Genomic DNA, 144179 nt, shown 5'->3' with positions numbered 1-144179 from the left:
TAATTTGATCAATGATAATAGTTCGATTCAACATAAAGACCCATACACACGATACGAAAATCGGATGGCAAAATTCGTACAACGAGCTGTCTGCCGATATTCAGATCGTTAGTACGGTGCTTTCGACAGCCGATTTCGCTTTTTTGTCAGATATAAAAGCTAGATGTGCAGACTATAACATTTTTGTCGGATGTGAACTCAATGTCCGATTTTTGTTTCATTGGTACGGTTTTCGTACGAAAAAAATCGTAAGAGCAAGACTACGCATGCTCAGAAACGAAAGAATGCATAAAAACTTTTCAACACATTACGTCACTCCTGACATCGTATTCTGTCATACGAAAATGTTCGTATTGTGAGTAACCTCTTCACTTTCGACATGAGACTAGGATGCCACAAGAAACAGACGTTTGGTCGCTTAAAAATCTAAGTGTGTATACAAGGCTTAAGATTTACAACATGATTATAGCATACATGCACAGGATGCACAAGGACACATGAAACCAGCAGGTAGTTTAAACAATACTCCAAAAAAAATAAAAAGGCAGACGACTGACAACTAAATAAATACTTTCAAAGCATTAATGTATATATAAACAAATATCTATACAGGTATATAAAACTACCAAAGCTCTGTTATCCCACCCAAAAAATTACAATATATAAACCTTTTTACTACATAATCAAACATAACCATTATTAAAAATAAAACCAACCATGGTCACTTGCATGTCTATTAAGGATGCAAGATGCATATGAATCATTTGTGTGATGCTTTGGTTAATTGTACTCTCCTTGATGGATTTGTAATGTTTCCACAATTTCAGGTACATGTACCAATCTGGTTACCATTAGTGCTCTTTGCATTGACATACACTGGGCTCTTTAAAACAAAGTGCACATATCCCTTTTGACCCTTTACCCCGACCTAAGCCACCCACACAGATGCGCTCCGTTGTTTGCCAACATCACCACAAGTCTTGCTGACCTGTCTGCGCCTGTACATTACAGCTCCATAGACATCCATGAGGCGGAGTTCGAAGACCACCCTGTAGAGGTCTAGGGGGGCTTTAATACAGAGGTGGGGCCAGGATGGATAATGGAAAACACATTTTGGATGGATTTGAGGAACGGTGACATCTTCAAATATAAAAATCTATGTTGTGTCTTAGGGTCAGATTCACAAAAGATCCACAACGGTTTTTCGCGTTCGCTACGTCGCCGCTAGTATAGTTTCCCGTTGCAAAGTTACACTTTTTTTTTGGTGCCTTAACTTTAGTCAGCAAGTGTATTGCTGTCTAAAGTATGGCCGTCATTCCCGCGTCGAAATTTAAAAATCAACGTCGTTTGCGTAAGCCGTCCGGGAATACGGAAGTACGCTACGCACGTCGCCGTTCAAAAAAAGGACGTCACAGCGCGCAAAGCACGGCGGGAGTTAGGAAACGGAGCATGCGCAGTAGGTCCGGCGCGAGAGCCCGCCTAATTTAAATGGGACTCGCCCCATTCGATTGGGCACGCCTTGCGCCGGACGGGTTTAGGATACACCGCCGCAAATTTCCAGGTAAGTGCTTTGTGGATCGGGCACTAACTAGCAAAAATTGCAGCGGTGTAACTTAAACCAGTTACGTCACGCTGCGCCCGGGCTATGTGAATCTGGCCCTCAGTTCTTTTTTCATCCTTCTCATGCATTAGTATGTACACAGAGATTCTGCATAGAAAATATCACATTTGCATGTATAAAACGAACATGTGCAATTAACTTCTACGGTTATTCATTCTCTGTTACTCCTACTACTTGACCTCTCTGCGGCCTTTGATACTGATGACCACCCGCTCCTTCTCAATAAACTCTGTTCCCTTGGCCTCCAAGATTCTGCTCTATCCTGGTTCTCCTCCTACAGTGCACCTTTAGTGTTGCCTACAACTCTGTCTCCTCCTCTCTATTTCCTCTGTCTGTAGGGGTTCCCCAAGTCTCTGTTCACCTTCTCTTTTCTATCTACACCTCCTCGCTTGGTCCCTTGATAACCTCCCACAGCTTCCAATACCATCTCTATGTCAATGACACACAAATCTATCGGTCTACTCTTTACCTAATTTCTTCAGTCTTCTCTTGCATTACTAACCTGAAAACTGACATATCAGCATGGATCTCGCACCCCTTCATTAAACAAAATCTCTCTAAAACGGAGCCAATATTCCCCTAGGTGTAATCCTAGACTCTGACCCGTCCTTTCAGCCCCAAATCCAATCATGGTCAAAAGCTTCTAGACTTCACCTCTGTAGCACCAAGATACTAATTCACTCCCTGGTTATCTCTAGCCTTTACTATTGCAACTCTCTCCTCATAGGCATACCTCTCCATAGGCTATCCTTTCTTCAGTCTATCATGAATGCTGCTGCCAGACTCATCTACATTACCAACCAACTCAGTGTCTGCCACCCCTCTCCGCCAATCTCTACACTGGCTTCCAATGGCCCAGTGAATTATTAATACTAACTACATCACCAATCTTGTCTCCAAATATCACCCAAACCATCCTCTCAAGCCAAGTTATCTCCTCATCTCATGCTCCTCTCCACGACTTCACCATAGCCTCTCCCATCCTCTGAAACACTCTACTTCAATCTGTCTGGCTATCTCCTGCTCTGGCTGCCTTCAGTCGATTCCTGAAAACTCATCTCTTCAGGGAAGCCCATCACACCTCCAACTAATCTTTTACCACTTCCAGTTCAGCTGTTCCAGTAGGTTTTTTCTGAAATTTTCTTAGTCACATCCTACAGCAAAAGTCTTGGCCTGCAGAGAGCTTTCAAAGCATCAGAGGGATCTCACTGTTAAAAGGTATCAGTCAGAAGAAGGGTACAAAAAGAATTTCCAAGGCATTAGATATACCATAGAACATAGTGAAGGCAATCATCAAGTGGAGAAAATATGGCACAGCAGTGACATTACCAAGTCCCTCCAAAATGTATGAAAAGACAAGAAGAAAACTGGTCAGGGAGGCTGCCAAGGGGCCTACAGCAACATTAACCACTTGCTTACTGGGCACATATACCCCCTTCCTGCCCAGGCGAAATTTCAGCTTTCAGCACTGCGTCGCTTTAAATTAAAATTGCGCGGTCGTGCCACGTGCCTCCCAAACAAAATTGACGTCCTTTTTTTTCCTACAAATAGAGCTTTCTTTTGGTGGTATTTGATCACCTCTGCGGTTTTTATTTTTTGCGCTATAAACAAAAAAAAGAGCGACAATTTTGAAAACAAAACACAATATTTTTTATTTTTTGTTATAATAAATATCCCATTTAAAAAAAAAAAAACTATTTTTTTTTCTCAGTTTAGGCCGATATGTATTCTACATATTTTTGGTAAAAAAAAATATCAATTAGCGTATAGTGATTGGTTTGCGCAAAAGTTATAGTGGCTACAAAATAGGGGATAGAATTCTGACATTTTTTTTTTTTTTACTAGTAATACGGCGATCTGCGAATTTTGTCAGGACTGCGATATTGCAGCGGACACATCGGACACTTTTGACACATTTTTGGGACCATTCACATTAATACAGCGAACAGTGCTATAAAAATGCATTGATTACTGTATAAAGCATCTGTCTCCTCTCCCTGACAGGACGTGGAGCTCTGTGTTTACACACAGAGCTCCACGTCCCTGCTCTGTCATTGCCGATCGCAGGTACCTGGCGGACACCGCGGCCGCCAGGCACGCGCATCGGCATCTCGGGGACGCGCCGGGTGCGCGCGCCCCCCAGTGGCCGGAGGACGTGAAGATGTCAAAAGACGTCATCCCGGATTTACAGAGCCACCTTGAGGCCGTCATTTTTCTACGGCCCGGGGCTCAAGTAGTTAAATGAGCTGCAGGTGACAAGTAATGGCTGTGTGGTACATGTGACAACAATCTCCCATATTCTTCATATGTCTTGGATATGGGGTAGAGTGGCAAGACAGAAGCCATCCAAGCCCGGCTAAATTTTGCAAAAACACATCTGAAGTTTCCCAAAAGCATGTGGGGAAATGTTCTGGTCTGATAAAACCAAAGTTTAAATTTTTGGCCATAATTCCAAAAGATATGTTTCGTGCAAAAACAACATTGCACATCACCAGAAAGAACACCATACCCACTGTGAAGCATGGTGGTGGCAGAATCATGCTTTGGAGCAGTTTTTCTTCAGCTGGAACGGGGGCCTTAGTCTAGATAGAGGGACTTATGAACAGTTTCAGTTTCAAATACCAGTCAATATTGGCACAAAACCTTCAGGCTTCTGCTAGAAAACTGAACATGAAGAGGAACTTCGTCTTAGCATGACAACAACCCAAAGCATACATCCAAATCAACAAAGAAATGGCTTCACCAAAAGAACATTAAAAGTTTTGGAATGGCCCAGCCAGAGCCCAGACCTGAATCCCATTGAAAATCTGTGGGGTGCTCTGAAGAGGGCTGTGCACAGGCGACGCCCTCGCAATCTGACAGATTTGGAGTGTTTCTGCAAAGAAGAGTGGGCAAATATTGCCAAGTCAAGATGTGCCATGCTGATAGACTTATACCTAAAAAGACTGAGTGCTGTAATAAAATCAAAAGGTGCTTCAACAAAGTATTAGTTTAAGGGTGTGAACACTTATGCAACCGTATTATTTTAGTCTTTTCTTTTTACTTCCCACCACCTAAAAGATTTCAGTTTGCTGTTCAACTGAGTTGTACTGTTTATAGGTCACATTAAAAGGTGGAAAAAGTTCTGAAATGATTTATCTTAGACTCATTTTTTTACATCACAGAAACCTGACATTTTAACACTTTTTATATCCACTGCATCCATTTCAGTTGGCATCCTGTGGTGCTTACGACCTCAGTGCAGAAATCATGTGTGATGCTACCCTTGGGTTCGCAGTAACTTCTTGGATAGGCCATCCTTTCTTGTAGAGAAAGAAATTAATTTGTAGGGCCTCAACTAAAGCACTAAACCCTCCTACCTTTTTCAGCCAACGAAGCTGCCATCTTAGCTTCTGTTTGATCTTAAACTGCCATGTGATCAGTTATGACACCAGCCATTTGATGATTTGACATTTTTATTTGAGAGCACAACCACATTGGTTGTACGCTCAATAAAACTGTCAAACCATCAAATGGCTACCATTCCTGGCATGCCTTGAATGTAACTGTTTTTTTAAATCATTAAATTGATGGATTTACTTCCACTTTAAGCCACATGTCAAATGTCACAACCACGGGGAGTTGAGAGTCTGACATTTTACCGCTCACGGACAGGTGTAGGCCCTAATCTCGACTTGAAGAGATGTAGAGGATTGTGCACAGTCTGTGCCTAGAACCCATGCGATCAAGAAATCAGCCTTTAATATAACAAAAGGAATTTAAAAGCACCACCAGAGGGATGCCCTTAAAGAAAAGTTTGCCAGGGACCACATATGTTGTAGAAAGACTGGCAAATATTGCTCATTAGTCACAGTGCCAGATTTTGCCCGTAAATATGTTTTACTGGGCTTGTAGAAGGTTCATGCTATAACATTTAATCCTTAGTACAGAACAGCACAGTCAGGGAAGCAAGTCATATGTCGGCTGGCACTGGGTAGGAGATGTAAAGCTTCTCCCGGTGTCTCCTATGCCAAGTTTTTTTGATTGCCACTTAGGGGATGCATAAAATGAATCAGTCTGCATTGCACCCACCCACCAATTGGCTGTATAATGTCCTCATTGCTCTGCTAAAAAAAAAGAAATTAATAAATACCCTGACACTGTTACACAATACTTTACAGTGGTGCATTTTTACAATACAAATCAAGTAACAGCCCTCCTGCCTCCTCCTCACAGATCAAGCAGCCTATGTGACAATGGCTATTACACATCCTTCTCCTCCGACACATAAGTGGGCACAAATACAGGTAATGTTTCTGCAGCCGATATTTACCTGCACAGATTTAAGAGAGAACTCTGTTAATTGGTGATTCAGATATACAGCTTTCTGGAACACCTTTCTGCTATATTCATAAGGGCCGATAATGCTACATTATTGTCCAGTGAGCAACCTGGAAGTGTACAGGTTACGTTGCTGGTTGAGGTACTAGGTGTGTCACCTGGGAGGCTGTGCAGTATGATAAAGGGGCTTAAATCACTGAACTGACTGTAGACAAATAAAAATCCTATCAACTTTGTATTCAGGTTATCGTTTCACTTGAACCCTCTTGTGTGGGACTGCATATATCTGCTAAAATTATAATGCACTTTATTAATTTTGAAATGTTCCAAGCCAACAAAATTATCAGGTAGGTACCCTGCTATCACCCATTCCAAAATGCAGGTATCTACACAGCAGACCTTTTTTTTTTACATATAATCCCTTCTAAAAAAACATCAGTCTACTTCCAAGTGTTTGAGAGTGCTTAGATACTTTAGGGGCCTTCAATACCGGGCATTCCCCCCCCCCCCCTCCTGCCCAAGCCAATTTTAAGCTTTCAGTGCTGTCACTTTTTAAACTACAATTGTAAGGTCATGCTACACTGTACCCAAACAAAATGTTTATTATTTTGTTCCCACAAAAAGAGCTTCTTTTTGACGATATTTGATCAACTCTGCGGATTAAATTTTTTGCTAAACAAATAACGAAAATTTGGAAAAAACAAAAAACGTTTTTCTTTGTTTCTGTGATAAAATTTGGAAAATAAGTATGTTTTCTCCTTCATGGATGAGGTGGCACTGATATGGAGCACTGATGGGCATTGATAGGTGGCACTGATGGGTACTTATGGGTGGCACTGATAACCATCACTGATAAACGTCTATTCCTGTTTACACTGTGATCAGCTGTGATTGGATGCGGCTGATCATGTGATAAACCGCCTCCGTCAGAGGCTCTTTACCGAGATTGGTGGTGCGGTGTGTCAGACTGACACACCGCCCCACCAATCGCTGTGTTGCACACCCGATTGCAGCTTATCCTGCTGGATGTCATGACGCCCAGTCAGGATAACTGAACCACGCCCAGCCATCATTTTGCTATAGGCCGGGCGGGAAGTGGTTAATGCACATTGTTTGATCATGCCATTTTGTAGTTTTATTTTTTTGGGAGTTTTTTTGCAGGCTGGCAAGTGCGCCGGGAATGTTATTTGCTTGTGCTGTGCACTTTACTAGTTAAAAATTGAGGTGGTTGCCATTTTTGTATATCTTGCTTGATGGAATTGGTTTAGGGGACACTTTGGATGCCTTCATCAGTCATTGTGCTTTGCTGGGCTTCTAGTGTGTCCCTTCATCTTTAAAGAGGAGTGGGCTCCCTCCAGGCATACCTGCCCTTAATATATCCTATTCTATAAATGCTCCAATATGGACACTCTGTAAAGTGCGGTCCAAACACTATTATTTTAGAGTGGCCTTGACAAGGTAGTGCAACTTCTACATACACTGTATGGCCAAAAGTATTGGGGCACCTGCCTGCACATGAACTTTAATAGTCAGTAGGGTTCAAAATTGAGTTGGCCCACCCATTGGAGCTATAACACCTTTAACTCTTCTGAGAAGGCTGTCCACAAGGTTTAGGAGTGTGTCTATGGGAATGTCTGACCATTCTTCCAGAAGCGCATTTGAGAGGTCAGGCATTCATGTTGGATGAGAAGGCCTGGTTCAGTCTCTGCTCTAATTCATTCCAAAGGTGTTCTATTGGGTTGTGGTCAGGACTCTGTGCAGGCCAGTCGAGTTCCTCCACCCCAAACTCGCTCATCCATGTCTTTATGGACCTTGCATTGTGCACTGGTCTAAATCATTTTGTGGAGAGGAGATTATTGTTTGGGGTTGTTTTTCAGGGGTTGGGTATACCAAGACATTTTGAATAATTTCATGCTTCCAACTTTGTGGGAACAGTTTGAGGATGGCCTCTCCCTGTTCCAACATGGCCGTGCACCAGTGCACAAAGCAAGCTACACATCAGTGCCTGAAAGAATTGAAAGAATGGTTAAACATTCCCATAGACACACTCCTAAACCTTGTGGACAGTCTTCCCAGAAGAGTTAAATCTGTTATAGCTGCAAAGGGTTGGCCAACTCAATATTGAACCCTATGGCCTAAGACTGGGATGCCATTAAAGTTCATGTGCGTGTAAAGGCAGGCGTCCCAATACTTTTGGTAATATAGGGCCAGATCCACAAAGAGCCGCCGTAACTTAAATATTCTGATTTAAGTTACACTGCCGCAAAATTTCTACCTAAGTGCCCGATCTACAAAGCACTTACCTAGAAATTTTCGGCTGTGTAACTTAAATCCGTCCGGCGCAAGGCGTTCCTATTTTCATGGGGCGAGTCCCATTTAAATTAGGCGCGCTCCCGCGCCGGACGTACTGCGCATGCTCACGACGTCATTTTCCCGACGTGCATAGCGCGGTTTTACGTTACGCCGAGTTTTGAGAATCGCGCCGGGTAAAAAAAAGTTGCGTCGGGAAAAAAAAAAAGATACGGCGGGGAAAAAAAATAAAAATAAATAAAAATAACAGCGTCGCGGGTAAGAAGGGTCTACTTTTGCAAGGTGTAAACAGTTTACACTTTGTAAAAGCAGCCCTAATTTTACGATTGCAACGTAAGTATTTACGGAGATTTCACAAAGCTAAACCACTTCGTGGATCTCCGTAAGTGCTCATTTGCATACGCGAAGCGGCATTTCGACTCGAAATGCCACCAGCGGCGGATGCGGTACTGCATCCTAAGATCCGGCAGTGTAAGTCCCTTACACATGTCGGATCTTCTGCCTATCTTTTGGAAACTGATTCTGTGGATCAGTTCCAAAGATAGAAACAGGGATACGTATCCCTTTTGAGGATCTGGCCCATAGTGTATATATGCAAATGTTGTGCAACTAAAACCTGTTTTAAACACAAATTGTTAGGGTACCTTTTTTCAGACTAGCTGCTAAGTGTACTGGGAAATGTTATATTTACCTCTGTGCCAAAACTCTAAATGCTGTACATCTGAAGTGTAATGCCGCGTACACACCATCACTTTATGTGATGAAAAAAAACGTAATTTTTTGTAAAGTAAAAACGACGCTTTTGAAACTTCAATTTGCAAAAACGACGTTGCCTACACACTATAGTTTTTTCACAATGCTCTAGCAAAGCGAGGTTACGTTCACCACTCTTTTCCATTGAAGCTCGCTTCATAACTAGCTTCTGGGCATGCGCGGGTTTAAAAACGTTTTAAACATCGTTTTTTGCTACACAGTGATTTTTTGTGAAACAAAAATTGACGTTTTGAAAAACGACACAAAAAATGTAAGCATGCTTCAATTTTTTTTGTCGTTTTTCACAAGACATAAAACAACGTTTTCCCCCACACACGGTCATTTAAATTGACGTTTTTAAAAACGTTGTTTTTTTTCATCACATAAAGTGATGGTGTGTACGCGGCATAAGACCTAAGGCACTACTGCTTCTGACTGTTAAGCTGGTCATACACTGCAAAATTCAGACAGATCAGCAAAGACCAGTTGAATTTCGTTGAGTGTGTGTCTGACCCTGACTTCTGTAGAAAAAACAAGCTGTCCCCTGTCCTGGCAGGGGAGGGGGGATTCATCCATCTACCTCGTTTGTGTGGATGGAGGAATATGTTTCTATGTTTCCACTCAACCCACAGGCTGAATGAAAATAAGAGCTAAAGAGCCTCATCCACAAATACCACAAAAGACTTCAAGCTGTCATTGATGTTAAAGGGGGCAATACATACTATTAAGAACTGGGGTATGTAAACTTTTGATCAGGGTCATTTGGGTAGTTTCGGCAGGTTAGCTCAATAGCGCAAACTGCCACACCCGTACGGTAGTTTGTGCATGTGACACTGGGCACACGTCCGCCGGTGACCTGCGATCACGTTACACAGAGGCAGAACGGGGATCTGCCTATGTAAAAAAGGCAGAACCCTGTTCTGACAGGAGACATCATGGAGATCTGCTGTTCCCAGTGATCAGGTTCAAGTGAGCACAGCCCCAACACAGTTAGAACAAACTCAAAGAACACCGTTAACCCCTTCCCTGCCAGTGTCATTTATACATTGCTCAATGCTAAAATAATGCACTGATCAATGTAATAATGTCACTGGTCACCAAAAAGTGTCACTCAGGGTCAAATTCATCCGCCGCAATGTCACAGTCCCACCAAAAATCAGATCGCCATTTCCAGTAAAAACATAAAAAATACATTTTAAAAAATTCTATAAATCTTTCCCATAGTATGAAGATGAGAACCAAAAATATGTATAAGAATATATATTGACCTAAACTGATGAATACATTTTTTTTTTTTATTATTATTAAAAATGTTTTGGATATGTATTAACCTCCTGGGCGGTGTTCCCGAGTCTGACTCGGGGTGAGATTTTTGGGCTACGATCGGTAACCCCGAGTCAGACTCGGGCTCGCCTCGCTGGATGTACAGGGAATTTTACTTACCTTGTCCCTGGATCCAGCGATGCCACCGCGCTGTGTGAGCGAGCAGGACCTCGCTCGATTCACACAGTGCCTCCGTGTGACGCCGATCTCCGTTCCCTGCGACGTTACGACGCACGGGGACGGAGAACGGCGCCAAATTCAAAAAAGTAAATAAACACCTTACATACAGTATACTGTAATCTTATAGATTACAGTACTGTATGTAAAAAAAACACACCCCCCCTGTCCCTAGTGGTCTGTCCTGTGTCATGCATGTCATTTTATATAATAAAAACGTTTCTTTCTCCCTGCAAACTGTAGATTGTCCATAGCAACCAAAAGTGTCCCTTTATGTCAAAAATAGTTTTAGATCAGCAAAAAAACAGCGATAATAAATTATAATCACTTGCAGAATTGTGCGATAGCGATTTGTGGGGAAATTCGTCATAAAAAAAAAAAATAATGACAGCAACAATTCTGCAACTGAGCAAATTTCAGTGATTTTGATTTGATTACATTATTGAATAATTTTTATTATAATTATATTATTATTTGTTATAATTATTTATAATTATTTATTATATTATAATTTATAATTTTGTTTTTAAAAAAATGTCATACCCGGGATGCCTATTAGAAGCTTGTTTGGTCAGATTTAAGTGAGTTATTTCTAAAAATGACAGACCTACAATATAAAACGCCAAATTTCCTTGCAAATAATGGTACCGCTTTCAGCATGTTTTTTCTGAAAGAATCATACCGCCAGGGAGGTTAACACACAAAGTAAAAAACATTTTTATTTTTTCAAAATTGTCGGTCTTTGTTTATAGCGCAAAAAATAAAAACCGCAGAGGTTTTTAAATCACCAAAATAAAGCTCTATTTGTAGGAAAAAAAGGACATCAATTGTTGGGGTAGAATGTCGCACGACCGTGCAATTGTCAGGTAAAGCGACGCAGTGCAGTATCCCAAAAAATGCCCTGGTAATTAAGGGGATAAAACCTTCCGGGGTTAATAATAAAGGATTATTTTGAAAGCAGTTACATTTTATTTAAGAGTTATGAAAGTGGCATAATTATCTTTTGGTACCTTCTTCTGGAAACTCTTATCTGACTACATGCAAAGGAAATATTCATTCCAATATTCATTAAATTTTGTGAACATTTTTTAAAACCGAGTAACAGAAAGGATGTCTCAAAGCAACTATGTATACCAGGGGGTCTCCAAACTTTCTAGACAGAAGACCAGTTTACTGTCCTTCAGATTTTATGGGGGCCAGACTGTGGCCACTGGAAGTAGAACATTTTTCCAGCATCAGTGGGAGTAAACAATGCCCCAGTGAGAGGAATAGTGCCCCCATTAAACCAACAACACTTTCATGATAAAGGAATGTACATCTGACGATTCCTTAGATGCATAGAATTCCCTGAAGAGGCAGAGACACTCTACGCAACGCGTTGGAATAAATGCACAAAACAACGTGGGATTCAGCTGTATAACAAATTTTCAAGCTGTAGCATTTAGCCACTGTGATAAAAATTACATTTGTATAGCCTTTGGGATGTTTTTACACTTCAATTATGTTTTAAAACTTTTGTGCAATAAAAAAAAAGTTTTTATTTGAATATTGTGTATGTACTCACCTCAGCTAACAACTTTTACATCTTTTAAAGTCCTGATGCCCCTGTGTATGTGAGATGGTGGTGTTGGTTTGTTTGGGCTCCCTCCCTATATTTTGTATATATGGATAGATAGATAGATAGATAGATAGATAGATAGATAGATAGATAGATCGATCGATAGTGCAAGAGAACTACTAGTTTCTGCCCGATGTGTGCGTGCTCTAATGCGTGTGCGCAGCAGACGCCGTGCACGCGTGCGAGCATGTCCTAGCGCTAATTGGCACCAGACAACATATTTAACAAAGTGCCTTAACCCCAGGCTCTTGCTGACCAGTCTTCAGCTGTGTCCTGATCTTCTGAACCTTGCTTGTTACCTGCTCGATACCCGTTACTGATCCCGGCTTCATCTGACCTCGCTCCTGCCTATTCTTGATTACTGGTAACTGACTCCGGCCTTCACCTGACCTCGCTCCTGCCTATGCCTTGTACTCTGCAGTCTGCCTGTTACCGAACCAGGCTATCTTCACGACTTTGCTTCCATCATCTGCCCAGCTCTAACACTGCCTCTTGGAACCTGTGCTGGCTCTCTATCATCGCAGCTCTCCTAGGTCCTGTGCTCTCCCGTATCCTGACCACAGGAAGTACTGACAAGCCACCAAGCCTGAACCTGCAAGTTGGTTGAAGTTCCTCTTTAATATCCGCTGATTCTTCTGAGTTCCATCCCAGTTCTTCACCTGCTGCTGCCACTGAGCCTACCACTCCCACTGCATGTTCTACAAGCAACATTCCCAGGCACTCGTGTTCCTCCTGTCCATAGCCACCATCTGTTCCTCCTTCAATGGGGCTTGGGTAGGATATACAAGGGAGGCTAACCTCGTCATACAGGGCGTCACGAGTTCCCGAAAGAAGCTCGGGTCGGCTCGGCTCTATTCGGCGCCTGCGCACCAGCGCTGAATAGAGACGAGCCGACCCGAGCTTCTTTCAGGAAGTCGTGACGCGCTGTGTGCGCCGTCATTTAGCATGTCAATCAATTGGCATGTCAATAGGAACGCCCACTCCCGCGGGATTCCCTACCGGAAGCCGTGGTGAATTCTAAGGATAAACGCTATCTACGGCGAAGAAAAAAAAAAGGTCAGTGTAATTTTATTTGCAGAACTGGGCTGGATGTAGTGTTAGAAAATGTTTATAGGGTGAACCCCCGCTTTAACAAGGCAGCTATGACATGTACAGTGCCTATCGTAGCCAAATTATATTTTATTTATCCTGGCTAGTAGTTTAGGATTTGAAATTTTGAGTAAGGAACGGTTATAACCTGTCAGGCTGTTTTGGCCAGCTGTGCCTCATTGGGGAGATTTCCCTTAATTTCATGTCCCACAGACCGGAAGCGAGAGGGAACCCCAAGCCACCAGAACCAGCGTCCCCATTGGAAAATGTCCCCTATATTACTTTTCTGGAGACAATCCAAAATTTGGGATTTTCTTTACTTGCAATGATAATGGTAAAACAGGAGAACTAGAGAGGGTAAATCTCCCTAGCAGAGGCACAGAACGCAATAAAACCTGACCAATGTTTTAATCCATGTCCACCTTATCCAAAAAAAAGTCTAGTCTTTAGTTGTACTTTAAAGGCAAAACTTTTTTTACATTTTGGATCGCGTAAGGTAGGGTTATAACCCATTAGTTTTTGTTGGCATTTATGGCCCATTGGGGAGATTTCGCTCCAATTCATGTCCCATAGCCAAAACAGGAAGTGAGAGGAAACCCCTCCAAAGTGAGGAAATCCTGGGATGTCACTAAAACTAATATTCTGTTTGGAAAATTATTCCACCATTACTGTTCTGGGGACAACCCCAGAGTTGGGATGCTCATACCGTTAGTGATAACATCACACAGGACAAACAGAATGCGTGAATGTCCAAATAGAGCTTTCTTTTGGTGGTATTTGATCACCTCTCATAATGTAAAAGATGATACGCTGCGAGCATCGCGATCTTTAGTCTAAGCAAAAAAGAAATAAAAAAATTGTGATTCTCATTTTATCCAGAATCGTGCAGCTCTATCGAAAACAAAAAAAGTTTAGCCTTTACTTTACCCTATTTGAGTGTGTTAAAAGTGCTTCACCTCTGCTGGTTTTGGAAAGGGATTGTACAATCTCCTTTAGATCTACCAACAACTTTGGCCCGGATTCACATACATTGGCGCATATTTATGCCGGCGTATCGAATATACGCTACGCCGACGCAGCGCACAGAGGCAAGCACAGTATTCACAAAGCACTCGCCCCCAGTCGCTGTTAAAGATACGCTGGGTTTCCTCAGAGTAAGCCAGCGTAGGTGGAAGTGGGCGTGAGCCATGCTAATGAGGCGCGACCCCATGTAAATGAAGGACTGAGCGTCATAAAGTTAGGAATAACGTACGGCGTGGACGCATCCCAGTGCGCATGCTCAGAATCACGTCCATACAACTGCCTAAGATACGTTGAATCACTGCCTACGACGTGAACGTAACCTACGCCTAGCCCTATTCACGTACTAAGTAAACAACGTAAAATACGAAGGCTGCGTTCCCTGGTCCATACCTTTGCATGACTTGCGCCTCCTATATGGGGAATAACTTTACGCCGGACGTAGGACTTACGCAAAGCGCGTATATTATGCGCCGGGCACAAGTACGTTTGTGAATTGGCATATCTCCCTTATTTGCATAGGTGAATAGGAAATCAATGGGAGTACCACTTACGGCCAGCGTAAATGCCGGCGTAGGAAAGTTACGTTGGTCGGATGAAGCCTATTTTCAGGCGTATCTAGTTTTGTGGGCACGGCGCACAGATACGACGGCGCATACTTACACTTACGCGGCGTATCTCGAGATACGTCGGCGTAAGTGTTTTGTGAATCCGGGGCTTTCAAGCATTTGCCATAATGGATAAGATTGATTGAATTGTTTCGGTAGGCCCTCTGATCACATAGTTATGATAAATTGGATGGCTTGCATTCGCCTCCAAACAGGCAATGTTTTGTTATTTATATTAAGTCTTTACCATTCTGCACACCCGCTCCTTCCTGCATGTCAAACTTTGACATGCGATTGTATCTGTGCAGCTGCAGCTTTATCTTTAAATCTCACAACAGAAGCACTCACTACGGAATACACACATCTAGTAATGTCAGGGATGACTTGTTTTTTTTGTTTGTTAATAATATATACATAAAGTCCCTAGTCCAGGCCCAGGTGCACTCTAGGGTTGGTCCAGAGTTTCTGCATAAGAAAAACGCAGAGCTCTGCAAGTTCATATGGAAAAATGTTTATCTGTGTGCCCTGGTTGCAGAAAAATGCAACACATCTGCAGTTTACTGCACCGCCTTGCAGGTCTGTCCGAACCTGCATTTTATTTAATGGTAGCTGAGCTGTAATGCATATAGAAATAAATAGAATTTCGCAATGATCATCACAAGGATCCAACGTCACACACTACACAGCATAAAGCACAGAGCGCAGGGTAAATTGAGATCTGCATAGAGGCAATGGACACACCGACCTCTTTACACCATTCGAGAAACATGCACAGTTGAGGCGGTCAATCACCTTCTTTGATGCTGTCGAGCAAGATTGTCTGGCGTCCACTCATGCAGAGAGAAGTGATTAACGAAGATGGCAGAGGAAGAAAGCGAGAAATGAAACCTGGTGCTTTGAATTTAGGCAAGTGCACACTATGGAAGGATATGCCATGTTCATTTTTTATTTTTATTTTTTTTCCAAGGATTACAACCACTTTAGGTATCTGAAATTGACTTAGCCTCAGTCTCTTACAGAACCTGGACAGTAGCGTTCAAACTGAAGTATAAGCGGCACAGAGATCCTGCTAACAGGAGGAGAGACAGGATCTCATTGGTGTGCCACTTCTCCTTTCACTGTACAGTCACACGATGGGAGGAGACCTGTGTTCGTGAATTGTAGCAGATAAAAATCTAGTCTCCTCACAGGACCGTGTGTTATCAGAAATGACTGTAAATAGCAGAAGGTTAACTGCTTGCCGACCAGCCGCCACAGTTTTACGGCAGCAGGTCGGCTCTGCTGGGCGAAAGCACGTAAATCTACGTCATCTCTCCCAGCAGCCAATAGGGGTGCGGGTGCCCGGTGGTCGCGATCACCGCCTGGCACCCGCGATCGCTCGTTACAGAGCGGGAGCTGTGTGTGTGTAAGGGGAGAAATGCCTGACCGTCTGTTCATACAATGTATGAACAGCGATCAGTCATTTCCCCTAGTAAGTCCATCCACCCCCCACAGTTAGAACACACCCAGGGAACATACTTAACCCCTTCCCTGCCAGTGGCATTTTTATAGTAAATCAATGAATTTTTATAGCACTGATCGCTATAAAAATGCCAATGGTCCCAAAAATGTTTAAAAAGTGTCCGCCCTAATGTCGCAGTACCGAACAGAAAAAAAACAACCGCTGATCGCCGCAATTACTAGTAAAAAAAAAAAAAAAATATTAATAAAAATACCATAAAACTACCCCCTATTTTGTAAACGCTATAACTTTTGCACAAACCAAACACTTATTGCGATTTTTTTTTTTTACGAAAAATATGAAGAATAATAAGTATCGGCCTAAACTGAGGAAAACATTTTTATATATATATTTTTGGGGGATATTTATTATGGTAAAAAGTAAAAAATATTATTTTTTTTCAAAATTGACGCTCTATTTTTGTTTATAGCACAAAAACTAAACACTGCAGAGGTGATCAAAAAACACCAAAAGAAAGCTCTATTTGTGGGGGGGGGGGGGGGGAAGGACGTCAATTTTGTTTGGGAGCCACGTTGCACAACCACGCAATATTCAGTTAAAGCGACGCAGTGCCAAATCGCAAAAAGTGCTCTGGTCTTTGACTAGCAATATGGTCCGGGGCTTAAGTGGTTAAGGACAGCGATACTGATCCTTTGGAAAGAAAACCGCTCCCTTATTAACCACTTCTGCCCCAGAAGATTTGGCTGCTCAATGACCAGACCATTTTTTGCAATTCGGTACTGCGTCGCTTTAACTGACAATTGCGCAGTCGTGCAATGCTGTACCCAAAAAAAAATTACGTCCTTTTTTTCCCTCACAAACAAGAGCTTTATTTTGGTGGTATTTGATCAACTGTGTGGTTTTTATTTTTTGCGCCATAAAACAAAAGAGCGTCAATTAAAAAAAAAAAAAAAAAAAAAATATTACTTTTTGCTATAATAAATATCCTAAACTTAATTAAAAAAAAGTTTCTCAGTTTAGGCAGATTATTTCTTTTTTTTACCAAAAAAACCCACAACAAATCGCAATAAGCGTATATTGATTGGTTTGCGCAAAAGTTATAGCGTCTGCAAAATAGGGGATAGATTCATGGCATTTTTTTTACTAACAATGGCGGTGATCAGCGATTTTCATTGGGACTGCGATATTACAGTGGACAGATCAAACACTTGACACCTTTTTCGGACCAGTGACAATTATACAGTGATCATTGCTATAGAAATGCACGGGTTACTGTATAAATGTCACTGGCAGTGAAGGGGGTTACCGCTAGGGGGCAATCACGGGGGTTAACGGTGTTCGTGTGTGTGTGTGTGTTCTTACTGTGGGGGGATGGGACTGACTAGGATAGGTGACAGATCGGTATTCATACTTTCCCTGAGAGAACCAGGATCTGTGCGTTTACACAAAGATCCCGGTTTTCGCTCGGTCACAAGAAACGGCGGGTGCCTGGCGGTCATTGGATCCGGCGGCACCCACCCCCCCCCCCCAGTGGCCAAAAGGCAACGAGACGCAAGGCAACATTGTTTCACCCAGGGGAGTTAACCTCTTCCAGACCAGCCATGGCAGGTTAATATTTCATCTGTATATTTAGCAGTATTCCTCAAGTTGAGCTTTAATGAAAACCTTGCTAGTGAATAAGGATGAGCTCCAGCGTGTTCGCATAGTACACGTGCAGAGTCCGCCAGGAAGTCTGCACGGTGCTGCGCTAATCACAGCCAGGGAGACATTTCCCCATCCCTGCAGCCGAGCATCGGGACAATGTCTCCCTGGCTGTGATTAGCGCAGCGCCGTGCAGACTTCCTGGCGGACTCTGCACGTGTACTATGCGAACACGCTGGAGCTCATCCTTACTAGTGAACCATGAAGGATGCTTACTGTGTAACTGCCTGTTGAACATTCTGATCACCTGACTCCAATGCATGAATACAAAGCCCATAAAGCAGGAATAAACCCAAAAACAAAAAAAAAAGTTCTTGTTTTTTTTTTTTTTTTATAAAAAAAAAAAACAACACTTTTTTTTCTTAGGGGAGTTTCTGGATCTATGGAGAAAAAGTGACCCTTGGACAGTAGAAAAGGTGCATTTGATGGATTCAGATTTACATATGTTTTTAACTAATTTTAGAGCATTTTCACTTTTGCGGCCAAAATTTGAGAAATGTTTGTGTTCCTAATCAAAGTGTGTGTATATTTTTATTTTTTTTATTCCTTGCCTTTAAAGTTTAACTCTTAATCCTGTTTTGGCTATGGGACAGGAAGAAAAGGGAAATCTCCCCAATTGGACACACGGGGGAGGGTCCAACTGCAAGCATTTCTGAAAAAATTCACTGAGTTTGTCCCAATAGAAAAAGCCCAAATACAGAATTCCTTAATTTCTATACAAAGCAGGAATACAGCTTTAAAATCTTTAACCCAGTGGTCATCAACCTTGCCCTCAGAGCCCACTAACAGGCCAGGTTTGCAAGATAACTGAAATACATCACCGGTGATATCATTTGCTGCTCAGTGATTGCCGTGTTCTAGTCTGCATCTCCCCAAGGGGATACATAAAACCTGGCCTGTTAGTGGGCCCCCTGCACAGAGTTGATGACCACTGCTTTAACCTATTGTTAGAACAGTGTTAAACTGTATCAAATATATAGTGTGGAAACTATAAGCGAATATAAGTCTCTAGTGTTGTCCTCTCATAAATAAGGATTTTTTTTTTTCCCATCATACTTACCTGTAAAATCTTTTTGAGTCCATTGTGTCCCTTGATTTACTCAAAGAAAAGGATTTTACAGGCAAGTATGATATTTAAAAAAATACCTATTTTCTTCATCATACATCACGGGACACAGTTAGGCTAAAATTCATTACCTAATGTAGGACGTCCCAGAGCAAATAGCCTTGAGTGGGAGGGAGACACCATGCCAAACAAGAGCCATCAGACCTTATATGGCAGCCACTGCAACTGAAAACCAAATGCTCGGCTACTCGAACATCCACCTGATAAAATTGTGATCGTATGCACCGAAGACCAGGTAGCGGCCTTACAAATCTGAGACAGATACCCAATGGCAAAAAGCCGAGGAGGTTTCTTCACCCCTGGTAGAATGAGCTCTCACCCTAAAGGGCCTTGCATTTCCGACCATAGGCCTGAATGACCAACTGACGGACCCAATTGGCGACGGAAGCTTTGGAAGCTGCCTGGTCCTTTTTTTTTTTTTTTATACCAGGAGTCTGATCCTTGGATCTCCACAAATCCAGACAAATAAAACGGACTGCCCGGGCAACGTCCAAGGAATGCAGTCGTCTCTCCTGCACCGAATGAGGCTGAGGGGGGAAAAAAAGGCAAAACAATGTCCTGATTTAAATGAAAGGCCGACACCACCTTTGGTAAGAAGAATAGGACACAATATCACCTTGTCATGGTGACGAATTGGGTACGGTTCCTTACATGAAAGGGCCAATTCCAACACCCTTCTAGCCGAGGTGATGGCCATCAGGAAGGCTAGTTGGCATGACAGCAAGACTAATGGAATTTCCTTGATAGGCTCAAATAGTTGTTTCTGTACACACAGACAGCACCAAATGCAAGTCCCAAGGACACATAGGTGACCTAATAGGGGGGTAAGAAAATTAGTTGCCCCTTGCATAAAGGTTCAGACCATCAAATAGGAGGCTAAAGGCCTTTGGAAGAATACCAACAAGGCTGATATCTTACCTCTAATTGCACTCAAAGCCAATTTGATTTCCACAGCCGACTGTAGGAGAGAGAGAATTCTCCCAATCACGCATTTCCAAGGATGCCATTTTCTGGCTTCACACTAAGCAATATAAAAGTTTACCAGACCTTATGATAGATCTTCCTAATGAAGTCTTTCCTAGCATTCACTAGGGTAGACACCACAGGCTTCAATAGCTATGCCGTCAAATTTAAATATTAAATTGGGGTGCAATATAGGGCCTTGAAACAGTAGATCGGGGAGGCGTGGAAGAGTCCATGGCCAGTCTACTGCTACTCCTCCTTTTCGCTGGTTCTGAGCCTGCAACCACCAGCTTAGGCTAAAGCGCGCCCGAGGAGATAACATGGGATAATCCAGGGCTTGCCCTCTCCTGTTCTAAGCCATCAGGATGTCATGTAATATAGGTCTGGAGTGGAACTGGGCATAGGGCACTGCCTCAGAGGACACCATCCTTCCGAGAAAACTCAGAGCCGATTGGAGGGTTTTCTGGTGCCCCTTATGGACGCACCTGATCCTTCAGGGCATAGATCCTTACGGGTGGCAAAATACTAGGGTGGTTACTGATCAAAATTTTTGTGTTCGATTACCGATAACAGACACACAGATCCAACTACTTTTAGCTGATCTCCTTGCAGGCAGATTCCCAGTGCAGCTACCAACCACTGGAAACATGGATAGCAGGATACAAAACACACAAAAAAAAAGCAGCGCTTGATGGGAATAGCATTAAAACTTTTATAGTCCTCAAGTAGGTAACAAAATAAATATTGTCCTGAAAGACTCATGGAAAACAAGTTACCGGTAAGTCTAACTTGACTTTTCCCTTATCCTCTCGAGGTGCTGTCCTGAAAGACGATAACAGACAAGTAACTTACCCACCTAAGGAGGGACCACAGCCTGCAAGACCTTTCTGCCAAAAGCCTGATCGCTTGCTGACAGAAGATCCAGTCTGTAATGACGGACGAACGTAAGGTAACTTGACCACGTAGCCGCCTTGCAGATTTGATCTGGGGTGGCACAAGCTATTTCTGCCCATGTAGTGGCCTGAGCTCTAGTAGAGTGTGCTCTAATTCCCAATGGGGGAGATAGCCCTGGTTGTGAGTAGGCTTCCAGAATAGTGGTTTTCAGCCATCTAGCTATTGACCCCTTAGACGCTTGGTGGCCCTTCTTTTTTCCCTGAAAAAAGTATGAACAAGGAGTCTGAAAATCGAAAATCCTTGGTAACTTCAAGGTACTGTAGTAAGGTTCTTCTCACATCCAACATGTGAAATTGGTTTTCCTTCTCCCCTGATGGGTTAGAGCAGAAGGTTGGTATGACAATTTCCTGCGACCGATTGAGGGCTGACGCCACTTTTGGTAGAAAGGCTGGATCAGTCTTTAGTACAACCCTGTCCGTATAGACGGATCGGAAGGGTTTCTTTATTGACAGGGCGTGCAGCTCACCGATTCTTCTGGCTGTCGTAATTGCCACTAGGAACACCGTATTCAGAGTAAGGTACTTCAGAGAAATGTCTTGTAGCGGTTCAAAGGGTTCCTTAGATAGTGACTGAAGAACCACTGACAAATCCAAACTGGGGAAGTGTCGCACGGGAGCTGGCCTGGACCTAGAAAGCGCCTTGAAAAATCTTGACACTAATGGATCTGAAGATAAAGGACTTACCTGAAAAACTCCCAATGCGGCGATCTGGACTTTAAGTGTACTGACTGACAAGCCCTTTTCTGCTCCATTCTGAAGAGATTCCAGAATTGACACTAGATTTTTCAGCACTCTATTAGACAAGTGACACCAGGAGTTGTAGACCTTCCAGTATTTAGCATAGATCTTCCTGGTAACCACCTTTCTACTGCAAAGTAAGGTAGTCACAAGTGGTCGAGACAGACCTTTTCGTCTCAATAGCTGCCTCAGATACCACGCCGTGAGGCTTAGACAGGCCACCTCCGGATTGCATATCGGACCCTGTAGAAGTAAGTCCTGCCAGAGCGGCAGCCGCCAAGTCGGCCTGACTGCCATTCGAAGAATGGTGGTAAACCAAGCCCTTTTTGGCCAAAATGGAGTAATTAGAATTACTTCCACCTTCTCTTTGTGAATCTTCCTCAGTACCAACAGAATTAGTTGAAACGGAGGGAAAGCGTAAACCAGCTGGAAGTTCCAAGGCTGTATTAATGCATCTGTTCCCTGGGAACTGTTTCTGTGAATGGAGAAAACGACCGGAAGTTACGCATTTTCTTCTGGACGCAAATAGGTCTATTTGTGGTTGGCCCCAGGCTCGGGTGATCAATGTGAAGACTTCCGGATTTAGGGTCCATTCTGCTTCCTGAATCTGTCTTCTGCTTAGAAAATCCGCCATAAAGTGCCTTTGAGGTGGACCGCTGATAAGGACAGCAAATGATTTTCTGCCCAGTTTAGTATGCCCGTTTAGGATAGCGAGAAGCTGAAGTGTCTTGCTTCTTGTGCCTCCTTGCCTGTTTAAGTAGGCTATGGAAGTGGCATTGTCGGAGAAGACTTGAACATGGGCACCTTGAAGTTCTGCGGAGAAGGCATCCAAAGCTAAGGCCACTGCCCTTAGTTCTCTCCAATTGGAGGACTTTTCTGCTTCTGACCGGGACCAAACACCCTGAGCATAGTTCTGACCCAGGTGTGCCCCCCATCCCCATAGGCTGGCATCTGTCATTACCACACTTTCTATTGGAAATGATCATAACAGGCCTGCTGAAAGGTTTTTCTGACTTCACCACCAAAGCAATCGTTTTACTTTGGTGGAGATTTTTACCTTTGCCTCCAGAGATTCTGTCCTGCGATCCCATATTTTCAGGAGGAAACTCTGAAGCGGTCTGAAGTGAAGCCTTGCCCACTCCACCGCTGGCATAGATGAGGTAAGGGTTCCCAGAGCGGACATTACTTGTCTGACTGATAGCTCTCGATTTATCTGTAAAGGAGGCTACGACCCTTAGTATCTTAAAAAAAAAATTTCTTCTGAGAGAAAAAATGGAGTTACACTTACCGGTAACATCCTTTCCAGTAGTCTTTCAGGACAGCCACAAATAGAGATAGGCTCCTCCTCTTCCTTCAGGAAACACTGCACAGCCTTCAAATTCTCTCCTCCCCCTGCTAGACCTCAGTTTTTATACGAGCACCTCCGGTCCGCTGGGGAGACACAAGAACATGTTAGTAATCCATAGTTTAAACATCAATATCATACTATGTTCCTGGACTAAAAACCAATCTTCCAACTTTTCGGGTGGGTAACCAGGGCTGTCCTGAAAGACTACTGGAAAGGACGTTACCGGTAAGTGTAACTCCATTTTTCCCTATCCGTCTTTCAGGACAGCCACAAATAGAGAGGATAATCGAGTACTTACAATTAGGGTGGGACTACGGCTTGCAAGACTTTTCTCCCAAAAGCTTGTTCGCCTGCTGACACCAAGTCTACTCTATAATGCTTGACGAAAGTGGCGTAGCTGGACCAAGTTGCGGCTCTGCATATTTGATCTGGCGTTGCTCCAACCCTTTCAGCCTGAGAAGTAGCCACCGCTCGAGTAGTGTGCCTTTATTCCTGTAGGGACTTCCCTACCGGTCAAGGAATAAGCCTGCCCAATAACTAATCTAAGCCATCTAGCAATTGTGCGACGAGATGCTTTCTGTCCCTTTCTGGCTCCGGAAAACAAAACAAATAAAGAGTCTGACTTCCTAAAGCTTTTGGTCAGCTCCAAGTATTGTAGGATGCATCTCCTGACATCTAGTGTACTGAACTTGAATTCCCTTTCACCTGAGGGATTGGAACAAAATGAAGGCAATACAACCTCCTGGCTTCTATGAAATTTAGAAGCCACTTTAGGCAAAAAGGCCGGATCGGTTTTAAAAACAACCCGATCTGGAAAAATAACGCAAAAAGGAGGTCGAATGGACAGGGCTTCCAATTCGCTGACCCTCCTGGCAGTGGTCACTGCAACCAAAAAGACTGTTTTAAGTGTTAAATCTTTTAACAAACATTTGTCTAGAAGTTCAAAAGGTAAACCTGTTAACACCTGTAAAACTAACGAAAGATCCCACTTGGGGAAGGGGGGACCCTGAGAAGGTTTCTGTCTGGACAAAGCCCTAAAGAACCTGATTACCCAAGGATTAGAGGCTAGAGGGGTCTCTAGAAATACACTAAGGGCTGAGACCTGACTTTTAAGGGTGCTCACTGATAAGCCCTTATCCGCTCCGCACTGCAGGAACTCTAGAACGGACGTGTGGCTTTGTGCTGAAAAGGAAAACTCTCTGCACCACGCATTAAAGCGAAGCCAGACTTTTCTATAAATAGAACGTGTCTCCTTCTTCCTACTGTTAAGAAGGGTGGTAGTCAGTTTGTCCGAAAAACCTCTGGATCTCAGTAAGGACTCTTCAGTAGCCACGCCGCAAGGTTCCACCTGTGTACCTGTGGGCATAGGACTGGTCCCTGCGAGAGGAGATCTTCTCGAAGTGGAAGGAAGAAGGGAGGTTCTACAGTCAGTTGTTTCAGAACTGAGAACCAAGCTCTCTTGGGCCAGTGGGGCGCCACTAGAATAAGTGAGGTGTTTTCCCACTGAAGCTTCCTCAGGACCAGTGGTAGAAGAACTGGGGGTGGGAAGGCGTAACAAAGTCCGAAACGCCAGCTCTGGGACAAGGCATCTATCCCTCTTGCTCCCTCTCCCCTGCCCCGAGAGAAAAAACAAGGGGTTTTTGTGTTCTGTCTGGACGCAAAGAGGTCTATCTCTGCAGACCCCCATCTCTTGACCAAGAGATGGAAGACCTCCTGATTGAGGGACCACTCGTCCTCCCTCAGCTGGCTTCGACTGAGGAAGTCTGCTGTACAGTTTTCTATTCCCCTTATAAAGATTGCTGATAAGGACAGGGTGTTTGTCTCGGCCCAGCGAAACATTTCTGTTGTAATGGCCGACAGGGCTACACATCTGGTGCCACCCTGTTTGTTCACATAGGCCACGGCCGAGGCGTTGTCTGACCTCACCTGGACGTGATGTCCTTGAAGCCTCTCCTGAAAGAAAATGAGGGCTAGCCCGATCGCCCTCAGCTCCTTCCAGTTGGAGGAATGTCTCTGCTCTGCCGCTTTCCAAACACCCTGTGCTGGAAGGATCCCCAGGTGAGCTCCCCAACCTCTGCCGCTTGCGTCTGTGGTAACCACTTGTGGAAACTGGATATGCCACAGTCGACCCTGCGACAAATTGGCGCTCTTCCTCCACCACCAAAGAGATCTCTTTACCTGGCTTGGGACCTGTACAAGGACGTCTAGGCGTTCTGAGCTGTGATCCCAAATTTTTAGTAGGAAAGCCTGTAGGACCCGAAAGTGAAAACCGGCCCACTGGACCGCCGGCAGGGTGGAGGTTAACAACCCCAATACTGACATCAGGAACCTGATTGAAACCTGATGGCTGCCCTGGAGGGCAGCTACCGATTTGTCCAGCTTTAGAGCTTTCTCTAATGGGAGAAAGACCCTTAGAAGGGTGGAGTCTAGGATGTACCCTAAGTAAGGAATGCGCTGTGATGGTACCAGGCTGGATTTCTCCAGGTTCAACAGCCACCCTAGGTCCATAAGGGTCCTCTTGGTTTATTCCAGGTCCCTGGATAACTGCTCCGGGGACGCTGCAAAAAGCAGCAGGTCGTCCAAGTAAGCTATTATGCCTACTCCCTGAAGACGCAGAAGGGCTATAGGTTCTGCCAGGACCTTTGTGAACACGCGGGGTGAGGAGGATAGACCAAATGGCAAGGCCTGGAACTGCAGGTGCACCACCGATGTTCCCAAGTCTATTGCTAGCCGCAGAAACTCCTGAGACCCCTCTGCAATGGGTACGTGCAGGTACGCGTCCCTGAGGTCCAGGGAGACCATAAAGCAATTCTGTGGAAGGAGGGCCCTCACCGTAAAGATTGACTCCATACGGAATCTTTTGTATGCTACTGACTTGTTCAGTGGTTTTAGGTTTAAGATTAACCTGTACTTTCCGGAGGGTTTCCTTACCACGAATATATGGGAATAAAACCCTTTTTTCTCTTCCACTTTTGGGACTCTGAGAACCACATTTTGGTCCTCCAGATCCTTCAAGGCCCCTACTAGAGCTTCCGCTTTTTCTCTGTCTCTGGGGAGCTGAGTGACCAGGTATCTCTGAGGGGGAGGTGATGAGAACTCCAGGGAGTACCCCCTTCTTACAATCGCCAAGACGTACCTGTTTGGGGAGATAGACTCCCATTGTGGGAGGAAGGCCCCCAACCTTCCTCCCACCCTGATCTGGGAGTCATTGTTTCTTAGGGGGCTGGTCAGGAGGGCGAAAAATCGCTCCCCTTCCCCTACCCCTGGGTGTCCAAATCTTTTTCTGATTTTCTGGTTTAGGGACCCCTTGTCTTTGCGGACGAAAACCCCGCCCTTTCAGTGGAGTTTTACGTTTGAACGGAAAAGATTTTTTCTTATCCGCCGTGCGGTCTAAGACTGACTCCAGACCGGGACCAAACAGGAGATCTCCTGTAAACGGAATCCCACATAATTTGGACTTGGAGGCAATGTCTCCTGACCAAGTCTTGAGCCAGAGAGCTCTTCTAGCGGAATTAGCCAGAGCTGCCGACCTAGCCGACATGCAGACGGATTCTGCCGAAGCATCAGCAATATAGGCTACCCCTTTTAAAATTGTAGGGAAGGAAGTCAAAATGGTCTCCTTATCCGTCTCAGCTTCAATGTGTTCTTGGATTTTTGAAAGCCAGTGCTCCAAATTACGGGCCATTACCGTAACTGCCAATTCTTTAAGAGAGAGTCCATCCTTTTATCCATGGCATCTGTCAGATTGCCCATATCTTCGAATGCTAGGTCGGTCTTCCTGGAGACCTGTGAAAAGGCCGCATCTAATTTAGGCATTTTATTCCAGATAGAAGTGGAATCATCTGCAAAGGGAAACCTTCTCTTAAGGGACTGTGAAAAAAAGGGTTTTCTTTCAGGGTCTTGCCACTCCTTCTTAACAGTATCTATCAGAAGTTCGTGAACCGGGAAGACCTTGCCCTTGTGTTCCCCCAGACCCCTGTACATCTGGTCATGGAGACTAAGAGGTTTACTGTCTGTGTGAATGCCCAGGGTCGTGTAAATGGCACCTAGCAATTCCTCAACCTCATCAAGAGATAACTTGTATCTAGAAGACTTTTTGGACTCACTGTCCTGGTCCTCTTCACCTGACTCTGCCTGAGAGTCAGATGCAACATTCTCCGACCAGGAGTGTTGTACCTGAGAAGGGCCTGCAATATCAACTGCCTCAGCTGAAGGATCAGGAGAGACAGGTGCAATACCCTGATCATCAGTCTGGGTTGTAACCTGTGTGGGTACCAGGGGGGACTGCACCCTTTCAAACAATGATTTAAAGGAGGAAAAAGAGGCCAACTCTTTAACGGAGGCTGCTAAACTGTCTTCCTGTTCTGCATCCCTTTCCCTGACTAGAGAGTTTATGCAGTCCCTGCATAAAACTTTCGTCCAAGAATCAGGAAGAGAGTCCCTACAGGAGGCACATTTTTTCCTAGAACTATGTGTCCTTCCTGTTTTTTCTTGGCTTTTATCTAGGCTTTTCTGAAAAATATAGAAGACAAAACCCACACATTAAAACAAGCTAACTGCATGACAAGAAATTAAAAAAAAAAAAAAAAAATCTTTTTTGTAACAGCCTGGTTACAACCCTCTGGGAACACTAGACAGACACTACTGCTAGGTGCCCTGCTGCCATTTCCTCCTCTCCCCCAACCACCAAAGGGAACCAGAGGGGAAAAAAAGACAGAGTCTAAGGTTTTGGGAATCCCTCCCCAGGAGACCCTTACCTTAGACTGGCTGGAGGGAGCGTCCTTGGTCGGGTCCCGATCCGGAGAGGTCACCGACATTGCGAGGTGGTTGCGCTGTGTCAAACTCGTCTCCACGAGTATCCGACTCCTCCAGCAGCACGCGTGGGTCCCTATCAGCGCCGCGACCCGGAACCGGAAGTCGCGGGTCAAAGGGAATCCTTTCCGAGGCGCACCGGAAATGACGTCGCCCGCCACTTGGCCCGCGATTTTCAAAAGGAAAAAAGAAATGCGGCCTGTAAACAGGGCGCCCGGATTAGAACTCCCCAGCCGCGGTCCTGTGGACACGATAGGGACCCCCCACAAGCCGGCTGCCGTGCTCGACACGGATTGGGGTGCGTTTTCTCTGGCGGTAAGTCTTCGCCTAACATCCTCTAGGAAGCCCCTGCTCCCAACGAAATTACTATGGCCTGCAGTCCCCTGACTGCACTTGCACTGCCCTGGTTCCTCAGCAGTGTCTCCCACCGGAGGAAACACTAAGAACTGAGGTCTAGCAGGGGGAGGAGAGAATTTGAAGGCTGTGCAGTGTTTCCTGAAGGAAGAGGAGGAGCTTATCACTCTATTTGTGGCTGTCCTGAAAGACGGATAGGGAAAATTCTTTGCTCCACTGAGCTTATCCGATAGCCCAGAAATTGTGCCTCTTGGGTTGGGTTGAAATTAGATTTTTCCATATTTATGATCCAGCCCAATGCCTCTAGATGACTGCGAGCTCTTTCGAGATCCTCCAACAATTTCTCCCTGGAGGGGGCAAAGAAGAGCAGGTTGCCCAGGTATGGAATTACTGCTATCCCCTGTAAGCGAAGAGGAGCGAGGGCCTCTGCCATGACCTTTGTAAATATTCTCGGAGCCGAGGAAAGGCTAAAGGAGAGGGCATTAAATTGGAGGTACACGACCTCTTTTCCCATGTTTACCGCCAATCTTAGAAATCTTTGGGATTGAGGGGCTATGGGGATATGCAGATAGGCATCCCGCAGGTCGATTGATGCCATAATGCACTCCTTTGTCAAAAGATTTTTGACCTTGAAGATTGAGTCCATACAGAATTTTTTGTATAGGACGGATCTGTTTAGCGGCTTCAGGTTGAGAATAAGTCTGAAACTTCCGGACGGATTTTTTATCATGAATATGTGGGAATAAAACCCCTGATAAAGCGCCCCCTGTGGTACTTGAGTTACAACCCCCTGGTTTATCAGATCCTTCAATAGGCTCTTCATTGCTAGGGACTTGATTATATCTCTTGGTAGATTTGTCAACAGGTACCTCTCTGGGGGAGGATCCGAGAACTCTATTCTGTAACCTTGGGACAGCAGAGAGAGAATATACAGATTTTCTGTTATGCTTGCCCAGAAAGGGAGAAAACTTTGAAGTCATCCCCCCACCTGCAACCGGTTGTCATTGTGTTTTGCTGGTTGCCACAGGAGGATGGAAAAGGACATTACCTTTGCCCTTTCCCTTCTGCCCTGACCAACCTTTCTTCCTCTCTCGAGGCTTGTTTTGTTCTTGAGCACTTTGGGGACGAAAAAACCCTTTGCCAGTCTGCTTTTTCTTCTTGACAGGGAAAGATTTCTTCTTGTCTGCAGTTCTGTCGAGCACTGCATCTAAAATCGAGGCCAAACAATAAATCCCCTTGGAAGAGTACTCCACACAGCTTGTTTTTAGATGCTGTGTCCCCCGGCCAGGTTTTTAACCACAGCGCCCTCCTAACTGAATTAGTAAGGGCTGTGGATCTTGCCGTCATTCTGATAGGCTACAGCTGCTGACAGGGTTGAAAAGGAGTCTAGGATTTCTTGCTTTGGAGAATCAGCCATTATATGATCCTTAAGCTGGTTCAACCAATACTCCATATTTCTGGAGAAGCAAGTAGTCGCCATTGCTGGCTTAAGGTTGCCTATGATGGATTGCCAAGCTCTCTTTAATTGCTGATCCATCCTCTTATCCATAGGGGTCTTTCAGAATCCCCATGTCCTCAAATGCTAGATCTGAAGATCTTGAGACTTGAGAAAAGGCTGCATAGAGTTTTGGAACTTCATTCCAGGGAGCTGCTGGGTCTTCGTCAAAAGCAAACCTTTTCTTGTGTGCCTTAGCAAAGAAAGGTTTCTTTTCAGAATCAGTCCATTCTTTCTTGATCGCTTCAGAAATTACTGTATGGACTGGGAAGGTACGTATCTTGGGCTCACCGAGTCCTGCATACATCCGGTCGTGTAAAGATAATTCTTTACGTTCCTCCTGATCCCAAAATTGCATGAATAGCTTTTAGGAGGCCATCAATTTGTTCCAGAGACAATTTATATTTTGAAGACCTTCTCCAGCTCATCTTCCTCCTCATCCAATTCTTGAGAATGTGAGGGGGGGGGGGGGGGGGGGACCTTCCTGGTTCAGAGTACTCTCTTCTGCCTCCACTACAGGGACTAACAGTGAGTCTTGTGAGGTAGAGATATGTCTCACGGATGGTTTCGTGAGTGAGGACTTAAAGGACTGAATAGTAGCATCCAATTCTTTAACAGATGCAATTATGTCGCTGCAAGCAGACGCTTCCCCCTTCACTAATGATTCAATACATGTCTGACATAAAGCTTTTTTCCAGCCTTCAGATAGTTTAGACTTGCATGAAGGACATTTCTTTTTATTCCCAGGATCAGAGCTCTTGGCCTGCCATGATAAGGGAAAAGAAAAAAAGGAAAACAAGACAATCAAGATACTCACCACAGGTGCATAGGGAGAGATCCACTACACTCATGTGCCCAAAAAGGCTCTCGCCACCAGGGGAAACCCCCCCCCCCTAAGGGAGAAGAGAGCTAGAGACCCCATAGTAAATGAGGGTAGAACCTCAGTCTACCCCTTACCTGGGCCTTGCTGGTGCCAGTGCCTGTTCCACTTGCTGCGGATCCTGCGTCCATGTTAAGGCAGCAGCGTGATGCTGGTGGTCAAACTGCCGCTCCCGGACTCCACTAGCGCCACTGCACCGGACCAGAACCAGCTAACAAGGCACCAGACCTGTTCCTCCCTTCTCCCTCAGCGCTTCCTGGTGGAAATTACGTCCATGCCCTGCCCCCACTCGTAGGATGCTGCCCCTTTCGGTTACCTCACTTCCGGGGGGAAGCAGCCTGACCTTCCCAAGATGGCGTCGGCGTTCGGCTGCCCGGACAGAAAAAAAAAAGATGTTAGCGCCTTCTACCGTGCCAAGGAGCAGTATCCCAGAGCAGTCCCTGGCTCACTGAGCACCGATGAGGGAGAAGGAGCCCATGCACAAGGCACTCTCTATCCAGTGACATGGATAAACAAAAAACAGGTGGAGTAGGGAGATAAGACCTCTCACGTAGTACCTAGAGAGCTCCTAACCCCCACATGTGTTCCCGCCGGAGGAAACAAAGACTGATAAGTGGAAGGAGCCTCCCTTTTAGGAAATTTGGTGGAGGTGTGTTTCCTGTCAAGTAGGTGGAGCCACACTCTCAAGGTGCTGTCCTGAAAGACGATAGGGAAAATTAAAATGATTAATCGATGAATAGTTAATTTCCACAGCCCTACAAAATACCGCACTGTGCAGGCTGTGCTCTGTTCTAGAGCCTGTAGTGAGTGATCTCTGAGCAGGAGGCCCTCCAGGTACCTGAGCACCAAGATCCCCCTGAGCTCTTAAAAAGACCCAATACCTTTGTAAACACCCATAGAGCTTAAATAAGCTGGCTGTGCGCCAGGACATTCCACGCGGTTCCTGTGAATGGGTGCAGCTGTATTTGCATACAACGCAAATCTTTGCGCACCCAGATTAGGCTACCACACCCGCGCGACTCCTTGTGCACACAACGCGTGTGCCATAGTCACCAAAAAAAAAAGCACAAACTGCTGAGCACTTTGGCGAACCAAGATGCACAATGGCACACCCTTGTGTGCAGACCATCCATTATGGGAAATAACAGCCAGAAAAAATGTAGACAAAAAAAAAAAAAAAAACGTACCCTTTGCAAAACACCCACAGCTAGCCCAAAACTCCCCCTTTGATCACCACACACAGGTGTCTAGCTAGCTTGACTTATTGTTACAATCACTGGGGCACCCCTCAATAAGTAAATAAGGGGATTTCACTTACCTGTCCAGGCGCAGTGCAGCCTTAAAAACTTAGAGCCCAATCTTTACCCATCACGGCAGGCTCCTGTCACTTGAGGGCCTTCAAGGACTGGGTACCCTTTTCATGTTTTAGTGTCCACTCCATTGGCCTGTACAACACCCTTCAGGAATGCCTTAGCTCTGTGGTGTCGAGGATTCCACTATGCATGGTCCAGCACCCAAAATAAATGACACAGGGTATAGGTTAGACACACCAGATTGTCATCAGTAGGGTGGAGGAATACATATCAATGAAGCAGGATAGGGGAGACCTTATTTCTCCTCTTCAAAAAGTGATCTTGCCCATTTGGGTAGTTCCATCCTCTGCATTTAAGGAAACGGGTATAATTCAGAACAACCTTTACCAACCTTTTCCTACAGCTGTTAATTCCCTTTGTGCTTTCTTATTGTGGCTATGCCTCCCCCACAGATACTCCCCTTGATCGTCGTAACCGCCCCCCGCCCCCGAGACCTTGTATGCCAATGGATTTTCTAATTCTTTATGCGAGAGCCTTTTCACATCCTGTATTCTACGAGATGGTGCCATGTGGTTTATAAAATTTAAAAAATGATCTAATTGGTTTTATACTTCAGGTACATACACAGTGCCTTGCGAAAGTATTCGCCCCCCTTGAACTTTGCGACCTTTTTCCACATTTCAGGCTTCAAACAAAGATATTAAACAATTTTTTTTTGAAGAATCAACAAGTGGGACACAATTATGAATTTTATTGGATATTTCAAACTTTTAACAAATAAAAAACTGAAAAATTGGGCGTGCAAAATTATTCAGCCCCTTTACTTTCAGTGCAGCAAACTCTCTCCAGAAGTTCAGTGAGGATCTCTGAATGATCCAATGTTGACCTAAATGACCAATGATGATAAATAGAATCCACCTGTGTGTAATAAAGTCTCCGTATAAATGCACCTGCACTGTCATAGTCTCAGGAGGTCCGTTTAAAGCGCAGAGAGCATCATGAAGAACAAGGAACACACCAGGCAGGTCCGAGATACTGTTGGAGACGTTTAAAGCCGGATTTGGATACAAAAAGATTTCCCAAGCTTTAAAAAATCCCAAGGAGCACTGTGCAAGCGATAATATTGAAATGGAAGGAGTATCGGACCACTGCAAATCTACGAAGACCTGGCCATCCCTCTAAACTTTCAGCTCATACAAGGATAAGACTGATCAGAGATGCAGCCAAGAGGCCCATAATCACTCTGGATGAACTGCAGAGATCTACAGCTGAGGTGGGAGACTCTGTCCATAGGACAACAATCAGTCGTATACTGCACAAATCTGGCCTTTATGGAAGAGTGGCAAGAAGAAAGCCATTTCTTAAAGATATCCATAAAAAGTGTTTAAAGTTTGCCACAAGCCACCTGGGAGACACACCAAACATGTGAAAAAGGTCCTCTGGTCAGATGAAACCAAAATCGAACTTTGCAACAATGCAAAACGTTATGTTTGGCGTAAAAGCAACACAGCTCATCACCCTGAACACACCATCCCCACTGTCAAACATGGTGGTGGCAGCATCATGGTTTGGGCCTGCTTTTCTTCAGCAGGGACAGGGAAGATGGTTAAAATTGATGGGAAGATGGATGGAGCCAAATACAGGACCATTCTGGAAGAAAACCTGATGGAGTCTGCAAAAGACCCGAGACTGGGACGGAGATTTGTCTTCCAACAAGACAATGATCCAAAACAAAGCAAAATCTACAATGGAATGGTTCACAAATAAACATATCCAGGTGTTAGAATGGCCAAGTCAAAGTCCAGACCTAAATTCAATCGAGAATCTGTGGAAAGAACTGAAAACTGCTGTTCACAAACGCTCTCCATCCAACCTCACTGAGCTTGAGCTGTTTTGCAAGGAGGAATGGGCAAAAATTTCAGTCTCTCCATGTGCAAAACTGATAGAGACATACCACAAGCGACTTGCAGCTGTAATCGCAGCAAAAGGTGGCGCTACAAAGTATTAACTTAATAATTTTGCACGCCCAATTTTTCAGTTTTTTATTTGTTAAAAAAAAAGTTTTTAATACCCAATAAATTTCGTTCCACTTCATGATTGTGTCCCACTTCTTGTTGATTTAAAAAAAAAAATTACAGCTTTATATCTTAATGTTTTAAGCCTGAAATGTGACAAAAGTTTGCAAAGTTCAAGGGGGCCGAATACTTTCGCAAGGCACTGTATGCATAACATGTCAGATAGGTTTCATTCTATGATTATTATATAGACTATAAATATTTACATGCACTGAATTATGCAGGTTATATTTCCAGATTTAACAAGTGAACAAAATTAAACTCTTTCCTGAGGAAGTAGCTTACTGTGAAACGTGACAGGATTTTGCTCAATAGCCTAGGGAAAAAAATAGTATCACTCTGGGCAAAATGTTATATTGTAATCAATATCTGTTGACCGATTTTTAACATGTGTACAGGCAAAATAAAATTTGGTATACAAATACAATTTTGGATTATTATGCAAGTGTGTTCTCTAATGCTTCCTTTAAAAATCTATTTTCTTCATCTATTAGTGTTCAACTCTAGTTTGCATACAAGCAAATCTGCCAATACAAGGACAGGGTTAATATGGAAACATTTAACTCCAGGACTGAAATATCCTACTTAGTTCTTTTTGTGAGGTGGGTAAGGAGTTATTTGAAAAAAAAAATTAAATGGCAAGCAGCGATTGTTTCTATATTTAAGTTATGCTATGTGAACGAAAAACATAAGAAATACAAAAAGTAGGCGTTATCCCAATTTAGCTGCAAAAAGTGGAAATACACTGTCAGTTAACGATGTTTAAATATACAGTATATTCATTCTCCAGACAAGAGATTCAAAATGTTACAGAATCCTACATAAACTGAGCGCTTTTTTACATTTAGTGAGGGCTACAAATAAGTTTTAGGTCCAGGCTATAACACCTTGTTCTCCCCTTTAGTGAGGGAGTAAATTGCAGAGATTCATTTAATTTAGATGTTAAAGTGACAGCCCCCCTTTTACCAAAAGTGATACTTGCGCTATATAGCTCCAAGTCTAGTGGACTGGGATATCTTCTTGGATTAGTTTTGGTCATGGCTTCTGGTTCTGTTTCTGGTCACCTTGGGGTTTGTCCAATAATATAGTGTAAACGCATTTCCTAATAGCACAAGGTGGGTGCAGGTCTAATCACTTTAGAACAGATTTCAGTTTAAACCATTAGTTGGTTTAACTATGCGGCATCTACCAAACCATAGTCTACACACTTTAAAGTGGTTGTAAACTCAGATAAAAAAAATCTGCAAGACAAAAAGGCACAATGAGCCAGTATGCATCGCATACTAGCTCATTATGAAATACTTACCTTAGGACGATGCTGTTGCAACGGTACCGGCACACCGCTGTGACAAGCAACATGTCGTCCCAAAGTTATTTCCAGGTTCACGGGCTCAGGCACTGCAATTGGCTGGAGCCGCGGTGACTTCACTCCCGCACATGTGCATTGGGGCGCCGCCGGTAACGGCACAGCAGCTGAAGAAAGGGCACGAGCGAGCCGTTTCTTCAGTGTGCATGTGCCGATGACATCAGCACAAGTGAATATCTCCTAAACTGTACAAGTTTAGGAGAAATTCATGGTACCTACAGGTAAGCCTTATTATAGGCTTACCTGTAGCTAAGGTGTGGTTATACCGGGTTTATAACTAAAGTGGAACTACAATTTACTTGAGTAAAACAAAATATATATAAAATAAAAGATATTATGACATGTATAAGGGAGTTTGTTAACTTCATTGGACACTACCCCCTCCCCATATGCTAAATGAAAGGTTCTGTCTAGTAGTCCCGTTATTAGTGCCAGAATTTAGGTATGAGAAGAACTTATGGGAAAAGCAGAGAGGCAATCACATTAATAGACTTTAAGGGCAATCTGTACGCTTATAATTATGGCAACTAGGGCACTCTGTATAAATGGAAAATGTAGAACTACAAAGAAAAAAAGGGGGGGGGAGGAAGATGTGTGGTAACACAATGTGGGATTTAACCATTTCCCCAAATCAAGTATACAGTATTTACATTTTTCTTGGTCTTAGACGATCATAGCTGGCTGCGGACTAAAACAGTAATTTTTAATCAGATTACATTTAAAAAGGCTGAAGAAGTTGCATGGTAAAGACAACTCCATGCATATAATAAAAATGCAAAAAACAATACATAACTAAAAGGTTTATTGTTTTATTTTATTTTTTTGACTTGGTATCAATTTCTTACACTGCAAAGCCCTGACTGGGAGAAGCAAGCAAAATAAAGGAGCCAAATCAGTAGTGCTCATGTGCTAATAAGGAGCATGCTGGTTGGAGACAAGCACAGAATGTCATTCTGTTGCTTATCCTTTTACTGTCCAGTCACAGGCTGGGGGGGAGAGACAAGAACCATAAGTGTAACTCAACTACAGTAGAGAAAAATCCGGTATCCAATAGCGGTGTAAATCCTAGGACTGGATGGACAGAAATGTAAATCCTTTTTAGGTAAAACCATTCTCTTGTATCCAGCGTACCTAGAGCATTTGGCACCCGGGGCGGATCCAATATCTGGCACCCCCCCCCCCCCCACGTTAAAATGTAAAAACACCCCACTGTGCGCCCCCTGCATACCTCTGCATCCTTCAATATCTTTTTGTTACTACTGTGTACCCCTCTCCACAACTGCACCACTTTACATTGCACAGCACCCTGCACCTCTGGACCCCTTTACATTGCACAGCCCCCTGCATCTCTGGACCCCTTTACATTACACAGCCCCCTGCATCACTGGACCCATTTACAATTACACAGTACCCTGCATCTCTGGACCCCTTTAAAATTACACAGTACCCTGCATCTCTGGACCCCTTTACATTACACAGCCCCCTGCATCACTGGACCCCTTTAAAATTACACAGTACCCTGCGTCACTGGACCCCTTTAAAATTACACAGTACCCTGCGTCACTGGACCCCTTTAAAATTACACAGTACCCTGCATCACTGGACCCCTTTAAAATTACACAGTACCCTGCATCACTGGACCCCTTTAACATTACACAGCACCCTGCACCTCTGGGCCCCTTTACATTACACAGCACCCTGCACCTCTGGGCCCCTTTACATTACACAGCACCCTGCACCCCTTTACATTACACAGCACCCTGCATCTCTGGACCCTTTTACATTACACAGCACCCTGCATCACTGCACCCCTTTTACATTACACCCTGCACCTCTGGACCCCTGCATGTTACACAGACCCCCCCTCAGTGCAGACACCCCCCCTCAGAGCAGACCTCCCCCCTCAGTGCAAACCCCCCTTAGTGAAAACCCCCTCAGTGCAAACACCCCCTTAGTACATCCCCCCCAACCCTTCAGTGAAATCCCCCTAGGTGCAAACACCCCCCCTCCCCATTCAGAGAGGAGGGGGCTGTGCCTGTGTGCCGACTGCCGCTAACAGCCCGTGGCTGTGAGAGGAGAGAATGGATGGTGCTGCGGTATCACCCCGCAACCCCCCTCCTCTTGTACCACGGCGATCATCGCTGCAGTCGCGGGGGGAGGCGCCCCCCCACATGTCAGCTAAAAAAAAAAAAATGTTTTAATCAGGATGGTGTCACCCCTCTAGCGGGTGTCACCCGGGGTGGACCGCAACCCCCTAGGAACGCCTCTGCTTGTATCCATTTAATTTGTGTATTTAGACGTTTGCCTGGAGTTCAGCTTTAAACAATTTACTACATACACACAACAGGGGGGGAAAAAAAACACTGACTATGAAAGTAAAATGAAAAATTCTGTATTTAATAATATACAATGCTGAGGTCAGAGGAAAAGTACTCAGTAATGAGCACAGTGCTGTGTTATTGGTCTAGATTGAGGATAGGTAAGAACAGGTTTCTCTACCCGTACATGACAGTATATACTGGATACAAATGCAACAAGTTGAGAAACGTTCTTCTACATCTGTACATTGAAATTGGCAATAACCACAAATATGACAAAAAGTTAAACTATGCACAATATAAAAAAAAAACCCTTAGCAAGATATAAATGCAAGATTTTTCTTTAGAATGTGATGAATAACCATTAACTTAACTTAGATTAGCTCAATAATCATTCTCTTTTTAAATGTATGTGGAAAAGCAGTGAAGTGCTTTATAATAAATTATAACTTAATACATTAACCAAACAATTCCATACAATCAGGTTTAGGTTGATAAACACAAAGAAAAACAGAATTACAGTACATTAACATCACGTGACAAGATACAGGAAATTCATTAGAAAATATTGTAATAAATAATTCATGAATTATAGTGCAATTGATTTATGCATAAATAGAACTCACTGCCTAAGTTTATATAGTTAACAAAATATTTTGAAAGTCAAGCCAGCTACACACTGCAGTTATACCAAATTACTGGAAATGGAAGTGACAATGGAAAGTCTGTAAATAAAAAAATACACAAACTGGAATATTACTGTAAACGGCTAATCATCTTCGGTAGGTTAATTTACAATGCAATATAAAATAGTCAGAAACTGCAAGAAATGGTTTAAACAATTTTACCGATCAGTAGTCTTAAAAACAGGAGGCACAGCTTTTTTTTTTCTTCTTTCTTTTTCATTATAAAAAGATCTTGAGAACATTCAAACAGGCCAAAAATAAAATAAAGGTTTTACCTCTACCTTCGGTTGTGTAACGCAGTGAGCAATACATTTGATTGTTTTACCTAAAAGGCATCGATTAAATTATACATAAAAAAGTACTTGAATGTGACGGACTTGAAATATAGACAAATGTGTTTTAAAGTTGTGTGTTATACCACCAATGCATAAAACAGATAAAATATCCATATGAAGTTAAAAATAAATACTACAAACTGTACGGGTATAAAATTAGTGACGGCTGTTACTAAAAGACTGTCCCTGATAGTAGGAATTCTGTTGTGTTTTTTTTATTATTTAATTCTACTTAGAGGTTGTCTGGTTACCTTAGATATTTTATTCACAGCAAAGGTTGAGGAAGTTGATATTACCTGAACTGTGTAAGACATTTTTATGTATTTTAAAACATTTAAATCAAAACAGAGTTACATTGGTGCATGAGATCGATCGCTTTTTGCAAAAAAATAAAACATTTAGCTGTAGAAGGTCTTAAGTAATCAAAACCCATGCATGTAAAACTGTACAAAACTAAATTTAAGTGCATACGTGCAAAATAATGTTTGCTCATAGTAGTTTTCAATTTTCCCAAGAAGCTACGGCAATAAAAATTTGATGTATGAAAATAGTCTGAATTTCAGAGGTAAGAAACAGTGTAATGCCTTGCAACCCACAACAATGGAGTGTTCTGTGATGGTAGATTACCAATTAGAAAACAAACCTACATCCTACAACATAAAAAAAAAAAACTCAGTCTAAGGGGGTTTTGAATATTCAAAACCCTGAACAATTTGCAGGTTTGGTCATTAGCAAAAAAGTTAAAATTGGTCTGGGGAAATTCAACTTTAACCATAATGAAATGGTTTCTGAACTATGTCAGCAGCAAATACATAAACAGTTACATTGAGGTTCATTGATTGCATGAGTATGACAACACTTGAGGGGGGAAAATTACCCAAGTTTTAAGCTTATCTTGTGCACAATATGAGCATGCTCTAACCTGCATTCCAAATGTCTTAACATAGTTCCTTTTAAAAAAAAAAAAAAAAGTTTCATAAATTTTCATAAAGTTAAATATTTTGTGTTTTATAGTTTATTTAAAGTCCCTTTAACAGTGACTTTCTACAACTACTGAAATAGATTTTTTTTTTGTTTTGTTAACTGTCCATCCCATTGATAAAGGATGTAATTAAAATGCAGTATTTTACAACATTTAATTAGTATTATACACTTGAATTAATGTGTTCTACCAAACCTCTTTAAATCTTAGTATGTGTGGATACTAAAAGATAGGACACTTATTCTGCATTGAAATAATACTGCACGCTTCCACACAAGCTCTTGTCATATAGGTGATCCAGAGGGATTTTAAAACAATGGAGTAGAAAAAACGATAGCTAGAATACGAAACGTCCTACCACTGTCAAAAGTTAAGGAGTGGAAGTTGTGATTTAAACCTTGGTACTGTAGTAAGTAGTGTTAATCATAGTTTGTTTTCTGCTGTTAACTATGACCTATAAAACCTGATTTTTTACCTATTTAAGCAAAACAAATGCTTAATACATAGTATCAGTAGTAAGTGTGCAACAAAAAAAATTAGTCCACAGTGAAAACCCTGAATAATCTATTTTAAAGGCATGAATGTGGTTAAGAACTGTATCGTTTCGGCAGAGTATGTTAGGTCACACTCACTTGCGTGTACAGTAGAAGTGTGTAACAATACACACGGATTATAGTAGTCAACATTTTTAAATTACATCTACATAGACGTGCTACTGTTTCTGGAGTTACCAGTCCCTGAATTAACAACATTGTACAAATTAGGGTCTTCCAGTCGAAGCTTTTTTTTCGGAGGGTTCTTCAGTGTTCCAGACCGTTCTTTGACTTTGTATTCTAAAGTGCTGTGAGGTACACCATAAATTCCTTGTGCTTTAGAAACACTCATTTTCCCACCCATTACCATGGCTATAGCTTCTTCCATAATTTCATGATTATATTGTCTGTATCTACCCCGTTTTTTCCTTGGCTGTTTGTCTTTCCGGTCATCATCTGGGTTGTCAGAAGATGTGTCGCCAACTCCATTCTTGTTATTAAGACACAAAGGAGAAAGGTCTCCATGAACATAGGAATCGACGTTGGAACGTGTTAGATTTCCCGAACATTCAACTTTGTTTTGCTTGGGAAGAATGTTTTTAAGTTTTTGTAGAGATGAATTTTCCATAACTCCCGAGGTTTTAGTAACCTGATACATCACATCCAGAAGACCAGAGGGGTCAGGCTGTGGTTTGGGCACAGAGCTCACTCGTACCTGAGGAATTTTTAACTGTACAGTGGGAACTGAAGATTCACAATGCAAAACTTCCTTTTTTTCTTTGAATTGAGCAACCATTCTCTGTAGAGTTAACTGATGGAGGTAACTGGAAGCGGTTGGGAGTTTCAGTTCCGCAGTTTCAAGTAGACTAAGTTTACTTTTTTCTGTATGCTCGGCCTGAGCCTTTGCCCACAGGGCGACTTTTTGAAAAACAGCACACGTCTCGGTGCTGTCTTTGTACAAATACCCATCGTTACAATTTTGAGTGTTTTTAAAATTTGCAGGCTTGCCTGCTGATAAGGCTTTTAAGTGAAGTAATAAAGTTTTTTGAGGTATGCCATAAAGTATGGCTGCTTTGTTGATATCCAGTGTTCCCAGTTGAATATCCTTCAATGCTTTTGAAAGCAAACCGTCTGCAAACTCAGGACTTCGGTCCAAATAGTCCTCTCTCTCTCTCTGAAGTCTCCTGGATGAATGGAATGAAACGATGGTCAACGGATGCATGAGACGTGTACACAGGTATGGAAAGGTCCACTCCTTTATTAAAACTCCTTGCTTAGGTAACATCACCGCTTCTGATAAAGTTTTTATTCAAAAACGTGGAAGTTAGAGGTTATAGAAATCTTTACACGTCTGCTTGGACACTGTCAATTGTACGATGGCTTCTATAGCAACCCAGTCAAGAGATCAAAAACATCTGCTAAAGATTTTATTTGGTATATATTTAAGTGCATACTATTCCAGCTGACAGTTGCTTGCGGAGCCAAACTTATGATTTTAAATTAAGCAATTAGTAAGCCCTTAATAGTCAACTTTTTGTTAGTAGAAACGTGACGTTACCGCTAAACAAGTAATAAAAGAGTAAACCCCCTTTTTAAAGTATTTGCTGCAGTAACAAAGTCTTACACACACACACACGCAAAATACAATCACAAAAAGCCCTACATGAAATGCAAAACACACACAGATCCAAACACACATGAAAATATAAAAAACATTTTAGATAGTTCAACTAGAAAACTAGTTTAGTGGAAAGAAATTAAAGAAAATGAAACCAGCACAAGTGTAACAAATCTGGTAGCTGGAACAAGTTAACTGAGCTGAGGTATTTTCAAACTCGGCATTATGTAAAAATTTAGGACCAAAGTGTGAAAACGGAGTTGAAGCATTTAATAGTGTATGGCATGTTAAGATGCAAAACAACCCTGTTCTATTCTTTGATAGTCAGAAAAATCTAGTTTAAAAAAAAAAATCACAAAAATATTGCTGCTTACACATTTAAAGGAAAATGTTTTATACTGTATAATATTTTATAATCTGTCATTTGTGATTACTAATCAAATTACTAATATTGTTAAACGCCTGTCATAAGAAAAAATAAATAAAAAATAAAGTACAGGGGTCGCTATTGCTGGCCTGTGTCTGAAAATTCTAAATGTCTGGCTTCAATACATTTAATATACAGACCTAGAACAAGGCTGCTTTTTGGGAGGACATGGTTGCCTCTGTTGTAAAACATTTTCACTGTGAGCTGCAGTGTCTGGGAGGAGAGCACGTGAAAAACAAATTGAGGATTTGGTTCAACCAGGGAAGGTAAAAGGCAGTTTTTCATTTATTTACTTCTGAGACTTGGGCATCACAAATTGATTGGATTTGAAATTTGTTTAGACTGTCACACAGGAACCTTTAGATTTGCTTTTTTTTATATACGCAGGGCAAAGACGATGCACTTGTAACATTGTATAATAATATCGTCTTGCAAAAAAGCTATTCTTTTTTTCTACTTTGGCACATGCAGTATAAAGGTCATTCCCTTATTCTGCAGATAAACAGAGTAAATGCAAGGTAAAAATGTTTTGACATCTGAATGTCTGGCAAATTATGTGGGGAGAATTACACCAGGGGAGAGGGACAGTGCTGCTGCGTATAGCATGCCAGGTTTTTGGTTATATGTATACAATCCTATGTCCACAACCATTTGGTGTTGAAGCCAAAGCACGGTCATCACAGTCAGGGAACCAAGAGATAGATATATTCTCAATTTTTTTTTTTTTTTTTAAAAGCAGGATTTTTAGCAATAACAGGCTACATAATTTTCTCATGACAGGTGTTTTTTCTATAGAGATTTTACAGTGCAAAAAAATGAAAAATATGCAAATTCCATACATAAGCAGTTGTAACAGTACTGTAACTTGCTTATGTTTAATCATACTAAAACTGAATACCGTATACTATTACTTACTGCTAGAACTATTGGTGGGTTGCTGCTAATAGTCATTGTCCTTATCTGCTAAAAACGCTATTGCTTAACACTACATTTTACAAAAATGAGCACCATATGAACACCCCCAAACAAAACCCCCACTATATTCTCTCCATAAAACACAAAACATTGCAGAAAGGTGCTAGAAACATGCAGACAGACAATTTAGCAGCAAGCTAAAACACCACAGTAGGTTTGTCAGATGTGTAATTTGTAAAAGAATAAGTTCCATTTAAAAGTGAAGTTGCTACTCACTCAAGTTTAAGATTTTTGATTCTGGAGCTTTCTTCAAGTCTAGTGCCATTACTTTTTACAGAGAGATCCAAAACCCCATCTTCTGCAAGAATATATATAAAAAAAATAAATAAAAAAAAAAAGACAAAAACTAGGATTAGATTGCTACGTCAGAGACACATAAAAGATCACCACATTAACACCCTAAGCCATAACCTTTACATTCTCTCTGCATTAGTTCTGTAAATACATTATTTACCCATCTCCATTTAATTTCAGGAGATGAATAGGCCCCACTTTATAAACAGCAATCTTAACATTTTATGCAACACAGATTGTTCTTCATTCGCCAGATGTTGTACCGTATTATTTTATTACAGTATTCATGTACTATATTGAACTTTGAAGTAAAAATACCTTTAAAACAAGGTCTTTGTTGAACTCTGAAGCTGCATGTACAGTGAAAAAATGTATCTTTAAAGATAAAAAAAAAAAAAAAAAGAAAGAGTTACGCTTACCAGTAACGTCTTTTACAGTAGTCTTTCAGGCCAGCCACTATTGAGAGATAGGCTCCTCCTCTTCCTCAGGAAACACTACGCCAGCACATAAATTCTCACTTCCCCCTGCCAGACCTCAGTTTTTTTAAGATCACCTCCGGTCAGCTGGGGAGACACAAGAACACATTAATAACTTTCTATTACATATCATTATGTTGCGTTACGGTCTTTTTATGAGACTTCCCCATTCATTCGGGTGGGTAACTAGGGCTGTCCTGAAAGACTACTGGAAAAGACGTTACTGGTAAGCGTAACTCTAATTTTCCCCTTTCGTCTTTCTGGACAGCCACTATTGAGAGGATAGACGAGCACTTACCAGCTAGGGTGGGACTACAGCTTGCAGAACCTTTCGCCCAAAGGCTTGCTCGCCTGCCGACACCAGATCCACTCTAGTGTTTTACGAAAGTGGCGTAGCTGGACCATGTTGCTGCCTTGCATATCTGTTTTGGCGTTGCTCCAGCCTTTTCTGCCTGAGAAGCTGCCAAAGCTCGGGTAGAGTGTGCCTTTATCCCTGTAGGGATCTCTTTACCAGCTAAAGTATATGCCTGCCCAATGGTTACTCCAAGCCATCTGGCAATTGTGCGTCGAGACGCTTTGTATCCTTTTTTGGCCCCAGAAAATAAAATAATGAGTGACTTCCTAAATGTTTTTGACAGCTCTAGATAATGCAGGATGCATCTCCCGACATCCAACGTATTAAACCGCAACTCCCCTTCATCTGAGGGGTTAGGACAAAAGGAAGGTAAAACTACTTCCTGACTTCTGTGGAATTTCGAAGTCGCCTTGGGTAAAAATGCTGGATCGGTCTTAAAAACGACCCGATCCGGAAAAAGAACGCAAAAAGGGGGTCCAATAGACAAGGCTTCTATCTCGCTGACCCTCCAAGCAGTGGTCACTTCAACCAAAAATACTGTTTTTAAGGTCAGTTCCTTTAGTAGACACTTGTCTAAAGGCTCAAAGGGAGCACCCGTGAGGGTCTGTAACACTAAGCACAGGTGCCAACTGGGGAATGGTGGGCCCTGAGATGGTCTCTGTCTAGATAGAGCCCTGAAAAACCTGACTACCCAAGGGTTAGTGGCCAGAGGTTTTTCTAAATATGCACCAAGTGCTGAAATCTGACCCTTAAGGGTACTTACAGAAAGTCCCTTATCTGCTCCACTCTGTAGAAATTCTAGAATGGCTGTGGGGCTCTGCACTGAACAGGAACATCCTACGCACCATTTGTTAAAGCGAAGCCAAACCTTTCTGTAAATTCTGCGAGTCCTTTTTCCTGCTATGGAGGGTGGCAATTAATCCTTCTGAAAACCCTTTAGATTTTAGTATGGCCTCCTCAGTAGCCACGCTGCTAGCTTCCACTTGTGTACCTGCGGGCAGAGGACTGGACCCTGTAAGAGGAGATCCTCTCGAGGTGGTAGGAATAAGGGAGGATCCACCGCCAGCTGTTTGAGGACCGAGAACCATGCCCTCTTGGGCCAATGTGGTGCCACTAGGATCAGGGAAGTGTTTTCTATCTGAAACTTCCTCAGAACTGCAGGTAATATTACCGGTGGCGGGAATGCGCAACACATTCTGAACTGCCAGTTTTGGGTCAGTGCTTCTACCCCCCGTGCTCCCTCTCCTTTGTTTAGAGAGAAAAAACAGGGAGCTTTCGAGTTTTCTTTTGACGCAAAGAGGTCCACCTCCGGTGGTCCCCATCTCTTGGCCAAGAGACAGAAGACTTCCTGATTGAGGGCCCATTTGCTTTCTCTCAGTTGTCTTCGACTGAGAAAGTCTGCCATCACATTTTTCTCTCCTCTCAAAAAGACTGCTGACAGAGCGAGAGCGAGAGAGAGCGAGACAAAAGTACTATTACCTGCAGTTCTGAGGAAGTTTCAGATAGAAAACTCTCTCTCTCGAGCGCGAGAGCGAGCGAGCACGAGCGCGAGAGCGCGAGCGCGAGAGAGCGAGCGCGAGAGAGCGAGCGCGAGAGAGAGAGCGCGAGAGAGAGAGCGCGAGAGAGAGAGAGCGCGACAGAACTCCGCTTCTCGTGCCGCCCTGCTTGTTTAAGTAAGCCACGGCCGAGGAATTGTCTGACCTCACCTGAGTGTGGTGCCCCTGGAGTTCCTCCTGAAAAAACTTAAGGGCTAGACCAAGTGCCCTCAGCTCCTTCCAATTGGACAATCTCTTTAGTTCTTTCTTCGCACTTCCAGATGCCCTGTGCTGGAAGGGATCCCAGGTGTGCCCCCCAGCCTTTGCCACTTGCGTCTGTGGTTAACACCAGAGAGACTGGGATAAGCCACAGACGTCCCTGCAAGAGGTTTGTAACCTTCATCCAACACCAAAGGGATCTTTTTACCTGATCTGGTACCTGGACTAAGGTGTCTAGGACCTCTAGACTGTGATCCCAGACACTTAGAACAAAGGCCTGCAGGGGGCGAAAGTCTAGACCTGACCATTGGACTGCTGTGAGGGTAGACGTCAACAACCCTAGTGTTGACATCAGAGATATTATCGAGACCTGTTGACTGCCCTGGAGGGAGGCCACTGCTCTGTCCAGCTTTAAGACCTTCTTCATCGGGAGAAACACTCTTAAATAAGAGTTGAGTCCAACAGGTACCCCAGGTAAGCGATACGTTGTGACGGGATGAGGTTGGATTTCTCCAAGTTCAGTAGCCACCCCAGGTCTGTTAGGACCTTTTTTGTCATTTCCAGGTCTCTGGATAGCTGCTCTGGAGACGCTGCAAATAGAAGCAGGTCCTCCAGGTAGGCTATAATGGACACTCCCTGGAGTCGCAGAAATGCCAAAGGTTCTGCCAGGGTAAATATACGGGGCATTGATAGTCGCAGAAAACTGAGAGCTTTCTGCAATCGGGACGTGTAGGTAAGCATCGGAGGTCCAGAGATACCATAAAGCAGTTGTGGGGGAGAAGGGCTCTGACTGAATATCGACTCCATGCGGAATTTTTTGTACGCAATGGCTCTGTTCAGAGGTTTTAAATTCAGAATTAATCTGAATTTTCCTGAGGGTTTCTTCACAACGAAAATGTGCGAGTAAAATCCCTCCCCTTCCTCCCTCTCTGGGATTCTGAGGACTACGCTTTGATCATCCAGCTCCCTTAAGGCCCCCAGCAAGGCTTCGGATTTTTCCTTGCCTTTGGGTAGCTGTGTGACCAGGTATCTCTGGGGGGTGGTCTTGCAAATTCCAGACGGTACCCCCTTCTTATGACTGCCAGGATGAACCGGTTGGGGGAAATTGCCTCCCACTGTGGGAGAAAGGCCCACACCAGTCTTCCTCCCACCCTGACTGGGGAGTCATGGGTTTTTAGGGGGCTGGTCAGGAGGGCAAAAAAAAAAAAAAATCGCCCCTCCTCTGCCCCTGCCCTTAGGCGTCCAAGCCTTTTTCTGCCCTACAGGTTTGGGAGCTCCCTTTTGTCTTTGGGGATGAAACCCCTTTGTCTGCACCGGGGCCTTCTGCTTGGGGGGGGGGGGGACTTATTTTAGTCTGCCGTGTGGTCTAGAACTGTTTCTAGACCTGGGCCAAAGAGTAGGTCTCCCGTAAGGGGTATCCCACATAGCTTGGTTTTAGAGGCGCTGTCGCCTGGCCAAGTTTTGAGCCAGAGGGCTCTTCTGGCAGAGTTAGCCAGCGCTGCCGACATGCGGACTGATTCTGCTGAGGCGTCTGCTATGAAGGCAATTCCTCGCAGGATTGTAGGGAAGGAGGATAAGATGGTTTCCTTAGCCGTTCCTGCCTCAATGTGCTTCTGTATCTTAGAGAGCCAATGCTCTAAGTTGCGGGCCACAACTGTAACAGCCAGGTTCTGGCTTTAGATTCCCAATTGTAGAGTCCCAAGTCTTTTTCAAGAGGGAATCCATCCCCTTGTCCATGACATCGGCCAGGGTTCCCATGTCCTCAAACGCTAAATCTGTTTCTGGAAACCTGGGAGAAGGCCGCGTCTAATTTGGGGGTTTTGTTCCAAATAGACGTGGGATCATCCAAAAAGGGGAATCTCCTTTTTAGAAATCTAGAAAAAAAGGTTTCCTTTCGGGATCCTGCCATTCCTTTTTAATAGTGTCAATCAGTACCTCATGTACTGGGAAGACCTTATTCTTCTGTTCCCCCAGACCCTTGTACATTTGGTCATGGAGGGTTAGAGTTTTTTTGTCGGCCTGAATGCCGAGGGTCGTGTAAATTGCCCCCAAGAGGTCCTTAACCTCCTCCAGGGATAATTTATATCTGGAGGGTTTCCTGGACTCCTTGTCCTGGTCCTCTCCTTCTGAACCCACATGGGAATCAGAGGTGGAACTATCTGGGAGTGAATGTTCCACCTGGGAAGGGCCTGCAGGATCATCGGCCGTAACTGTAGTAGCAGGTGTGGCAGGTGCAGAGCCCTGAGCCTGTGGCTGGGTTGTAACCTGGGTGGGAACAGCGGGGAGCTGCAACTTTTCAAAAAGATTTGAAAGATGCAAAGGTGGATGAGAGCTCCTTAACAGAGGCTGCTAATCCAGACTCTTGTTCCAGCTCCCTTTCCCTGACTAAGGTCTGTATGCAGTCCCTACATAAAACCTTTGTCCATGACTCTGCTAGAGTGTCCCTACAGGAGGCACACTTCTTTTTAGAGCTATGTGTCCTTCCACTACCGGCTTTTTCAACGGATTTCTGAAATACAGGTAAAAAAAAGTCAGAAAGAAGAAAAAAAAAAAAAAAATCAGCATATTAGAACATGGTTACAACCCTGGGAGTGCGCTAGCCCCCTATAATATGCCGGGACTAGGGCCTCCTCCCCCCCTGACCACCTAGGGCAGGCATGTCCAAAGTCCGGCCCGGGGGCCAATTGCGGCCCCAGTTACAGTTTAATGTGGCCCCCCTGGTAATTTGGCTATATACTGTATTTATTGGCGCTGCCTCGGAGGGGACGAGTGCTGTCAAATTACATACACGAGAATCCCCATGTTTACTCAGCGGCATCTGTAATAGGAAGTCCCGTCTCTTGTGCTGCCATTGGACGACTCCTCTGTCCATCATAGGAGGCGGGACATTGTATTAAAGAGGCTGCTGTGTAAACAGGAGATTCTCCTGTATATAATCTGTTGGTGCTCATCCCGCCCCCCCCTCCCCTCCGAGGCTGCAGATGGGCATCGATCAGGCTGCATTCATGGCAATGGCGAGGCTGCATTCATGTCAATGGCGAGGCTGCAGATGGGCACTGATTAGGCTGCATTGATGGGCAATGACCCTTATTTTGCTTCACAGTTTTTTATTTACATTTTCCCTGAAACTTCCCTCCTAAAGTAAAGGTGCGTGTTATAAGCCGATAAATACGGTATATCCAAACAACACGCCCAAGCTCATCCCTTCACCACACACAGCCACAAAGGCAAGATAATTCTCGTTGGGCAGTGTATTGGTGCTCGGGCAAACACATTTTGACCAAATTTTAATGGTTCAAAGAATGTCAGGCAAAATGGTCGGCCCTTACGCATGTTCACTACATCAAATCTGGCCCTCTTTAAAAAAAAGTTTGGACACCCCTGACCTAGGGGGGTCTACCTCCCCATAGATATAGAACCATACATGGGGGGGGGGCAATCCTTAGATAGAGGACCCTCCCCAGGGTGCTCTTACCTTAGGAAGGCTGGAGGTAGCGTCCGTTGTCTGGGCTTGCTCGGGAGATGCTGCCGACATGACTGCAGGTGGCTGCTTGCTGCAGAGTCTCACATCGCCTGTGTGAGTCCCAGACTCTCTCCAGCGTGTGCTTGGCCCCCTATCCGCGTCGAAACCTGGAACCCGAAGTCACGGCTCAAAGGGGAAGCACCCGCCGTTAGCCGGAGATGTCACCCGCCCGATGTACAGGGCAAGTTGAGCCGCTTCCCCTGTTGCGGTCCCAAGGACGCGATAGGGGTCCCCCGCAACCTACTGCCGCGCTTGTCGAGGATGGGGTGACTTAAAGCGACGGTTATGTACCACACCTCTTGTACCTTGGAAGCTCCTGCTTCCCTTTTAAGTATTTGAATGGCCTCAGTGCCTTGACTGCTCAGCCTGGTTCCCTGCACAGTGTCTCCCCACTGGAGGAAACACTAACAACTGCGGTCTGGCAGGGGGAAGTGAGAATTTATGTGCTGGCGCAGTGTTTCCTGAGGAAGGAGGAGGAGCCTATCTCTCAATAGTGGCTGTCCTGAAAGAAGAAAGGAGAAAAAAAAAACACTTCCATGCTACTGTGGGTGGTGTGATGTGTAAATAATCAAAACAAGTATACTCAAGGTTGCTGCTTAACACACCGACTGTTGCCACAGATAAAAAACGAATAAAATGTGAAGCGCTACTTATCCAGCTAGCTCAAATAATTATATATAAATGCAAACACATGTTACAGTAAATATTAATGAAACAAACAAGTAGGAATGGCAATAGTGGTGATGGCCCCCTCATAGGTCAACAAAAAACAAAAAGGCAATTATAGTTTATAGTGACATATTACACGTGAACCATTTGATAGATACTCGAAAGTAACATGCAGTTGAAATAACCATAACTCAGCAATCTTAAGTGGATACAGGCCTGTGACAGCATAGCACACTACCAGGAAGCAAATTGCCATTGGGGAGCACAGGACCGAGAATCTGAAAATGTTTGTGACCAGCAAGGAGTTGTAGGATCTCAATTGTACATAGCAAGCCATCTGTGTGCACCAGAGCTAGTGCACCTATAAATTTGAGTGATTTTTATTTAAGACCCATTTTTGTACAGTTCAACACAGTTTTTTCCTGCTACTATGACCTGTGTGTATGATGTACACGGCCTAAGGCAGGGGGTGGCCAACCAGTGGCCCGCAGAGCCCTCTGATGTGGCCCGCGACCTCCTGCTCTGGAATGGTGGGTTGGCAAGCCCAGATCGTAGGTTGCTGACCCGCCATACCACAGTCTCAGTGTTGTGAATGAAGCTAGTGGTAGAGGAAGAAAGCGGCTGAGGAGCACAATCCCATAAGCCGATGCTTTCTCTACAGCGCTGGCTTTTGCACAGGCGGAGTCTATGGCAAAGTTCAGCTAGCCTGCAGGATAGACACAGGTGCACTACACGCTGCACCCGCAGTGTGGGTAAACCACAGAACATAAATGTGAAAGCAGTCTTAGGCTCTTTTCACACGATCAGCCCGACCAAATAGGACTCTCAATTTACCTCTATAGAGCGAAAGATGTCTGTTTACCCCAGCCTATCTCCAAACCAAAAAACAGAAGGGAGTTGGTCCCCTTTCATCTGGGCGGATCAGAGGGCCCAAAGAGTAGCCGTGATCCGTCATCCACCCGCTCCGCTCATTGTGGCCCTCAACTGGTTACCAAGTTTCTTAAGTGGCTCTCGCTCTTCAAAAGGTTAGGCACCCCTGGTCTTGGGTAACAAGATTCCAAGAATCACCAGCAAAGCAGCCGGCCACTGTGTATATATACCCGCAAGGGGAATGCCATTGTAGACCCCTGGGAGGGTCTCGCATTGAGGTGAGCGCATAGTTTGACCAGTGGAGAGCACTGGTTTTGTTTTTTCGAGAGAAACAAGATTTGCACTGAAGTTTATTACTGGATTTCTGATTATTCACAGAGAGTGTATGAGCATGTGCACTAAGTGAATACACTTAATTTTATGATCACGTTTCTATAAAGGACTATTTTAAGCATCCATTTAAGATTGCCACATTATGGTTATTTCAACTTAAATGTTACTTTTAAGTGCGATCGGTCACTATAATTGACTTTTTTGGGGGTTTTGTTGACCTATGAGGGTTCATCACCACTATTGCCACATTTCTATTTGTTCGTTCCATTAATATTTAACATGTTGTTGGATAAACATTAATACAATAAGTGATTAAAAAAGCAAGTGTCCAAGCGGTGGAACCAAGCCACCAACTAGTGATCAAAAAGTACAACATGATGGAAAGTCCAAATAGTGAGCTTTAATGGAAGTTCATTAAATAACTTAAGTTTTCCAAGGAACTCCTCCAATGGTAAATATAGAGTGTCAGAACACTCACCAGACATCAGCATGGTAAACAGGGGATATTGCACCCAAAGTGTTGTCAGATGTTTCTCCACAGTGATATCCCTCCACCAATCTTATGCACTCACCAGAAAATTAACCTTGTACTGCTGGTTAAGCGGTATAATGGAAAATAGGGTCCGCTTCAAAAGTTACACGATCATTTCCAATGGGGTATACACTGTGTAAAGAAGCTCACCAGCGGGAGCCAAAATAGTGCTCATATGATGTAATATTTATTAAAAAAAAAAAAAAAAAAAAAAATGGGGGGTACATGTACACAAGCATAAAAACGTACAAAAAGATAACCACTGCTCCAACGAGGCCATGGTGGTGATTTAGCACTTAGGCCCTTCCCAGGCTGCCACCTCGTGGTAGGGGCGGCGGTTTACTTTTGTACGTTTTATGGCCATTTTTGTGCGTGTTTTGGCCCCCGCTGGTAAGCTTCTTTACACAGTGTTATACCACATTGGAAATCATCATGGAACTATTGCAGCGAAGCCCTTTTTGCACTATAGTGCTTAACCAGCAGTACAAGCATAGGGGATAGGGGAAAAACACACCAAGCTAAAAAAACTAAAAGGAACCCATTTAGAAAATGAAAAACAATCCTTTACAACCCCTTTATGTAAACCTATCATGATTAAATATGAATGTGGTTACAGCCTGACTGTCATGCTGACCCCTTTTTCATCGAATGATTGATTCACTGACCCTTTATAAGTACAGTAGGAGAATGTACATAAACATTTGACAAAACCCCTGTGTCCAATTGGATACATTTACATATCAGTTAGCTTAAAAGCCAGGCAAGTGGTATTTTCCAGAAGGGTTCAGCAATGTCAAAAACTCTTGCAATAAGTTATACACAACTATTTCCCTCATGGCTTCTGGGTTTTAACTAAATATGGATATTTTATTTCTATTTTTCACCGGCATTGCCGACTGCTAAGAATAACCAGTACAGGAATATGACCATAAAATACAACGATCACCCTCTGTGGGAATATATACCGTATTTATCGGGGTAAAGTGCGCACCGCCGTAAAGCGCGCACCCCAAACCTACAAGGAAAAAAAAAATACTTACAGTTTGAATGCCCCTCGTCGATGTCTTGCCCGGGGTCCATCAGCGGCCTTTTCCGGTCCGGCGTCCGTCTGCGGCCTTGGTGGTGTCCTCCCCGCTTCTCCCGCTCTGAGCGCGGCCGCCGACATTTACCAAGCGCAGTACACTCGGGTACACTCGGCCATGCTTGCATAAAGGCTAGGAGGCGGGACAGGGCGTGACCGAGCTTAGCCGAGTGTATAGCGCTCGGTATATATGTCGGCGGCGGCGCTCAGACAGCGTGGATCGGCGTATAACGCGCATCCACGATTTTCCCCTGATTTTAAGGGGAAAAAAGTGCGCGTTATACGCCGATAAACACAGTATTTATAGCTGGACTGCACCCTTTCAAGCAAACAATTGTCCTTTATCATCCATTGAGGGGTACAGGAATGTATTTTTATACTGCAGTCTCAGGGGTTTTGGACACTGGCAAACAAAACTAAAAAGCCTCTTGCACACGATATTCCCATTTGAGCGTCTACATTTTCAGGTAACGAACCCGCCACGTGCTTAGGGACCACAAAGGACCTCTGCGGTCGTTCCCATTCTTTATCTATGCACTTGTCAAAATAAGTCACATAAGGAAAAACTTTAGCAGAGCGGGTCGGTTCATGAGACCCAAACGGGACTGACACCTCAGTGGATGTCCCAGCCATATCCTCCAGCTTCAGAGTGTCCCTCACTGCGGTCATAAGTGCTCCAACAAGTGCTCTTTCTTGCTCTGACCCGGACGAGGAGTCCTCCTCACAGCCGAAATGTCCTGGTCTGCATCCTCTGATCCTCCAGAACAGGGGTCCTGTGCCGCAGCCAGGCCCGAGTCTGAGCATTCCCCAGAAGATGGTGGGGGTGCTTTTTAACCCCCTTACGCCGACACACCGCTTCCACCCTGGCAACAAATGTCCCCAGGACCGCCGACAAAGCGTCCATAGGTACCGCAGGTGCAGAGGCACCGGTTGCCACTGCTGGAATGTCTAGGGAAGGAACGCCAGCTTCTGACTCTGCTAACCTACTGACAGTCCATAGGGACAAGGTCAAGGCACTCATGCAAAAAACGCCCACCCTCCTTGCTGCACTGACTGGGGGGGGGGGGGGTTACCCAGGGAACTCACCACCCAGGCAAAGACTGTCAGCCACGGTTCACTGTGACTAGACAGCAGAAGCCCAGTCATATGGGAAACCCAGAGGATGTAGCTCACCGGTCATCCCTGGAGCAAACAGGGCATGTCGTGGCCGACTCAGAGCGTAGCTAAAGTCTGCTCATGCTCGATGGCCGGGTTGGGGGGGGGGTGGGTTGACGATGACTACAAGGATCTATATTATCCAGCCTATCACCCAGCCGGCAGTTGATTGAATTTTTTATTTTTCTGATCCTGAAATCTTCTAAGTTCTCCAGGACCTAGGGCCCAAATGGAGCCAGGTCCATCTCCTACACTAGGCAGAACAAAACGGAGCTGCTGACTGCAGGGTGAGGGGTGATGGCGAGAGGGACCGCCCCCTGGGCAGGGCTGTTCAGCTTTTTTTAAAGTTACATGTATTTAAATATCCAAAACGTCTACCTAGTCCACTCCTACTAGATGGAACAGAAGATGTAAAGTCAAGATTTAAGGAGGCTGTGTCCGCCCATGGACGAAAAGAGAAAACCGCTTTCTCAAGCCGCAGTGTGCAAGAGGCCTGAGCCAGCCCTTATATGTCCTAAATGTCTAAGATTTGGGTCCCTCAATGGACAAAAAGTAAAATCTTCAACCTTACAGTAAAAATTCTCAAAGCCCATTGATGGAAAAACGAACATGGGGCACACACACACTCCCCAAGAGAAAGATTTTACAAGCAAGTAGGAAAATTCTATTCCCCACCCCCCCAAAGAGTTGAAAGGTTGTAAGAAATGTTATGAGGATGGATCCTTGGGGATTTTCTTGTAGACCCCAATCATGAAATTTGACACATATCTGTAGCGGTTACTTCTCTTTCCACAGCTCTGAGTGCTGTTTCTCTCTAGTGCTCTGTTCCTCTTATCAACAGGGTCACTTCTGACACGTTCTTAAACACATGAGATAACAGTAGCTGAAAATTTGTGTCAGGGAGAGAGCTTAGCAGAGAGCTTGTCTATCCAGACTGCAGCTCTGCATGTTCCTTTGCCTATGTGGAGTGGAGGGGGTGCCTTTTCTCCAATCAGCTCACACACAGTGCAAGCCCAAACTCCACATCCACTGCTGAAAGAGGAAGAATGATTTCTAACATGATCTGCACTTTACAAAGCGTGTAGAAAAGGAAAGACTGCATATATAAAAGTAAAAAATGTATGTAGAAGGATTTATTTAACCTCTATCTGAAGCTTTTCACTTCACTGGGTATATGTGCGGGTTTACATCCATTTTAAATGTATTATATACACACACACATACACTCACACACATAGCAGATTTCATAAATGTTTTCCACTACATTTTAACTACCATGTTCATATAATGTCTAAATATTACTCTACGCACTTTACAGCAGAAATGTCACTGTTGACATGAATTTATGCTCCAGTGGAGATCATGGTCTGATGATCCTTGCACAATAAGCAATTTGCATAAACATGTCTAGAAGAAAAACACTTTGCTGCTAGCAACTTAACACTAACCCTTACCCTAAACGCTGGACTACCCCAATAAAGCAGTCAGTAGAGCATGGTTTACAATATAGACTTGAGGCTCCTCTGAATACACAGTGAATGTGACTATCAGGTTAAGTCTCCTTTACAGAAAGGAAATTGAATCTTAATTTTTTTGCGCTATAAACAAAAATAGAGCGACAATTTTGAAAAAAACTGAATATTTTTTACTTTTTGCTGTAATAAATATCCCCCAAAAATATATAAAAAAAAAATTTTCTCCTCAGTTTAGGCCGATACGTATTCTACATATCATTGGTAAAAAAAAACAAAAAAAAAACGCAATAAGCGTTTGATTGGTTTGCGCAAAAGTTATAGCGTTTACAAAATAGGGGGTATTTTTATGTCATTTTTATTAATATATTTTTTTTACTAGTAATGGCGGCGATCAGCGGACACTTTTGACACATTTTTGGGACCATTGGCATTTTTATAGCGATCAGTGCTATAAAAATGCATTGGATTACTATAAAAATGCCACTGGCAGTGAAGGGGTTAACACTAGGGGCGGGGAAGGGGTTAAGTATGTTCCCTGGGTGTTTTCTTACTGTGGGGGGGGTGGCCTCACTAGGGGAAACACTGATCTTCTGTTCATGCATTGTATGAACAGAGGATCAGCGTTTCCCCCCCCTGACAGGACCGGGAGCTGTGTGTTTACACACACAGCTCCTGTTCCCCGCTCTGTAACGAGCAATCGCCGGGCACCCGCACGGGAGTCACGGACGAGCCCCTAGTGGCCACTAAAAGAGCCGACGTAGAGTTACGGGGCGGCTGGTCGGCAACTAGTTAACTAGGCAACTAGTTAATAAAAAACAAACATCGAATGTAAAGTTACATTTGTGTCCACTGACAATGAGAGAAGAAGCGACCGTTTCCAAATAGCAAAATGTCAGATCGTCGAGTGTGGAGACGTCACGTAGCTCAGCACCTCCCTACGTGTTTCAGCAGATGTTATCAGGGGCGTGGCTACGTCTACACTGATCACCCATTTATGATCTGAAAACCGGAAATGGAAACATGTACATTCCGGAAATGATGCCAGAACCCACAAGCTTGCGTCCCCACAAAAATGTAAACAAACAACGGTGCCTGTAATGAAATAGACTACGTCACTGTGCAACCGGAACAAAGATCAAACGATAATGCTGCATGAAATTTTTTTTTTTACAAAAAAAAAAAAAATATGTTCGAAACGTTACATTTTTAAAATTCATGAACATATGGAATTTAGATATCAATATTATGTGATGATCCCATATATTCCCACTATCAAGAATTAAAAAACACTAGCATCGCATCTTGCGGTTGGAAACAAATCGCTGCACAATAGTGACAGTGCATATTTCCTTAGCACTGATCACTGTATTAGAATTTCTGGTCCACAAAAAGTGTCAGTGTCCAATTTGCCCACCGCAATAATGCAGTCCCGCCAAGTCGCTGATCACCCCTATTACTAGGAAAAAAAAAAAAGGCATAAAAAAAACCCATCGTTTGTAGACACTTTTGCGCAAAAATCAATATACGCTTATTGAAAAAAATGTTTTTAATTGGGGGAGGGACACACGAACCTACATTTTTTGGGGTACAGCGTTGCACGACCGCACAATTCAGTTAAAGTAACGCAGTGCCATAATGCAAAAAAACAGCCTGTTCAGGAAGGGGGGTAAATCTACTGGAGTGGTTAGAGCATTAGGAGAGATTTATGAAAGTGTGATCTTTCTCATTGCTCCTGTACAGCACTGCCTTGCTGCATGATAGAACTAGTATATATATTATATATATATATATATATATATATATATATATATATATATATATATATATATATATATATATATATATATATATATATATATATATTTTTTGTAGCTACTTTGAATAGGGACATGCTGTAGTGTAGAAGGAAAGAGTTGCATTTTTGCAGAAATTCCTAACAGTCACATCTTGTGCACAGTGTCCCTGGTTGTATATGAACCCAGAAGTCCAGTGCCACATTACATGCCACTCTGCCAACATAGAATCCAGCAAATGCTTCTGTTCATTCAACATGCATTCCTTACCATCCTGAAAAGAATCCCCCTGAATTCGTGTCACTGTGAGGTCTAAAGGACTGTCCTGATCTTCCTGAAGTTTTTCGGTTTGGTTTAGCTGGATACCATTACAGCCAAATGGAGAATCAACCATTTTTCCATTGTCTGGATACATTTTTCGGCTTTTTGAAACATATTCAATTGCAAACTGACGTATCATTTTCTTCATTAATTCCTGAGCTACAAGTGGAATGTTGGGATCACAGTTCCGAGGAAGATCTGAATAGAAAAATACACAAATCAGTTCTCCGCAACAATATGAATGCTCAAAAGTGGTGCCGATATAGTGGAGCACTGTAGTTACAATGGAAGTAAACACATACCTTTCTTCTGAAAGAGTGCATTTAGGTAATTTTCAGCTTGGCATTCAATTTTCTCTGTGTTGAACTGGCCCTGAGTTATCACTTCCCCTGTAGGTGTGGACTGTGCTGAACCAGCTGATGGTGTGCAGTCCTTACAAGGAAAAGGAAAAAATGATCAGTCTTTTACCCCGTGAGAACTCCAGTACCTTCTTGGTAATGTAATGCAGACAGAAATACTCACAACTGTCTCCTTGTGAAGGCTACATAATGAGCATTTCTCATCCACACACCAATCAACCAGTTCTTCTGGTTCACAGTCTAAAATACAGAAAAAGAAAATACACAAAAAAGTGTTAAAAACATGAAATAAAAATATGATGCATTTTACTTGAAAGTACAGTATATAAAAGAACAGACGACAGATAAAAAGCATTAAGTAACAATTCATGGAAGAAGACTAAAGAAGAATTCACACATGATTGCAGGCTGAATCGCTGCGATTCCGCCCTGCGTTATGAAATGGCTGCAAAATGCAGGACGCATAACACTTTTAATGGCACCCAATTGTGTGGCAAAATCACGCAAACAAAATCAGGGGACGCATGTTACATATCTTTTTTGGGCGACACGCGATTTTGTTTGCAAAATTGCACGACGATTAGGGCGCCATTAAAAGCAATGGCATCACAAGCATGTCCCAAGTTTTGCAGCCATTTCAAATTTTGGGGAGGAATTGCAGCGATTCCACCCACGTTCACATGTGAATGGAGCCCAACAGATTTTCTCAAATTACTTCTGAAGGGCGGTATACTTCCGATGCCTCATAGTTGTTTATGTGCAGTATGGGAGAATCTCACGCATTGCTGCCTCTGACTGCTAGCCTCGTGATTTGAGGTCACTGCTGTGCAGCATCCTCTTCTCCAAGCTGAAAAGGAAGCTGTACCTGATGACCTCCAAACATTTCCCCGCTTCTGGTTCACCCATTCTGTTGATCTGTGCTTTCTGAACCTCCTCTACTGCTTTCTTAATTCCCCACACTGGTCATTAGACTGCTCTAACATGAAACACGACTCTGCCCCTAACAAGATGCCGGCCTACCCAGACACAGCGTGGGCAAAACCCAGACACAGCGTGGGCAAAACCCAGACACAGCGTGGGCAAAACCCAGACACAGCGTGGGCAAAACCCAGACACAGCGTGGGCAAAACCCAGACACAGCGTGGGCAAAACCCAGACACAGCGTGGGCAAAACCCAGACACAGCGTGGGCAAAACCCAGACACAGCGTGGGCAAAACCCAGACACAGCGTGGGCAAAACCCAGACACAGCGTGAGCTTTAATTTTTAACACCAATTTTACAATCGCTTTAAGATTGTGAATTTGGCTTAGCAGGAACACCGACACCATCAAAAGCTAAACCACAGCTTAGGAAAAATAAGAATCTGTCATCTACCTGTAATATCTTTTTCTTGGGGTATGGTACAGGAATCTTAACTATGGCTATATGCTGTCACTGTCAGGCAAGGACATTGGCTAACAAAGTTGTTAGGACACCCCATATAACAGCTTTCAGCAATTCGATTTTATTTTTTATAGCAGGCAATCGGGGAAAATGTCAGGACAGAGGAGAAGGTGGGCTTTGTACTGTACTAAACTCCCAGATAATGATTTTACATGAAATTGAAAAAAAAACTTGATTTCTTTATTGTACAGTACAGGACACAAGCTCATTTAAATCTTGACCATAGAAAATCCTCAAGCAGTACAAATGAGAGGTAACAGCACACAGGCCCAACAAAAGAGAACCAGGTCCCTAACAAAGTAGCAGCTTGAAGCACCCTATGGCCAAATTTGGAATCAGCAGAGGCCTGTACATTCACCTAGTAAAACTTTACAAATGTGTGCATATAACAGTGGTTCTTAACCTTTCTAGTGTCGTGACCCCTTGATAAAATTTCCCAAGTTGTGGGGACCCCCAACAGTAGAGTTTTCATAGCATTGGTTGTCGGCACCCAAGGCAAGACAAGTAATTTGCTCCCTTAACCCACGGACATTTACGACTCCCTTCCACTCGTACAGTATTAAAACCCTTCTGGTACATTTTAGGATGTACCAAGGGCAGATCCAGAGTCTAGTCTCGGGAGGGGCACTGCCAGAAAATAAGGTGTTGCTTACAGAACTCAATTAGGTGTCCGGTGTGTCCGCTGCAATACCGCTAAAAAAATCAATGATCGCCACCATTACTAGTAAAAAATATTTAAATATAAAATGCCATAAATCTATCCCATAGCTTGTAGAGGATTGTCAGGGACTGCAGACGTGGTACAAGAGATGGTCAGAGAATGTAGGCATGATACAGGAGATGGTCAGAGAATGGAGACATGATACAGGAGATGGTCAGAGACTGCAGACGTGGTACAAGGGATGGTCATAAAGGGTCTGGAATAGGACCAGAGGAGGACTGGAGCTCTCCTGCAGCTGCAGGAGAGATGCAAGGGCCACATTCGGCCTGCGGGCCTTGTGTTTGACACCTGTGATTTAGGGTGAAACTTCTGTGTCTCTCACCATGTAAAGTAAGCCTTCCAAGTGCCATCAGGGACCTTGTGGGAAGTTAATCTTAGCAGCATATCTCTCAACACTTGAGTTTCAACAACCAATAAGTCAAAGCAAGTGATTGTAGAGTAGGATAGAAAACCTGTCCTGGAAACTAGATCTGGACAGTCTGGAGCATCTCATAGGAGTCGGAAAATATTGGAGCACCAAAATTGGAGTGCCAACAAGATCACCAGAATGTCCTTTATCTTGATGCGTCAAAGCAGTCAAGGAAGACTCCTTAGCAGAGGGAAAGCAAATCAGTTGGAATAGACCCCATGGCATCACCAATCCACTGCAGAGGCTTTGGGATCTTGACCCAGGCCACAAACCTGTTAAAGTGGGAGGTCAACAGATCTTTGTCCAGTGTCCCCCAGGGGTGACACAGGTTCAACACTTTGGGGTGAAGGGACCATTTTCCACGCTTTCAGGTGCTAGCAAATGACAGTACGTCTGCCAATTACCTACTTTGGAAATATGGACAGCAGACAAGACTGAGATGTGTCTTTTGGCCCAAGCCAGAATTGGGACTGCTTATCAAAGGCACTGTAGCTTCTGGCGTTGCCTTGACTGATGTAAGCAATGTCTGTGGAGAGGTCACACTGAACCCCCAGTCCTCCCCCTGAAGCAGAGTAGGTCAACATAGAAGGGATAGGCAAATGACTCCAAGATCGAGAAGTCGATTGGAAGTCTGTACTCCCACTGCAACCATGTGCTCAGACAGTTTCCATCCCTAATCGTGAGAATCATCCAGGTTAATGGTCTAAAGGGCTTCTCCGATTGGATGGCAAGGCTGGTCAGACACCAGGTCAGGGGCATTTTGGCCTTGGGTCAATGCTGCAAATCCCTGGAGTGAAACTGGGAAAACATCACTGCCTTCAATAAGGCCACAATAATGCTTAATACCTTAGTTCAATAATCAGACAGGGTCCAAACATGAGTTTGGAGAGTAAACACTCATTCATTTCAGCGCTACTCCATTTTTTTGTATCAGATTTTATGTTAGTATAACATTTTTGAGTTAGCAGCTTGTTCACTATTTGTTTTTATTGGTAAGCGCACTTTTTTCCTTTCTATAAGTAAACACTCATTCCCGGTGCAGAAACAATTGGGCTTGGGTGGTTTATACCCAATAGTAAATTGCATCTAACCCAGACTTCTGTAGATTAAAAATACACCTGAAGCAACAGTGTCTTGTCTGCTGCCACACTGGCCGCCAAGGCTTGGGCAGAGTGATCCTAAAATAGGTTATCCAGATATCTGGGATAACGTGGCTTCCCTGAAAATGCAGAAGCACCATGATCGGGGCAAGCATCTTGGTAAAAACCCAGACTAAAAAGGAAGAGCCACAAACTGATAGTGCCGCTTGTCCCCGGGCAAATTACAGGAACTGCTCATGCTGGGGGAAATGGGGACATGTAAATACGCATCCTTGATGTCTATGGATACTAAAATTCCCCTTGTTGCAGTGATGCAATCGCAGACCAGGTAAAGTCCATCTGGAACTTTAGGACCCAGCAAAAGGGTGTTGAGAATTTAAGTCAAGGATGGAGTGAACACTGCCATTGGGCTTCAGAACTACAGATCGGTTTGAATAAAACCCTATAACTGTTTCTCGGAAGGAACATTCTCAACCAGAACCATATATCTGGATGCACTACAGGCACTTTCCACTTTTTGTGGTAGGCCTCCTCCACTAAGGGGTACTCCTGTGCAACCCTTTTGTAAGCTGTATACATTTTGTCTGGGCTTAGTCACTCACACAATCCCAAATTGGTGACTTTAGGTCCAAAAGTGGCGATGATTCTGACTCCTGGAGCAAACCTCAACCATCAACTGCCCATCCTCCTGGGAGGAGTTCTCAGGCCCCCGAAGATTCACTTTCTCCTCTTCCACCCCTCCTCACTGGGGAACAACTCTGCCACAATGGACAAGTCAGACAACGACTTGGAGTATAATGAGCTATGATGATGAATATGAGAACATAGGGCCATGCAAGATGTGACCCCTTCATGAAATGTACAATTTTGCACCAATGAAGTTACTGCAAGGAAACACAGTACGGTATATAATTAAACATGCATTGTATATATGCCGTAACCCACAGCAGCTTTTTATAGTAAAAATTATAGAACACAATTATTTCCGATAGACTAAGGGTCATTTTACTCTTAATTACCAAGAGAGTACACTATGTAAAAGGAATAATTTAAAAGGAAGGAAAGAAAAAAAGCGATCGTGCACCATGCGCAAATTTCTAGATGACGGATTTATGAATAAAAAAAATTAAAAAAAAAAGAAGATAATAAAATACCATCAAATAAACTGAGGTCTCTACGTAATCCTGGTCCATACAGCCCTTCTAGAATGCTCTCGAATCCTAAAAGAAAAAAAAAAAAAAAATACAAAACAAACATAATCAGATTTCAAATTCTAAAATATAGTCAGTATTTTCAGCCACGTTATATATTTTTATTTCTAAAGCAAAAATTGGTGGAGCAAACAAACGTCTTACTGTTCAAACAAAAGCAAAAAACAAAAAGTGATGCAATCAGTCACCAGCAATAAAGGAGCACCTCCTATAACATTTTATTACCTGTTGATCCAGTCAGGTCTTAGTTCTTACAATGAAATCTGTTTTTATTCAAATGGCTTAAAGTGGTTATAAAAACTTAAAGTTTTTTACTTGAATGCATTTACTGTATTAACCACTTCAGCCCCGAGCCTTTTTTTTAAACTGCTGTTTACAAGTTAAAATATTTTCTTTTTTGCTAGAAAAAATTTGAACCCACAAACATATATATACACACACACACACACACACACACACACACACACATACACTCTAAAGAATAAAATGGTGGTCATTGCAATAATTTGTCACACCGTATTTGCACAGCAGTGTTACAAGTCGCATTCTTTTGGGGGGAAAAATACTGTTTTTTAATTAAAAAAAGTGTAACGTTGGCCCAATTTATTTATTTTTTTATTGTGAAAGATGTTACGCCGAGTAAATTGCTACCCAACATGTCACGCTTCAAAGTTGCGCCCGCTCATGGAATGGCGACAAACTTTTACCCTTAAAAAAATTAACCATATGCAACCTTTAATTCTACAGGTTGCATGTTTAAAGTTACAGAGGAGGTCTAGGGCTAGAATTATTGCTTTATCGATCGCAGTAATACCTCACATGTGTGGTTTGAACAGAGTTTTCATACTGATGAATGCGTTCGCTTCTGTGCGCAAACTTAACATTTTACTTTTTTTTTTTTTTTTTTTTTTAACACTGTTAACTTTAAAAAATTTAAATGTAGTCACTTTTATTCCTATTACAAGGAATGTAAACCTAGCTTGTAATGGAAAATAAAATCATGACAGGACCTCTTAAATCAGGGCTCAACAAATCCCGGGCGCCAGGTCGCCATGGCGACTAGAAATAGGGTCCTGGCGACTTGGCTTGGAAGGGGGGGGGCAAAATAAAAAAATAAAAAATTTTTACATTTTTTTTTTTGGGAGCTGGCGCCATCTGGTGGTGAGCCGTTGGTATTACAAAGTTATTACCACAAGATGTGTAAGCTGGCGCCATCTGGTGGTGGCCGTTGGTATTACAAGTTAAGCATTACAAGTTAAACAGCAATTCTAATGTAATTTTTCACTATTTTCACTGCCATCTTCTTCCCTTTAATTAGAACCCCCAAACATTATATATATTTTTTATCCCAACACCCTAGAGAATAAAATGGCGATCGTTGCAATACTCTGTCACGCCGTATTTGCGCAGCGGTCTTGCAAGCGCACTTTTTTTGGGAAAAAATTTCACTTTTTTTAATTAAAAAATAAGACAACAGTAGAGTTATCCCCATTTTTTTGTAATATTATGAAAGATAATGTTACGCCGAGTAAATTGATACCCAACATGTCACGCTTCAAAATTACGTCCGCTCGTGGAATGGCGTCAAACTTTTACCCTTTAAAATCTCCATAGGCAACTCTACAGGTTGAATGTTTTGAGTTACAGAGGAGGTCTAGGGCTAGAATTATTGCTCTCGCTCTACCAATCGCGGCGATACCTCACATGTGTGGTTTGAACACCATTTACATATGCGGTCGCTGCTCACGTACGCATTCGCTTCTGCACGCAAGCTCGACGGGGCGCGTTTTCTGGCGCCTAACTTTTTTAGCTGGCTCCTAGATTCCAAGCAAATTTGTCAACCCCTGTCTTAAATAATATCTGGGCATAAAAAGACCTCAGATCTCATAACTTACATTTTTTTTTTTATTGCATTTTTAGTGTAACTTTAATAGCTATGGGCGGAAGTGACATTTTGATGTCGCTTCCGCCCTGTAGTGGTATGGAGCCGGGTGGGGACCATGTTCCCTTTACTCAGTTCCATACCACACACGGAAGCAATCGCCTCCGCCGCTACCGGTGACTCCAGGAAGCGGCAGGAGGGGGCCCCTCTCCTCCTGCCGATAAAAGTGATCTTGATTTTGAGGCCGTCAATCACAAGCTTTGGGCTGGAGATCCGTCACCTTTTTTCCTCTTGGTGTCAGAAAAAAACATATCAGAAGTGACTTATGCCGATAGCAATGGAATGAAACAGCAGAAATTACATTTAGCGCTCTTAATTAAAAAATAAGTGAACATTAGAGGGATAAACTTGGTTCATGAACATGTCTGAGATTTACAACCTTTCCTCCAAATATAAAATCTATTCTAGAGACTAAGTGGATGTGTTTCTCAGACCAAAAAAATAAAAATAAATATGGGGAGGTAGCCACACCTCTGGTTCTTCCGCAGCCCATTCAAATGTACCTGTTGCAAAAGCGCAACGCAGAGCTGCGCAGAAGAGAACCTAGCCCAATGAGATTTTAAAAGTCTATATTCCAACATGGGAAATACATCACAAGACCATACTGAACAGAAATTTGAAAATCATTTATAGGAGGAAGTACAAAGCTTTAGGTTTGAATTTTAAGGGGAAAATAAAAAATACGCTTTACTAGCACACGTTTTCCCAGAAGAGCCAATAAACTACATGGAGGGTCACACAAGCATAATACAGGCTAAAAACAGTAGTGTTAATTCCAAGAAAACCCAATTTTAATCCAGGATCAACCTGGAATCTGGGCTTAACCAAAAGCATGCCAACTCTAAAAAGGGCAATAAACCAAAACACGAAAAAATATAAACGTTGCTTCCATAAAATGAACCAACTTTATTATACAGATTTAGAGATCTTAAAAGTACTAAACTGTTTAGATCATAATGGCACTTAGGCCCCTTTCACACTGGGGCGGGAGCAGTGTCGGCAGTAAAGCGCCACTATTTTTAGCGGCACTTTAGAACCATTCCATACTGGAGCGGTTTGCAGGCGCTATTGCGCTAAAAATAGCGCCTGCAAACAAACCCTAAACAGCCGCTGCTGTCTCTCCAGTGTGAAAGCCCGTGCGCTAGCAAGACGGTAAATAATAATAAAAAAAAAAAAAGTTCTGCTAGCCACATCTTTGGAGCGGTGTATATACTTGCTCCTTGACCGCTCCTGCCCATTGAAATCAATGGGACCACCGCAGCTATACCGACGGCACTGCGCATCTACAGAGGTGCATTGCGGGCGGTTTTAACCCTTTCTTGGCAGCTAGGGGGTAAAGCGCTGCTAAAAATAGGAGGCGCTTTACCGCCAACACTGCTCCCGCCCCATATATATTACTGGTGGAAAAACGTACAATTTTCGAGCAGGTCAGTTCAGACTTTTCCTACGTCATAAATTCTAGAATCTGTTTTCTTCAAAGTAATATGATTGAGTTATAAACTAATCTCACATCCTAGTTAATTGCTCTCATCACTAAAAATCCTACACAATACTTTTTCTAATAATCAAAAATGGTCCATTGCAAGTACATATCACAAAAGCTGCCCTGCAAAGCTTTTGGACCTACAGTACATCCATAAAGTATTCCACATTGTTAGGTTACAGCCTTATTCCAAAATGTATTAAAATTCCTTATTTTCCTCAAAATTCTACAAACAATACCCCATAATGACAAGGTGAAAGACATTTGTTTGAAATCTTTGCAAGTTTATTAAAGCGGCGTTCCACCCTAAAGTGGAACTTCCGCTCATCGGCTTGCCCCCAAGCCCCCCCCCCCCCCGCTGTGTTCTGGGAAACAGTTCCCCGAACAAAGCGGGGACTAGTGAAAATGTGCATGCACAGTAGGGAACTGGGCAGTGAAACCGCAACGCTTTACTTCCTGGTTCCCTCACCGAGGATGGCAGAGGCGGCAGCCGAGAGACGAGGGATTGCGCGTCTTCAGCTGCCAACATCGCGGGCACCCTGGACAGGCAAGTGTGCATTTATTAAAAATCAACAGCTGCAGTATTTGTAGCTGCTGGCGTTTAGTATTTTTTGTTTAGGTGGACCTCCACTTTAAAAACCAAAAAAAAAAAATCCCATGTACTTAGTTCTTCACAGTCTTTGTTCAATACTTTCTTGAAGCACCCTTGGCACCAATTACATCCTCAAGTCTTTTAGAGTATGATGCTACAAGTTTGGCATACCTATTTTTGGACAGTTTCTCCCATTCTTTGCAGGACCACTCAAGCTCCATCAGGTTGGATGGGGAACATCGGTGCACAGCCATTTTCAGATCTCTCCAAAGATGTTCAATCGGGTTAAAGTCTGGGCTCTGGCAGAGTTGTCCTGTAGCCACTGCTTTGTTGTTTTGGCTGGACGCTTAGGGTCGTTGTCCTGTTGGAAGATGAACCTTTGTCCCAGTCTGGAGGTCCAGCGCGCTCTGGACCAGGTTTTCATCAAGGATGTCTATATATTGCTGAATTCATCTTTCCCTCAATCCTGCCGCCTAGTCTCCCAGTTCCTGCCGCTGAAAAACATCCCCACAGCATGATGCCACTAGCACCATGGCTTCCGTATGGCCACTCTAGCATACAGACCAGACTGGTCGACTGCTGCAGAGATGGTCGTTCTTCTGGAAGGTTCTCTTCTCTCCACAGAGAAACGCTGGAGTGCTATCGGAGTGACCATCAGGTTCTTGGTCACCTCCCTGACTAAGGCCCTTCTCCCCTGATCGCTCAGTTTGGCTGGGTGGCCCGCTCTAGGAAGGGTCCTTGTAGTTCCAAACTACTTCCAATTTACGGGATAATGGGCGGCCACTGTGCTCATTGGGACCTTCAATATTGCAGACCTTTTTCTGTATCCTTCTCCAGATCTGTGCCTTGATACAATCATGTCTCGGAGGTCTACAGAAAATTCCTTGGACTTTATGGCTTGGTTTGTGCTCCGCCATACACAGAAGTGTGCCTTTCCAAATCATGTCCAATCAACTGAATTTACCACAGGTGGACTCCAATAAAGTTGTAGAAACATCTCAAGGATGATCAGTGGACACAGGATGCACCTGAGCTCAATTTCAAGTGTCATGACAAAGACTGCGAAAACTTATGTACATGCGATTTGTTTATTTTTAATACATTTGTCATTATGGGGTATTGTTTGTAGAATTTTGGAGGAAAATAATGAATTTAATACATTTTGTAATAAGGCTGTAACAATGTGGAAAAAGTGAAGGGCTAGGAATACTTTCCAGATGCACTGTAAATGTACAATTGAGATCAAGCAAATTCCTGATGAATGCTCCTGGGAGTCCAGAGCAGACTGGACTGCAATATCTGGGATCAGACAAACACCCTCGCAATAAGGAGTATTCCCACCATCAAGGTAAATGCCAACATTTTAGGGCAGGGGTATCAAACCTACGACCCAATACGGCTATGGATGAAGGCCAACACAAAAATCGTAGACTTAAAAATTGATTTTTTTTATTTATTTTTTATTAATCACTTGAAGTACATCTTTAAACTTCCATCAATGCAGAAATTGGATTGCTATGAATTACTGAATTGTGCACAGCCATGGCACTTTGTAACAATACACCGCCATGTAAAGCTAGATTTTAGAAAAAAGCAAGAAAAAATAACCACCTGCATGCCTACAAAATATTAGCGAAAGTATGCCTGCACACAGTAAATTCAGGAATGGATATCTCTGCGAGACACCCAACTCTACTTGTATTTCTATGGATTTACCGATACCGAAAAATTCTAATGAATAGTATGCTTAGACAGCTATACAAAACAGGCTCAAAACACTAACAATACCAATACAAAAGATTTACATGTGCAACTAAAATTACAATGAATAGGAAATGGAACGCTAGATCCTTGAGAGATATACATTTGATTATATGTACTGCTCCATTAAACCTGTAAGCAACTGACCACTTATCACTCGTGTTTCCATAGGAACTGATGAATAATGTATATGACACAAATACCGTTTCCATGGTATCAAGAAATTTCTTAATACCTACATACATATACTAGGTAAAAATTACCTTGTGTCAATTTATGAAATTCAATCCATGAGAGAATAGGAGATTAAGGAAAATCTTCATGCAGATCTGCATGTTATAGTTGCAGAGCATTATCCTTAAAAACTGCACAATGTCAGAAAGTACTGCGACAGCAAACGGGCTAAAATGGAACCCAAAATGTATGTATGTATGTATGTATGTATGTATGTATGTATGTATATATATATAAAAAAAAATGTATGACAACACAAATCTAACCCCTATGACTTTTGGGATATTATAGCAAAAAGTACAAAATAGCAAAAAGTACCAAATATATATATTTTTTTCAAAATTGCTGCTCTTTTATAGCACAAAAAATAAAAAGGTGATCAAATACCAACAAAAGAAAGTTATATTTGGGGGGGGGAGACGTCAATTTTGTTTGGATCCATCGTCGCTGTTGAGGTGGATGGAATCCTCCCTGCCGAGTGTGGAAAGCCTGTAGAACTGATCAAGCAGCTAAAATCTGATAGGGCGGGTGAACAAAGATGGATTGGTAGATCGACTATTGTTCAAACACAGTGGCCATACATGATCAAAATTCAGTCCCTGCTGAACTTCAATCTACACCAGCTGTAACTCATTCACACAGGCCTCCTGCTTTTGTTTAATATAACATGGGAAAATGTGTTCAACGTCTCCTGCATTTAAATGTGCACGCATTTATATCTAATCTGCCCTTGGATGAACACTCATTTTTTTTGTCAGCCAACAGTCCTAGACATGGAAAACCACAACGTGCATACGATGGCTACAGGGTTCTTGGCATATTTGTAAATTATAATGTCTCATCATTCACAAACATTTAAACACCTTTGTGTCTGCATTTTCACTTTTTAAAAAAAAAAAAATTTAAACTTCACAAAGTGTATGGATGCAAAAAAAAAAAAAAGCCCCAGTAGTATTTTTACCCTGACACGCCGTTGTAAAAAGTTTTTATAGGATAGAATGGCAATCCTCGTGTCATGAATTAGGTGGGTCATATTGTGCCAATCCAGTATAGGAAATAAAAAATAAAAAGCACTATGTGTATTAGAGCTGTAAACCCGACACCTGTGTATACACAATTTCATTTTATAACTACACAGGTAATTTGTGCTGAACATTAATAGAGAACATCCCAAACCAGCACATAAGGCATTTATGGACCCTTGGAGAAAACAATATGAATTTATGCATAATAAAAAAAAAAAAAAAAACAAACACAGACACACACATCTATATCTATCTAAAAAAAATATTTTGCATACACACAAGATTTTTTGTTATGAGATTTCTTGTAACCGAGTTGCTGTATGCACTTTATGAACTGTAGCTGCTGGATTAATTTATAAGAGCAGATAGAGCGCGCTAGATACTGTATTACATATGAAATAGAAAATCCATTGTCCCCATTGAGCGTATGTCGTAACCTTTTATGCAGGATCTGCAACTAGATTTTACCTGCTGGAAGATATTCAGTTTTTGTGGTGATTGAAGCACTTGGCAGAACGAAGAAACAGCAGGATAGGAACTTCTGATATTTGCCAGGAGGTAGTGGGGCCCTCTTCATGGAGGGGATCCAACAAGACAGAGGAGCCCAATTTTTTTTAGAAATCACCTTTACTATCTTTATAATAAATCTAACCTTTCTGCAAAATGAATTTTAAAAAGGTGAATGTAACTTTAATTTGTCAGTTTTGGAGAAGCATTAAAGTCACTGTTGTGACATACAAATTCAACATCTGTTAATTTCACTTAAATATTTTTACAAATTGGTGAATTCAAAATCATACAGAGGCAATTAAAGCACTCTTCAAAAAGGTATGCAATAATTAACTGTAAAGTGAAATTAATAGCATGCTGGGAATGGAAGTGGGAAAGAGTTTCCTCCTTGAACTAGCTTATGATTGCCACAGAGTTTTACATTTTGCTACTAACCTACTAGGACCCCTTGGGTTTTACCTAGCCTTATTCTCTGGCTACAAAAAATAAATAAAACATTTAAATATTTTTTAGAACCATATGCAAGCCCTGGTTCACACTGGGTACGATTTGGAACGATTTGAGATGCGATTTGACATGTCAAATCGCATCTCAAATCGGCGGCAATTGTCGGCAATGGCACTGTCCTAATCAGTGCGACGCCGCATCTGCGATTTCAAAAAGTAGTTCCTGTACTACTTTTTGCGATTTCGGTCCGCGATTTACATTAAATTGCGGCCGAAATCGCGGCAAAATCGTGGCCGCGAAATCGCGGTAAAATCGCGCATTTTACCGCGATTTTGAATTCGCAGCAGTGTGAACCTAGGCTAAATGCCAAATCAAGCAGTCACCCGATTTCTCCTGAAGACAAGGAAAAGCCAGCTTATCCTTTCAGTTACATGGCAAAAGTCTCTTGAGGGGGCGAGCAGGCAAGTCAGGACACTCTACTTTGCAGATAGAGAAAGGAGTTGTGCATTAGTGGGCATCCTGACACTCCTGCTCGCCCCCTCCCCCCTCAAGAGGCTTTTCTCCACACCAGGGAGAAAGTGTCGCATTACTGTGTGTAGTTACAGAAGAACAGGAAGTGAGGATTTCTCAGAAGAAATAAAAACATTTAAAAGAAAAATTGAAGGATGAGGTAAGTGAAGGAGGACTGCACTAAGGTAAGAGCCAGTTTACACAGGGGCGACCTGGGATCCGACTTCAGGTCGCGCTGCACGAAGAAATGAATGCAAGTGAATGGAGCAGTCTTAATGTACACAACTGCGGTCACTCGACTTGAAAAAGGGTTCCTGTACTACTTCAATCCGACTTGTACCCATTGATTTCAATGGAAGTCGCTTCCAAGTCGGATCTCCGTTCACAGTGAGGCAACTTTACAGGAAGTCGCCCCAGTGTGAACCTGTTCTAAGGCAAGCCCCTCCCTCCCACAGGAGAACTCCACGCCAAATTTTAAATTAAAAAAATGGCATGGGTTCCCCCTCCAGAGAGATACCAGGCCCTTAGGCCCGGGAGCCCCCTTTAACCCCCTACGCCGAAAAAACTGCGTGGGATCCCCCCCCTCCCCAAATCCAAAGGGGTGGGGACAAGCAAGCGCCCCCCTGAGCCATACCAGGCGGCATGCCTCAACATGGGGGGGTGGGTGCTTTGGGGCAGGGGGCGCCCTGCGGCCCCCCACCCCAAAGCACCTTGCCCTCATGTTGATGGGGACAAGGGCCTCTTCATGACAACCCTGGCCGTTGGTTGTCGGGGTCTGCGGGCGGGGGGCTTATTGGAATCCGGGAGCCCCCTTAATAAGGGGCCCCCCACAGATCCCGGCCCCCCCACCCTATGTGAATGAGTATGGGGAACATCGTACCCCTACCCATTCACCTGGTGGAAGAAAAATGGCAATAAAAAAAAAAAAAACACACACAAACACTACACATCCCCCCCTCAATGGCCAGCAGAGTTCTTCTGCCATTTACCATCTCCCAAGTGCACGGATTTTCTACCTAAGAAGTTGTTTGCGACTTTCTGCCTGAAGTGATAACTGCTCATTTAACAGAAACCTTTCACATCTTGCCGATAGGCTGAAAAATGCATCCTCCACACCACTGAATATTGTAATGATGGTTTATTTCTTAACACATTCCACCCACTAAATGTTGGCTTGCTGTAGACAAAAAACACAATTTTTCTGCACTCTCTCCTTTGAGGTTCTCTGGTAACACCCTAGAGAAATCACTGCAGTAAATCATCTATTGTTGATATCAGTCACATGCTTTAAAACATAAAAAGCTGCATATTTAAAAAAATAAAATAAAAAAATCCATACATTTTTTAAATGCGGTCTCATAGCATGAAGATACACAAGGATTCCACCAATACAGAAAACTGGAAAAAAACTTTTCACCCAAACAAGAAAAAAAATGTTAAACCAAGACTATTTAAAACAGTCCTGTATTACCAAACCAGGCTCAAACTAGATAACTGCCAACAGTTTGATTTGTTGCAAGAGGAAACTGGTTCAAAATATACACACTAAGACGGTTCACACTGGGGCGACTTGGGATCCGACTTGAAGTCGTCCCAAGTCGTGCTGTCGAGAAAAACAATGCAAGTGAATGGGAGCGGTGTTAATACACACGACTAGAGTCGCTCCGACTTCAAAAGGCTTAAAATATCGGCCGCGAAAATCGGCAACACATATCGGCCGCCCCGATTTCCAAATTTCGGCATCGGCCAGAGAAAAACCCATATCGGTCGACCTCTATTTGAGAGCATAACAATGTTTTTATGCAGAAAATGAACATTGGTCACACTTCAAGAACTATATCTTACTAGAGCCAATTCAAATCCAAGATGTGGAAATTTCTAAATGCTCCGATTTAAAACCTCTATTCTTAAATTATGCATTCTAAATATACCTAATGCTGTATTGAGTGGAGATATCAGCTACATAAAGTAACTGTCAGGCTTCAGTGCATACATCTTGTGAGTTTACACCAATTCAATTAGAAAAAGTAGTACGAGGTATGCGTGAGCAGCATAAGAAAAAATAAATAAAAATCAGTCGAGAATTAACATTTATGCTTTTAGAAACTGTATCACACGAGCACAGACATGAACAATTGTGTTGTCACTTTAAATCAAAACCTCAAAATACCCATTTTCAGCACCAGGTTTTATTCAAATGAAGGTTCAATCAAGGCTGTAACAAGTATACCCCAGCTCCCTATGCCCAGATGTGAAAAATAAATAAAAAAAAGATTAAAAAACAAAAGCCATTTATGAGCATATTAAAAAAGGAGAAGTACAGCCAAAGCTTGTTCAACTGGACTTCTCCTGTGGATCACAGGAGTGCAGTAGGTTCTGCACTTCTGTGACATGTTTTCAGCAGTGGACAGAAGCCCGCTGTCAGCCGATGCCACGGAGCCAGTCCAGGCTCAAGCAAGATCGCAACAGTGAAGTCAGTATCCGCCCACGCGCAAAGAAGGAGCCAAGAACCAGTGACCGTCAATCAGCTCTTGGCTCAGGGAGCTCTGAGAACCGAGCGATCGGCAGTGTTGGATCGCTAGGTTTGCAGTGTTAGAGCCGACAGGGGACAGATGCTGCATTCAACTAGGCAAGTATAATTCTGAAAAAAAAAAAAAAAAAACACTACACACCTCCACTGTGCAGTTCGTTTTACACAGAGTGGCCCCCGATCGTCCTCTTCTGGGGTCCCCCCGTTGGTGCTGGTAGCTCCTCCCCACAACAGGTGTCCAGGTTGGAGAAGCGCCCTCCTTGGTGGACACCAGTGCAGGAAAAGCACCTCATTCCCTCTTCAGACTCTGGGAAGATGGCACAAGGTCCTTGTGCATGTTGACTGGCGCCACCTCATGCCTATTAGCCCGCGCAAGCCTCTCTCATCCCAGGAGCCTTAGGAGACAGGTGGCGTTAGCGCCCCAGAGCAGCATGGTTTGCCAGCTCCCCTTTTCTGAAAGGACACCCAGACAGGTAAGGGGGGGGGGGGGGGGGGGGGGCAGAATAGAGGCCCCTGAAGTTCTGGCTACAGCCCTGTAACCAAGGATCTTCAGCTCTGGGGGGGGGCGGGCGGAATTCTTCCTCTCTGCAGAATGGATGGATAGCCAGCTCTCCCCGAGACCAGACGGGGAGACCCCCCCAGGAAGGATAAAATCAAGTGATCATAAAACTAAATGCTTAACGAGAGGCGAGTTTCAAAGGTTGCATTCTGTGTATATAGTAATTAAACCAATAAAAAGGATACTATTTTTTTTTTTTTATATAAAAACAAAAAACCAACAAAACAAACAAAAAAAACACACAGCACTTGACTCCTCCAGTAACATGGCAGCATTCCAATAATGTGCTGTATAGCACAACATCTACAATATGAAGCATTTTTATAAATGACTGGTAATAATGACTATAAGAACAGGCGGGCATGTTTTGTACAGTGTCCATGAATTCCAGACACATACTTTCAATTTACATAATTGTGGTACATGGAGAGATGTCTTGGTAACACAATATGCAGGTTTACAATTTCAACAAACAGTGGAACGAATCTCTGAAACAAGGAAACACCTTGCAATAGAAAACGTTGTGCCCCTAGGTTTGAAAAGCTTCAGTTTGCTCAGACAACAATAGAAAAATCAATATCCTGAACACAAACATTTATATTGGGCAAGTTTGGGTTTTAACTGAATTAAAGTAACATTTCCTAGTAACTGTGGGAGAAAGTACCATCATTTGCATAACAAACCCATGATGGCTACGCAGAAAGTGCCAAAAGTGCCCAAGGTTGACGGATAGCTTAAAATAAGAACTGCAGGGCACAGATCTGCCCAATCGTTTGTTTCTTCCAATCGTTGTTGTGAAATGTTTAAGATTGCTGTTCAAACAGGCAAAAGCAGAGCAAGTGACGGTCATCTCAAGTCTATTGGTAGCTTCATGGTGAAACAGGCGGTGGAAGTAGGCCAATGTGCCAAAATAATAAACACACAGCCAAGACAGGCCCTGGCATACAGTATGTACCCAAACCATCATATACCATATGAATATTTATTGGATGCTGTGGGCAGGAATTATATGTACAATTACTCATATGGAGCCATTCACAAGGGATCAACGCCATGCCTGGGAGCAGTGTTGCCAACCTACCAGATTGAAATTTACTGACAACACCCAAAATTTACTGAGAGAGCCAAGTTTTTACTGGCATTGCCAAAAGTTACAAAATTAGTTTTAAGTGCAAATTAGAGTATTTAGGTTACAAATACAATATGATTAAAAGGTAGATATTAAAGGAGTTATAAAGGAAAAAAAATGTTTTGCTGAAATGACTGTTTACAGGGTAGAGAGACATAATAGTTAACTGATTCATTTTAAAATTGATTAAAATAGATAAAAAATCAATCATATAATGTACCTGTAGTTTCGTTTTTGCATTTAGTTTCGTTTTTGCATGTTATCCTGCCTGTGTGCATATGTACAGAGCCATAGAGCAGTGATGGTTTGGAAAATGAAACCAGAATCTCCCAGTACTGTGGTCCTCAGGAAACAGACAACCAGGAAGTGTCCAGAACAGAGAAGGATTACAGCAACAGAGCAAAAACTGCAGTAAGGTAAAGGAAGCTATTTAGCTTAAAAAAAAAAAAAAAAAAAAAGTTTCCTTTATTGACCCTTTAAGGCAAAACAAAAATTTATTTTATTTTCGATATAGTAAGTAGCTCAGGGACAGGACTCAGGAGGGCAAGAAATTAGAATGGCAGCACATACACATAAAATGGACTCTCACAGCAACACTGACAGCAGTGTGCAGAAGCACAGACGAGACCTCACAGACATGACATGTCCTCTCCCGAGTCAAAGTGACAGTCCCTCTCCAAGCCAAGTGGTCCCTCCATTCCAAACAGCAATGACGGTCCCGGTCCCAGCCTGCCTTGCTCCCATACTGCACACCCACACATGAGGCTCTGGCTGCTCTGTGTGGCTCCATTACACCAGATGAGATTCTCAGGCATCACCTCTACCAGAGCGGCCTGATCACACTGTAGCAGGCACTGAAATGGTCTCAGCTGGCTCCGGACCAAGCCAAGCATCAGACATTTTTTACTGGCAGGAGAAAAAAAATTGCCTATTTTTTACTGGCTGCCAGTAAAAATACTGACGGTTGGCAAAACTGCCTGGGAGGCAGCAGCACTCTGCTAAGGCTGCAAACACACTGAATGATTAGCTGTGTCCACTTAGTATGAGGCCAAAGAAATAATGGCCCTGGATTCAAACCGTCCATGTCTAGGGCCGATTAGGGGCCATAATCATATGCAAGTTCTCATACAACTAGTTGCAAGGCTTTTTTGGGATTTGGCACTTGGCAGTTTACACAAGACTGAAGAGGGTACAGGCAGCTTAATAGTCATGACATATGAAAGGATAGTCTTCCTGCCTCCACTACTTCATTCGTGATTTAAATCAGACTTGGAGAGTGTAAGCCCTTCATAATGACTAGAGTAGGTCTGCAGAAGCAAATATATCTTACCAATAGATATAGGGGGAGATTCATAAAAACTGTCCGAATCCCCGCCGTCGTATATTTAAGCGTATTCTCAAACTGAGATACGCTTAAGTATTGCTAAGATACGACCGGCGTAAGTCTCCTACGCCGTCGTATCTTAACTGCATATTTACGCTGGCCGCTAGGGGCGTGTACGCCGATTTACGCCTAGAATATGTAAATCAGCTAGATATGCCTATTCACAAAAGTACGCCCGGCTGTCGCAGTACAGATACACCGTTTATGTAAGGGGTTTTCAGGCGTAAAGATAAACCACCAAAAACATGGCGCAGCCAATGTCAAGTATGGACGTCGGAACCGCGTCGAATTTTTCAAATTTTACGTTGTTTGCATAACTCGTCCGTGAATGGGGGCTGGCCGTAATTTACGTTCATGTCGAAAGCATGACGATTTGCCGACGTCATTTGGAGCATGCGCACTGTAATACGTCCACGGACGGCGCATGCACCGTTCGATCGAAACATCATTTACGTGGGGTCACAATTCATATACATAAAACACGCCCACAGCTTCAACATTTGAATTTGGGGGGGGCTTACGCCGGCCCTAATACGCTACGCCGCCGTAACTTCGGCGGCAAAATCTTTGAAAATACCAAACTAGCCTCTCAAAGTTACGGCGGCGTAGCAGCGTATAGGAGATACGCCACGCCCGCCTAAAGGTACGTGAATCTACCCCATACTGTATAAATGAACTGTTGGATGCTTGACCTCTGCAGCATCACAAAAAAGTTCTCCAAGATGTACTTGTTAAGCCAGCCATAGATTGTTTGAAGCTCAGCAGGAACCGGCTGAAATTCAAACCATCTACAGGCAGGCTCATTGTACCCCAGATGATCCATCGAATATTATATGGCTATAGCCACTGGCAATAATCACTGTGTTCTACTGGCAGGGACGGATCCCCAACGCCAGGAGAACACAGTGGCTCCACAAGAGGGAGAAATTATCTTATGACCTGCCTTAGAGCCGCAGCTGCCAATACAAAACTGCTGGGAAGTGGGCCTGGCTTCCCTGTGCCAGAAAGTTGACAATATCACATCGGTGAACAAATTCACAGCAGTCACCCCTCCAAGAAGTAGGTACGAGCGAGGGAGCTTATGGGCAGGATGTCCCGTTTATGATGAGGATTCTTGTAGCCAACATGGAGAACGGGTTATGACCAGTCCTTGATATTCAACCCCTTATTTTTTCCCCTTTTTAAAAAAAAAAAAACCAAAAAAGACCCCTGTGAAAGCACACAAATTTCAGACACCACTTCACTGGTAGCTTGAGAATACATGGACCTTTGTTTCTACCTTACCAGACCCGATATCTAAAAGTAGAACTAAAAAAAAAAAAAAAAACCCCTCCAAAGTATGAGACTACGTGGTAGTCACCAGGGTTTGATTTTTTATTTTATTTTTAAAACTATCACATTTAATACATTGCATTAGAATTTAACGCAACTATGCACTACCATTCAAATTCAATGCTTTTATTGTAGCTGTAATGTGTTGATTGCAAAGACGGCCATTCCCTTCTTGATACTTTGGCGTACTGTTGCACTTTGGTCACATTTTTGTACCGTTTTCTATTGCTGCGATAACTAAAACAGTTATTTGAAGAAAAAAAAATGAACACAAAACATAATGCGTTTTACATGCATTCCGCGTGTGTTTTTATCCCTGGTCACCTGGAAAAATTGAAATGCGACTTAAAAAAACAAGTACTGTGCGTTTTTGGTGTGCTCTCACAACCGAGAAATCCATCTTTTCCGTGGCTGGTCCTGTAAATGATAATGGTGGTCTCTGCAGCGGATTCACTGCAAGATCACGTTATCAGCAGCGGGCCCTCCCGCCGCTTACCGGAGCCGTCGGTATCGGCGGAGGCGATCGGGTCCTACTTGCCATGGATACGAGTGAGGGCAAGATGGCCCCCACCCGTCTCCATAACATAGCAGGGCGGAAGAGACGTCAAAACGTCACTTCTGCCCATGCGTCTTAAAAAAAAAAGCACATATTTTTTTACGTAATTTTTTTAAATGACAAAAAATTGTATTTATTTTTATTGCATAGGATTTGACAAATTGTGAAGGTGCGTTGTAGCATTTCTGAAGTTCTCAGGTGTGAACAGGGCCTTTACTCATTGGAAGATTTTCCCTCTATTCCTTTTCTGGTGACAAACAAAAATTTGGTATTTTCTTTCACTGCAACTCTGTGGTAAAGGGTTAGCAGGACAAATCAAGAGGGTAAAATCGAATATACATGGATTAAAACAAATTTAGCCAGTTTAGCACAGACCGTCCGAATTTCAATCTACGAATAGGCAAGATGGTTGTACCAAAGTCAATCTGATGGATTAGTGCATTCTGGTGGTGGGGAAGTCTCCACACCATCCAAATACAAAGACTCAGCGAGGAGAACTACTCCATTCATGTCGAGTAGGTGGATGAGGGAAATGGAGTGGTTGAAGGAAAAACTGAGCCAGCCATGCGATGCATACTAGCACATTGTGACATTAGCCTGCAGGACAAAACACATTTTTTTTTGTTACACAAAGTTTACGATCACTTGAATGTTAAAAACAAAATAAAAACAAACAGTCTGTTTAAAAGAAAAAACAAGATAGGAGATAGGAGCCATAGAAGATCTAGTTCTTTCCGCCCGAAAGAAAAGAGAACAGTATGTGGAAACATGGACAGGATGGAATCTGTTTATGTATTCTGAAGAGGGGATGAGATTGTTGGAGGAGTAGAATAAGGAGTGAAGAGTCATCTACGGGAGGAGTGTGTATAGGATTTTGATGAATAGAAATAAGGGAGAGTCCCTCCATTTCTTGTGCAGGGGGGGGGAAGGGGGTTTTTTTTTTTTTTTTTTTTGAGGGAGGGATAGGTAGGGTATATAGGGACAAGGGAACAGAGAGGTCTAAGGTGTATGAGAATAATACAGTTACTTTAGAGATTCTAATTAAAAGGTTTAAGATGTACTGTTAATTATACAATAATAGGGTAAGGGAGATGATTGGATAAGCCTGGTTGGTGGTTACTTTTTTTGTTTTTTGTGTTTTTCGCTGTCTGGTACAATAACATGTATAGGATTATGAATTCCTTGCTTTTGTTATGTTAATATCTCTCTGTGACCTTGAATATAAAAATAAAAACAAATAAATATGAAAAAAAAAAAAAAAAGAAAAGAAAAAACAAATCCAGTGCTGCACGATGATCATGCTTTACTCCTCCCTTGTTGCAAGTCTATCGTTCTGTTCCATGCAAACAAAAGCAATTAAGCTTGGAACACACATAACCCCAGTGGGCTGCAGGAAAAGAAAAAACAAAACTTAGATTGCCATACCAACACAAGCAATGTTAAAGTAGATGTAAACCCCATTCATGAAATCTGACCTAGGCACATATCTGCAGCGTTTACTTATCTCTCTTCAAGAAACCAAGTCCTGTGTCTTTCTGCTGCGCCAATCCTCTTACCAGCATAACTTCTGACACAGGAGATAAGAGGCTGGGTGCATAGAGAAAGCTTAGCAGAGAGCTGGTCTATTCACAGCACAGCTCTAAATGTGTCTATTCCTCTGCCTATGTGGGGGGAGTGCACCTTTCCTACAATCAGCTTCCATACAGTGCATGCAAAGACCGAGAAACAGGAAGCAAAATGTCTCAGTGTTGATTGGATGCTGGATTTACAGCATGTCCCTTTTACAAAAGCCAGCCATTAGACCAGCTTCTGTTGGAAAGCCGTACACACCGATATGTTGGCCTGTTGGATCAGCCGATATTTGGCCCATGTGTACCCAACCGTTTCTGTACAGGTCAAAAGGTCACCAATGTAAAAAGCAGAAAACGCCTGTGATCTGTCAAAAAAAAAAAAAAAAAAAAAAAAAACACTTCTGTCCGTTGAACATTCAGGCATTTTGCTTCAGATGACAAAAAACGCTCAGATGTGAACAGGGGCAATTGAAATTGATGGATGTTGTCTTGTTGGGTGTTTTTAGAGCTGAGGCTTACAGGAGAAAAGTGCCCAAAATTGCCTAGGTGTGAACAGAGTCTTAGAGTCCCTATATCTCAGAAAGTCTTGTTTATCACACTGCTTGACTTACGGACTGACACTAAAGTATTACAAATTCATATACGAAATACCATCATAAAAATATGACAGTTACCAGTTAAAATACCAAAATGTCACAATAATTCAATGTGTATAGTCACTAAAAAAACAACCTAGTTTACCATGAAGGGAGATTTACAGTCTGACAAGAATGGAAAACCCCCACACTTGTCTTCTTAACCACTTAAGACCCAGACCATTATGCCCCTTTTTGCGATTCGGCACTGCGTCGCTTTAACCGACAATTGCGTGGTCGTGCAACGTGACTCCCAAACAAAATTGCCATCCTTCCCCCCCCCCCCCAAATAGAGAAAAAGCGACAACTTTGAAAAAAAAAAATCTACATTTTTTACTTTTTGCTATAATCAATATCCCAAAAAAAGATATAAAAGCTTTTTTTCCCCCTCCGTTTAGGCAGATACGTATTCTTCTACGCATTTAAAAAAAAAAAAAAAAAAAAAAAAAAAAAAAATAGGATTTTTTGTACTCACCGTAAAATCCTTTTCTCTGAAGTCCATGGACGGACACAGCTCCTTAAATCTTGACAAGTGGGTTATGTTCCCTGTTTACAGGAGAGGACTAGGCAGAAACATGTTAAATAGTTAAATACATGTTACATTAACAGAGTTGAACAGCCCCGCCCAGGGGGCGGTCCCTCCAGACATAACCCTCCTCACTGCAGCTTGCAGCCTCAGTTCGTAACAAGCAGTACAAACCTAAAAAGGAGGGGTGGGAGCTGTGTCCGTCCATGGACTTCAGAGAAAAGGATTTTACGGTGAGTACAAAAAATCCTATTTTCTCTTATCGTCCATGGACGGACACAGCTCCTTAAATCTTGACAAGTGGGACGTCCCCAAGCAGTGTCAAAAAACGAGGGGTGGGAAATATATCAGTAAAAACAATTTTAACTTCACCCCAAAACAAGCAGAGCTCCTCAACGGAGGAGGTGCAACTTTAAACAGCCGCCGGCAAAAACTAGCGGCTGAAAAAAACATCATAAGATGCACTCACAGCAACCATGTCAATTCTGGAAAAAGCGTGAACGGACGAGCAAATCGCCGCCTCGCACACCTGTGAGACCGACGCATGATGTCGGGGAAAAAAAAAAAACCCAGGAAGCACCAATTGCCCTGGTCGAAAGTGCCGTGACCGGAAAGGGGGGCCCGCCCTTAGGAGCATAGGCCTGTATGACGGCCTGCCCGATCCACCGAGAAATGGTGGTCGACGAGACCGCCAGGCCCTTTTGTGGACCAGACACCGACACAAAAGAGAGTCAGAAGCTCCGAAATGGAGCCGTAGTAGGCTGGTATACCCGCAAAGCGCGTACCACGCCTAAAGTATGAAAGGCCGAAACCTCCTTCGGAAGAAGGGAAGGTCGCGGGCGCACCATCACCTAATCCTTATGGGGGATCAAGCATGGCGGCTTGCAAGACAAGACCGCCAACTCAGAAACCCCTCTAACAGAGGTAAAGGCCACTAAAGGGGCCACCTTCTGAGATAGTGTCAAGAGAAAATCTCTCTGATGTTTCCAAAAGGAAGGTTCCTGAAGAACCGAGAGCACCAGAGTCAAAACTCATGGGGGAAGAGATGGGCCAAGAGGGGAAAGTATATGACAAACCCCTTGCACACAAAAAAAGGGGACCCACCAGGGAACGGGCCGCAAAAAGGCCACTAAAAGAACACAGCCAAGGCTGAAATCTGCCCCCAAACGGTGCTTTAAGCAATTTTTAGATCCAATCCAAGCTTTAAAAACAGCAGGACCCTGGACATTGAAAGTACGCCCGTGGACGTCACTCCATCCCTTCGCACCAAGAGAGGTGCGACGGTAGATCCTCCGGAAGAAGACTACGGTGCCCTGTTGAGATGACCGAGTCAGACAGACCCTGGTCACCTAAAGTCTGGCTTCCAATAACCATGTTAAGCAAGTCAGTGACTGTACAACAGGAGGAAGTATGGGACCTTGAGACAGGAACCTCCTGCCCTGGCAATCGCCAGGGTGCCTCCGCTACCAGGCGCCCGATATCAGCGTACCAAGGACGCCGAGATTAATCTGGAACGATTAGAATCATCGGGATCTCCTCAGCATCCACTCTGTGGAGCGGCCGAGGAAGCAACTACCATGGAGGAATGGCAAAAAATCACCGATACAGACAACACAGGGCCACCAGCGCGACTGACGCGTCTGTACAAGATCACTAGACCTGGCCACTAACTGACACCCTTGCGGCGGAGACAAGCTGCCAGGAGATCCATGCCATGTGAGGCTCACCTCCTGCAAGGGAGCCGAAACACCCCAAGCACAAAGACCAGTCGCCCTGGTCCAGCATCTGGCGACTCCAGTAGTCTGCCTGCCGGCATACCTGATGGTAGACTGAAGCCACGGCCGTGGCGTTGTCCGGCTGAAACCAGATTGGTCGACCACAAGGAGAAGCATAGCCTGATCGCCTAAAATAGTAGGACAATGAACAGTAGACAGCACCTGGTATTCCCAGGCGGTCTTCCACCAGGCACTAGCCAGGCCCGACCCTGGGTAGCTACCGAGACCAGACACATTCAAGGAGGTGTGGTCATAGGTCCACGCAAGTCCAGCGACTCAGGGCCGACTGGACCCCCCAGTTTTGTGAACCTCCAGGTTCACAACCCGTGAGCTGGCATTCGTCGTAAACACCGACCACTGGAAGGAAGGAACAACTTCCCGGACCGAAGAGTCGGGAATCTCTGTCACCAACTCAGAGAGACTCTGACTAGGTGGCGCACAGGAATCTAATGATTTCAGAGACAAGAGATTTTTACCACCTGGACAGTAGTTCCACTGGAAAACCAGGGTGTGGAACTGGGCATACAGTACCACCTTGAAGGAGGCTACCCACAGACCCTGAACCAGCAGGCGCCCGGAGAGAAGACCGATTGCGTGATGCCAATACCTTCTCCGCAGACTGAAGAGTCTGCAATTTCTCCAGGGGAAGAAGGACCTTGCCACTGAGGAGTCTGGATCAACACTAGATACTCCAACGCTGAGTCGGAACCTAGCATGCCCATAATTTGAACCCTGGGTCGCACACATGTAGGGCAGGCTTGCTGCCACTGAGCTACACTTTCTGGCCTAAACGTTTAACATCCACCCGAATCTTCGGAGGGTCTGAATGGGAATAACCCATCCACTAGGTCGGAGACAGAAGCTGCTCTCAGAAGAAAGTCGTCAAAGTAGCCAATGAGGCAAAGCCTCGCTGTCCCAACAAAATTCAAATAAGTGCGAGCTCCTAGCTGAAAACCCATGGTGCTGACGCCAGATCAAAAGGGAGGGCCACAGGCTGACAGAGACCCTTCTCTCATCACGAAGCACAGAAAAAAACACTGTGACATGTGCAAAACGGGACATGCATGTATGCGTCCCTGATGTCCGAGGACGTCAGGACATCCCCCGGATGAAGCGCAGCTACCACCGAACAAATGGATTCCATGCGGAACTACCCGACGTTCACAAAGGTATTTAGGGCCTGAGGCCCATAGAAAACCCCAAAACTCTCGTCCTGCAGGAAAGGTAAAATTACCTTGCAGCTTAGCAAATCCCACACTGCCCAAGGCAGACCGACGTGCCGGGAGGGGAAGACACAAGGACAGAACTTTGTTCTGTGGATAGGAGGAAACCCTATCTAGTACTCCGAAGAGACCACCTCGCAGACCCACTAGTCGGAGAGCAGGGAGGTTTCACTGAATTGTGAACCTGCAAGCCGCCCCTCCCACCTAGAGACAGGGAGGGAAGGCTATATACATTGGCAGGATTTGGGTGCCGGCGTGATCGGCTTATGCACCCAGGGACAGATTAGTCCCCCAGCTGGGCCTTTGACGGCCTGGGAGGGTTGCCCCTAAATAATACACACACATAGTGTGTATGTATATTATGTAGGTGTATGCACACATGTCTTTGGAGGAAACCGGAGTACCCGGAGGAAACCCACACAGACACAGGGAGCGACAATGCAAGCTCCAGGCAGATTGGCGTCAGTGTGCAGATTGGCGTCAGTGTGCAGATTCGAACCAATGACTCTTTTGCTGCCAAGTAATGGAGTTAAGCACTACACCACCGTGTGCATAAAACCATTCTGAAACAGACGCCCTGGATAACAAGGGCGCAGCATTCAATGAAGCATCACAGACCTATATGAGGCCCTGGACCAGCTGGTCCGCTAGGCTAATAACCTCAGGAGAGAGTCGGTGCTCCTCCACTGTCTGGTGCAAAATGCTCACTCTGTGAGTTGTATACAGCACTAGGGGTCAGGACTACTCCAAGATGGCCGCCGAGCGTTCAGAACGCGGCCACAGGAAAAAGGCCAGCACAATGTAAGCTGCGCCATAGCGTGGCTACGACAAAATGGGCGCCAATGGGAGTTTTCAATGTAATTGAAAAATCTCCCAAAAAATAGCGCCAGCGACCACTGAGACCCCAGTGTAGTGGCCACAATAGGCCGCAAGCCAGACCCCAGCATGGTAAACATGGAACGGGTCAGTACTTCGGATCTTCTATCAGTCAGATCCATACAAGTAGGGGTTCCCGCCCGGCGGTGAGGGACTACAAAAGCCCTCAGTGGCTTTTCTCATTCCGCATCTCAGAAATTATCAAAGAAGGGCACAGAAGGAAAAAACCTACACAGCGGTCTGATTTGTGTGATCCAAAAAAGACCGAGCCCTCAGCGGAAACCCAGCTGCACTATGCAGCTTAGGAGAGTCCCTTGCAGCAGTAAAAAGCGCACCCATAAATGCCTTATTCTGCCTTTTTTTTTTTTTTTTTTAACTAGGTACCTAGTCCATGGCTCCATAACAGAGCATTCCCCAGGGGATAACGGGGGAAGGGGGCACTCTTTTACCGCCCGCCCGCAGTCCACCCCCACCCTGGCACAAACTGTGTCCAGGACTAACAATAAAAACTCTGTGGGAATCCCAGGTGCTAACACCTGCTGCCACCACCAGCATGTGGGGAAGGACCCAGATACTGACTCCAATATTTACATATAGTGTGTATTATAATATGCACACCTGTCCATACAAATAGACAAAAGCTCCTAGAGCCCTATTCAGGGCCTCTCACCCACTTGCTGCGCTGACCAGGGGTAACCAGGGGACTCCCTCAGGAGGAGACTGCCCAGTGCTGTCTGTGAGAGGAAAAGAACCGTGAGGTAACTTTTGCAGGGACCTGTGTTTAAACAGGAAAAGCCTCATAGGGCTGTTTTATTTAAGGATAAGACACAGATACAGCATAAAAAGCAAAACCGTTACAGGTGTCACCAATCAGTCAGCGTCTGCTGAAGTATAATCATAAACATCTGTGCTCATCACAGGGCTTTTTACCTCACAGGAAAGCCCAATACAAAAAAGAAAAAACACAGGCCAGATAACACAGTCCCCTCAGGAAGGCCCCCTCCCCCCTGACAGCGGCAATGAGCAATGCAGCAAGGGAAAGGAGCAGGGAAGTAAGGGGAAGGGACTCAAGAAAAAGTAAAGTAAAATAAAATAAAACTTCTCCTCAGGGCGCTGGGCCCAAAGGGAGCCATACGTCCTTCTCCTTTGCTAGGCAGAACGAAACTGAGGCTGCAAGCTGCAGTGAGGAGGGTTATGTCTGGAGGGACCGCCCCCTGGGCGGGGCTGTTCAACTCTGTTAATGTAACATGTATTTAACTATTTAACATGTTTCTGCCTAGTCCTCTCCTGTAAACAGGGAACATAACCCACTTGTCAAGATTTAAGGAGCTGTGTCCGTCCATGGACGATAAGAGAAAAAGTGTTTATCGATTGGTTTGCTCAAAATTTATATAGTGTTTACAAAATAGGCGATTGTTTTATGGCATTTTTAATATTTATTTTTTTTACTACTAATGGCGGCGATCAGTGATTTTTTTCGTGACTGCGACATTATGGCGGACACATCGGACAATTTTGACACATTTTTGGGACCATTGTCATTTTCACAGCGAAAAGTGATATAAAAATGCACCGATTACTGTGAAAATGACAATTGCAGTTTAGGAGTTAACCACTAGGGGGCGCTGTAGGGGTTCAGTGTGACCTCATGTGTTTCTAACTGTAGGGGGGCGGGGCTGGACGTGTGACGCCAGTGATCGTCTTTCCCTATATCAGGGAACAGACGATCACTGACATTGTCACAATGAAGAACAGGGAAGGCGTTTACACTCACCTCTCCCAGTTCTTCAGCTCTTGTGACTGACCGCGGGACGCCGGCGTCCGCGGTCACAGAGCTTCGGACCAGCCGTGCCCTTCTGCCGACGTACATTGGCGTAAAGGGGTTCTTAAAAAAAGTATACCAGTCATGGAATAGAGGCTGCCATTGCAAACCTTATCTCCTGAAAATGCTGGCCGTCTGAGGCTCAGTTCACATTGGTGCAATGCGAGAAACCCTGCGATTAAGTGCTGGTACCTGCATCGCACCGGAATCACACTGGGGGTGTCAATGTAAAGTTAGTGACACCCTCATATTGGTTCGCAATATGATGGTTCGGATCGAAAAAGTGTGAACACCCATGCAAACCGATTCCAGTGTGAAAATAAAATTAAAAAAAAGGATCCTGCACCATTTTGGTGCGAATGCGATTTCAGCCACACAGTTTATGTACGAAATCACATCACACAGACATTGTATGTGATCTGTAGTAATGCAGTGCGAATCACACTAGTGTGAACTGGCACTTACTGTCATACCAATATCTTGGCTAGGATTGCCCGGATACCACTTTAAGATCGAGTACAAGCACCGATACTTTTTTCCATTGGGCTTAGGCATTAAGATTTGTTTTACTCTTAGATGAGGTGTTAAACCACCTCCAGGTAAATGCCACAATAATAATAATAATTCATGTTTGTACTTGCTGTAACTTTCCTATTAGGGCGTTTCCATTCTACAAGAAAATGGATTTTAGATTTTTATTTTTTAAACACAGATGTACAATTTTCAGTTCTGAAGGGAATGTCGTTTGTCTTATGAGGTCTTTCTCAACATCTGACTGAACCACCATGATGCAATGAGAAAATCTGCTGATCCCAGATGGTCCCATCACAAGGCAGCAACATTTGAAATTTGACTTGAGATTTTGCCGTATGGGTACGTGATTTTGCACACCCGTGCCACTTTGCCGACATATCGGCGTGAGCCGGTCGGCAAGTGGTTAACTGCCTTGAATATGGTCAAGCAAAAAACCACAGTAGTCGATATCTAAACACACACACACACACACACACACACACACACACACACACACACACACACACACACACCAATTCTACAGAAATTTTAAGTCTCAAAGTTAGATTCCTCAAAACAACCAGTAAAAACTAAGACATTTACAGTAAAATTGCATTTAGGACCGTTTATACATTGTTATTTGGAGGGAAAAACAGCCACCTCTACTTGCCTGCATATTGAATCACCATTTCTTGAGTGATCTGCAAATCATGACTTCATTTTGGAAACTGGCGCTTGGTCCTACATCTACCTGTTCATCCTGCCTAGTAAGGTAGGAGACGCAAATAAAGACTTGCATAATAAAAAACCATTTGTAGCGGCCTGCTACTTTCTAGCCAGCGCTGCTTTAAATTTAGAAGGTGTCAGAGTTAGTAGACTGATATTTTTCACTAAAATTGTGAGTGACCACCATTGTTGTCTGGGGTACGGTAGGGTGGCAGCAGTCAGGTCAAGGTGTTTTGGGTGTTCCCCTTTAGCAGCCAGAGGGAGTTGATCGTCCCGCTGTGCATGCTGGGGAGGAGTACTTAAGGAACAGATGTCACTAGCCCGGGGTCGTCGATCCTGGGTCTGTCGTGACACAACCCCATACACCACCCCCCCCCCCCCCCTGTGCGGCCCTCCTGGACGGGGGTGCGTGTTCAAGTGTTTCTGGCTCCGGGACCATGTTGGTCCGGAGTTGTGATCTAGCAAGTAGGCCTGGTAGTCAGACTGGGTCTACGCTTGCAGAGTGGTCCCAAGTTGTCCGTCCTGAGCGAGGAAGCCACTCAAAGAACCTGTCTTGGAGAGCACCGAGCAAGAGGCTGGCATCTCATTAGAGGCCTTGAACTTCATCGAAGGACGCACCATTACCGAAAGGCTGAATGATGGTCGCCTGTCAGTTCTAAGTTCACAAGTTATTCAGGAGAGATCCGGGTGCTTAATCCTGTGCTGGGAGGATTCTGGACCAAATATACCTCCATCTTTGGCCAGGTCTGTGGCAGAGACTATACCAAGATTCCGTGTGACATCCTGGCTGCTAGGTTAGTGAGAGAGGCCTATACAGGTGCACAATACCCGCTCTGGCTAGAGTGGCAATGAAAGCTACGTTGCTGGAAGCAGGAGAGTTTCCGAACAAAAGTTATACACCTGAACCTACTACCCTGCCATCTCTTAAACTACTTTAGAGTTTTTTTATTTGCATAACTTGGTAAAAAAATAAAGTGTGGACATTGAAGTTTTTCTCAGCTCTCATCCGATACCCTAGATGGCGTGAAGATAGAGGTAACATGCCGCCCAAAACAAAACCAGCAGCTCCTTCGGGGGTAGTGCTACACATTTATTTTAATTTTTTTAATGAAGACTTCTACCTGTAAAGTAGAGTAGAGGATGTCAAGTCATCTGTGCCCAGTCTTTTTACAAAGAGTTAATCCAGCTCTGAGCTCCCCCTTTTTTTTTACTGGCGATAAACAAAAAACAAACACAGAATTTGATGCTGCCACTTCCCCCACTGCTGTGACCGACATCTGCTTTCCTTATATCATGCACTAGCATGAGAGCAAGGTGTGTCTACAGCACTAAGTGTATGACATGCGCAGGAAGTAGTGTATATGACACAGGGCTGTGTGCCCTATCGAGCTCCGCCCCCCTTCTGCGCACTCCACCCACCTTCTGCTGCGCGCACACACACACACACACACACACACACACACACACACACACACACACTCTACAGTCGCGAGATTCATCCTCGTGACACTGCCTGGCCAAAGGGAGTGTAGAGATGGGCGGAGAGTCTGGTGACATCAGCCCACCATGCACTGGAAAATAGACCCAATTATGGCGTTTTTGCGGGGCTACAAATGCAGAAGGGGGTAACAATTCAAAAGGTAGGGAGGGATGCATGCAGGAGGCATGTATCTAAATAGAGATCACTAGTATGCCATTACTTTGAAAATGATGAGCGTGGGTTTACATCCACTTTAGGGGTTCCTGGCTTACTCTGGAAGAAAGCTGAATGCTATTGATTTCAGGCAATGGGTTAATAACTCTTCAGTAAAGGTATACAGTACTTGAAAATTCACACTATGCAGCATACTGTAGTCATTTTAGACAAATGCATCAAAATGATGGTCAGTGAACAGAAAGTCAGGTATTTATCCTTTATCTAAACCAACGTCATTTTAAATACCTTGAGATAAGACACTCGGAAACATTCACCTATGAACAGTAACAAAAACTAATTAAGGTTAGTGCATATATATCAGAATAGGAGGTCAAATCAAGCATGCCTAAAAGGAAGTCAAATCAGGCATGCTTAATCATTGCTCACGGCTGAGATTAGGACAATACAAAAATTCAAAATGGAGTCAGACTTGTAAGATGAAACCATTCCGTAGTAAAAGCAAATGAACACAGCACCATATGGCCAATATATTAAAGCACAAGACCCCTCCACACAGCCATTCTCACATACTCGTGCAAGCACAGGTCAACACAAAAGATTGTGACCAGCAGCTGTGCGGTCTGGTAAGCGATAGCTTGCTGGATCAAGAACTAGTTGAAAGTCTCACCGGATCGAGGATAGACTTGTACAAGAGGGCGTATAAAGAGCTACAACAAAATTGTACTAAAATGTGCATTTCAAGAAAACGAGCGCTAGAGTTGTTGGTTCGAATCCCAACCATGGCCATACCAGAATGGAGTTTGCATGTTTTCCATGGGTTTCCTCAGGTACTCCGGTTTCCTCCCACACGCCAAAGACACTGGCAGGTTAACTAGCTCCTGTCTAAATTGGCTTAAATATACACTATATTATCAAAAGTATTGGGATGCCTGCTTTAACACACAAACTTTAATGGCATCTTAGTCCGTAGGGTTCAATACGGAGTTGGCCCACCCTTTGCAGCTATAACAGCTTCAACTCTTCTCACAAACCTGGTTTGTGCATTAAAGAAAAGCTGCCAAAAGGGCCCAGTCAATTGCCTGACTTAAATCCACCAGAAAATATATATGAAAAGAACTAAAGATCAGAGTTCATAGAAGAGGTCCACGGAGCCTTCAAGGATTTGAAGACTGGAAGAATGGGCCAAAATCACACCTGAGCAACGCATGCGACTCGTTTCTCCATACAGGAGGCATCTTGAACCAAAGGATTTTGTACGAAGTATTAAAAACATTTCAGTTGGCGTGTTCAATATTTTCCCGTGCCATTCCATTTTATTACATATAAACCTCATTTGACTAAATTTGTTTTGTTTTTTTGTATGCACAAATTGCATAGTTTGTTACGGACATGTGGTAAAAGAAATAGAACAAAATGTTTAATTTTTTCAACAAAAAAAATTGCTTTAAAGCTACTAGATTAGATCAATATGATAGCAAGATAGCAAGAGTTCAAACCTTGCATTTTTCAAGGCATGTTTATTTTAAATACAATTATATTTACTTGTCTTGAGGCTTCTTTCTGCTAGGAATCACCCATCAAACTCATGCTGTGGCCATAAAACAAAAAGCATCATGGCATCAGTGTAGGCCCGTTTGCCTGTATTGGGACAGTTCGGATGAGCGGCTTGGGGGGGCAGTAAACCACACCTTTTGCGGTCTGAAATGGTACTAAAAGCCCCAATAGCTTACTTGAATCTAAGGTCACATGTTGTAACTCCTCCCCCCCTATGGCTAGGTCACATGTTGTGCCAGGTTCCAAGTCTGCTCAGTGATGTGAACACTTCTGAATTCTGAAGAGCCCAGTAAAACGATATTGTAAAGAGAATGAGCAAAAAGACAGGTCACTGGTCTTTACTCCCACAAGTCCCCAGGAAAGAGTTACTTTTGATATAAAGATTCCTCAAAAAAAAAAAAAAATCCAGCAGTATGGGTTATTGCTGAACATCTACAGTGTAAGATCATCTAAGGCACCACTTCATCTGTCAGTCTCATGAGATTTGAAGCAATATTTGGTGTCAATACTGTATTGTTCTCCTTGCTGTAAAGCATTCTGTACATCCGCAGTGCAAGGACATCCCTGCTTCACTCATTCTGTTGGCCCCCTATTTTTAGCCAACCAGTCCTTTCAGACTATGAACTGAAACGTATTTTTGTTTCAGTCTCTACACATTGATTGCAAAACTGAGCAAACAATAGACTAGTTAGAAGTATTACTTAAAGGTCATTTCTGGCACTTAACCCAATAATTAAAGTAAACCTAGCCTAAATCCATATTTATTTAAAGCGCGATAAAGGAAACAGGTCATAAAAAAGGTAATCAGTAAGAGAATTCAAGAGAAGTATCAGGAAAAGTATAAATAAAAACAATTTTAATAATAATGTGCCGATTTACTGAATACATTGAACAAAACATGAGCTGCCTTTGTGGAACAGATTGGTGATTATAATCAGGGTGGGTTTCATTTAAATTAAGTAGATTTAAATCACAATTTACATCATGATAAAAAAAGATTATATATTTATTTATAAATAATAATAATAATAATTATAATAATAATAATAATAATAATAATAATATCGCTAGTAAAAAGGCTGGACTTAAATCATAATTTTTAAAGAGCAACCATCACCTGTCCCGCAGCGGCTCTTCCTCTGACCCGCTGTTGACTCACTGACAGTCCCATTCACTTTAAATGGGACGGCTGGTGACGTGGCAGTGACGGCAGCAGGTGAGTGCATGCCCACTAACAGGCGCTGCCATGATGGATCTGAAATGACAGGTGCTCTTTAACCACTTGCCCACCGCCCTATGTCTAAAAGACGTCCTGTTTTTAAAGATGTATATCTCGGTAACGGCAGCAGCTGCTGCCACAACTGAGGTATGCATCTTTAGTGCCAACGGTCCTGTAAACGATAACGGCGGTCTCCGCAAGATCGCCGTTATCGGTGGCGGGAGAGGGCCACCCCCCTCCGCCGGTAGCGGCGGAGGAGATCGGGACCGTTCGGCTGGTGACGAGACTGAAGGAAAAATCTCCTTCACCCGTCCCCATAGCTCTGCTGGGCGGAAGTGACGTCAAAACGTCAGTCCCGCCCAGCCTCTTAAAGCAACATTTTTTTTTCGGTCATTTAAAAAAATGACAGTTTAATTTTTTTTTTTTTTTTGCATTTAAGCCTAAATATGAGATCTGAGGTCTTTTTGACCCCAGATCTCATATTTAAGAGGACCGGTCATGCTTTTTTCTATTACAAGGGATGTTTACATTCCTTGTAATAGGAATAAAAGTGATATTTTTTTTTATTTTTTTTTATTTCAGTGTAAAAAAATATAAAAATAAATAAAAATAAAGAAAACAAAATTTTTTATTTTTTTTAAAAACGCCCCGTCCCGACGAGCTCGCGCGCAGAAGCGAACGCATACGCGAGTAGCGCCCGCATATGAAAACGGTGTTCAAACCACACAAGTGAGGTATCGCCGCGATCTTTAGAGCGAGAGCAATAATTCTAGCCCTAGACCTACCCTGTAGCTCAAAAAATGCAACCTGTAGAATTTTTTAAACGTCGCCTATCGAGATTAAGGGTAAAAGTTTGACGCCATGCCACGAGCGGGCGCAATTTTTAAGCGTGTCATGTTGGGTATCATTTTACTCGGCGTAACATTATCGTTCAAAATATATAAAAATTGGGCAAAAATTATTGTTGTCTTATTTTTTAATTCAAAAAAGGGATTTTTTCCCAAAAAAAGTGCGCTTGTAAGACCGCTGCGCAAATACGGTGTGACAAAAAGTATTGCAATGACTGCCATTTTATTCCCTAGGATGTCTGCTAAAAAAAATATATATATAATGTTTGGGGGTTCTGATTAATTTTCTAGCAAAAAAATTGTGATTTTCACATGAAGGAGAGCAGTGCCAGAATAGGCCCGGTGGGCAAGTGGTTAAAATGTAAGGACTTATTCTTTAATATTTGCAAACAAAATGAAGGTTTCCTATTTAGAATAATAGACTGTCAGGTTAGTAAAACAGCGATATCAGAACCGATTTTAGGTTAATCACATATAGTTGGAGAACTACTTAAAATTAAAAAAACATTATATTACCTGCTTTGCCCATAGGTAGAGGAACCTAATCAAAGTATTCTGGTTCTTTTGCGGCCTGCTGCCATTTTGCTCAAGGGAAGAATAAAGCACTTCAAGTCATGTGCAGAAAGATCACAAGATTTATAAGCTGCTTACTTTACTGCTTGCCCTTCCTTCTTGCACCAAGGCTACTTTTACACTGAGGTGTTGCGCCGTTGGCGGTAAAGCGCCGTTATTTTTAGCGGCGCCATTCGGACGCTGCAAGGCGCCTCAGTGTGAAAGTAGCCTTAGAGCCTGGTACAAACGGATTTCTCTTCAAACAATAATACAGTTTGTAGTGTACATAGATTTGCAAAACAATGGGATAAAGGAATATTCCTCAACTTTGTTTTATCTTGTGGTTACTCTGAAATTGTGTGAATGCATCAATGCAGTGCATGTAATTTGAGCTTGCAGAGCTTGGATTCATTGAATGAGTTTACCAAAAATTAAAATATTGCAGAATATACCGCCTCATGCTACATAACCAAGCACCATTTCATGCTGAATAAACTAAACGATTAATGTATCTTAAATATAAAACCATCTTTGGATAGATTTTACTCCAAAAGCATTAAAATAAATTGATAAAAATATATATATATATATATATATATATATATATATATATATATATATATATATATATATATATATATATATATATATATATATATATATATATATATATATATATATATATATATATATATATATAGATTTCTTTAAAAAAAATATATGTATAAATTTACTAGCTGGCACACAGAGATGCATACACATCACATTAAGATGAAGCGTTTGCTAAACAAGTCACTGTGAAATTTAAAGGTTAATAAAAATTGCCCATTTCAAATCTTCAGCTAGTCTTGATTTTGTAAAAAGTGTCAAAAATGTCAAATGTGGCTTTATTGAAACCATGGCAACAAAGGAGGCACCCTGCCCGTTTGATTGGCTTAATGTTGTATCGAGAAAAAAAAACCCTGGAAAGGCAAAGACTTACACAATTTGTTTAAATAATCTATGGATTTCAGATTTTTATGGCTGTTGAAATATTGTGAATACGGCTAGAGAAGTTGCCCCAAGACATTACATAAATAGATCAAAAATCAAACATTGATTTAGGCTTTTTGTAAATAAGCTCCCAGGAGACATAGGAAGCCAATGCATGAATCAAAACCGCAGCACTAAATCTGAAAAAAAAAAAAAAATTTGCTTTCCAGGTGTTGCCGATGGAAAAACCCCTTTCTAAGCCAGATACGGAGGATTATGTTCCCAAGATTTCCTTGTGGACTCTACAGACTGGCTGCTCATTTATAGGTGCAGTGCTTATGAGCGTCCATCAGAGAAAGCACAATGACCAACACTTGCTGGACGCAAGTACAATCTACCGACAGCATCCAAATACCTCTGAGGCCTCATACACACGAGGGGACATGTCCGCTCGGAGATTTCGGTCTGATGGATGTACACACCATCAAACAGAAATCCCCGCGGACAGGATACGCGGTGACGTGGCCGCGCCATCGCCGCGACGTGCGCGACCCTGGAAGGTCAATGCTTCCACGCATGCGTCGAATCACTTCGACGCATGCGTCGAATCACTTCGACGCATGCGAGGGCTTTCGGCCGAGCGGACATGTCCGGGTAAGTCGTACAGACGACCGAACATGTCCGACGAACAGACTTCCAGCGGACATGTTTCTTAGCATGCTAAGAAACATTCGTCCGCTGGAAACCTGTCCGATCCGCCGGAAAATTGTCCGGTCGGCCGTACACACGACCGAACATGTCCGCGGACCAGTTTCAGCAGACATGTTCGGTCGTGTGTACGAGGCCTGAGTGTCACACTATCAGAGACAACATACTTGTATCCACTCAGGAGCCATGAACAAGAAAAGTGAGAAACCAAAAAGTTGTGCAATTTAGTTAATAGAAAATGCTACACTGAACCCTACAATCACTCGGTTTTAAAGGAATCTGATACAGAAGATCTGTATAAGAATTAAAGTGGATGTAAACCAAATTCATGAAATTTGACATTGGCACATCTACATGTAGGGTTTACTTATCTCTCTCCAATGCCCCAAGTCTTGTGTCTTTCTGCTGCTCAGTTGTTCTGTTATCAGCATAACTTCTCAGACACGGGTAATAAAACCAGCCTGAAATTAGTGTCGGGATAGTGCTATAGCAGAGAGCTGATCTATTCACAGCACAGCATATTCCTTCCTTCCTCCTCTACCAGTGGAGTGTGGTGGTGGGGGGGGGGGGTGTGAATAAAAAAATATTTTTTTATTCTTTAAAGGGTCACTAAAGGGAAAAAAAATGTTCAGGTCCTCATTGTTCGTTTTTGCTTTAATGTTGCTGTAATTCCTGTTCTGGACACTTCCTGGTTGTCTGTTTCCTGATCACCACAGTACTGGGAGATTTCTCATTGTAGTGACTAATCAAAGAGGTGTGATTACTGTGTGTCTAAAACCCCTCAGCACCAATCCAGTTTCGTTTTACAAACCTGATCTGCCCTCTATTGGCTCTCTGGCTCTGAACCAGGAAACAGCAAAAACGAAACTAAACTGTAGGTACATTATCTGATTGGTTTTTATCCATTTTTAAAAGGAATCAGTTAACTATTATGTCTCTATACCCTGTAAACAGTCATTTCAGCAAAAAAAAAGTGTTTTTCCTTTAAGTGACCCTTTAAGGAGAAACCTAGGGACAAAACCAGTCGGAACCGGGTTATTAAACAGTCAACCAGACCTAACGAGGTTTAAAAAAAAAAAAAAAAAAACCCCACACCACCACACACACACACACACACACACACACACACACACACACACACCAGATTATACCTCCGAGGGGTAAGGCAGTACACAGGTGTATGTACAATCTTTATAGCCAGTGTGAGAATTTGAGCATACCCAACACCAATTATAGCCACCGTCTATCACCGAGAGACAGCATGAGGTCAAAGGGGTACATCTGACACCAAGCCCTGGTATTGTGGGTATTGTGGGTAGAATGAGCCAGCTGTCAGTCCAGGCATCTGGGTGGATCCTGACTTTAAAGTCAGGGTCGATCCAGAGCCTGGAGCAGCTGAGTGACGTCAGCCGATGGCAGGCTTTAGCCCACTATCTGATAGAATAAAAAAAAAAAAATGGTCACAGGAGGGCAGAACAAAGTGCAAGCCTGTGATCAATATGAGAAGTAGGGCCAAAATAGCTTTGCCCATACTTCCCTTTTTAAGATCCCAAACCTAGGGTAAATCCGAAAGGACAACTACAGTACAAACCGTACCAACAGTACAACCCAAAATTGCAAAGAAGTGGTTATATGCATCATTACTAAACATCGGACTGAAAGGCTGATCACACAATATAATATAAATATATGTTTGTTATCTTCCCTCAATGTCCACCATAAGCTTTCCTTTCATAAAAGGAGCTGTAAAGGCTATAAAGTTATGGACTACCCAAAGAAATGGTTTGTTGCTTAATGTTTTGGCCTGTACTAAAAAGCGCACTAAAATTTCAGTATTAGCTGTTCTCATTTCAGCAGCTCTATCCGTTACCACCAATAAAGCCTTATCTTCCCTGTCCACCTTCGCTCCCCTCCACCCCGTCTTGCCTTCACCCAGCCTTGAGCTGTAATAAAGCTCTACAATTACAGTACATCCAGTTAAGATGAGAACACACTAGAACGGTTTGTCAGTAGAGTACGGCCAGGCCTGTTCTTTAAAGTGCATGTACCGGATCCTTAATACATGTTCACAAATGGTATAGAAATCGTTCTGCGGGCAGAGGGCCAATTACAAAAGACATTTCTCTGAAAAGCATACACCCCCAGCTTTCCCCACTCAGACTAATAAAGAACAATTTTATCAAAGTATAAAAATGCTTATTTACCATTCACCGTACTTTGAGCTCAAGGACAAAATTGACTGGAAAAGTAGCTGCATATTCTCTTCTTTCCAGGAACTTTATGTTTTTATGAAGGATCGGCAGCATTCATATTGCAGTATAGGAAGCTTTCAGCAGTTATTTCCTAGATTCCAGCAAAGCATATAACTTTTTAACCCACTGCATGTACGAGGACATCTTCACAGCAGAACAAAAGCAAAATAAAACAAACAGTGGAAAAAGAATGCCAAAAATACGCAGTAGACCTTCAACAAATTAATGGGGTGGGCGCTACATGGCATATGTAAAAATGCATTTGGTTGGCAAAAATATGAATGAAATCTACTCACTAGGGGGGAGAACCTCTGGGGGAATCTAGGATGGAAAAGAACCTGGGGGTCCTAGTAGATGATAGGCTCAGCAATCGCATGCAATGCCAAGCTGCTGCTAACAAAGCAAACAGAATATTGGCATGCATTAAAAAGGGTATTAACGCCAGAGATAAAACAATTCTCACACTCTACAAGACCCTGGTCTGGCTGCACCTGAAGTATGCCGTCCAGTTCTGGGCACAAGTCCTCAGAAAGGATGTGCTGAACTGGAGAGAGTCCAGAGAAGGGCAACAAAATTAAAGTGGTTGTAAACCCTTACAGACCACTTGGACCTACAGGTAAGCCTGGATTAAGGCTTACCTGTAGGTGCAAGAAATATCTCCTAAACCTACACGGTTTAGGAGATATTTCCAAAAGACATGCACCGAGGTCTATGGTGCGTGCGATCATGCCATTAGTGGCGGCGCATGCGTGGGAGTGACATCTTGGCTCCGACCAGTCACAGCGCCAGAGCCGCGATACAAGGAAGACACTCGGGGAAAGATGGCGGCGATGGAGGAGAGGAACGAGCACCGCTGCGGGGGCTTTGATCTCAGGTTAGCAATATATAATGAGCTAGTATGGCAGGTCCACCTTAGGACTTTTGTTGCCAAAAAGTTTGTCCGTTTGCAGAGCGAACTTTTGTCTGATGAAAACCGAAAACGTTTGTCTGATGGAGCGTACACACGGTAGGATTTTTGAAAACTTGCTAATTTTGAGGTTTGTTGTCAAAAAGTCCTACCGTGTGTATGGGGCTTAAGCGTTATTGACCAATAGCTAGAATGAGTTCTGACTTTTCTTCCTACATGCTTCTTCTTGGTTAGGCCCCATTCACACATGAACGTTTTGTAGCTTGAAACTCAAAGCAACAAAAATATTTTCAAACAAAACACTTTGCAAATTAAATGGTGGCGGTTCACATGAGCATTCGACACCCAACTCTCCAAAAGTTACAGGAGATACTGTTTGAGGCAGAATTGGGCTTTTTGGCCCTACAGAATGGCGCGATTGAAACACACAGAAAAAGGTTTTCAGGCATATTTCACTTGTTTTTTTGGTCTGTAATGGTCTCCTCCATCTAATATATTCTATTGGCTAAAATAAAAACTGAAGCTTTATAAAGCTTTGAAAACATTTGTGTACGCTTGAAAAAATGTTTAAATAAAAATTCCTAAAGACTGCTCTGCTCAGGTGCGACTGCAGGGTTAAAGTGTTACCAAATCCAGTAAAATCAGTCTGTATAAGCAGTAAAGCATGCTTGTATTACTCACTGTGGAACCAAAGGGGTCAATCCTCTGCATTGTGTAAAAAGACTGTTTGATCCTGTCTTCTCTGATCCTCCCCTTTTGCCCCCTCACCAATCCATCTGCCAGGGGGCACTCAGCACATGTCCTGGTTTGGTGTGTATTGCTGTCAGACAGAGGGTCAGGAGTCCTGCAGCCTCCTACAAGCTTTAACCAGTGCTTGGCCAGACATTGACAGAGGTCACAAGACTGCTATATACTGCTGATGAGAAAGAGACCAGATATAGTGAATGCAGAGTCCTGGGTTTACTTTAAGCTTAGTACACACTAGTTTTATTTTTTGTTCAACTCAGAGGGTAGGAAAAAAAATAAAAAAAATAATAATAATTACACACCCACACTGACAGCTCAGGTCGGAGGCACTGTACAAACAATCTTCTCACCAGAACACTCCGGTTAACGTTTCCAGACATTGGCTGAGCGCTGACCGGGAACCGGTCGGCAGACTTATTCGGTCATGCTCCTCCGACAGAAGCCAGCCGAACAGCGGACAGAAAAAGCCAGTCAAATAGGATTTTTTTAGTAGGTCAGTGATCACTTCCCTCATTTCTTTCAGAACAAACCAATACAAAAGAAAATATATATAATAATACATTATATTATTATTAATTCTTAGAATAAGGATAAAAGACTTACTAAAGAAAAAAGGTCTAATTAAATAGCATAATGATGATGTAAAATAGTGAAAAATGTGTGGTTTCAGCAAAGACTGCCATAGATGGATCCCTGCTGAACCAGCTGAACTTGGATCCATATATTGTCCTCCGAATGACATAAGTTGAATGTTAGAATTCTGGAAAACGTTTTGATCAGCAGCTGCAGCCAATGGGCTACAGTCGCTGATCAGTGTAGTCATATTATCTCAGCAGGGAGGATCTACCTCGCTTATGTTGATGGAGAAATCCATTCTCCCCCATCCGCCTGCCAATATAAAAAAAAAAAAAAAAAAAAAAAAAAGTCATCTATATCCACCTTAAAGCGGTGGTTCACCCTCCTTAACAATAGTATAGCATTAAATTTGGCATAGTAGCGCGAGCTACAGTATGCCTGTCTGTATTTTTTTATCCCCGTACTCACAGTGCTATTGTACATTGAAGATTCCGTCTGCCGCGGGGAATGGGCGTTCCTATGGAGAGGGAGGATGATTGACGGCCGGCTCTGGCACGTCACGCTCCCCGAAGACAGCCGGAGTAGGTCTCGGCTCTTCACGGCGCCTGCGCACAGGCTATGCGCAGGCGCCGTGAAGAGCCAAGCCTATTTCGGCTATTTCCGGAGAAGCGTGACGTGCCAGGGCCGGCCGTCAATCACCTTCTCTCTCCATAGGAACGCCCATTCCCCGGAATCTTCAATGTACAATAGCACAGTGAGTACGGGGATAAAAAAAATACAGACAGGCATACTGTAGCTCGCGCTACTATGCCGAATTTAATGCTAGAGGAAAAAATTTTTTTTTTTTTTTTTTTTATATAGGGTGAACCCCCGCTTTAAAGCAGAATCCAGTCATTTGCTGACTTTTAATAAACACACATTCACCTGTACCAAGATCCAACGATGCTACCGCACGAAACCCTCGCTTCTCCCTGGCATCACAAGTGTGGGCAACAGGCTGTGACAGCTTGCGGCTTCATAGCGGGGTGCAAGTCATGCTGCACCTTCTCAATGGCCGGGCAATGTTCTGGAACCTGCGACGTATCCCAGAAGATTGGAGGGGGGAGAGGAGAACTTCTGCTTGAGTCGCTTAGACGACCCGATCGTAAGCTGGGTACCTGTCAAAACTAGGTACCCACTCTTCCCCCAAAAAAATATGATATGCCAAATGTGGCATGTAAGGGGGTGAGGAGTCCTTCAAGCGGAACTTCTGCTTTTGGGTGGAACTCCACTTTAATACGCTTCAAGCAATCAGGTTTGCACAAGTCTCACTCTTCAGGAAAGACATTAAGGTCCGGATCACACTGATGCGAGTTCATAACGAATGTGATGAAAACATTCTAAATTCGCATGTCATCCATAAAGTCATTGTTTTCAATGACGGCCATTCACATACATGTGTTGCGATCCCTCTACGAAAAAAAAAAAAAAAGGGGTGTTGTGCGAGTTTACAGCGTCTCGAATTTAGTCTCCATAGACATCAGTGTAAATTGTTCTGGAATCGCATTGGTGGTTCACATATGTGCGAATTCCACCACACTACTCTCCACAAAAACCAGGAAGTACACAGGAAGTTAACACCTTTTTTTTTACATTACGATTCCATTGACTAGAACATCAAATCGCAGCCATGTCCAACTCCTGAAATTTGCGGTAAATTCGCACCTCACACAGGACAAAAAAATAAATAAAAAACAGAACAAATTCACAGCGCAGCAGTATGAACCGAGCCTTAAAATAAGAGCACAGCTTGCCAACCTATTTATGGCCAGATTGGATGAACATTTTCAGCAAACAGCAAATTGTGGGTCTAAGACCACTGCAAAAGGCAAGATTTTACAAGAAGCAGCATCATATGAGGAACTAATATTTCCCCAAAACGTCATGCTATTTTAGCATATCAAATCTTCAAGTTGAGGTATCCCTTTCCTAAATATCACAGATTACATTAAGGGACGAGAAGTGCAGCCTGAGCGTTTTAGGCAGGGCTTCTCCTATATGAGAAAGGAGTGCAATTTGTTTTGCACTCCTGTGACCCGTTTTCAGCAGAGCGGTCTGAAGTTCGCTCTCCGCTGACGTCACTGCCATCAGTCGGGGCAGGGCGTCATCACAACTTCCAAGTCAGGACCTGCCTGCCGCTGCCCCAATTGATGGCAGTCTCAGCGAGCCGCTCCCCGCCCCTGCTCAGCGCACCAACGAGCGCTGAGAAGTAGAGCAGAAACGATGCTGACTGACAGACAGCATCACTCTGCTCGGGGAGGAGTGAGAACTGAGCCATTGGCAGTGTTCGGTGGCTCAGTTCTCAGTGCAGAGACACCGGGGGACAGATGCAGCATCAGTCTGATGCTGCATCCATGAGGCAAGTATGATTAGGGGGGGAAAAAAAAAAAAGAGACTTCTCTTTTAAAAAAAGGCAGACATGAACCCAGCTTTCCCTAAAAGGAACAACCTTCATTCAAAACACATGTAAATATTTTTTTACAGCCAAACTTATCTGTTATAAATTCATCTCCAGATGACAGACGCCACAGAATACCTTTATAAATCAAGACAGTCATCCAAAAATTAGCTAGAGATCAGCTCTAATGATCCACTGAAACACAAGTAGGCCAAAACCTGCACATGTACCATTAGTGGTTACATGTAAACTGAATACTAAGTGCACATAAGTACATGACCAGACTAGATGTCCCAAGGAGGAACCGAAGAACATTACTTCCCCTATACACAAGCAAGGTGGATGGAGGAATCCTCCCCGCTGTGCTAATGTATTCTTGTTTGAGAGAAGTTGTATTTAATCCATGACCGTTTTAGCGTGCACATTCCCATGCAAAATCAGAAGATGTTCTCATTGATCTTGTTAATGGAAAAACTGCAAACAAACCAAAAAAAAAAAAAAAACAACACACATTGCAGGGCGTGGAAACATCAACCTAAACTACTAAAACAGACGTAGGAGGCAGGAAAACTAAATCCCCAATTTCTCTTCTCAGATGGTTCTTGGGGCAGCACGTGCACGGAGGACAAAAGGTGTTGATCCCCGGGTCTACAGCACAAAGAGCTAGTTCTTAGTGGTTTTACTAAAAGGTTGACCTATAGAGATATAGATAGAGAGATGTCAAAATTTAGGCTGGATGTCGGGGGTGGGCGGGACCCAGGCATCCAACACCTGCCAATTGGAACTGGGCGGGCTGATATGTGTATGTGGCCACGCCTCTTCTTAAACAGCCCAATCATTGGCTGGATAGTTGCTGGGTCCTGCCCACCCCAGGTCCCGCCCACCTCCGACATCATTCTGAATTTGTCAGCTCCTCTCTCTCTCTCCATACAGTGTCACACATCGTGGCGCTGCAGAGAGCAGTTTCAGTTACACTATCGGCTGTGAAATCTGCCATCCAGTGCCACCTGCCAAAAAAACAGCCTAAAATATTGGCCGAAAAAAAAAAAAAAAAAAAAAAAGGCATCATATATTGCCCATCCCGATTTCTAAATATCGGCATCGACCAGAGGAAAAACCATATCGGTCAACCTCTAGATTGTACCACTCACAAAAGTAACACCATGGGGTTGATTTACTAAAGGCAAATCTAAAGGGAAGATCTAAAGGAGGGGAAGCTCTGCTGATTTTATCATCCAACCATGTGCAAGCTAAAATGCTGTTTTTTTATATTCCTTGCATGTCCCCCTCGGATCTACAGCAACTGAACTTCCAAGTGCACTTGTAGTGCAAAGTGGATTTGCCTTTAGTAAATAACCCCCATATCTCAAATGGCTTGTCAGAACAAACACAGGAAGAATGAGTTGCCATCAAATTAAAGCAAACATGCCATCAATGACAAAGAAACAGGTTTACTTCAATGGTGGCCCCACAAGCAGCATGTCACCAACAGAAAATGAAAAAAGCCAGAACTTTAGTGTGGAGCATGAGACCCATCCCACTTCCTCCCATGTGACATCCCTGGGGGGTGAGGAGAGCGGCTGCAACTCTCTGTCGGCTTCAAGCTGTGACAAAAATCCAGGAAACATGTCAAATCAGTGAAGTAATTTTATCCAGGAAAACAGTATTATTTATTCTGGCTATTGAAACAAATTAATGCTCAAACTGCTATAGCACTAGGAGTTCATTGAAAACGACAAGCTGCCGGACCTTGTAGTGTTCCATCCACAGAGGACTGTGAATAAGTGACGTGGCCTGGTGGACGGAGCTCCACGTGACTGTCTTTTGAATTGTGGTAGCAGATACAGGGAGAAGATCCCCAGTCTGCTGTCACAGCAGGGATATGGGGGGAGGATGCAGGAGAATGAATATGGAATATGGATGCAACACATTATGAAAGGTAAGCTTATCAGTGTGCATGAGGTCTAAAGTGGGGTACACACCAAGAAAATTGGGCAACTGTTCGTGCAATTTTTCCCCTCGATATTTTACAGGAAAATCGGAACCAAGGAAAGAAAATTTGTATGAAAATTCTTACAAATATTCTCGTGGGACAAAGGCTTTTTTTGTCGTTTATGGTTTCTGATCATGCGCAGTGTTGCTTTTAATTTTTCTTGTACGAAAACAGTACACATTCATTTTAACCGCTTCAGACCCGCGCTATAGCCGAATGACGGCCACAGCGTGGACCTGAAGATCCAACTGGACGTCAATTGACGTCCGCCCCTTTGCGCGTTCCCCGCGCGCGCTCCAGAGCGCGCAGCGCGGAAACACTGTGTTGGCCGTGTCCCTTGGGCACAGCCAATTACAGATCGCCGCGAACGGCCAATCAGAGTGGCCGTTTGCGATGCAATCTGCGCAAAAAATAAAACTGCACAGGCGATCAAATACCACCAAAAGACAGCTCTACTTGTGGGGTAAAAAAGGACGTCAATTTTGTTTGGGAGCCACGTCGCACGACTGCGCAATTGTTAGTTAAAGCGACGCAGTGCCGAAAGCTGAAATTTCACCTGGGCAGGAGGGGGGTATATGTGCCCAGTAAGCAAGTGGTTAAATCATTCGCTCTGTTCCCGCACAAGCAACATTTTGGATTCCGTCCCTTCGAGAATTTTCATAAGAAAATTCGCAATCGGCTGTCGAAAGTTGTGCACACTAAGAAAACCGGGCGAACATTTTTATCCAAAGTATTTTTGTACGATTTTCATATATAGTGTGCTGTCTCAACCAATGAGGAGAGGGGGTCCCAGGACAGCTGAGTCTCTCATGCACATCACTGGATCGAGAGGGAGCTCAGATGTGTACTATTTAGAGCTGGAGGGGGGGGGGGGGGAAATCGGCACACAGATTTTTTTATCATTGTGTCATAGAATGAATGCATGAAGGTAAAAAAAACCTTCAGCCTTTGCAACCACTTTAAAGGGGTTGTAAAAGGTTTGTTTTTTATTTTCTAAAAAGGTTCCTTTAAGCTAGTGCATTGTTGGTTCACTTGCCTTTTCCTTCGATTTCCCTTCTAAATGTATTTTCTTTGTCTGAACTTCTCACTTCCTGTTTCTCCTCAGTAAGCTTGCCCCCATCATCCGAGTCATTCTGGCTGGGGGTTAGTCAGCCTGCTTGCCCCCTCCCTTGAGACTACATCGCTGCAGGGAGACACGTCTCTCAAGGATGTAGTCCCAAGGGAGGGGGGCGAGCACTCTGACTAACCCCCAGCCAGAACGACTCGGATGATGGGGGCAAGGTTACTGCTGAGGAGAAACAGGAAGTGAGAAATTCAGACAAAGAAAAAAAACATTTAGAAAGGAAATGGAAGGAAAAGGTAAGTAACCAACAATGCAATAGCATAAAAATGAACCTATTTAGAAAATAAAGAACGAACCTTTACAACTCCTTTAAGCTGCCCATAGACAGATTGATACTGCGGACAAATGATTCTGTGGATCATTTTATTCCCCATCCGCAGAACACAATAGTATGGTCAGTGTTGATGGAGGGGGGGGGGGTGCGATTTTCTTTCCGCCAACCCATGGGTCTTCAAACTATGGCCCTCCAGTTGTTCAGGAACTACAATTCCCATCATGCCTAGTCATGTCTGCGAATGTCAGATTTTTACAATGCCTCATAGGATGTGTAGTTCCGCAACAGCTGGAGGGCCGTAGTTTGGGGATCCCTGCTCTAACCTATGGTTGAAGAAAAGAAAATTGAATATATGGCCTGCCTTAGTCTTTCTGTAGGTGAGGGATTTAGGAGCCAGCTCAGATTTACAAACCAGAAGGCAAAAGTGTTTCTCAATCACCAAAATCACTGATATGAACTGGGTTAGACTGGTGAACTATTTTTAGAACAAAAACTAAGGTTGGGCTTGTATGAACTATGTATAGATGAAAAACTGAAGTCCTAAGCATATGGACTGCAGTCCTCATATGCATCTTAGGTTTTTTGGACTTGCCTACACTGTACATTGAAAGGCATCATGTACCCCAAATAAAAAATAAAAAAGGGGGGCGGGGAGGACTCTACTCCTTTATAAAGGACAAGTTATGCAAACTGCATATACATATTTTGAACGGTTGGGCCATTACCATCACAGCTTTTAAATTATATAAACTTTATGGATATTAACAGTGGAACTAAACCCTTCTACCCTTTAGAGACAAGGAAGCTGCCATCTTACCCTCTGTTTGATCTTCAGTTGCCATGGTGCTGTACATGAGAGCTAGGATGCCAGCAATTTGATGGCTTGGCAGGTTACAATTAGTATATGTAACAATTATTCAAAGCATACCTTGCTTTTGGAAACGGTTAAATTTGATGGGCTTAGCTATACTTTATAGCGGAGCTCCAGCCCCCCCACCAAAATGTTTAAAAAGTCAGCAGCCACAAATACTGCAGCTGCTGACTTTTAATATTAGGACACTTACCTGTCAAGGGATCCCACAATGTCGGCACCCCAGCCGATTTTCAGATAGACTCCCGGTTGCTGCTGCAGCCATTGCTCATAAGGGAAACCAGCTTGTGGCCTCAACCGTTCCAAGATCTCCCAAAAGTGGGGATGAGTACCGATCATAAAACAGGTACCTGCTCCCCCCTCTGAAAAGGTGCCAAAACTTTGTAGTTAGAAGCAAACAAGCAGAGCTTCCCCTTTAACGCGGAGCTCCACTTTAAGCACAGTGTGTAGAAAGAGTACCTATAACAGGATAAAACATTTCCGTAAAACGTATGGAAAAGAAAAGAAAAAAAAAAAGAACCCCGTAACAGAACAACATTCAAGCAGAACTCGACTGCTCCCAAATGTCCTCCCCAGAACTGGTCCACAACGCCATTTAGAAAAAATAGTGCATGTGAAGATGCGCCGCTGATCTCTTCTTCCAGGCATTTGGGAGCTGGCAGAGGCCAGTGGTGCACGTGGCAGATTTCTATGTGTGCGCACAAATGGCAGCAGCTTCTTTTGGATGGGTGCTGTAGTGCCCTGTGGCATTTGTGCACATATCCACCCTGCATGTGCACAAATTGCACCTTTTTACACACTGCTTCCTGAGAGTTCTTCCATAGTAATGCTGGGAGGCAGCAGGGCCTGGCCTAGGTCAGAAACACAGAAGGGAAGTTTAAAAAAAATAAAAGGATTAGCATTTGTAAAGGGGGGGGGGTCCAGATAGAAAGTAAAACATTGTTATTTTGGCAAGTCTAGTTCCACTTCTGGACATGCTTGATGCCCGGACCCATTACATATTGTAGTTCAATCCATCAGCCCATATTTTACTACAGGTCACTACTTACTACTGACTTCTCGGACCTCCCTGATGTGCAATGCAAGATGCTGGAGTTGGCTGCTATACCCGCCCAACAATTCCTTCAGCGAAGAACCGACAGGCTCACGTGATGTTTTGCAACAAGTTAGGAAATCTCTATGGATATGAACAAGTATTTACTGCAGAATGTGTACTCCTAAAATCACCTGATCCTTGACTGAGCATCACACCGGGTGGGATCAGGTGTTTCCAGCCAGACAAGTGAACTTCGCATGCGCTCTGTTAGGCGCAACAAGGTCACAGAGGAATATAAAAAACAATTACATGTGAAGACGATGCTGTGCAATTTATGTCACCCTTTAAAATCAAATCAAATAGAATTCCTGTCTTGTACATGGGACAGGTTCTCAAAAGCCCAGAGAGATCTATTTTATCCCCTAAAAGATGATTAGGGTATTTAAAGGGTAATTCCAGGACTTGGGATGAACTGAAGGTCCATGAACTGAACTGAACACCTTGCAGCAGCAATGAGAGTCTGGAAAATCTCACACACAAGCAGTATACAAATTTCCACATGCTTAGAAAAATGCACGTTCACCAGTGATGGAAAAAGCATGAGCTGCGTTTAGGCAAGGGATCACCCTGAAAATGAAAAAAAAAAAAAAAAAAGTGTGTTTGTGTATATATATATATATATATATATATATATATATATATATATATATATATATATATATATATATATATATATATATATATATATATATATATATATATATATATATATATATACACACACACACATACACACACACATATATACACACACGTGTGTGTGTGTGTATATTTACATATAATTAGAGCGTTATCTCCCCACTTCCTGACATGAAGTAAGAGGAACTCTCCAACAGTTAGACCCCTTTCACACTGGGGTGTTTTTCGGCTGCTAAAGGGCTAAAAATAGCGCCTGTACAGCGCCAGAAAAACGTCTCTCAACGCTCCCCAGTGTGAAAGTCCAAGTGCCTTCACAGTGGGGCGCTGCGCTGGCAGGACGTTAAGTCCTGCAAGCAGCATTTTTGGGGAGGTGTATACACCGCTCCTAAACCGCCCCTGCCCATTAAAATAAATGGGCACCGAAGTGCCTGCAAATCGATTTGGCAGCATCGCTTCTCATGCGCATTTAACCCTTTCCTCAGCTGCTAGCCGGGGTTAAAAGCACCCCACTAGCGGCCAAATAGCCCCGCTAACACAGCCGCGCTGTCCGTGTGAAAGGGCTCCAGACAGACAAATGGGGGGAAAAATAACGTTTAGCTTTACATTTTTTTTAAGTATAAAACAATGCAAAGAAAAGACATATGAAAAGCACTCACTACAAATATCAGTAATATATAAAAACGAATATTTGAATAAAAAATATTTTTTTTTTCTTTTTTATAAATAGCTTGACACAGCAACCTCCTCTTCATGCCCAGCACATGCAAATATGCGAACTCTCGACGGCTGGGCCTTGACAGTGCTGTGCCGAGTGTGCGCACCTTGTGCACTCCAAGCAGCTCAGGGAAAGTTCCCAATCAACCGTTGCGATCAGGACTTTTCCGATCATATGACTGCTGCGACAGCCAAGCACAGCGGTCAAGGGGCCATGAGCTCCACCCCTGGGCATAGCAAACCCCTTAAAGGGCTGGCGGCAGCCAGCACCAAGGGGTTCAAGTCCACCTTCTGAAGCTCTATTTAAACTCATCCAGTGCTGCATCTATAATTTCAAATCCTGGCCTATAGTACTTTAGTGAACTTATTGGGATCGATTTACTAAAACTGGAGGAGAGTGCAAAATCTGGTGCAAGTGCAAAATCTGGTGCAATCTCTGCATGGTAGCCAATCAGCTGCCAGGTTTTTTGTCAAAGCTTATGGCCTGTACACACGATCCGAATATCGTACGACTTTCGCTTAATAGTCGCAAGTAGAAATTGAATAGGTTATCAACTACTTGCCGACCAGCCGCCGTATAACGGTTATACGGCGGCAGGTCGGCTCCCCTGCGCGAGAGCCCATGGCTATACGTTGTTGTCCCTGACTCCAGTGCCCGATCGCCGCCGGGCACCCGCGATTGCTCGTTACAGAGCGAGGACCGGGAGCTGTGTGTGTAAAAACACAGTTCTCGGTCCTGTCAGGGGAGAAATGCCTGACGGTCTGTTCATATAATTTTTAAATCGACGCAGTGCCAAATCGCAAAAAGTGCTCTGGTCTTTGACCAGCAATATGGTCCGGGGGTTAGGTGGTTAAAATCACGAAAATTCTTGTACGCCAAGTGATGTCATGTGTTGCAATGTATTTGTATTGTATTTGCGGACAACAACTGTACTGACTAAACGAAAATCGTATGATCTGGCATAGTACGAGAAAAATTTTCGCGCTTGTCCGATCGAATAATATCGGATGAACCGTCCTGATCGGCTCTTGAAAGTAGTGTACACACGATCCGAAAAATCGTACGATCCTTCTACAGACGAAAATTTTCGTCCGATATTCGCATCGTGTGTACGGGCCATTGAATTTACCAATCTGAAGTTAGAAGCCGATGATGATGCCATGCGTAGCTGCACCAGTTTTGTACTTTTTTTTGTAAATCAACCCCTGGGTATAAAGACATTTCCAAAATGGAAGATTATGCCCACGCAGTAGCTGTCTTTTGTTGGAAACGTATGTTCATTATCTGCTTTTCAATGCGTACGTCAACATTAAATCATATAGCATATACATCCCACGGTATTCTCCACTTGTTTTGTCTTTCCTGTTAAAATGCACACATGCCTCAAAAGCTTTAGAAATACTGACACTAGATTCACAAAGTGGTTAGCACTTCTTCCTTGCAGAACTGGGGTCCTTGGCTCAAATTCTGAGCAGGACACTACCTGCATGGTGTTTGCATGTTCTCCCTCTGGGAGGGAAGTCCATCACGCCCTCACCCAACAACTGAACCCCCTCTGTAGTCTTTATACTGTAAAGCACTGTGCAAACTGTTGGCGCCATTTAAATCTTGAATACCTGTAATATTGGGGTTGATTCACTAAAGGAAAATCCACTTTGCATTAAAAGTGCAATCGCTGTAGATCCGAGGGGAAGCTCTGACAATTTTATCATCCAATCATGTGCAAGCTAAAATGCATGCGTATGTGTATATATATATTAGGGCTGCAACTAACGATTATTTTCATAATCGATTAGTTGGCCGATTATTGTTTCGATCGGATAATGGCCTTAAAAAAAAAAAAAAAAAAAGCATTTTTCATTTTTTTTGGGCCAATTTGTTGTTGGGCAGATTACAAAACACAAATTGCCTCAAAAACACATTACATGCTTTTCTGCAGCTTCTCTATTAAAGTATATTAAACCCAAAAAAAAAAAAAAGCACTGTTTTGCGTTAAAAAATCCTTGCCCTTTCCAAATACGCAGCAGCTGAAAAAAAATCATGGATGTGAACGTGTCCCATAGGAAAACATGTAAATGAACTGTAGTGTGTTTCTGCACACTATATATATTAGGGCTGTGCAAATTAACTTTTAATTCATCGATTAATCTTAAATTTTTTTGATCGATTAAAATTCTTTTGATTGGTACTCACCTCTCCGCCGGCTTCTGGGCCTTCAGGGATTTCTGTCGGAGATCCAGTAACGTCACAGACACCGGCGGGGTTTGCCGTGTCCATCTGAAGGGCTCCTTTGCTGTGCCTTCATATCTGCATGCCGGCGGGACCTTACTATCTGCCACACGCAAGGGCTGTTACACTTCCCTCTATCGCTTCCCTCTGCCAACCTGGGATTCTACAACCATCCACTGGGAGTTGTGATAGTTCCCTTCACAGGACATCTACATGCTGACGGACTGATGTTATCCCCTCCTCATCTGGATTCAGCAGTGGTATCGTTGTACACATTTTTATACTAGTATCATACTTAGCTTCATGTTTTTATGACTGCTTTTGTTACCATTTGGTATTACTCGCACCATTTTTACAGTTTATGTAGCTACATCGACTTTATCTCCAGTGCAATATTTATTTTGTTACCTACTTGAAGACTATAAAAGTTGTAATGCTATTCCCATTGAGCGCTGCCTTTGTGTGTTTTTTGTATCCTGCTATCCATTTTTCCCGTGGTTGGTAGCTGCACTGGGAATCAGCCTGCAAGGAGATCAGCTAAAAGTAGTTGGATCTGTATGTGCGTTATAATTAATCAAAATTAGTCGATTAAAGAAAAAAAACTATTAATGGAACAGAAAAATTTTGATCAGTAACAGCCCTAATAAATATATATATATATATATAATATATATATATATATATATATATATATATATACACACACATACATATACATATATACACACACACACACACACACACACACACATACATATATATATACACACACACACACACACACACACACACACACACACACACACACACACACACACACAGCGTTATTTATAGAGGCAAATCCACTTTGCACTTGAAATTGCACTTGGAAGTGCAGTCGCTTGTAAATCTGAGTGGAAGATCTGAAATGAGGGGAAGCTCTGCTGATTTTATTATCCAATCATGTGCAAGCTAAAATGCTGTTTATTTTCCTTGCATGTCCCCCTCAGATCTACAGCGACTGCACTTCCAAGTGCACTTGTAGTGCAAAGTAGATTTGCCTTTCGTAAATAACCCCCAAAGTGTGTGTGCAAAAAGGCAAAGAAAAAAATGAAGTGCACATAGTACATACAGTAGCCCTTAAAATTCAAGAAACTTTTTTTTTTTTTACTGCTCTAAACTTATAAAGGTGCAATCTGATTGGTTACTTAAGACTCCTGCACTTTGCTCTTTTACTTAAAGCAAATCAGCAAGTGTCACAGCATATTGGGTACAACAGACAGACAGACGCAGGCAAACTGAAGAAAATGTTGCAATGATAAAATCTTCATGCAAATAATTTTTTTTTTCCTCCCTTACAATGGGGTGCTTTGCATTGCGTTGCCTAAGGAAAGCGCATTGGTTATCTCCTAATGTAACAGCCTGACATGAAACATATTTGCAAACAGATGATGAAAATACATTTGCTTGAATTTCCTAACACAGCATTACTAAGGTGATGGTTGCATACCAATTCTTTTCTGCGTTTATAAGCTAAAATAAGCAAAACCTCTCCAAAAAGAAAAAAAAGGGTGAAAGTAAAAGGAACATGGAAAACCATGAAGATAAATCAACACTTTAAACAGTTCTATAAAGCTAACAATCAAATAAAACAAGCTCAACTGTCCCCTTCCCCGTTCATCTACCTTATGTCCATAATATTATCTGTCGTTAGCTTTCATGTAAAGGAGATGGAACAATAGGTCCCCTTCCCCCACCCAAAAAAAAAATTGTTTAATTAGAATTAAGCCACGCTGCTGGCAAGGGATTGCTCGACAACGCAGTCCCAAGGCACATTTAAAGAGGAGGAGAAAAAAAACTACACATCATGCGTACAGACAACAAGCATGCTTCTGAATATTACTAAAAATCAATAATATGTAAGGTGAGAGGCAGCAATAGGGATTGCAGTTGTTCAGTGGACAATGGCAAAAAAAAAAAAAAGTAGCCTTGTTTATATGTGACTACATGTGGCTGGTGCGCCTACCTTCACTGGTCTATGGATGTAAAGCACTGCGTCTTAGGTGAGCCAACAAGGGGTTAATCACACTTCAGCTGCCAGAGGGGGTCCCTGACCTATCCCCCCCTCCTACTGCAGATGCAATGGAGATTTTCCTGCCAGAACCAGAGCTGCAGTACATAGAGGCTTAGCAGGAGGTGTGTCCTCCATATCCTTAAAGTGCATCTCCCTTTAAGCTAGGTTACTGCCAACCGAACCAGTTAACTCTAGATGATGCAACGATCCCCAGCCGATTCATTCCACTCCTGAACACCCCCCATCCCCCCGCTCTTCCTTCCTAATAAAAATAGTAAGGGAAAACTGGCGTGGAGAACTTAGAGCACTCAATGTAAATAGAAGCACACGCCGAGCTCAGCTGTCAGCGTCACCAAACAGTTAAACAGGATACATCTACCCAGCGGCCCTGGCTGAGCACATTTCAAAATCAACACTAGAGCATATTCACAAGACACCTCCCTGACATTACATTGGGTGGGGTCAGGAGATTTGAAGATCCGGGGCACAGGTCACATCTGACAGGCAGGGATAAGACAAAAACACACAAGTCACCAGTGTAGGCTCATGTACGTAGATCTTCCTAATCCTGCACTGTTCCAGGCACACCAGGGGGATTATTCGCAGCAGATGGACACACAATTCTACTAAACTGCACATTGCATCAAAAATAAAAACGTGATTGGACGAGGGAAAACTAGGGTCACCTAAATTGCAACATTTAATGAATGGATTGTTCTGATACAACACCTGGGATGTAATTTACCACCCGTGATTGAAGCCGATCCTCAACAGATTGCAGCCCGTATACAATGGCACCATACACGGCATCTGTGCGGCATGTCACATCATAGAAGGTCCAACTTCTGATAGAACTGCCTGATAAAGTACTTCTGCCAGATACCAAACTGTCACATAAAGCATATGTCCCCTACAATGACATTCTACACATATGAGGAATGAATTACCTGAATACAATGATCAGATATGTATCATTGATAGACACGTAGGATAGTGCATGTAGCTAAACACACACCGGTGGGGGGGGGGGGGTTTACAATCCTAGAAGACTTATTACCAGGAATTACACTTTCAAAGTACAATGGGGAAGACCCAGAAAAGTTACACGCCTGATGTTTCTTTCCCAGAAAAGATTCACACTCTGTCGCTTTTCAGCTTAAACTGACTTTAAATGACAGTTGGTCATGACAGCCAAGATATATTCCCCTCCCCCGTGTATGTGAACAGGTCTTACCAAAAACAACACTAATCCGGGCACTTGGCAGTGTTAGAAAAGGACGGCCCCGTAATCTGTGTGAACAGACCCTTATAGTGTGCTGCCTACCCAGATACAATAAACACACCATGGAGAGCGCTGATCATCACCCAGAAAACAAAGCCAGGTCATCACACACAAAAAGAAAGGCCGGGTCCAGTGCAAGGGAGCGCTGACAGAATGATGGCATGGGGGGGAGGGGGGGAGATCAGGTATGGAAGAAGGAATCGTGTAGGGCGGCAGGGATCGGGAATGAAAGTGTAAAAATAGGGATGAGGTATAGTGGCAGGGAGAAGGGATCAGGCACAATAGCAAGGATCGGGTATGAAGAAAGTGAAGGTAAAGAGGCAGGGATCAGGTACAGAGAAAGGGATCAGGCGGAATCAGGCACGGAGGACAGAATCGGGTGGGATTGGGCACAGGGGAAAGGGATCAGGCACAGGGGAAAGGGATCAGGCACAGAGGAAAGGGATCAGGCACAGAGGAAAGGGATCAGGCACAGAGGAAAGGGATCAGGCACAGAGGAAAGGGATCAGGCACAGGGGAAAGGGATCAGGCACAGGGGAAAGGGATCAGGCACAGGGGAAAGGGATCAGGCACAGGGGAAAGGGATCAGGCACAGGGGAAAGGGATCAGGCACAGGGGAAAGGGATCAGGCACAGGGGAAAGGGATCAGGCACAGGGGAAAGGGATCAGGCACAGGGGAAAGGGATCAGGCACAGGGGAAAGGGATCAGGCACAGGGGAAAGGGATCAGGCACAGGGGAAAGGGATCAGGCACAGGGGAAAGGGATCAGGCGGAATCAGGCACAGGGGAAAGGGATCAGGCGGAATCAGGCACAGGGGAAAGGGATCAGGCACAGGGGAAAGGGATCAGGCGGAATCAGGCACAGGGGAAAGGGATCAGGCACAGGGGAAAGGGATCAGGCATGAAGAAAGTGAAGGTAAAGAGGCAAGGATCAGGTACAGAGAAAGGGATCAGGTGGGATCGGGCACAGAGGAGCGGGATCAGGTGGGATCAGGCACAGAGGAGCGGGATCAGGTGGGATCAGGCACAGAGGAGCGGGATCAGGTGGGATCGGGCACAGAGGAGCGGGATCAGGTGGGATCGGGCACAGAGGAGCGGGATCAGGTGGGATCGGGCACAGAGGAGCGGGATCAGGTGGGATCGGGCACAGAGGAGCGGGATCAGGTGGGATCGGGCACAGAGGAGCGGATTCAGATGGGATCGGGCACAGAGGAGCGGATTCAGATGGGATCGGGCACAGAGGAGCGGATTCAGATGGGATCGGGCACAGAGGAGCGGATTCAGATGGGATCAGGCACAGAGGAGCGGATTCAGATGGGATCAGGCACAGAGGAGCGGATTCAGATGGGATCAGGCACAGAGGAAAGGGATCACGTATGGCTGTGATCAGGTATGGAGGAAGGGATCGGGTAGTATATGGTGTCGGAGAAGTTGTAGTAGAAGTTGAGGTGTCGGTGATGTGGTGAGGTTGGGGGGGAGGGTCGCTGAGCACGAGGTAGGGAAGTTTATCTCCCCGGTATAGCGGAGGAGTGCGGGTCTCCCCGGTATAGCGGAGGAGTGCGGGTCTCCCCGGTATAGCGGAGGAGTGCGGGTCTCCCCGGTATAGCGGAGGAGTGCGGGTCTCCCCGGTATAGCGGAGGAGTGCGGGTCTCCCCGGTGGAAGACAATGAGTTGTGAGTGAAGATGGAGGCTCCGCGGTCCCCCGTCCAGTGACACATCCCGGATACAGAGCGCTCCGCGGGTTTGTTTTGCTTCCCTGTTGTTGGTGACAGCCGCCCCTCCCCCCTCAGACTCCCCGCACAGCACACGGACGGGTCCCTCACCTACACAGTGGATGAGCCGGTGCCGCCACGAGTCGAGTTCCCGCCGGAATCCCTTCCTCTCCGAGGTGCACCGAGGGCTCCGGCACTGGGCAGCCATTCTGACGGTTCCCTTTTTCCATCTGCGTCTGACGTCATCGCTCGTCACTTACTACTCACTCACACACATAGAGGCACAGCGAGGGGGCGGGACCGGCGGCGCTGATTGACAGACGTTCTGACTGACGCGGCGCTGAGAGATGGGCGGGGTGACGGGTGATTGGCAGCTGGAACTGTCAGGCCGTGGGGAGGTGGGCGTGTCCGCCTGAAGCGTTCAACTGTCACTGTCCGGAGAAGCGTGCCGGAGAGAAGGGGAGGGGGAGCGCCGCTTCCCGATCATTGTGGGATCGACTTCATACTTGTCTGTGTACATTGTGCTGGAATCGTCATGGTGTGATAATCCTCAGGAAGTGGCAGGACACACTGCCCATGGAGGATCATCTCAAGGATTATGGCAGAAAGTCAAGGCCGTGGTGACAACGTGAAACTACGTGCACAAAAGGCACAGGTGTGTGATAGGGATGCCCCCAGTCATGACCAGGCAATTTTTTGCGTTACTTTATTAACTGACAATTGCGCAAGACTGCGACACGTCACTATACCCAAATAAAAGTGATGTCCCTTTTCCCCCACAAATAGAGCTTTCTTTTGCATGGTATTTGATCACCTCTGCGGTTTTTAATTTTTGCGCTATAAACAAAAAAAGACCAACAATTTTGATCTTATGTTTTCATTGGATACGGTTTATAGCAGAAAGTAAAGAAAATATATATTGTTTTCAAAATTGTTGCTTTTTTTTGTGTATAGCGCAACAAATAAAAACTGCAGAGGTGATCAAATACCACCAAAAAGCTTGATTTGTAAGAAAAAAGGACATAAATATTATTTGGGTACAAAGTTGCACGACCGTACAATTGTCAGTTAAAGTAACGCAGTGTTAAAGTAACGCAGTATCACATCGCAAAAAATGGCCTGGTCATTAAAGCGGGAGTTCACCCGAAAACATTTTTTTAACATTAGATTGAGGCTCATTTTGTCAGGGGGAATCGGGTAGTTTTTTTTAAAAATCTAAGCAGTACTTACCGTTTTAGAGAGCGATCTTCTCCGCCGCTTCCGGGTATGGGTCTTCGGGACTGGGCGTTCCTATTTGATTGACAGTCTTCTGACAGGCTTCCGACGGTCGCATACATCGCGTCACGAGTAGCCGAAAGAAGACGAACGTCGGTGCGGCTCTATACGGTGCCTGCGCACCGACGTTCGGCTACTTTCGGAAAATCGTGACGCGATGTATGCGACCGTTGGAAGACTGTCAATCAAATAGGACTGCCCAGTGCCGCAGCCCATACCCGGAAGCGGCGGAGAAGATCTATCTCTAAAACGGTAAGTACTGCTTCGATTTAAAAAAAACTACCCGATTCCCCTAGACAAAATGAGCCTCAATCTAATGTTAAAAATGAACTTTTCAGGTGAACTCTCGCTTTAAGCCCAGGTTCACACTGGGTACGTTTTGCTTCGATTTGAGATGCGATTTCACATGTGAAATCGCATCTCAAATCGTCGGCAATGACACCGTCCTAATCGGTGCGACGCCGCATCTGCGGCGCTGCACCGATTTCAAAAAGTAGTTCCTGTACTACTTTTTGCGATTTCTGGCCGCGATTTACATTGACATCTATGCAGAAACCTGCACAGATGTCTCTTAAATCGCGGCCGAAATCGGGACTGCCGGCGGGAGTGAAATCGTGCGAGTTCAGCTGAACTCGCACGGCTTCACTCCCGCAGCCCAGTGTGAACCAGGGCTCCGGCAGGATTGGTAAAAGGATTTTTAACACCCTAGGCAAAACCTAATTTTGCCACCCCCTTTTTCCCTGCCCATGTATACCCAACCTTTGTAATAAAGCGCCCATCAAATGGAACCTCACCAACACCCATCAAATACAGTCTCACCAGTGCCCATCAAATGCAACCTCACCAGCGCCCATCAATTGCAACCTACCACAACCAATAAAATGCAACCTACCAGCGCCCATCAAATGCAACCTACCAGCGCCCACCAAATGCAGCCTCACCAGCACCCACCAATTGCAGCCTCACCAGCACCCATCAAATGCAACCTCACCAGCACCCATCAAATGCAACCTCACCAGCACCCATCAAATGCAACCTCACCATCACCCATCAAATGCAACCTCACCAGCACCCATCAAATGCAACCTACCAGCACCCATCAAATGCAGCCTACCAATGCCCATCACTGCAGCCTACCAGCGCCCATCAATGCAGCCTACCAGCGCCCATCGATGAATGTTTGCTTGCTACCATTCATGTCCGAGTCGGGACACAGACACAGTCCTCCACCGCTGCTGCGCCTCAGACACTATGGCCCGGATTCAGATAGAGATACGACGGCATATCTCCTGATATGCCGTCGTATCTCTGAGTCCGGCCGTCGTATCTATGCTCCTGATTCATAGAATCAGGTTCCGCATAGATCTCCCTAAGATCCGACAGGTGTAAGTGACTTACACCGTCGGATCTTAGGCTGCAATTTCAGGCCGGCCGCTAGGTGGCGTTTCGTTTTTCATGCGATGAATATGCAAATGAGGATTTCCGCCGATTCAGAAACAAATGCCCGCCCGGCGCTTTTTTTTTACGTCGTTTGCGTTCGGCTTTTTCCGGCGGATAGTTACCTCTGCTATATGCGGCGTATCCTATGTTAAGTATTTTTTACGTCGTTTGCGTAAGTCGTTCGCGAATACGGATGGCCGTGATTTACGTTCACGCTGGGAAATTTAGGGGACGGCGCATGCGCAGTTCGTTCAGTGCGGGGACGCGCCTGATTTAAATTCTACACGCCCCCTAGCCGCGGAATTTGAATTTCGCCGGGGGATTTACGATCCGCCGGCGCAACTTTAGAGGCAAGTGCTTTCTGAATACAGCACTTGCCTCAAAAACTTGCGCCGGCGGATCGTAAATCAGATAGGTTTTCTGAATCTAGCCCTATGTGTGAATGGAGCGGCGACTGCCTGCTGATGCTGAGAGTTGCTTGCTGTAAAGAGAAGAGAATATGAACACCAGTGGCCAGGCACCCTAGCCAGCTGTCTGGTTTCCCTAATGGTAGCACCGGCCCTGCATGAAGGGGGGTAAACCTTCCGGAGCTGAACTGGTTAAAGTAAGAATACACATGACTATAGTATTTCAGACATTTGCTTATCCTATAGCCCAGCTTAGAACATAACTGGGAATTAAATTCGAACTAAAGTTGCCAAATACTCACCTCTACTGCAGCAATGTGATGTCCGGTTGTAGGCAGGTAGAGGTTAACGCTGCCCCAGGTGGGAAGGGTAATTATGTTCCGGGTTTTATTTTTGGCTGGTTCTGACCCACTGGCTCTGTGTGTTGTAAAAGGCTCAGGCGTCCGAATCCAGGGGGTTCGTGTTTAGAGCTAGGGAAATGTATTGCTCGTCACCGTTGCAAGAGTACAGATTGCCAGAGTCATGCCTATTCTGAAGTTAGTCAAGGGGTGTAATGCAAGTGTAGCACCCTCTAATGTGCTAGATGTAGATCGGTTTATTGTTTGTGTAGTTAAGCCTGAGATATGAATTTGGGTCAGGGCTGGGTGACTCATCCTAGCAGCTCCTCTGGTACCCCCCCCCCTGTTTTCTGGGACATTGGAGAATGTTCTAAACATAGTGGGTGGAGGGTAGCAGGAGCTGCTGGGCATATTTATGAGGGCCCCAGCCAACCACACTAAAGGGCTGGCAAGGGGCAGGCCACCTTATTAATAGGCATGCCAGAGAGCGGAAGTCAGGTGAAAGATGGAGACTAAGTGCTGTGGAGGCTATCGGTGGCCCTTGAGGGTGCCCCCTAGACTAGCGGGGTGACCTGGGGCTTGGGTAATGGAAGGACCCTACAAAAATACACAGAGGAAGCCCTTCCTGGAGGCATGGGTGCAAGGAGAGAGGACAGCGGGAACAGGTCAGTATGTCTGGGAGAAAAGATAGACTGGAGGATTAGTGAAAGGGGCTGCTGCAGCCAGATGAGTTGGCAGTGTCTGAGGAGGTGGTGCTGGGACCAGTAGCCCCAGGACTGATGCTAGCTGGACACTGACACTTTGTTGCACAACCAAGGGGCCTCGGGTTCCTGTCTGCAATGGGCCGTTGCTTAAATCTGACTGAGTGGCTGTCAGATAGTTCCAGTGTCCCAGCTAGGTTCTGCAAGTGAGTGCTGGAGGAAGAAGTGGAGCTGTATATAAAAATTGTTTATAGGAAAAGTTATCCCTGAACTTGTTGTTGAAGTCAAATGGTCATTCCATAACCTCCTATCCCTATTCAAGTTATTACCCTCAATAAACAACAAAAACAAAGTCACGGACTGTTTTTTCTCTTAAGAGTGCCTGTGAAACTTCAGTGTGCCTGGCTGTGCAAAGTGGGGGATCCCAGTTTACTTGCGACTCCTGAGGGAGGGCGCTACACAAGTAATTGACACATATAGTCTAGAGGTTCGATTTCTCTAGCCACCTACAGTAAGTGTGTACATGTGACAAGCCCGATTGCTTCTAGCAGGACTAGTTGTTGTCGGCACTCTCTCCATTAGCACCACAGAGGCCCTCAACCTGTACATATGTACGGAAGAGAAAGGGATAAATGAAGTACATGCATGGAGTCACGGTGGGGCCCTCAACCTGTACATATGTACGGAAGAGAAAGGGATAAATGAAGTGCATGCATGGAGTCACGGTGGGGCCCTCAACCTGTACATATGTACGGAAGAGAAAGGGATAAATGAAGTGCATGCATGGAGTCACGGCGGGGCTCCCTACCATTACTGAGGGTAGCAGGGAAACACTGGCCAGGTGAAAGGGCATTGGCTCTGCGTGTCCCACCTAAATGCATCGGTAACTGTGGCGGTGTATAATACATCAACAGAGTTTACCAAAGTTCAGTTATCAGTTCAAGTAAAGGTGCGTATGTGTGAAGCAGTGGCCCTATTTAAAGTGCCTAGCGTAGACCAGAAGAACCTATCCTAGGGTAGGCCTCCTATGTGACCCACACTTGGTGCCCAACGTAGAGGAGAACATGGAGGAGGTTTCACCCATCTACTACCCTACCCTTAAACAGTGCAAACACCTTCACCCCCTTCTTTTTCTGGCTCTTGTTTGACATAATTTCCCAGCATGCGCACGCGAGTTCATTCACTTGCAGTGCACTTGTAGTGCAAAGTGGATTTGCCTTTAGTAAATAAACCCAACTGTGTATGTATACAAACTGTAAAAACAGCACTAATCACTCCAGAAAAAGGTGACCACCTATTCACTGTGTTTTTACAATACAGTGGTACAGAGAGTGTTAAAGCGGAGGTCCGCCGAAAAAAAGAAAACATTTTAAACCAGCAGCTACACATACTGTAGCTGCTGGCTTTTAATAATCCGACACTTACCTGCCCTGGAGTCCAGCGATGTCGGCACCGCAGCTGATGTTTCCATCAGCTGTCGGGTGCTGCTGCTGCCATTGCGGGTAAGGGTACCCAGCAGTGTAGACTTTCGGCTTCACGCCGGGAACCCTACTGCGCATGCGCAAGGCCCTCTCTTCTCTCCTACTGGCCCGGTGACAGAGGAAGGGGGAGGGAGGAGGAGGGAGCTCCAGCCGTGATGTTAATACCCGCGGCTGAGGCTCCCGGAAGTGGGAGCGGATACCTGTCAAAGACAGGTATCCTGTCTACCCTCCCACCGAAAGGTGCCAATTGTGGCACTGGAATGGGGGGTGGGGGATCAGATGAGCCGAAGTTCCACTTTTGGATGAAACCACTAGCAACCCATAGTGTGCTTCACTGGATTGTAGCAGGGATCTGTATGGCTGCAGGAAATAGTCCTTGCCAAAGAAAATTCAAGATTTGGTTCACAGAGATCTCTACAATAAACTCCTGGGGTGCTGCCACCCTTATAACCTTCTATCTAACTTTTCACCTGTGATTGGATATCTGACTGCAGCAGTCTCCCCCTAAATATAGTCAACAATCAGTGATGGGCCTCTTAGAATAAGGTATAAGGTTTAGATTTGTTGCTACCACGGGTTCACAAAGTTTGTGAATCTCAAACTTTTGGACAAAAAGTTCACCGCCAGAACCACAATCCTTAGTGCAGTGTATCGTCAGCTCATCCAAGTGTTACATACTTGTATGAGCAGTTTAAGATGATGAAGGTGGCCTCTCACACGATTGCTATTAATGCACCCCAAGGACAAAAGAGGGGTTGCTAGGACAATGGCAGGTCACGGGTGCCAGGAAGTTGGAACAGAGAACTTGGGAGCGCTGGTGTCGAGTAAGCAGAAGCACAGTATTTAGGACACCCTGACTTTACCAAGTCTACAATATAGCAGAACCATGTCACGGGCTGAGTTTGGTAACAGTCGAGCAGGAAGGCACCAAATCCTGAACCGACACAAGGTCAAGGACAAACAAACAGAGTTTAGCAATGTGCAAGCAGTAAGGTACAGAATCGATAGGCAAAATCTTGGCCAAGAGTCCAGGCCAAGGTCAGTGTGACAGACCCAACTGGGACAGGGGCTTTTGGAGATGACAGCAGCGTAGCCTCTTGTCCACTGACTATGGGCCCTGGTTTTTGAGAAAGGTCTATTCTTTGGGAGGTGTGTGCTTTGGGGGCCTTTGGAGTGTTTTTGCCTCGGATTTGAGTCCATGTCTCCACCAAATACACAGACTCTAGTAACCTAGGATACAGATTTACGGCCCCTATGCCCAAACCAGCACTGACTGCTTCAACTTCCCCCTCCCCTAGAATCAGAGCAGATGTTTACATAATCAGCTCAAAACAACCTGATTCTGGGTTCTCCTGCTTTACTAAAGTGTCTTTCATGGTATAGTTTCCCCATTATGTGACTCCTAAGTGTGAATTCCCATTGTTAATTAAGTCACCAATTGTTTCTGTCTGTCTGCTATTCCTCTTGGAGAGTTGACTAACATTGTGTCCACTTTATCATGTTACCAAACCATTGTGGGATGTTTATATATTAATTAGATTATGTCATGGCTATGCAATAAAGTCTGGCAGCCTACCTGTTTCCATGTGTTCATTAGAGGCCTGACCCTCTTTCTGGCGGTCTTTAATCACTTTCCTCCCTGTATGGCTCCACCTTAGGCCATCCCAGGAAGCCTATATTAACCACTGCACTGCTAGTCTGCTATGCTGTTCAACCTTTGTTTGTAGCTTGTTCCTGTCTGCAGTGTGTTACGTTTACCTTCCCATGTACCGACCTTGGCTGGTCTCTGACTTCTCCTGTTTGCCTGACCCTTGGCCTGTTCCTTGTTTACCCTTGTCTGCCTGTTGCCCCGACCTCGGCTTACCCATCACTATGGCTTGTCCTGGTTGCTGCTTCACCTCTCTCCCTGCGGAGCGTGACCTTGGGGACCCGAGGGGTCACGACCTGGGTCCAGCTGTGGCGAAGGCCATCCTCACCACCAGAGGCTCTGGTGAACACAAATCTGGGTCTTAGACTCCGCGCCCTGGGGAATCTTGGGCTCACGCTTCCTCTCTGATCGCAGCAGTCGGCCATAGGGTTCACTACCCCAACAGGGTGCACTTGTCACCTGGCCACAAGTGACCTGACAGATTACTGTTTATGGTAGCTGTTCATTAGATGTACTGATATTACTGTATACAGTTTGATTGTTTAGGGTAATGTGATCAAGCTCTTACCTGATTTTATGTGGTGTATATTCTGTGTGAGTGCACAATAAAGTCAGTTCCAGTTTGCATCTAAGCTAGTGTCGTCTAGTTCTTGGGTGCAATGCTCAGCTATAATACCCAGATCATAGTTCCAGAGTGGAGGATGCTGCATCTTGGCAGAAGTACTCTAAGCAGGGTTTTAGGTGTTCCGTCACAGTCAGTAACAAAGGTAGGCAGCAAACATTGACAATTGGGGTAATCCAGAAGCAGGTCATACGAAAGTTGGGTCAGTAACAGGATCAAATAGATTCAGGATCAAGGATAAATGGAACTCAAATTGAAAAACCATTCAGCATGTAGGGCCCAGGTTTTTATAAGCTACTAGGCACTGGTATCCATGATGGACACACTCATGCGTCCACATGCATGCCAAACGGCGGGCCACTGCCCACACAACCACGTCAGTCATTAACAGAGTTTTGTGATTGAATGAACCTGTTGTGGCAGATGGCTTGTAGTTCTTAATGAACTGTGAGGGCGCTGGTTAGTGCTCTCGTAGTCCATGGATTTTTCCTGGACTTCAGTAACTGTCTGCCTGTATGGGAGGTATAGCCAGACAGGTGACAAGTGTACTGAGTGTCTACAGAAGCATGACATTGCACCAACGATCTGCTGATCACAGGTATAAGGCACTGTACAAGTGGTGTACATTCGTTTGTATTAGTGCCCTTAAAGCACTGCAGATTTTATGCCTCACCACACAGGCGCAGCTAAGCATCCGTGTGCATGAAGTAAGAAAATAACAATCAGTTAGGTAACAAGCACTTCTATATTGCTAGGTCCAAAAATGTGAAGGGACACATTACCCCTTCTGGGGAAGCCAGAGATAAGATCATATCATGTTTAATAACTAGGAAATTGTGATTTCATTCTCTGTACAGTTTGGAAAGTGACATTAGAGGGAATGGCTTCTGTAATATCCTAAACACTTAAGCATGCCTCCCACCCTTGAGCTCTCTTGATTAGTGAAGGACTGCCTCAGTGACCCCCACTAGAGTCATCCCGAAAAGCTACTGCCAGAATCATACTGAATGCATTGGACTCTGCACAGAACCTAGACAAGGGTATTTTGCGAAGTACGTTTTTTCTTAACCGTGATAATTTTTCTCTTTTTGCTGTATGTTTTGCAATATTTTTTGTAAACCCTTTTCATTTCCGTTCATTATTTCTTCAAGTTGCCTCCTGGGGGCCTTTTAAAGGGGTTGTAAACCTTTTTTTTTGTTTTGTTTTTTTAAAATAACAAACATGTCATACTTACCTCTACTGTGCAGTTCGTTTTGCACAGAGTGGTCCCGATCTGCCTCTTCTGGGGTCCCCCGGCAGCACTGGTGGCTCCTTCCTTCATCAGCCAGAACAGCTCGGATGATGGGGACAAGCTTACTGAGGAGGAACAGGAAGTGAGAAATTCAGACAAAGAAAAAAAAACATTTAGAAGGGAAATAGAAGGGAAAGGTAAGTGAACCAAAAATGCACTAGCTTAAAAGAACCAATTTAGAAAATAAAAAACAAACCTTTACAACTCCTTTAAAGCGGTGTTTCACCCTGCAGAACAACTTTTTAGCATAAAATTTGGCATAGTAGCGCGAGCTACAGTATGCCTGTCTTAATTTTTTTATCCCCGTACTCACTGTTATATCGTACATAGAAGATTCCGACTGCCCGCGGGGAATGGGCGTTCCTTTCAAGAGGGAGGGTGATTGACGGCCGGCTCTGGCACGTCACGCTCCCCGAAGACAGCCGGAGTAGGTCTCGGCTCTTCACGGCGCCTGCGCACAGACTATGCGCAGGCGCCGTGAAGAGCCAAGCCTATTTCGCGCCAGAGCCGGCCGTCAATCACCTTCCGTCTGGATTGGAACGCCCATTCCCCGTGGGCAGTCGGAATCTTCTATGTACGATATAACAGTGAGTACGGGGATAAAAAAATTAAGACAGGCATACTGTAGCTCGCGCTACTATGCCGAATTTTATGCTAGAAGAAAAAAAAATTTTTTTTTTTTTTTATAGGGTGAACCCCCGCTTTAAGGGCAATTTGTGAAAATCACACATTGCTGGTGTAGAATTTGTGAGCTTGTGGTTGTAAGTGTTCTTCCAATTTTGGACCAATATCAGTTTCTCACTTTTGCTCATCTGTGCTTTGCTAGAGCTCTGTGTTTCCTGGCCTTGGCTATGTTTTTTGGGTATGTGTTTTCGCCTTCTTTTAGTTTTGACTCTAGTTAACCCATGGCAATGATCTTACGCAATGCTTCCTGAATTTCACCTATAGGTAAGCCTATAATAGCAGGACACTTGAGAAGAGGAGGAGGCCGGAACGCCGCAGAGGGACCCCAGAAGAGGAGGATCAGGGCCACTATGTGCAAAACCCTTGCACAGAGGAGGTAAGTATGACATGTTTGTTATTTAGAAAAAAACAGCAACCACTTAAAGTGGAGTTCCACCCATAAATATAACATTACATCAGTAGTTTTAAAAAAATGTCATTAGTCCTTTAAGAATTTTTTTTTTTTTTAGATGCCTTCAAATTGTTGTTGCTAGGCAGAATAGTTAATCTTCCCTCTTCCTGCACCTAGGTGCTTAAGCTTCCTAATCTACACCGCACAGACTCCTGGGAATGTAGTGGGTGTAACTTTCCAGGAGTCTGTGCACTCCCCAGTCTCGAAGAATCATGTGACTTGGACAGTACAGGTGCTGAAACCTGATCTGAAACCTATTACACTGCTTGTGCAGCACTGAGCATGTGCGAGATCTGCAAGGCTGAAATCCAGGAAGTCATACAGTCCGGCTTCATGATGCCCACACTTAAGATAGCCCCAGTCAATTTCTATTTTATAAAGTGTCTAAATGCTGTAACAACCTAACAAAACGGACCTTAGTTTACAGACTAACTTTACTAGAATACATTAAGCTTGTGTATTACAGGGGTATTTATATTTAAAAAGTGAAATTGTGGCCGGAACTCCGCTTTAAACCTACTGTCACCAGTCGGTATACCTGATCACCGCCACACCCAGTTGTATGATGATGCTGTACTCTGCATAGGTGACAGTATGTAGGGAATAAAATGTTGAAAAAAATTAATAAAATTACAACTTCAAAAAAACTTGCCATAATTTTTACTAATTACCTCAGACTGTCTACTTTCTAAAAAAGGGGTCATTTTGGGGGGAGGTATTTGTACCATCTTGGAATTTAAAGACCTCAAGAAAGCAGATAGGCTGTTAGTACATCGGGACTGATCAATTTTCAAATATATACACCATAGTTTTGTGGACACTATAACTTTCACTCAAACCAATATACACTTATTGGGATTTTTGTCCTAAATTTACTAAGAAATTTGAGTTTATTGGATATTTATTTTTATAACAGAAGTAGACATTTTTTTATTTCTTTTTTTGGTCTTTTTTTGTTTATATGGAAAAAATTTGTAAAACCTTCCGAAGGTTAGGTAGTTATTTGTAGACATGTGCATTCGTTTTCGTCCGAATGCATTTTCGTTCGAATTTCGGGTATTTCCGTTATCGTTTTAACAAACAAAAATGAACGCGCAGAATCCAAAATTCAAAAGATCGGACATAAAAAAAAAAAAAATGCTTCATTTTCGTTGCTACAACATTTCGATATAGATAGGAGATTTGACATGACTCTGACAATAGCAATCTGTGTCTTTTGAACCTGTGGTCGAATGTGCCTAACCTTAACTCTATTAGTCCAAGATTATTCTACATAGCGAGGAAAGATTCGACATTATAGAGCAGGGGTCTTCAAACATTCTAAACTAAGGTCCGGTTTATTGTCCTTCAGACTCTTGGAGTGTCGGACTTTGGCCAGCGGGAGTAGAAATTTTCCTGGCATCATTGTTATTAAACATATGGTCTTGGGGGAGGAATAGTGCCCCATTGCTGGTATTATAGGGAGTAACAGTGCTCCATTAGTTGTGTCAGTGGGAGAAATGATGCTCCATTGTCAGATGGCAGAATAGTGTCTCGTATCAGTGGGATCGATAGTGCCCCAAGGGCCAGATAAAGGCAAGCAAAGGGCCGCATCCGGCCCTCGGGCCGCAGTTTGGAGACCACTGTTATAGAGACAGTGTCGGGGTAGACCATTGGACATGAACGACAAAGATTCGACGAAGCAGCGAAAAACATACAAACGTTGAATCTGTCATTAAAGGCTTATGGTGTCTGTCAAAAGTTCCAACAAGATTCGACAAGTAGCTAAACTGTACGGTTCCGCAATCGTACATTTCCGGTCAAATGCTCGGCCCATAGGATATAGAAAAATTTGTATGTTGGTTGACTAGTAATAATAATTTATAAATATAATTATTACTAGTGACATACAACATTAGAATTCTTCTATAGCTTGAAGGTGGAACATACGACCAGAAATGTACGATTGTGGCGTCGTACAGTTTAGCTGCTCCGTCGAATCTTCTTAGAACATTCGACAGACACCATAAGCCTTCAATGACAGATTTGACCTTCATTAATTCGGTTTTTCGGACGAATGCATTTTTTAACGAAACTCAATAAAAACACATTTCGGGAGTAACTAAATAAATGTATTTTTCGAACGAAATTCCGAAACAAAATATTTCAGTTTGCACATGTCTATTTATTTGTTCATTAATTTTTCACGCCAACGCGATTTTTTAGTTTTCTGAATTACCCATTTTGATGTAAGAACTATCATGACAACAAATTGAATCTGCACAGTAATTTAGCAGCGTCCCTCACTGTACTACTTGACATACAGATAACCACAGGAGGGTGAATGTACTAATCTATTAATGTGAGCATCAACATTTTTAAAATTTGTAAAATTAAATAAAAATAAATTAACAACATTTTACAGTAAACGATTGAAAATATTTAAACATCTCTATTTAAAAAAAAAAAATGATTTATTATTATTATTATTATTAAAAATATTTACTTGCTGAAAATAACGCCGGGACTCTCTGGTGTCCTCCAGTTATGTCACAGCAGAGATAGGCACATCTCATTCGATCCAATAAAGTGTACTTTAGTGTCCTTATTGATCATCTGCCACAGATGGCAAAGGGAAACAATGTGATTTGGTGGAAGAAGCAATATCCTGTTTGTTCCATGAATAGCTGAATTTAAACAAAACTGGCAGTAAAATTGAGATCTCCAAAGTCCAGTCACATGATTAAAGCTGCTTTTTGTCTCCATGTTAATTTATTCTGCATGCACTAATGGCTTAAATGGGGATGACACTGTGATTAGAAGACACAATGAGCGTCAGAAGCCTTATGGATGTAAGGTCCAGAGAGGCCAAGGTTAAGGAGAAGAAGCCACTGTTCCTGCTTAGAGTTCACCGCCTTAGCAGCTGAGCCATACATTGTCTTCATTATTACAATAAATAACATGCAGACAGATCAATAAAGAACACCTCATTTCCAATGATCTGTGAAGACTGAAATTGTAAGTATAGGTTTATTTATTAGGATAAAGACCAGTCACAATATACAAAGTAAGATGGCCTATAACAACTGATGTTCAATTAGCGCAGGCAAATATTTATGTTAATTAAATCCAATCACTAAAATATTATATGAGCTTTATTTAACATGTTAACCCCTTTGCACCCAGCATCCCTTTAAAGAGGAGCTCCAGACAAAAAATACAAATACTGTAGCTGCTGACTTTTAATATTAGGACACTTATTGTACCTGTCAAGGAATCCAGCGGTGTCTTTACCCGAGCCGATTTTTAAATTGGCTCTCAGGTGCTGCCGCCGCCATCTTGGCTAAAGGAAACTGGTAGTGAAGCCCTGCTGCTTTAGAGCCGGTTTCTTTTTGTGTATGCGTGAAGCGCGCTGCGTTTTGTGAATGGTCTTGTAGTAGGGGAAGGAGGAGGGGGGGCTGAAGTACCAGCTGAGGTCGCCATAGCTCAGTCAGCCAGAAGTGGGTACCTGTTAAAACAAGTTACCCACGCCCCCACAAAAGGTGCAAAATGTGGCAGCGGAGGGGGGGGCATACAAGCGGAGCTTCCCCTTTTGGGTGGAGCTCGGCTTTAGGTGGGTCTTTAAGCTTTGGGGGCAGGATGGACTTCCTGATCATGTAATGACCTCTGTGATTAAAGCCGGCCATAGATGGATGCTCAAATTGCTCAAATCCCCCCCCCCCCCAGGAAATAATCGCATAAGTAAAATATGACAGGCTGGTTTCACCCAGGTTGATCGATTGATCAACTTGGGAACAATCAGCCTGCCCATGCATGGTTTGAATCTCGGCCTTTCCCTGCTGATCTGTCCAAGATCTATGACCATCTTAACTATCACAGTGGTCACACAATCAGGAACTTGTCCTGCTGGCTCATGATCATGACTAGAGACCAAGAGCTTTCTATGACATTCTGATCACTGTGCAAGGAGGGCGTAGTGAGCATCCTTTCGGTACAGAAACCTCAGCCATCCATGGAGGCATATGTGTGGCATGTGGGCACATAAGGTGACCAGGATATAAGGTCCTTTTTTTAAATGAAATACGGGAACATATTTGTAGCACTACCCCTGAAGGAGCTGCTGGTTTGTTTTGGGTCTACGCTCTGGCTGTCAACCTCTGAATTTGGCTCAAAACCCTCCCTTGGCACAACTGGTATAATGGGAATTGTGGGCCCCCAGTAACTTGTTGGAGGGCACAATATCTCGATATAAATTATCTTAACAGTTCATGCACGTATGCATTGGCACGCAATAAAAAAAACGATTTGTAATCCAAAAAGGAATAATAAACTGGTGGAAATTTCCTGAACGGTCAAATCACAGTGATGAATATAAACAATCCACTCTCCTGCGAGGCAGTCAGTATGCTTGGGCAGGTGCCCGTCTCACCCAACCAGTTCATGCCTTGTCCTACAGAAACACTCCATCCACGATCTCCGATCGCAGTCCTTCAAGAGGACAGGCTCCGGTTTTCAGACAAGTCGCATGGGGTACTGGAGTCTCGTCCGATCACTCCGTCAGAGGTTTTGTCTCTCCTTCTCAATGGCGCTCCGCCCGGGCGTAGATAGGCCGCGATTCCAGCCCAAACTTCCGGGAAGACACCTCGCACAAGTGTCCTCCTGAGTTGAATAGGCGGTCCAGAGAGAGCGCGCCAAACACATCCTCTCCCTTAAATTACCTCCCCCAACAGGCTGTGCGGGGAGCCAAGCATTCTGGGATTGTACAGTTGCTCTCTGGGTAATGTAGTCTATAACAAGCCAGGGCAAATAGAGTCCCCTTTCTCCCTGTACTTAATTTCCCAACGTTCCCCACGGTATAAGGACAAAAAGTAAGCAGCAGGTGGTTATAACACAATTCGGCCACAGGAGGGAGCTGAGATCCTTCTTGATCAGCAGATGGTAGTCATATCACAAAGAAAAAAAGGTGATATCCCGCTACATATTTTGATTTTATTTTGGCAAATGGTAAACCATTTTATAAGTATATTTTCCTCAAATTATATATGCAGTGTATGTGGTATGTGTTTATGGAATGATTGTATGATATATTATGTTATTTCTCACATTTCGTTCATGAGATAAAAGAAAAAAAGTAAATTCTAAGTAGTATCTTTTTTTTTTTTTTTTAGATATGACTACCATCCCCCTCTGCCTCAGCACCTGTCATGGTCAGGTGTCAGGCTCAAAAAACAGTTGCTATTGCAGTTGCAGGACTACCGCCGACCAGCAGGATAGTTACACAGGCACAAACGCTGGCAGATGACACAGGCTCACCTGAGGTGCAGAGTCTAAGTACTAACCGGTGTTCACCAGAGCTCCTGATGGTGGAGATGGATTTAGCTGTGTGTTAGTACCAGGTCACAGTCCTCAGGATCACCCCAGCAGGGAATGAGCAAGTTAGGGTCTAGTAGTAGACGAGCAGACAAGGATCAAACGGCAACGTGATCGGTAAACAAGCCAACGGACGGTAAAGAGTAGTTGCAGGTTGGGATCTGGCAGTAGATTAGTCGAGGAACAAGCCAAGAGTCAATAATGAGTGGTAACAAAATACGGACACAGCAGGGAAGACAAGAGCAAGACACTGGCTCAGAAAGTACAATAACCTGGCAAAGAGGTAGTGCTGAGACAAGGCTTATATAGAAAGTTCATGGGAGGAGCAAGGAGTTCAAGGTTCAACATCAATCAAGACACAAGGCAGGGTTGTCCAATGGATCAGCCAGGATTGTCCAATAGATCAGCCAGGGAGCTGCCCAACATCCCAGATAGCTCAATGAGGAGAATCAACGCCAAACACAGAAGATGTCCCAGGTTGAAGCCCAGGTCCTGACAGCATGTGCCGCGGATCAGCCCTGCACCTGGAGCCGCCCCTACAATCTGGGGACAGACTGGCTCCGGGGACAGTGTCCTCAGTCCAGGGACTGTCCCCAGAAACTAGGGACGTCCAGTCACCATACATTACACTTTTTGCTGCACATATGCATTACAAAAGCAGCAAGAGGTTATTTCAAAAGTGTTATTCGATTCTTGTAAATCTGGAGCTTTTATTAAAAGAAAACCTGGCAATCCTGCTGTGAAGATTCAATTTCAGGCACTTCCTGTAAGGCCCCGTACACACGACCGAGGAACTCGACGTGCCAAACACATCGAGTTCCTCGTCGAGTTCAGTGTGGAAGCCGCCGAGGAGCTCGGCGGGCCGACTTTCCTCATTGAACAACGAGGAAATAGAGAACATGCTGAAAAGTGTACACACGACCGAGTTTCTCGCCAGAATCCAGCTCCGACCGAGTTTCTGGCTGAATTCTGCCGAGAAACTCGGTCGTGTGTACGGGGCCTAATGGAGTGGCAAAATGTTATTTTTAACTGTTCACTTATGTTGCCACTTGCACTGCCAGCATGCTAATGAAGCCGATCCAGACCAATGATGTTCAGCTGATGCAGGATAGAGTGCATGTAGCCAGGAAAGAGGCTTAAGGAGATCAACAGTACTAAGATGCAAAAAAAAAACAAAAAAAAAAACACTGCAATTATCTATGATACAACTTTAGAAAGTATCATACAATTGCGGTGTACTTCTACCTTTAATTCTGGTTGGTTAATTTGGGCTACTGCACATGTGAATTGCCGTTGATTTATTAAAAAGACAAAACAGGCCTTTGTATGGAATTTTTTTTCTTTGCATGGGAATATTGCCTTATTTTGGGGGATCAGGTGAAGCTGTGCTGTATTCCATCATTCAATCAATTGCAAGTAACAATACCTCACTTATGTGGTGCAATCACAATTAACATATACGTGCAAGATAAATGCATGCATTTTTGTTTTTATTATTATTATTTTTTATTTTATACAAAACTTTTTTTTTTAGATTAACTTCATTGCTATGGCAAGGGATGAACAACATTCTTTGTGACAGCATGGGCCTTGACAGGTCCTCTTTTTTTATGGAGAGATCTGGGGTCTATTAGATCCCAGATTTCTCCTCTGGCCTCCAATGCAGCCGATCAGACACATAATGATCTGTTCGGCTGCTTTCCTGTCCGCTATCGGCCAGGTAAACAAAACGACGGAGCCAGTCGAATCCCTTCTGCTACAAAGTTTATCTCCGTCTAAAAAAATTCATAGCAGGATGATGCCTATAGGTGCAGGCATCATCCCAGTAAAACCACTGCAACCCGAAGATGTCCATGGACTTCCTACAGGTGGCAAGTAGTTAATATACCAACCACATAGTGCACAGTGTGCACTATACACCAGGATTCTGCATTTATTAAAGTGGTTGAACTGAAAAATGAACACTGCACACTCTTCTATAGTATGTACTAGCCTCAATCCAAAACACTGAGTTTCATTTCTCTATGCCATCTCCTTCCTCTGCTATCCACATGAGTCACTTCTAATTGGTCATGTTGACACCAGACCATCTCAGAAGACAGCACCATCCTCTCAGCACACAGCAGGTGTATGACAGTCTCAGCTTTCCATGTTTCCCTATTTAGAGGGAGGTGTGTCCTTTTCCTCCACTCAGGTGTCAGATTACACTGAGCGCTCCTCATTATTCTGTGCAGTGTGTGACATCAGATCCCTGGACCCTTGCCTCCCGTGGCTAAAAAAAAAAAAAAAAGGATCTGTGTGTTTCAGAAGGCTGGAGAGAAGAGTGTACAGCTGATATACATGTACAACTTATGTAGGGAGTTTTGTTTCATCTTTGTGTGTCACCTGAGGCTGTTCACTTCACTGGGTATATGTGAGGTTTTAAACCCACTTTAAAGGAAAAAAACAAACATTTAAAAGGCTTACAATGAAAGCTGCTATTATCTGATGTGTGTTCACTTATACAATGTTTTGCTATCATTGTTTAGTTATAGAGTGCCACCATTTCCCGTGTAAAAGACATAACATAGATACGTAATAGACAAACAAGGGAGAGAAGCGTACAGATGATATAAAACATAAAATAGAACAAAGACTAGAACATTTAGTCATTTAGGAAAACATAGCAATAAAAAGAAACAATGAGAGAAAAGACTGAGCCTGTACAAGTTTGTAATCTGGAGGGATGGGGGTAGAAATAAAGAGTAAAAAGAGTGAGTAAGCCGTACTTACATAGCTCAGTTGAAAACAAAGTCCATTGAATTCAGCCTTATGCCGCGTACACACGATCATTTTTCAGCATGAAAAAAAACAAAGATTTTCCAACTTCACCATTAAAACGACGTTGCCCACACACCATCGTTTTTAAAAAATGATCTAGCAAAGCGCGGTGACGTACAACACATACGACGGCACTATAAAGGGGAAGTTCCATTCGCCTTTGGGCTGCTTTAGCCGATTCCGTGTTAGTAAAAGACGATTCGCGCTTTTTCTGTCTGTTACAACGTGATGAATGTGCTTACTCCATTATGAACGGTAGTTCTACCAGAACGAGCGCTCCCGTCTCATAACTTGCTTCTGAGCATGCGCGGGTTTTTAACGTCGTTTTAGCCCACACACGATCATTTTTTACAACCCGAAAAACGACAAAATGCAGCATGTTCAAATTTTTTTTGGCCTTTTTTCAGAACCTAAAAAATGATAAGAAGCCCACACACAATCATTTTAAATTACATGGAAAATGATCGTGTGTAAGAGAAAAACACTTCCAGGCCACATAGTTCTACAAACCAGGTCATGGATACTGTGCTGTGTAACAAATTTTCATTGTATTTTGTTTTGTGACACATTCCTTTTGGAATACCTTCAACTGAATTTTACAACTCAAAGTCCTGGTTCACATTGATGCGATTTGGCATGCAAATCGCATGCCAAATCAGCAGCTATTTCCCGCAATGGAACTGCCCGAAACGGTGCAACGCCGACTCTGCGGTGCACAACCAATTCCCAAAAGTCGTTTCTGTACTACTTTTGGCAAGTTAAGGTCCGATTTCAATAGACATCTGTGCAGGAAACAGACCTATTTAAAGCAGAACTTATCTCTCTCAATCAATGAACTATTTTTAATACTTATATTGCTAGATTTAGTAAATAGTTAGGAAGGTGCTTTATATTTACTTGTTTTAACAACTTCAGCCCCGGAAGGATTTGTCCCTGTAATTAGCAGGCCATTTTATGCGATACGGCACTGCATAACTTTAACTGACAATTGCGCGGTTGTACAATGCTGTACCCAAACAAAATTACATTCTTTTTTACCCACAAATAGAGCTTTCTTTTGGTGGTATTTGATAACATCTGCGTTTTACTTTCTGCTATAATACATAGCAAAAAAAAACAACAACAAAAATTACAGTTTAAGCTGATATATATTCTTCTACATATTTTTGGTTAAAAAAAAAAAATCGCAATAGCCATATATTGATTGGTTGATTGCACTGGCAGGGAAGGGTTTAACACTAGGAGGCGATCAAGGGGTTCAGTGCGTTCCCTGGGTGTGTTCTAACTGTAGGGGTAACGGGCTCACTGGGAAATGACAGGGATCACTGTTCCGGATTACTGGGAACAGAAGATTTCTGACATGTCATTAGGCAGAACGGGGAATGGTCTTGTTTACATAGGCATTTCCACGTTCTGCCTCTGTACACAGTGATCGTGGGTCGCTGACGGACATCGAGTCCATGGGACCAACGGGCATGCTTCTGCGGTGCACGGCGGGCGAGCGCGCACCCGCCCGCTATCCTTCTATCTTTCTTGCATGGAAAAAAAGCTTGAGCCACTTGAACCACTCCCTCGACAGCCCAACGCTCCAGGGATGGGGGCAAAGTCACCAGCTCTCTGCTCAGGGAGCCCCGAGAGCCAAGCGATCATTAGTGGTTGATCGCTCAGTTCTCAGCCTTAGAGCCAGCGGAGGACAGATAGGTAAGTATGATTCTAAAATAAATTCCATTCTTCTCTTTTAAGATGGCTGCAGCTGGAAATGCTAATGGGGTGTTTTTTTTAAAGTGTTTTGGAGACATGGGCCCGGATTCAAGAAGCAATTGCGCCTGTGTAACCATAGGTTACACAGCGCAATTGCTTACTTGCCTCGGCGTTACGAATGCTCCTGATTCAGGAACATCGTAACGCCGACTGCAGCCTAAAATCTGCGTGGCATAAGTCTCTTATGCCACGCATATCTTAGGCTGCATTCTTGCGATGACCGCTAGGGGGCGCTCCCATTGTGCTCAGTGTATAGTATGCAAATTGCATACTAACACCGATTCACAATGTTGCGCGAGCCCTGCGTACGCAATTTACGTCGTTTCCGTACGGCGTGTTTAGCGTAAGGCTGCCCCTTCTAATAGCAGGGGCAGCCAATGCTAAAGTATACCCGTCGTTCCCGCGTTGCGACGTTCGAATTTTACGTAATTTGCGTAAGTGATTCGTGAATGGCGCTGGACGCCATTCACGTTCACTTTGAAGCAAATGACGTCCTTGCGACGTCATTTGCCGCAATGCACGTCGGGAAAGTTTCCCGACGGAGCATGCGCTCTACGCTCGGCGCGGGAGCGTGCCTAATTTAAATGATTCCCGCCCCCTACGGGATCATTTACATTAGGCGCCCTTACGCAGGGCAAGTTTACACAGCGCACACGCAATTTAGGGAGCTACTGCTCTGTGAATCGCGGGTAGCGCAGGAAATTTGCGGGGGCGCAGGGCAAAAACGCTGCCCTGCGCCTCCGTAACTAAGGGGCAAATCTACCTGAATCCGGGCCATGGATAGATAAAAAAAAATGAATAGCATTTTTGGTTTGTGGTGATCAGATATATTTCATTTTAAGGCTGGATTCAAATCTATGCATGTTGCCTTTGAGCATTTCTGTAGTGCTTTTTGCAGTGCTTTCCGCATTTTTTTTACTGCAATTTTGCTAAACAGAAACACAGAAACTTCTCTGTTAGAAAGCATTCCCTAGAAGCACACTTAACCCCCCTTGATCACCCCTGGTGTTAACCCCTTCCCTGCCAGTGTTATTTATACAGTGAAAGTGCATTTGTTTTAGCACTGATCACTGTATTGGTGTCACTTAGGCTTAGACTCGATCCATCCGATGAGAATGGTCCGACGGACCGCTTTCATCGGTTCGCCGCTGAAGCAGACCGATGGTCTGATGTGCGTACACACCATCAGTTCCAAAACCGATCGGGTCAGAACGCGGTGACGTAAAACACACAACGTGCTGAATAAAATTAAGTTCAATGCTTCCAAGCATGCGTGGACTTGATTCTGAGCATGCACGGGTTTTGAACCGATGCTTTTGTGTACTAACCATCGGTTTTGACCGATTGTAACGCAAGTTCTCTAATTTTTGTCCGAAGGTCGGTTTGGACCGATGAAACTGGACTTCAGGCCGTTTTCATCGGTTTGGACCGACCGTGTGTACGTGGCCTAATTTTCAGATTTGTCCACCGCAATGTCCCAGTCCCTGTTATTGTTTTCACTATTACTAGTAAAAACAATAAAAAATATAAAAAGTCCATAAAAATATCCCATAGTTTGTAGACGCTATAACTTTTGCGCAAACCAATCAATATACACTTATTAGGATTTTATTTTACCAAAAGTATGTACCAGAATTCATATTGACCTAAATTGACGAAGCGTTTCGATTTTTTTTTTTTTTTTTTTTTTATTGGGAATGTTTTATAGCAGAAAGTAAAAGAAACATATATTATATATTTTTTTTATTTATAGCGCAAAAAATAAAAACTACATAGGTGATCAAATACCACCAAAAGAAAACTCTATTTGTGGGAAAAAAAGGACATCAAATTTATTTGGGTACAGCGTTGCACAACCGTACAATTGTCAGTTAAAGCAACGCAGTGCCGTATCGCAAAAAAATGGCATGGTCAGGAAGGGGGTAAAAGTGGTTAATTTATATTTAATTTACGTTTAACTTTATACGTTTTATACATCTAGCCACTGTGTTAATATATTATATTATAACATCATTTTTATTGAATGTTCTCACGTTCTGTATATATCAGCAGTCAGGAAGCACTGTCTGTCGGATGTCGGATCAGAGGTGCCGTTATCTCCAGAATGTAGAAATAAGCTATGTGGTTACATTTAATAAATGCGGTATAGCAGCTCTCTTAGAACAACCTACTGGTTGGTCAGTACAGTGAATTAAGGTTTTTCCATAGGTCTAAAGAGGGCTATGCTGTTAAATGGCTTAATATTCTTCAGGGTTCTTCTCAAGAATAATTGAAGAAAATCACCAGCAGTGGCTGAAGGGGCAATCCTGGTCACAGCCTCTCTAATGCAATTAGGAGAACTGAGACCATATCTTGTGAATGAATACAGCGGGTGCAATGCCATCTGCCTCGTAACATATAAATTACCTTCCTTCAGTTTAGTGCTTTATGAGGAGACGTGGGCTAAAGCCTGAAATATTCATTTATAGTCAATCTTCCCCCCATTTCCAAGATAGGGAGTGAAAGAAGCCTTCTGTCCCTTTTTTCATTAAAGTGATACTAAAGTCACAATTTTTTACTTAAAAAATAACAAACATGTTATACTTAGCTGCTCTGTGTAGTGGATTTGCACTTTCATATACAAAGCACATGGGCTGGATGTGAGAGGTGGATCAGCAGGGTGGGTGTGCCAGGACAGGTAGTTGTGTCTCTTCTCTGCTTCTTTTCACCACTCAGCATATCACGCATGTCATAGATGAGAACAGGGTACAGCAGTGGGGAAAATGAGCAGGAGGGGTTCAGAGGTTGGACAGATGAGCAGAAGGATACAGCGGTGGGGAAAATGAGCAGGAGGGGTTCAGAGGTGGGGTAGACAAGCAGGAGGGGTTTAGAGGTGGGACAGATGAGCAGGAGGGGTTCAGAGGTGGGACAGATGAGCAGGAAAATACAGCGGTGGGGCAGATGTGCAGGAGGGTACAGTGGTGGAAGAGATGAGAATGGGGTTCAGCAGTGGGACAGAAAAGCAAGGGGGTACATTGTTGGGGCAAATGAGCAGGGGGGTTCAGTGTTGGGCCAGATGAGCAGGGGGGTTCAGTGTTGGGCCAGATGAGCAGGGGGGTTCAGTGTTGGGCCAGATGAGCAGGGGGGTTTAGTGTTGGGCCAGATGAGCAGGGGGGTTCAGTGTTGGGCCAGATGAGCAGGGGGGTTCAGTGTTGGGCCAGATGAGCAGGGGGGTTCAGTGTTGGGCCAGATGAGCAGGGGGGTTTAGTGTTGGGCCAGATGAGCAGGGGGGTTCAGTGTCGGGCCAGATGAGCAGGGGGGTTCAGTGTCGGGCCAGATGAGCAGGGGGGTTCAGTGTTGGGCCAGATGAGCAGGGGGGTTCAGTGTTGGGCCAGATGAGCAGGGGGGGTTCAGTGTTGGGCCAGATGAGCAGGGGGGTTCAGTGTTGGGCCAGATGAGCAGGGGGGTTCAGTGTTGGGCCAGATGAGCAGGGGGGTTCAGTGTTGGGCCAGATGAGCAGGGGGGTTTAGTGTTGGGCCAGATGAGCAGGGGGGTTTAGTGTTGGGCCAGATGAGCAGGGGGGTTCAGTGTTGGGCCAGATGAGCAGGGGGTTCAGTGTTGGGCCAGATAAGCAGGGGGGGTTCAGTGTTGGGCCAGATGAGCAGGGGGGTTTAGTGTTGGGCCAGATGAGCAGGGGGGTTTAGTGTTGGGCCAGATGAGCAGGGGGGTTTAGTGTTGGGCCAGATGAGCAGGGGGGTTCAGTGTTGGGCCAGATGAGCGGGAAGGTTTAGTGTTGGGCCAGATGAGAAGGAGGTTCAGTGGTAGGACAGAAAAGCAGGGGGGTAGAGCAGTGGGGCAGATGTGAAAGGAGGTGTATTGGTGGGATAGATGAGCAGGGTTACAGTGTTGGGGCAGAAGAGAAGGGGGGTTCAGTGTTAGGACATTCGAGAAGGTGATTTAGTAGTGAGACAGATGTGCAGGAGGTACATTGGTGGGGCAGATGAGAAAGCGGGTTACAGTGGTGGGGCAGATGAACAGATGGGTTCAGTGTTAGGACATTTGAGAAGGTGATTTAGTAGTGAGACAGAAGAGCATGGATATACAGCGGTGGAGCAGATGTGCAGGGTGGCACAGTGGTGGGGCAGATGTGCAGGGTGGTACAGTGGTGGGGCAGATGAGTGAGGGGTACAGTGGTGGGGCAGATTTGCAGGAGGGGCAGTGATCTGAGGTGTGAAGGTGCATGAATTGGGGCTGATCTGAGGCGTGAGAGTGCAGGATGTTAATTTCTCACTACTAAAGTAGTTTACAGCATTTACTTTTGTGATTAAGAGTGCGTTAATTTTTTGTTATAAAATCGGCACGCTTAATTTCTTTGAATTTTTTTTTTGGCACACTGTGCTCAAAAGGTTGCCTATCCCTGACCACTTGCCTACATGGCACTTTTACCCCTTCCTGCTCAGGCCAATTTTCAGCTTTCAGCGCTGTCACACTTTGAATGACAATTGTAACACTGTACCCAAAAAAAATCACATAAATTGAGCTTTCTCTTGTGGTATTTAATCACAACTGTTTTTTTTTTTTTGCTAAACAAATTAAAAAAAGACTAACATTGTTCATAGTTTTTTATAAAATGTAGCAAAGAGGTAATTTTTATCCTCCACTGATGTGCACTGATGAGGCTGCACTGATAGGCTCTGATAGGCAGCACACAAGGTCACCAATAGGTGGCACTGATGGACACAAGATAGCCACACTAATGGGCACTGATAGACAGCACTGATGAGGAGGCACTGATGAACACTGATTGTCAGCACTGGTGGGCACTGTTGGGACTGCATTGATAATCAGGACAGAGAGCACAAGTCCTTTTCTGGTGCATGCTTACAGAGGACAGGCTTTTTTACTCAGGTAGTGGCTGGATGCATTAGTTTTTCATTTTTTTAGGTTCTCTTTCCTTTATTTTCACCTGGTGATCCAGCTAGTAAGTCTGTTGTTTTTCAACAAAGCAAGCTGTCCTGCAGATGTAGCAGTTAGGGGGGTTTATTTTTTATTTTATTTTTTACTACTGACAGGGGTGCTAACAATGATCAGCTTTTATTTATGTAAAACCTTTATCTCAAAAGAAAACAAAATAGTTTTTTTGTAACTGCTTGTGTAATTGCAGCATAAGGTGTAGATTGGCTTCGAATTGTTAGATGGACTAGCAGATTTAGATACGCTAACACTCCCCTCCCCATATTAACAATGCTGCTGTCCAAAGGTGTTTTTTGTTGCTCCTTCATCCAAGGCTTTGCCGTTGGTTCAGCGGCGCTGCCCATTTATTTCAATGGACAGGGGCGCTTTAGGAGCGGTGTATACACCGCTCCTACAGCGCCTCAAGGATGCGGCTAGAAGGACTTTTGTACCGTCCTGCCAGCAAACCGCTCCAGTGTTAAAGCCCACAGGGTTTTTTATTTTTTAACCAGTCGATGTCTCCCGATATTTAGCCATGTGTACGGAGCTTTAGGCGCAAAGGGATTAATAAATTCTTCGATAAGAATGGGTTACGAAATTCTCTGAACAATTTAAAGGAGGTTACTACATTCTCTTATAATGGGGAAGACTCCTCTGGTCCCCTGATAATGATGATCAGTAGGAGAATGATACTTATCTTTTTTGTAATGCTGTCATCTTTCAAATTTTGAAATATTTAAATTGTAAAAATAAATCATTTATTGTCTCGATCTCTATGGCAACTGGCTTCCTATTTATCGGGTGCACGCCGTCCCTCCCTATACTCTGCTGAAGAAGTCCCGCCCCAAGGGACGCAACGTTCGGTAGGGAAAGGACATGACGTCAACCGCAGCCGTCCACCACATTACACAATTCGCTGTACTTCCTGGCACTGGAAAAGTGCCTATGTTTGTGAGTTTTTTTATATATATTCTTTATTAAATTGTCATCATTATTATGGAGAGCACTATGGTATGTCCTCTTTTTTTATGAATGGACCCACGTCCCACTGGTATTAATCGGTGTATACGAGCGCGTGGTCCTGGATTGATCGCTGTTGGAGCTTTGCCTGGATTATACCCATATGGGAATGTGCATTTGACCCTATCTAACAGAGGGTCCAACTTGGGAGGTGAGCGGCCATTTCTGTTATTGGTGGAGGTGTCCCATTATTCCACGTTCATCACCTGCATGTGTTTGCATAAAGTCACGTTTTGAAAATCACAGATGACTTCTTGATGGACTTTTCAATAGCTCTGCACTATATATATATATATATATATATATATATATATATATATATACATACATACATATACATACACACATATCACATATATATATATATATATATATATATATATATATATATATATATATATATAAATAAATAAATAAATAAGATTGCTGATACATGGGCATCTACAGAGAGCGAACGAATCTTGTTAATTGAAAAACAAAAAACAAACAAAAAATAAATAAATAAATAACAGCTCGATTCTACTACATGACAAAGCAACTCTAATTTATTTTTATTGCATTTTTTTCATAGCCTTGATTTACAGCAGACTAATCCCCTCGACCAAACACACTAATAAATTGAGCCTAAAATATAGGAAAATCAATATGACTACCTTTTTTTCCAACACAGTGTCCACAAGATTTAACAGATTGTAAACTACAGAGCAG

General features: G+C 43.7%; 1 protein-coding gene across 1 annotated transcript; it reads right to left on the bottom strand.

Moving 5' to 3' along the window:
• Window positions 1-37801: 37801 nt before the first annotated feature.
• On the bottom strand, window positions 37802-117525 carry LCORL (ligand dependent nuclear receptor corepressor like). The gene is made up of 7 exons (XM_040335200.1): window positions 117363-117525; window positions 63118-63183; window positions 58453-58529; window positions 58233-58362; window positions 57880-58128; window positions 43516-43597; window positions 37802-41463 (listed from the first exon to the last, which is right to left on the bottom strand). Exons 1-7 carry the CDS (start codon window positions 117457-117459, stop codon window positions 40446-40448), a joined length of 1719 nt encoding a protein of 572 aa, XP_040191134.1. The 5' UTR covers window positions 117460-117525; the 3' UTR covers window positions 37802-40445.
• Window positions 117526-144179: the final 26654 nt, after the last annotated feature.

Source organism: Rana temporaria, chromosome 1 (genome assembly GCF_905171775.1).
Source record: "Rana temporaria chromosome 1, aRanTem1.1, whole genome shotgun sequence".
Taxonomy (NCBI): Eukaryota; Metazoa; Chordata; class Amphibia; order Anura; family Ranidae; genus Rana; species Rana temporaria.
This window is presented reverse-complemented; position numbering and strand designations above follow the sequence as displayed.

What these genes read in the sequence shown, in the direction of transcription:
- LCORL (XM_040335200.1), bottom strand. Translation starts at nt 117,459, where the DNA reads ATGGCTGCCCAGTGCCGGAGCCCTCGGTGCACCTCGGAGAGGAAGGGA. An exon ending in AGACCTCAGTTTATTTGATG is followed by an intron (nt 58,530 to 63,117) that starts GTATTTTATTAT and finishes TCTGTATTTTAG; the next exon opens with ACTGTGAACCAGAAGAACTG. An exon ending in TGCACTCTTTCAGAAGAAAG is followed by an intron (nt 58,129 to 58,232) that starts GTATGTGTTTAC and finishes TTTTCTATTCAG; the next exon opens with ATCTTCCTCGGAACTGTGAT.